The sequence below is a fragment of the Phodopus roborovskii genome, unplaced genomic scaffold, assembly GCF_943737965.1.
Source record: "Phodopus roborovskii unplaced genomic scaffold, PHOROB, whole genome shotgun sequence".
NCBI classification, from domain to species: Eukaryota; Metazoa; Chordata; class Mammalia; order Rodentia; family Cricetidae; genus Phodopus; species Phodopus roborovskii.
In genome coordinates this window covers 25,602,296-25,746,474 of record NW_026126409.1, presented here as the reverse complement: position 1 = coordinate 25,746,474, position 144,179 = coordinate 25,602,296, and the positions used below count along the sequence as shown (strand labels likewise).

General features: G+C 42.6%; 1 protein-coding gene and 1 pseudogene across 1 annotated transcript; both read right to left on the bottom strand.

The window, feature by feature from the left end:
- Positions 1–5,768: 5,768 nt before the first annotated feature.
- On the bottom strand, positions 5,769–10,550 carry Dusp26 (dual specificity phosphatase 26). The gene is made up of 3 exons (XM_051182226.1): positions 10,269–10,550; positions 8,317–8,531; positions 5,769–6,525 (listed from the first exon to the last, which is right to left on the bottom strand). Exons 1-3 carry the CDS (start codon positions 10,487–10,489, stop codon positions 6,326–6,328), a joined length of 636 nt encoding a protein of 211 aa, XP_051038183.1. The 5' UTR covers positions 10,490–10,550; the 3' UTR covers positions 5,769–6,325.
- Positions 10,551–26,943: 16,393 nt separating this feature from the next.
- On the bottom strand, positions 26,944–98,685 carry LOC127220331 (bcl-2 homologous antagonist/killer-like; annotated as a pseudogene).
- Positions 98,686–144,179: the final 45,494 nt, after the last annotated feature.

Below are 144,179 nucleotides of genomic sequence, written 5' to 3'. Positions count from 1 at the left end.
GTTAAAAAAAAAAAAAAAAAAAAAAAAAAAGAGGTCTATAATTCCAAGTCTCTTCTGAGATTCATGAAATCTTTTAGCTGTAATACTCTGTCTTAGTTAGGGTTTCTTTTGCTACAACAAAATACTATGACCAAAAGGCAAGTTGGGGAGGAAAGGGTTTATCTGGCTTATACTTCAGTATTGCTATTCATCACTGAAGGAAGTCAGGACAGGAACTCAAATATGTCAGGATCCTGGAGGCAGGAGCTAATGCAGAGGCCATGTACTGTGCTGTGCTGTTTACTGGCTTGCTTCCCATAGCTTGTTCATCCTGATTTCTTATAGAAGCCAGGACCAGCAGCCCAGTGTTGGCACCACCCACTATGGACTGGGCCCTTGCCCATCGATCACTAGATGAGAAAAGGCCTTACAGCTGGATCTCATGGAGGTGTTTCCTCAGCTGAGGCTCCTTCCTCTGATGACTCTAGATTGGGTCAAGTTGACACACAAAACAATGCAGTCCATCCCCTATAAAATCAAAATAAAAAACAGATCACATACTTCCAACATATAATGGTACAGATATACATTACCATTCCAAAATGTAGAGAAGGAAGCATAGTAAGGAAATATTGGACCATGTAAGACCAAAATCCAGCAGGGCAAACTCCAAACACTGCATCTCCATGTCTGATGTCAAAATGCTCTTCAGATCTCCCAACAGCTTTCAGTTTGTTGACTGCAACCCATTCTTTTCTCTTGGGCTGGTTCTACTCCATTAGCAGCTCTCCTTAGCAGGTATCCCATGGCTTTAGTATCTCCAACGTCTTTGGTTCTCCAGGGCAATTCAGGCTTCACCTTCACAGCTTCAGTCAATGACCTATCTAGGCCGCCATTCCAGGACACCCTGACACATACATGGGTTGGGTGGCTGTTGTTAATCTTGGGAGCAAATTCCATAACCTGCTTCTTCTATCCTTAACTCTAAAAACCAGAACCACATGGGTGCAGAAGCTGCCAAGTTTTGCTGCTTGATGGGGCTGGAAAATGGCCCCCTTGTCCAATTACAGCTTTCTGTCCTTCACTGCTGTGAAGCCTGGCTGTCCTGAAATGGATTTTTACACCAGGCTGGCCTCAGACTCAGAGATCTGCCAGCTTCTGCTTTCCCAGTGTTGGGATTAAAGGTGTGTCCCACCACACCCAGCTCTAGTCTTTTCTTTAGTTTCTTTCCAAAATTTTTCAATTTAGCTGGGTAGAGTCCCTCCCTGAGGCCATCACTTCCTTTACTTCATTTCTTAACCCACTTATCTCCTTGAGCACAGGACTTAACTCCATTCCACATCCTTGTGCTGTTCTTCTCCTCAAAATTTACATTTTGTAATTTGCTCTGCTCAGCTTGTTTCTTTTCATTGCAAATCTTCCTGAGAGTTACCACTAATAACCACATGACAGAGCCTATACTAGGCTAATTTGAGATTTCCTTTGCTAATAGAATTAATCCAAAACTCTTCACTTTAGTCTCAGGCAGGCTATTCAGACAAGGACAAAAGGCAGCCACGTCTTTAACAAAATATCACAAGAATGGTCTCTAGGCCACATATTAGAATTCTTCTCTTCTGAAATTCCTTGAGCCAGCCCCCTACAATTCAAATCATTCTCAGCACCACTGTCTTCCATGTTCCTATTGGTTTCCAATCAATGCTGTAGTGCTATCACCATCTCGATGGAGAAACCATCACACACTGGCATGAGTCCCATGTCTGACAGATCTCAAGGGCTCTGTTTCCAGCAGGGGCCCCAGGGTACAGCAATGTGCAGCCCTCTGGGGGCCAGCATAATTCTAAGGTAGCTACCTGTCTTGTTCCAGATGCACCTGTCTCCTTGGGTTCACAAACAGCAGTTTGCTCTGAGCTGTACTTTTGGGGCACCTCCCAGCTGGGGCTAGTTACAGGGGTGAAGAATTGGACAAGCATCCCTCCTTTTCCCCAGAGGCAGCCAGGTCTCCTAGGCCTGCTTCAAGGCTTGAGTCAACAGTGCAGAGGAGGAGGCTGGAGACAAGGGAAAGAGCTCAATGACTAGACAGACTGGAACCAGTTACAGACGGTTCCAGAGGGCTGTGGCTCAGTTGGTTGGAGGCATAGCCTGCTATATTTAACACATCCCCCCCCCCGGGGGTTCAAATGGGCAGCTGCTCAAGGAGAGGATGGAGGACATTGGAGACTGAACCTGTTTTTGTAGGTTGGAGCCAGATCACTTATGACAAGGGTTACATGACTGGCTTGGAGGACGGAACTGTGCTATGATGAGGCTATGGCCCCTCCTGTTCCCTTTGAGTCAGATCGGTCTTTTGGGGGGAGGTTTAATCTTTAAAAAAAAAAGCCAGGGAGATCCTTGACTAACAGCTACTTCAGACGTACAGCCAAGTCAGTAAGAGCAGGCTGCTGGTTCTTAAACACTGGGGCAGTTTTTCAGCAGCAATTCCTCTTCCTACACCTCAAAAAAAAACACATACACATACATGTGCGCGGCAGGAGTGCTGGGGGTGGAGGGGGGTGGGGAGTGGGGGGTGGGGGTGAGGGTGAGGGTATGTGTGTAGGACAGAAACTGAAGGCCAAGCATAGCGGTAGTAGAACCAGAGAGCCCAGGTTTAAATGATAGTTCTTCCATTTTTCTATTTGCAGGACCCTGGGAAGGCTAGTTAACTTTGGCCTCCCTGTTACTATACAATGGCGCTTATACTTACTTCACAAGGGTTAGTATCCATAAACACAGACTTATGCTTCTGTATGGCCCTCACGTGGCTTTGATAACTATACTGGTTAGATTTCTTAAAAAATATTTGTTTGTGGGTGCATGTGTGTCTGTGTGTGTTTACAGACATGCTGGAGAAGGTTAAGAGTGATATGGGCCCCTTGGAGCTAGAGTTACACACAATTGTCAACTACCTGTTGTGGGTGCTGGGAATCAAATCCAAGTTGTGTGCAAGAACAATACATGATTTTAACTGCTGAGCCTACTTCCCAGCACTGCATTAGTCAGTTTTCAATTTGACATACCCAGACTTAGCTCAAAAGAGTCTAATGAGGAAGCATTTAGATCAGATTGGCCTATGGACACATCAAAAATAGCAGGTGGTTGCCTTTGTTTGATAGGGAGACCCAGCCCGTTATGAAAGGTGGTATTCCTTGTGCTGGGCTTTGAACCTTGGAAGATAGAGAAAGTTTGGGCTGAGTCCTAGAGCAAACAAATAAGGACCTATGTGTTTATTCTCTCTCTACTCTTGACTAAGGACATGATGCTTCAAGCTCCTGCCTTGACTCCCAGGGAATCAAAGGCTGTGAGCTGGAATGGTTAAGCCAAATAAGTACTTTCTCCCCTAAGCTGTCCTTTGTCAAGACATTTTATCACAGCAAGAGAAATAAAGCTAGGTCATTAACTAATGACAATATATAACCTACCCCGTTCTCTACTCATGTATACTCTAGATGCTTTTCTTTGAGAAGTTAGAGTCAAATTCTCAAGTTATTCATCATGAAAAGAAAAAATCTAGGCCCCGACCTGGACTGAACAAACATGGTAGTAGCCACTGGGGCTTGTTACCAGTAACACACATGCTATACCGCCGGAGTCGTAGTTATAGTGAGTCCTTCTATGAGCTTCACTTACTTTTCAGTCATCATTGTCTGTCACAATCATCATCATCATTTGTGGTGTTGGGGATTGAATACAGGCCCTCTTGGAAATAAAAATTTACCCAAGTGTTCTACCATTGGCATATTCCCATCCCCAGATTCCTTTTTAAGTATATTTAATTCTTTTTGTAATTGAAATGTTTTTTCTTCCAAAACAGAGTTTCCCTGTGTTGCCCTACATGTTTTTGTTTTCTAAAGACAGGGTTTCTCTGTGTAGCCCTAGATGTCCTAAAACTCACTCTAGACCAGGCTGGCCTCAAACTCACAGAGATCCACCTGCCTCTGCCTCCTGAGTGCTGAGTGCATCACCACATTTGGCTTATATTTCTTTTGACACATAGTTTTCTTTATTGATTGCGGTGAGTTCTATGTTACAAGGCTTGCAGGGGGTTCTTCAATGCCATCTCCATGTCCAGAGTGCTGGAATTATACATGTGAGCCACCACACCTGGCTTTGGCACATGGCTCTATAAGGGAACCAACTTATTTTGATTAGAGCCAGCACTGCTTATGAAGACTTCTCTGTTCCTCTGACAAATGTGTCCTCAGATGATTAGCCTGATTTTCTCCCCATCTCACAGGACTCCCTGGAGGTTCAGAGTCTGTAAATTCTGAGATGAGAATTCTGCTTCCTATAAGAAGGGAGAGATGCCAATATCGGCAAGGCTGGTAGGGTGAGTGGGAACATGACAGATGCTGACAGCCAAGAACAAACAGCTCTTGGTATGAAAGAACAGGGTCAGGGGAGAATTAGATTGAAATCAGAGAGCTCCCGCTATACCTCAAGAGTTGGGGTAAGTGTGAGTAACAGACGGCGACAGACCTCACAGCTTCCTAGATGCCAAGCTCAAGTCTTAACTGTTAAATGACTACAATAATCCCACAGAAGTAGCCAGAACTACTTCGGGCAAACAGAACTTAGAGATGCTGAAATGGAGGGACATGGTTTCCAGTCAGCAGAGATATTCAAGTATGGAAAAGGTGAGTAGAACCTTTGAGTAGGGTGCTGGCTCACTAGTTAAGAACACCAACTGCTCTTTCAGAGGGACTGGGTTCAATTCCCAGCACCCACCCACATGGTGGCTCATGGCTGTCTGTAACTTCAGTTCCAGGGGACTGACAACTTCATATCAATGCACATAAAATAAAGTTCAGTACATAAACTTACAGAATCTGTTGGGGCGCCTTCCAACCTTAGAATTCTATGCTCTTAGTGGGATATACACTTGATATGTAAGTGAAAATTTTTAGGACGTATATGTGTGTGTGTGTGTGTGTGTGTGTGTGTGTGTGTGTGTGTGCGCGCGCGCGCACATGCATGCTATAGCGTGCACATGAATGTCAGAGGACAGCTTGTGGGACTTGTGTTTTTTCCCGCCGTTATGTGGGTCCCAGGATCAAACTGAGCTCATCAAGCTTGGTGCTATGTGCCTTTACTGGCTGCTGAGCTAGCTTGCTGGCTCATTATTTTCCCCTGTATTTTTCACTTGCATTTCTTTCTATTCTCTTTCCCCATTCTGACAGATACTGAGCACACATTTTTTTTTTTTTTTTTTTGGCAAGAGTTGTGGTGGCATTCTGGCAGTTGAGATAACATCCTGTTCTTCCTGGTTGTCTAACCTTTTTATGAAGCTTACTAAGGTTACATTCCTCTGAGGGAAACCTGGAAGGATTAGAAGAGAAAACAACAGTACTTTAATCAATACCTTGGCACCCAAAGCAGGACACTTGGGGCTGATCTTGATTTAAGATTAATATTCTGTTGTCTCATCAGCCTGAGGGGACAGAGGACCCTATCCTGGGAAGATGTAAGATGTCTCTTCTGGGCAGTATCACTAAGTGGCTACAGAACACAGGTTTTTTTGTCCTCTGCTGTCTCCTTGTGGACAAGTTAGGAATAACAGCTCAATATTTCAAAGTGCTATCTATGTAAGAATTGGTTGGTTAGTGAGCTGGGCGAGTCTAGGGAGTCAAACTGTTAATGATGCAAAGACACTCTCCTCTTTTTCACAACTTTATTTTTTTTGCTCCAGATGCATGGTTTTCAGTGAGAATATGACCACCTAGAGACACTGGTGTCTTTCACCAGTCGGTCCTTTGTCCCTGAGCAGCTCCCTTGGGGTGCCATGCCAGTCCTCCCACACCTCTTCCCGGAGTTGCACACCTGTGGGTTTCTTCCTCTGGCTTTGTGGCTCTCACACCACTCCATCACCAACTCTTTCTCTCCTGTTTTATGCACCCTGTAACCTTCCTTCACAGTCCTGCTGCTGCATCCCTGGCATCCGACCCCCTCCCAGCACTGCTCAGGTCCTGCACAGCAGTGGTCCTTTTGTTTGGAAAGTGAGAGAGGGGAACTTGTGAACACAATGAGGGGAAGGGATTCTGAGTCATTGCACACCCTGCTGGAATCTGGTGCTGTCCTCATCATAGAACCATCTTACAGCCCCAGCTGTCAGCAGCCCCCACCTATCACACTGCCCAACCTAGCTCTCCATCCCCTTCCACAAAGAGTCACAGTGGCCTAGGGGCCCTTCCCGCTCCTGCCACTGAGGGAGGATGGGTTGTATGGCCTTTCTCCTACCTGCCTCCTGGGTCTCCTCTTCCCATCTGGGAGCCAGGAAACTACCCAGGAACCTGGCCTGATTTCCCTTCCCTCATGCCTCCAGACCCTGCCGCAGCCTCCGGTCCAGGGCTAGGAGCTGCCTCAAGAAGCCCCTGTTAGGGATGATGCCACGGTGATCCTTGACTTTTTTGATGGCCTCCACAAGGGTGAAGCGGTGGTATAGCATGAGGTAGGCCAGAACCAGGGTGGCTGATCTGCTCACTCCCACAGCACAGTGAACCAGGATCTTCCCTGTGAAGAGGCAGACAAAGAGACATCTGACAGACTGCCAATCAACGGCCTGGAGGAGGCTTGGGAAAAGATCAGCAGAGCCAAGTGAATAGACCAAGGTAAACAAAGGCACACAGAGGCAGGAATGAGCAAATGGGTAAGGATGAGTGGTGTTTAGAATGCAGATCCTAGGTTGGTGAGATGGCTCAGTGTGCAAAGGGATTTTCCACACAAGCCCGATGACTTGAGGTCCATCCTCAGAACTCATGTAAAGGTCAGAGAGACCTGACTCTACAACATCGTTCCCTCATTTCCACAGATCCATCAGTGACACATGTGTGCACATACCACACGCACACACACACACACACACACAGACAGATACACACCTACAGTGATTGTGCTTAGCATGAGAAAGACCTAGGGTTCATTTCTGAGTATTTCAAACAAACAATAAATAATGAAGGTCCCTGGTAAAGGGGTGAGGACTGGGCAAAATAAAATGGAGCAGGAATTCTGAAGCTTGGTGCTCATGAACCTGAGTGGAGCTGAAGGGTACAGTCTCAGTTCTATTGTTAATCTGAGCTTTGAACAGGGACTGCGCTGACACTGGCTGAGTGCATGAATCCTTCCATGTTGAATCTGGCCTGTCTTAGGTCTTCCCTAACCCTTCCTTCCTTTTGTGTACCAGTGTATGGTGGATGCATGTGTATGTGTTTGTGGAGGGTATGTGTGCTTGTGGAGGTCAGAAGTCAATGTTGGGTGCTTGGCTGTTCTCCATCTATTTATTTATTTTTGACATAGCCTCTCTCATTGAATCTGGAGTTTGCAGAATAGGCTAGACAGGTGCATCCCAACGAGCATCCAAAGCTTTGCCTTCCCAGTGCTAGGAGACAGTGCGCGCATATGATGTGTTCTTTACCACCAGAGTCATCCCCCACCCCCCAGTTCCTCCCTAACTCCTTTGACGCTTGAAATTTTGGTATTTGAGACTGGGTGTTGCTATGTTGCCCAGGCTAAGCTCAAGCTTTCATTCAAACGGGGCTCCTGTTTTAGCCTCTGGAGTAGTTGGGACTATGGGCACACCCTACTTCCGCTTCCTTCTCTCTTGCTGTTTCTCTCAACCACTGACTGTATCTTTATCTACATATGTTGTTGTTTCTTGATATTTGGTGTGGGTTGATTTCCAGAAAATCTCCCCATTCCCAATACCAGTGGATGCTCAGTTCCCACATATAAAATGATAAACATTTGCATAAAACCTCCATACACGCTCGTGCACCTTTGATCAGCCCCTGATTATTTATGTTCACTAGTACAAGGTAAATTCTCTGTAAATACTTGTGACAATAATATTGTCCTTGAAATAATACTTCCACCCCCCCCCCCCCAGATATTTTCAATCTGTGGTTGGTTGAATCCAAAGATGCAGAACTCAACAATACTGAGGGCCAACTGCACTTTTTTCCCGATAACTAAGTATTTTAAAACCATATTTTATGTTTTTTAGGGACAGGTGCGTATGGAAATAAGTTTAAAAACATAAAAGCTATGATATTCATAACTTCAGTATCTAGGAGTAGCTTTTCATTTTAAATGATGCCCCCATCACCTTTCAAAGTACTACCTTGAAAAAGATGATTGTGAAAACATTTTTCTTTCCTTAGCACCTAAATTAGTTCCTTAGTTCCAAAGCAGTTTGTCTTACTGCTAAGCCTTTGCTCCATTGTTGAATCCTGTGACTCCTGAATGCCACACCCATTGTCAACCCCCCTCCCCCCCCCCCATCTCCCTTTCTGCTTTCTCTTCTACCTCCTGGCTGGCTCAGTGCCCGATGGATGAAGTCCGCAGCTGTCTGAAAGTGGATGCTCATGTCAAAGGCGGGTGAGTCATGGGCCTCGACACCCAGGTAGCGGATGCCTAGTCCCTCATAGGCCTCAGGGGTGCCCCTCCACCTGCTGTGTGAGGCATTGAGGACATGGGTGATGCCCAGACGACGAAGCTCACGGCGGTTGTTGGCCATGTCCCTGTGTTAAATAGAAGTTAGAAGTGAATAGATATGCCAAGATGCCAGGAAACTTCATCCTAGATGCTTGTTGTTGGCTATGTACATCCACTGTATTTACTAATGGCCTAGGACACAGGAAGACGGCAGAGTTGGGGGGTCTCATCTTGTGAGCAGTGTTTGAGAGGTCTGGAAATGGTTGCACTAGGGAAGAGAACTCTGAAGGCATGGGGTTAAGATGACTGTAATCAAATATTGGGAGTGCTCTGAGGAAGTGGAATTTTCCTTGATCTGTGTGGCTCTAAAGGGCAGAACTAGGACGAAAGAATTCAAGATCTGCAAAACCAATCTTGGTTTCACACGAGGAAAGTGTACATTGAGAGAGACCGCTAGCTGGGGAGAGGTTAGAACACTTCAAAGAAGTTATTTTCTTGACACCACGTGTCCAGGTAGAGAGAGAGAGACAGACGGAGAGAGAGAGAGAGAGAGAGAGAGAGAGAGAGAGAGAGAGAGAGAGAGAGAGAGATCCTCAGTGGGCAGCCCGGGAACTGTGGAGGGTTGTGTCCATCAGGAGAGATGTGGGACCAGCTCCTATTTCAGGTTTTTGCTAGAACTATGGATGTAATTTCATGGTAGGGTGTGTGCTTAGTTTGCGCAGTACTCTGGATTTGGTTCTGAGAACAAATAAATGAATGTGGGGGCTGGAGAGATGGCTCAGTAGTTAAGAGCACTGATTGCTCTTCCAGAGGTCCCATATTCAATTCCCAGCTTCCACATGACAGCTTACAGATGTCTATAACATGTAGTTCCATGGGATACAATGCCCTTTTCTGGGGTTCAGACAGACACATATGCAGGCAAAACAACCATATACATAAAACACACAAATAAATACATTAACTAATAAATAGATCCCTGATAATCTCCAGATTATATTGGTCTAATATTCAGTCCCCAACCCTCTACTGCTATTTAAATTCTCCTTAACATCTGGAACCTCTTCTGTTTGCTACTTAATCTAGGGATCTTATTTGTGATCTATAGTCACCTTCAGACATCTATCTGGTCCACAGCCTAGCAGCTTAGTGGTAGAAATCCCTCAGACAGGATGGTCATACTAGCATAGACAAACCATCTAGTGAAAATTCCCTACCTTGAAAGACCATTGAACCCAATACACAGACAGCTGGCACTCCTGCTTCTAGGATGTGTGATCTTGGTGCAAACACAACGTTGCTGAGCTCCCCTCTCCTCATCAGTAACCCAGGGAGAGTGACCCCTTACTTCACAGAGCTACTGTGAGGATTAAGAAAGTGCTGTGCCAAAACCAAGAATCAAAACATCACATATTCGGGAATGAGCCCCCTTTGATGGCTGTCTTCTTCATTACTCTGGACTTCGGTGGCTTAGCTTGGTCTCCCCTTCAGCTTTTGACCTACTGTTCCTATCTTAGTGACTACCTTTTCTCAAAGCCATGGCCCAATAGCTGGAAGGTCAGAACAATGTGCCTAGCCTATAGTGTTGGCATTTCATATGTGCTTAACGGAGTACCACAATTTCCTCAAGAGTTTCTTTGTCCAGAGTTGAGTATTTTACTAATTCCTTCTGAATCCCTCAAACCCTCTTACTTTTACTCTTTGTTCATGGATCTGTTCCCTTCAATCTTCAACCTGGAATCGGCAGAATAGCCTGCCACCTTTCTCCTTGGACACACATGAACATACCCAGACATGCCCCCCCACCCCTATCCATTACATACTGGTCTCCGAGGTAGAGGCCTGGCCAGACCTCGTCGGCATGGTTACAGGCTGTCTTGCCTGTGTAGAGAAGCCTCTCTAGTTCAAAGACGTTGAGGAAGGGATGATGGGCGGTGGGCATCTCCTCCAGTCCCCCTCTAGTACGAACAGGGGATCGTGAGCTGCTGCGCGAGAAACGGGCCATAAAAGTCATGGAGGCCCAGAGCCAGTTACCGGGGCACATCTTTGAGGTGGCAGGAACCGTAGCTGCTGAAGGGTGGCTTGAGGGATGATGGGTTCAGTCACCAGATAGCTGTCGCTGGAAGCACAGGGGTGTCACGCATATTTGAGTGAGTTCAGAAGAGCATTTCCTTTCCTCCCAGCATGGTGGGTCCTGGGGAGAAGGTCCATAAGCAACAGAAGGCAAGGTTAGCCTAAGAGCTGTGCCTGTGAGTCTCTCCACTAAGCCCTGACTCTGGCGCCCAAGGAGGTGGGAGTCACATGTCCTTGTTTACGGGAAGAAGGAGTTGGCCAGCTGCTGTTTCTCTTCCATCACCCTACCCCCACTGCCAGCAAACGCGCAAATGCACACACGTACATTGGACACTTGGATGCTTCTACACACACTGCCGGAACACTTGCCAGCCCGAATCTGGATCTCATCTGGCTGGGGTTACAGACAGAGCATCCGGGGAGCCAGGATGGGGATGGAAGCGGCTGTGGAGCCATCCAGAGAGAATTACCAGGAAGATAACAGCAGCTGGGACCATGGCATATGCCAAACATGCCTCCTGGGTGCCAGCGAGATGAAGTTCCTTAACCCATCCCTGCCCTGTATGTCCCCAAGATAAGCTAGTCACTGGGGTGTCCGGGTGGTTGTGGTGAGGCTATTGGGAGGGTGAGAGTGGGTTAATGATAAAAAGAGGAGAGTTTGCTGAAGGTAAGAGCTGATGCACACGAGCAAGTGAGCTTGTGAGTGGGAGGAGTGAGGCTCTCCTTTGACTAAACGTCATCCCTAAGGGGAGAAGTCTGAGTCAAAGCAGGGTTGTTGGAGCTTTGTGTCTGTGTCTGGTGGGGGAGGGGCAGAAGTGGGAGCCGCAAGGGGAGGTGTGGGGGTGGTTAAGAGCTCCCACAGGCACTAGGGCAGCTGAGAGGTCCAGAATTGTCATCTTTGTTGCTGTTGGCATCAACTGAACCTGTACAGTATATGGAACAGGGAGAGTCAAGAGAGGCCTAGCAGGTGTGTCTCAGAGTACCTGTAGAGAGAAAGAGAGCCCCTGAGACTTGCCCTAAGACATTTGGTCAGGCAGACAACTATGGAAGACCCCCTTGTCTTCACTTCCAGATATGGCCCTGCGTTTTTACAAGGGTGGGCTAACCTGCAGAATTCCTTCCCATCCCCTTTGCTGCTGTCTGCCTTAGGGACCGCAACTGAATGTCCAGCAATAAAAAGCCATCTTGGCTCATGGCCATTTGTACAGTGATCCCATCCCACGCCTAGCCAGGCCTAGCTCTCTCTTCTCCTAGGATCGGAAGACACCAGTCTCTCAGAAGACACCACAAACAAGGGCAGTGGATTGCACCTAGTGAAGGATGAGTCCATATTCAGGAGTTCAAAGGCTGGGTTAGAAGAAGCACCAAAATTTAGGACTACAGTTGACATCACCACCACCACCACCACCACCACCACCACCACCACTTACCCCTCCTCCTGAGGCTCAAAAACCCATCCTTTCTCTCCAACAACCCTGCTCGGAATATATTCTGCTGCCTTGGTGATGGTGAAAGGTAAGGAGCAGGAAGGAGAGCCGAAGCAGGGAGCAGCTGTCCTCAGGCGTGGTCTTCCTGGCGTGGTGGAGCCTGGCTCAGTCCGGAATACACCCCTGGGCCTTCTCCAATCCCATTAACCCGCCGCCAGAGGCTCTGGCCCCTGCCCCTCCCCCTCCCTCTGTCTGCTGTCTTGGTAGTAACAGGTTCCTGGCTGTCGCCTTAGCCCTGTGACTACCCAGACAGCCAGGCGCTGAGGCTCAGCGAGGTGCGTGGCAATGCCCCTATGTTCCTGTCCCGTTCCGACCCCTGTCCCCTCGCTCACTAGTCTCTACCTCCTAGTCGCGAGGGTCTCAGATCCCGAGGTGGCCTGCAGGCTCCCGCAGTCCGGCGCCCATGGCTCCCGCGCGGCACCGTGCCGCTACGCCACCGCCCCGGAGTGCAGGTGGATCGCAGCTATTTTTAATCCATGACACGCACATGGAAGCAGGTTCCTATCGGTGTGCGCCCTGGTGACACCCAGGGACACCGTCTCGCGCAGCGGTGGGAGCCACCACACCGCCGCGACACAGCCCGCCCCTGTTCTCAGCCCCGCAGCCCCGCCTTGTCTGCACGCCACGGCTACTGCCCGGCTGGGCTGCAGGCCAATGGCAAAGCCTTGTGCAAGCCTTCTCAGGCAGGGTCTTCCCAGACAGAATTAATGAATTACAGACAGGGTCTTCTCCTCTCATTTGCACACCCACTCTAGGGAACAATCCTCAGCCACCCTTACTATTAATAGCGTTTGCCATATGCTAAACGCTTCACCTGTCTTAAGCGAGTTTTATGCTCATCAGAGATAGAGAAGGTGGGCATTTTCATCTGCATTTTACGAAGGAAGAGACCGAAGCATAGAGAGGCTAAGCCCAGGCCCCCAGCTAGGTATTGGTAGGGCCGAGCTTCAGACGATGGCAGCAAGACTCTGAAGTCCATGCAATGACCTGTCCCAGCGGTGCTTCCCACACAAGAATTATACATCTTGGGGTTCATTCAAAACGCTATTTCCGCATGTTCAGCGCATAGTGCACTCCGCTAACCCCTGAAGGAATTAATCTTCATTTCCTTCTCACAAGCTGTCTTTTAGTGGTTTTACCAACACCTGCTTCCCTGTGGCCAGCACCAAGATCTGAAACATTCAAAGTCAAGGTGTGTGTTGCTTTTCCTAAATGTCTCCCTCACTGAAACACCGTGACCAAAAAAGCAAGCTGGAGAGGGGAGGGTTTATTTGGCCTTGCACTTCCACTATGGTACTACAGTTTATCACTGAAGGAAGTCTGGACAGGAACTCAAACAGGCCGGGATCCTGGAGGCAGAGGCCATGGAAGGGCCCTGATTACTGGCTTGCTCCCCATGGCTTGCTCAGCCTGCTTTCTTGTAGAACCCAGGATTCTAGCTCAGGGACACCACCACCCACAATGGTCTGAGCCTCCCTCCCTCCATCAATCACTAATTAAGAAAATGACTTACGGGCTGGCCTACAGCCCAGTTTTATAGGTGGGGGCTTTTTCTTGTTTAAGGTTCCCTCTTGTCAGATGACTTTAGCCTGTGCCAAGCTGACATGAAATCACCCCAGCACACTGACTGGAGAGACCCATAATGGGGAACAAGGATGACTGTGATTAGATGGTGCCCTTGACAAGCAGGCAGAGCTCTAGCTGCCTGCAGGAAGGAAGGCAGGAGACAGATAAGCAGGGGCAGGGCAGGTAGGATATGAAGGCAGTGTGAACTGTGGTTGAGGTTAGGAGATGGGACATCCCCAGAGGTGAGAATAGCTGATACTGTGTCTGTGGGCCAAAGGAAGCACCATCAGCCACAACACCAACCACCCCCCCCAAGTCTTGGGGACAGTTGGGCACCTCCACAGGCTGCCCCTTGACCCTGCAGGCAGTGTATGTCCTGTCCTTTAACGAAGCAGGCTTTCATTCCAACTTCCTCCATCTCTCCTTGACCCCCCCCCTTTTTTGCCAAACAATTTTCATAGAGATGAAATCCTCATCGTCTGAAATTCTTGACCTGAAAAGTTTGAGATTTTAATTATTGAGTCTAGGAAAACATTCCAAGAGTTACCATGAAATGATTTGTGAAAGGGCACTTAATTTCAGGAGGTGGAGGCAAGAAGATCAGGAGTTTAAGGCTAGCCTCAGTCATATTATGAGGTCAGCTTGGGCTACATGAGACCTTGCCCCCCACCAAAAAAAAAAAAAAAAAAAAAAAAAAAGATGGCCTAGGGATGTAGGTCAGTTAGTAGAGTGTTTCCCTGGCCTTCATATAATCCTAGTATTCAGTAGAATCAGACGTTTAAGAGGGTTGTTTTGGCTCTATTGTATGTTAGGTGTTTGTGGATAAAGTTGTTCTCAATTTTGTTGCTGTTGCTTGTTCTCATACAGGCTCTTGCTCTGTATGTAGCCTAGGCTACCCTTGAACCTCAAAGCTTCCAGTCCCATTCTCCCAAGTGTGGGGTTACATGGTGGTGTATGCCAACATGCCTGGCTCCCTGACCCCATGTTTTTTTTTTTTTTTTTTTTTTTTTTTTTTTACTTACTTGTTTTACAAGATTTCTGCTTCAACCTTGTATTGCACTTTCCTCTGACATATGATTTAAGCACAACAGGGACAACCAGGGAATCTGATGCTACCAGTCACCAGAGAAGCTCTTCATGGACCAGCATCTCCATGAAGGTGGTTTTCATAAGTCAACCCAGAAGGTTTGGTGGTTTCTGTGTAAGCAGAAGGTCTGTGACGCTTTTGGGTAACACCAATCTATAGGAAGAGTGGAGAGGAGGTAGGGAAAGGGAGGGCTAGCAAGGAAAGATAACGGAGAAGGTGGGATGAGGGAGGAGGGGCAGGAAAGAGAAATAGCATGAGTTATCTGTCAGTCCCTTGGGTTTCACATGTGCCAGTTCATTTTATCCCACCCCCATTTTAAGCAGGTATAATCTTCAGTGAGTACCCCAGGAGACTGATATTAACTGTGCTAAGTAACCCATTGACAGCTAGTTGATGCTAGAACATAGATTCAAACCCAGGCCATCTTAATTTAAAACTGTATTTTTTTTTTCAAGATTAAATGGAAGAACCACTTTTTTTTTTTTTTTTTTTTTTTTTTTTTTTTTGCTAATACCTTTCCAGATCTGCTCTATTCCTGATTTCCTTGGTTCATTAAAGGACCTAGATTTACTTCATGTGCTTAAATTCCTGTTCCTTATCATGCAGATGTGAGTGTATGAAGAGAACAGAGGTGAAAGAGGGATTATTGGGAAAGGAATAGGGGCTGGTGTTGGCTTAGCCAGGACTGGTGGCTCACACTTGGATGTGGAAGGGTGAGGAAGGAGTTCGGGACAGTCCTTGGCTACACTGTATGTTTATCCTAGCCTGGGCTATAAGACCCTGTGTTGAAAAGTCCCTGTACTTGGAGGGCAGTGGTGGCTCACAACTTTAGTTCTAGTACTCAGGAGGCTGAGGCAGGCAGATCTTTGACTCTGAGGCCAGCTTGGTCTACAGAGTGAGTTCTAGGACATCTAGGGCTACACAAAGAAACACTGTCTTGAAAATCCAAACCAAACCAACCAACCAACCAACTAACCAACCAAACAAACAAACAAATAAGAACAACGCAACACAAAACAACCCCCCCAGTACTTGAATAGATAAACAAGAGTAGATTTTTAAAAGGTTCTAGACAAAAATGATCTGCCTTCCTGCATACTTAAATATTATATACAGAGAAGGTCAATAAGACTAGACTGTTAAAAACAACAACAACAACCACACACACAAACACACTCACGAAGGCAGAAAACCAATATATATTGGATAGTAATTATTTCTGCAGTTGTCTGATTGTAGGTGCATCTTAACATACATTAGCTAATTTAATCTCTTAAATGGTACTAATTATGTTTTACAGTTGAGGAAACAGGTCCTAACCTGTGATCATAAGCCTATTTTGAAAAGATCCTGAGCACTGGGTGGTGGTGGTGCAAGCCTTTATTCCCAGCACTCGGGAGGCAGAGGCAGGCAGATCTCTGTGAGTTTGAGGCCAGCCTGGTCTACAGAGCTAGTACCAGGACAGGCTCCAAAGCAATAGAGAAACACCATCTCGATAAACAAAAACAAAAACAAAACAAAACAAAACAAAACAAAAAAAAAAAAAAAAAAAAAAAAAAAAAAAAAAGAAAAGAAAAGAAAAGAAATTGGAGGGTTTTAATCTTTCTCCAATTTCCAGACTGGTCTCTTCTGGGCATGGCTCCCCAGTGGCTGGATCTGCAGGTTGTGGTGGAGTCTCTCCAGCTACGCCTATGTCCTGCCTATCGGATGACGTCTGAAATGGTCACAGGTTTAAAGGACACATTCACCTAAAAAGTCAAAGCTGGTTTTGCATCACCCCCTTTTCCTTCTTTCTCAGCCTTTCCCGTGCAGTCTTTCTCCTCCTCCCAGTTGATCCCCCTAAGATTAAACATATCTTAACACCAATAATATGGACCTTCTAGAGAGCAAACACTAACGCGAAGAACATTTCATGTTAGCACACCTTTGTAAGAAAGGCTCATGTGCCTCTAGAAGAAATCAACCAGAATTATTGTTTGCAACTACAACAGCATAAAAGGACCCAAACTAAGTCATCCTCAGCATTAAGAAAAGCATGTCTAATAAACATTTTGGAAAATGTGGAAAGGAAGTATGCCAAATATAGAAAGGGGTAAAACCTAGCCATAGTGGAGTTACAGATTCAATTTTATCTTGCTTCTTTGAACTACAATCCCAAAATTCAAATTCAGTCTATAGTCTGTAGCCAGTTTTAATTGTCAGTTTTATGAAGTAGCTTGAAACTGCCTTAGTGGCTTCCTATGTGGTCAATTTTAATAAATGAGTCATACATGCTTGAAAAGAATATAATCTCTTTTTGGATTTCTATCATATCTTCCATGTGAGAATTCAAAACACTATGGATCTTTTTATTTTTGGTTGGGAGATTATTACCACCCAGAGGTCTTGGTCAAGCTGGTTTTCTCTGCTGATTAAATAATGAAAAGACAGGAAAAAATCTCAGACACAGCAAGTAGCTATCCATTCTCAACCTTCGGGTTTTGGGTTGTGACCCCTTTGGGATCACCTAAGACCTTGGAAATATCAGGTATTTACATTATGATTCATAACAGTAGCAAAATTGCAATTACAAAGTAATTACATAATTTTATGGTTGGGGGGGTCACCACAACATGGGGGTGAGGCTGAGAACCACGGCAATAAGAAGGGACACACAGAAACATGCACAGGGAGGCAGAGAGGGAGGCAGAGACACAAAGAGCACATTTTTTCCCCCAAAGATTATGTATACTATGTATACAGTTCTGACTTATTATGTATACAGTTCTGACTGCATGTATACCTGCACCACCTGCACCAGATCCAGATCTCAATACAATACAGATGGATCTGGATCTCAATACAGATGGTTGTGAAGTTGTGAACCACATGGTGGTTGCTAGGAATTGAACTCAGGACCTCTGGAAGAACAGTCACTGCTCTTCTGGAAGAACAGCTCTTAAGCCAGCCCTGGCACATTTTTTTAACACACACACACACACACACACACACACACACACACACACACACACACACACACACAGTGTTTCTGCCTGCATGTATACCTGCATGCCAGAAGAGGGCACCAGGTCTCATTACAGATGGTTATAAACCCCCATGTGGTTGCTGGGAATTGAACTCAGGGTCTTTGAAACTGTAGGCAGTGCTCTTAACCACTGAGCCATCTCTCCAGTCCAAGAACATTTCTTCACTGGAGTGCTCAGGGTTTAAATGCTTTTGGTGACCTGGGATGGGTCCCCCTCCCCTTGTTTTGGGTTGGTTAACTTAAACAGAGACAAGAAAGCTGATAGGGCCACGATTTCAGGGAAACATATTCAAGACCAGCCCTGAACTTATTTGACCATCTGTAAAGTGGAGGGGGAAGGGGCCAGACCTTTGTCTCAGGTCAGGAAGGAGAGGAAGATATTTGCTGGACATTTGCCATTTTTATTATGTGAGGACCTTTTTTGCTGTCTGTCAGGCTTCTGTCTAGCTCTTAGTCCCTCATTAGAACAAAACTGTTATTAAATACATGAAATTCACATGAGTTATTTACTTTGATATTGAAAGAAATTTCAGAGAGGTTAACAGTATGGACTTTTTAATATTAAGTTATAAAAGTGATTTAGTTTTCATTTGGTCTCTGTTTCTATCCTCTAGGAGAATCTGGCTTTGGCATCCTCTGGGCAGTCACACAAGACTCTACCAGATCCTGTAATGACTTTTCTTTGTATGACTACAGAACAGTGAAAACAAGAACCTGAGTCATCTACTTTTACAGAGTTCGGCCCCTGAGAACCAAACCATCCATCCACACAGCCCTTTGTCTTAATTAACATGACATTTCCATTCCAGGAGACTCTCATGAAAGAAAAAAAACATCATCTTGCTTTTCGTGTTGAGAATATATTTAATGACCCAGGCATGTTAGAAAGTGTCAGTGATGTTGCTCCAAGGCTGTCCTCTGGCCCTAGGGAAAAAATTCAGATTCTGAAACCTCTTCCTCAAGCCCAAATTCAAAGAAAAAGTAAAAAACAAAAAAAAATATCTTAATTTTTACAAAGTTTCCGTGTGTGTGTGTGTGTGTGTGTGTGTGTGTGTGTGTGTGTGTGTGTGAGAACATATGTGGTAGGAACAGAGGACAGCCTTAGGTGTTGTTCTTCAGCTTGATTTTTTGAGATGGGACCTCTCACTGGTCTAAAACTTGCCAAGTAGACTAGATTTGGTGTTCAGTGAACACCTGTCTCTGCCTGCCTTGTGCTCTCTGCCTGTAATGACAAGGGCATATCCCTACAATCCACATTTTTCTACTTGCAGGGCAAGCACTTCACCAAGGGGCTACACCCTTGGCTCCACATCGATTTCAGATCTCCCCAAACCACAACCACAAACCTGACAGCCTTTATCCTATCATCACTCTGCATCTGTTTTCCTCAACTGTTATCTGTCCCCATTTCTCCCTCTGATCTGTCCTCCTTCCCTCCTGCATGGACAGGAACCCTCAAAGATCAATTGCTCTTAAAATTAAACTGCTCCTTCAACAAAGAAAAGTCTTTATACTTGATTTTAAGCTCTTATCTCACTCTTAGTGGAGAGCTAGTGTCAAAAGCTTTAGAAAATCTACACGGGATAGAGAGAAATTTGCAGAGGGGGGAAAAAGAAACTGCTTGAAATGGTGTTTCTAATGTGGAAAATTACAGCCCATCTTTCCAGTGTCTGGGGCACTCATTTTCCTGGGACTGGTATTAAAGATCTTTTCAAAGCTTGTCATACTTGGATACTCAGTGTCCAATGTTCAGAAATACAAAATTCAAAGCAGCAAAATTCTTTGAGACTGACTTTTTATGACCTATGGTATTGGTTTCAATAATAAGATAACTACTTCCGAGCCTTACTGACTTGGAGCATAAGTTAATAACTGGCTGGCACACAGGTGCCCGAATATACCACCTCCAAGTCTAGACTTTACATGAGAAGACAAAGTCAAGCATTTTAAAGAGACTCCTGAGATATACCCAGTCCTTTCTCAACAGGTAAAAGTAGCCTTTTCTTCGGCATCTTCCTAAACAACAGCTGTAAGATTTAAAATCTGGAAACTTGTTCTTCCAGAAGTAGCAGGATGAAAGCCATGGAGTTGTGATGGACAAGCCACTCAAGTACAGCAAACACATTAGCACCATAGTGAAACTGTAATGGCTGATGTGGTAGTCTTATTTTCCTGACATCAGAGCCTAGATTGTATAGCCTTCTTGTGTGGAATGAAGACCAGTGGTCTTCAGGAATCCTCTAGGCTTTTTGCACCCAGCCTCATATACTGATCAACTGCTGGTCTCTCAGTCTCTCTGGTGGCCATATTGAATTTATGATACAAAAAAATTACTGGCCATTCTCTGTGACCTGGACAGGAACATGCTACGTAAGTAATCCATTGCTGCTTCCAGAAAAGTCTTTGTTAATACCAGGGTCTATTTGACCTTTTACTTGCTTCATTGTGGAAAAGAGATCACTAGATGACTTAAGGGAAGGACAAGAAAAAGTGAGTCTTGACTCTTTTTAAAAATCTCTATCTCATGCACATGAGGAGAATTATGGCTTGCTTTCTTTCCTCTTCAAATGCTGTGTAAGAGTCCAGAAAGGTAAAGAAACCTTAGGAGGCAGCAGCCTAGTTAGCTCATGCCCATCAGCTGTAGGAGTCTCCTATGGGAAGGGCTTGGGCAGGCAATGCTACAGCATGCAATACCTTGGGTTTAATTCCTTTCCTTCAAATGACATACTTTTAAAGAGGAAGAGTGTGAACTCATGTTCCTGTACTCCTCTGGAATGTGCTCTTCTAATACAAAAAGATATCTGAGAGACAAAGAAAGTCTTAAGAAAAATTATATAGCTCAGCTATATTTGGTTTTGTAGGTTCTTCATATTAGCAATATGACCCAGGCTTTCATTTATGTTCAATGTACTTGATTCCTATGGAGGAGTTGGACTGCAACCATAAACATGGCTCTTCTCTTAGTATGTTTATCTGTGTTGCATGTTCAGATATGTGATCTCTAGGGTGTTAAGTGTTGAAGAAGAAAGCTATGGAACAGAGAACACAAAACAATGCAACAGAGAGCCCAACAGCAAGACAAGAAATTCTGATGCTTAGGGAAGTTGGAACAGATAACATCAGATTGTTGGAGGGTAAGTGCTATTTCTCAGGAACTTTCTTTGGATTTTGTAGTGCTGGAAATGAAGCCAAGAGCTCATGAGTGCTATATAAGTGCTCAACCACTATATGCCTGGCCTCTCTCTTCCTGGGCTCAAGCTTACTTTGTAGCTCGGCAGTTTTTAACTTGGCTTAGCCACCTGTGTAGCTGGATCTGTGCCACTAGGCCAGACCCCAGTAACTTGATATATGATTCTGCCAGCTCAACTAGATCTGGATGGATCACTACCTGGATATTGATGTTTTTTCTTTAGCTCAGGATAAGAAATGGCCAGAAGGGAACAAGAGAACCCAAAGCAACTTCACAGCTTCCTGTGTGCTGACAGGTCTCCACCAGTCCACTGTCCCCAATAGCATGACTTCACAATCCTGGGGTGTTGTTCAGGAAGGTAAACTGTCCCATGTCTTCATTGTTTATTTTAGGAACTCATCAAAGACCCAGCAACTCTACAAAGAATCAATTTATAGCTTATGTCCAAATCTCCGGATGTCTCTATTACATCGTGATGAAGTCAAGCTAAATTTGAAAATCTCAGTAAGTCTGGCCTTATTTTGCCTTTTTTTGGGACATTGTCTATCATGTTAGTATTTTCTGTCACTGTGACAAGGAATGAACTGAGCATTGTGTTTTCATGATTTTTTTCCCTGGTGACTTCTGGGAATGTGGCATTCTACAAGCACTAAAAAGAAACTGTTAAGCCAAGAGAGAACCTAGATTTCATTATGAAAACAAATATAAAGAAACCTCATCAGCAAAATAAATGCTAGAAGACAATGAAATAATATCATCCATGCGCCAAAGGAACATAATTTAGGGACCCAAATTTCTAAACTCGGGCAAAATTTCATTTATAAGTCAAGGAAAATTATAGCTTTTTAAAAGACACCAAACACTTAGACATTTTCTACCAATAGTCTCTTAGAAAAAGAACTTTTAAAGAAGGGAAAAATAGGGGAAACTAGTAAAGAAGAAAGAGTATGCAAAAAGATTGTTTAAAAGATGCTGGTACATTTAAATAAATATCGAGTATAAAAATTAGAATAGCAATCGCTTTCACATATTTTAAAAAACCAGCTGGCACACTTAAAGATAGTAGATTAAAAATAAGCATTTTAATTCTGCTTCATTCTAAAACCCTACAAAAATGAGAATAGATTAAAGAATAATAAAGCCTGAGACTTACTTGATGAAAGTACAGGAAATACTTTAAATAATGAACTGTTGGATACTAAAAAGCAGGAGGCAAGTCAAGTCAGACATACAGACAATCTGCTTTTCTCCACAGAACATCCAAAAGGTCAGAGAAATGGCAGCACCAGAAGCCCCTGGGAATAAGCATGAGGATGCACTAAAGTCACTGTCCTGACTGGAAAGTCTGCTCAAGGTAAAACCTCAGCTCTCCCATCACCACTCTTCTTCCCACAGGACCAGCATCTCCAAGCCAGGGATATCTGAGCACCTTGGGTTGTTCTGAAAACAGAACTGGTTAGTCAGACTGTCTCAACTCTATGACCAATTAATTATCTGAATAAACAACTTGGGATGGGAAAGATTTATATCAGCTTGAATATTATAAGATGTCAGTTCACAATAGCTCCTGGCAATGCTGACTCCTGGTGTGAGGAACAATAGCTCCAGGCAATGTTGATTCCTGGTCAATGGTGGTGTGAAACATCAAGGCAGCAGGGCTTTTGGAGGGGACACGTCTCCCCACCCCAGGAACCCATTCCCTTCACCTAAGCCAATCCCAAAGAGCACTAGTTGGAGACCAATCATTCATTGAAAGCTAGAGGCTATTTGAGTTAATTGACTGGAAAACCACAAGGTCCTATCCTGGAAGTCTCAAGCACCCCCCAACAATATTATTAGATTATGAAGCCATCAAGGAATTACTTCAGTGAATAGACCAGAGCCCCCTCAAAATCTACCAGCTGGAAATCAAGCCTTCAATGCACGAGTCTGTCTGGGGCATTCATATTTAAATCATGACACAAAGGTTATTGTTAACAACTTGATTACTTTGTATGATAAAGCATAATATAATAAAATAAAAACAAAGGGTATCCAGTAACAAGAGACCCAAAAAGAAAGGAATCTCTAACATGAGGTTCAAGGAGGCCCTGGGGTGATAGCTCTGCACATCAGCCTCTTATTAAAAGATTACTATTAAAAATAATATTCTGGGGCTAGAGAGTTGGCTCGGAGGTTAAGAGTATTTGCTGCTCTTGCAGAGGACCCAGGTTCAATCCCCAGCACCCACATAGTGGTTCACAAACACCTGTAATGCCTCTTCTGGAGAATCCAACACCCTTTTATGGCCTCCACAGGCACCAAGCATGCTCATGGTGCACAAATGTACATGCAGACAGAAACTATAAAATTAATTCTAAGAATATAATGAGTAATAACTTTGTCGAGCAAGTGGAGGAATAGGCAACTGGGAAAGAGGGAAAAGTCTGAGTTAGTGAGGTATTCCCAGAAAATTAAGAAAACCAAACAAAAAACAATGGTTAACTGAAGGGAAACAGAGAACTTGGAAAAGTCACAGCAGGATATGGTTCAACTCTGAATAATAACACACAGTTTCAATATCTTAAACCTAGCAAACATACAAAATTATGATATGGCTATATCATAAAACAGAGAAGAACATATGCTTGTACTTGCTTTTAAAGTTTATTTTATTTGGGCTGGAGGGAGGACTCATCAGTTAAGAGCACTTGCTGCTCTTGCAGAGGACCTGGGTTTTGTTCACAGCTCCTACATGGCAGCTACTTACCATTTATAACCTATATCTCCAAAGGATCTGACTCTTGCAAGCAAGCCTGACTATATCTCTTTTGGCCTGTTAAGGGCATAGTGTGCACATGATGCACAGACACACATACAGGCAAAACATTCACACATATAAAATAATAAAAAATACATTTAAAAATTACTTGATGATGATGATGATGATAAGGGCAATGATGTATGTAAGAGATCAAATGTGCACAGTGCACATTTATAGGCGGGAGGACAAGTCTGTGGTTTCAGATTTCTCTTTCTACCATAGACTGGGATTGAACTTACATAGTCAAGTTCGCTTGCAAGTAGTTTTAATCACTGAGCTATCTCTTTGGCTCTGCTTGCATATTAAACAAAAGCAATCAATTTTTATCTTTTAAAAAGATTTATTTTCATTTGTGTGTATGTATGTATGTATGTATGTATGTATGTATGTATGTATGCATGTCTCTGTGTGTGTGTGCCCGTGGAGGTTAGGCGAGATAGCTGGTTCACCTGGACATATGGGGGGGCCCAAGTCACCAAGGTGGTGGGTGGTTGCTGGGAACTGAATCCTGCCCTCTACAAGAGCAACAAGTCTTTTAACCACTGAGCCATTTCTCCAGCTCTAATCCTTAGCTTATGACAGCTCACTATAAAGTGAGAAATTCACAGTATTTAAAAATGAAAAATCAAGAAAGAGCAATCTGATCACATGGAGAGATACAGTACTAAACAAACATGGAAAGAACACCTACAATTCCTCAGTCTCTCTGCTCTAGGTGGTGGGAAATAGGGAGAGAAGGCAGTAGTAGGTGTGGCAGAATCCATTGCATCTTTAAACTGTGTGTGTTATGTGACTGATGTAAGAGTGTTTAATGTTATATTTGAAGTACTTTAATAACAATAACAACAACAACAATACTAATAGATGTAATATGCCTTGTGTGTCTTTTTGCTTGTTTAAAAAAAAAATGGGGCATAGTCTTCCACATCTGGAGGGCCAGCATTTGGGAGGCTAAGACTACAGGATTACATATTAGAAGCCAGCTGTGGCTACCTAGCAAAACCCCACATCAAAAATAAAATACAACAAAAGCAAGAAATGAAAATCCTTACCTTGTTCAGAGAGAGTAAAAATGCCTCTTAAATTTAGACTTTAACTTTCAAATCAACAGAGAATAAAGAGCACTAGATAAACTCAACCAAAGACTGAAGAAGATAGCATATAAATAGAGAAGAAAAAGTAAGATGGGACAAGGTAATTTAAATGTATCAATTATAGCATATAATACATGCAGACTAAATGTTTAACAGATTACAAGATCCTTATAATGGATGTGTTCTTTACCAGTGACCCTGAGACATTGTACCTTGTGAGCCCATTGGGATACTCACAGCTGGTGTTAGTGCAAAGTTAGAGGTGATATAGAAATACTTTGAAAGAGGCTTTGCAAGTTTGCTGTAAATCTGAAATATTTCAACACAGATAGTAAAAAAAAAAAAAAAAAAAAAAAAAAAAAAAAAATCCTTTGTTGCCCCAGAGCAATGAACTCAATCCATATAGCACATTTTTATCTGGATGCCACATATGGATTATTTCTATTCTCATATCCTTATCAGAATATTTTCACCTTTTAGCAGATATCATTCCAACATGATTAATTTATCCTTCTAGATCTGTAGGAAATGAAAGGAAGTGAATCAGAAGTCTGCAGCGACGTGCTTAGCAGCCTAACAGCAAGGGACGGAGCTGGAAAAAGGGAAAGACTTAAAAACTAGAAAGAAGACATAATTAATTCTAAATACTTCATGATTCCCCCCTGGCATTGCTGTTCCACGGTGTTGCAAAATATTTCAATGCATTAGTTAATGCTGGCTAATGCGTGTATCTATGCAAAGTAATTGGGACGGGACAAATATTTCATCTTAGGTGTATCGTTATATTCTTGTGTTGCCATACAAAGTGTAAATTCCCATGAAAGGGAGATAGTTTATATCATGTTGGATGAAGAGTATATGGAGATAGGTAAGTCTGATGCCTCCTGAGATCCATGAGAGATGTAGATGCAGCTGCCTCTTGCTCTGTGCCCTTTGCGTTGAGTTGCTGATCCTCACGGCTTGTGTCTTGCCAGGGCACTTGCCTCAGTAGTTAGTGTGACCCTGTGGACATGGTGGCTCATGTTTGAAGTTAGTCATACATTAACTATTCCAAATGGTGTATAGATAGTTGAGGGAGCTGGAGGAGACAGAAGATGAAGGAAGCAGAAGGAACATGTACTCTACACTGAAACACCGTCTGAAAGTCCAGCTGGCATCCTGGGTTTATTTCCAGTTGTGAGGTAAAAGAAAGGCTGTATTTCTGGCAAAGGATTAGTAGAAAAGAAAGTAGAAATAAACAAATAAACATGGGATTCTAGCATCTGCTCTATGTTCACTGTCTGTGACAAGCCACTATCTTATTGAGTCTATATTCTTCTTAAAAAGGATTAATATTCTATTCTGCCTTGACCTCACAGGGCTGTTCTGAGACCCACAGAATGGGTAGAGGACATGTGTGCTGTTAAAGCAGAGTTAGTTGCTGATTCTTTGCCTTAGTGTTGCAGGATATTTGATGGCAGACTGTTCAATACAATTTACCTTGAATCAGAGGGTGGAGCCAGAGACTAGCTGACCAGAATTAGCCACAGAGAAGCTAGTATTTTGATTTTTTTTGGGGGGGGGGTTGCACAGTTTGTTTCCAGACACAGTCAGAGGGTGAGGTGGGGACCTGTCTGCCTCTCTTCCCTGCATTTGGCTTAATCGAGAATTTTTCTCTCCCCTTACCCCTAGATTGTGCTAGACAGGGAAGACACCCCCTGCCCCACCCAAAGAATGTCTAGGCAGACAAGGAGCATGAGTGATGGTGTAGTGCAAGTATTCACAGGTCCCAGGGGGTCATACAGCATCCAGATCCACAATTGCCCTGCTGGTGTAGTCCTTTATCTTGGACACCTTCAAATGAGTGCTCACCTCTTCCCCTGTCAGACTGAGTCTGAGGCTCTGCAATTAGTCTTGCAAGTAGTCAAGGAGGTCTCCCCAGGAGGCAGGCTCGCCTGAGGGCTCCTGGGAGAAGGTGAGGGTCTCCCCTATACACTAGGTTGGGAACAGTGGTCCTTGGGTCAGGGGATGGGTAAAACAGAGAGGGTGCCAGGGAAGGACACAGGTTTGGAGGGCCTTGATGAACACGTTCAGACAGCTGTGGTCTGACTCTCATCTCCACCCTCACTCTGGGCTCAGAATCCTCGAGAGTCCAGCCACAAAGGCAAAATGGAATGGGGTAGAGGATGGGAGGGGGGAGAGAGAGAAGTGAGGGAATAAGAAATGGGGAGGGGGGCTGAGCAGGTCATGCTCCCTTACAGTCAGCCCTGTTCCTGGGAGCCAGTATAGGGAGGGCCAGGTGTGGGCTCAAGACCCCTCTCAAGTTCTGACCTTCCAAAGTAGCAGGAGGTCTGGGAGCACAGGTTAGAACCACTGGTCCCCAGGTCCCCAATGATCTGACTTTGGGCACCGTGGAAGAAAAGGGGGGCTGCCTCAAAGGGTAGTATAAAAAGCAAAAACCGTTACAAACTTCCTGGGAAATAGTACCCAGCCTCTTGTCCCTCCAAGGCATCAGTCAGCCCTGCTCGGATAGGACAGGGCCCAGTAGCACCATGCAATGTTGGGGCATCTGTGCCTTCTGGATGACCCCTGGGCAGTGGTTCCTCAAAGCAGGGGTGCCTGTTTGCTGAATTGGAAGAAGGAAAGGACTGTTGCAGGGGAGGGGAAGGGAGAAGGGTAGGCTGGGGCCCCAAAGGGTTTCCTGGGAGTCATGATCTGAAGAATCTGTGTACCACATATTGGCCCAACAGAAACACCAAGAATTGTCATCACACTCAGGATGGGGTCTCTAGGCAAATTCAGGGCTGCCACTCAGCTACCTCTCTGCGCAATGATATCAGCCAAAAAGCAGGTCACCTGGCCCAGGAAGCCGGTCAAACCACGCTGGTAGACATACAGGGCCAGGCAGTAACCAAGCCCAGGAGAGCCACCACACGGCCCCAGCTGATACCCTCTTACATAGGTTGGAGGCAATCTTGGTGAATAGTTCATAGGCATTTCCAGCTGTGGGCTGCAGCTGTTCCAGTAAATTCTGGAACTCTGTGTCGTATCTCCGGTTAATGTCATCTCCAATAATAGCAAGCTGCTGACCCACCTGACCCAGGATGCTGTTGGGCTCTAGGAGCAAGTTGTCCATCTCAGGGTCGGCAGGGGCAGCTGCCTCCTGGGTCTCTTGTTCTGCTGGTGGAGGTAAAACATAGCTTCAAAAGACCTCCTCTGTGACCTGGGCAACCTGCTGTTCAGAAGGGGAGGGGGAGTCATCACAATCCTCCCTAGGAGGACCTGGCCCTTGTCCAGATGCTATCTTTCAGGTTTTGGTGGACAGCACTGTCACCCTGCCCGGCTCTGGTCCAGATGTGGGCTGGCTCGGCAGTTTGAAGACAAATATCCCAAAGGGGCTGGTGGCTGATCCTAAGGGCAAGGTCTCAGGCGTGACTTGTAGGACCCAGAGTCACCGAATTCATGGTGTCTGGAAGCTGCCTCGAGTTGTATCTTGAGAAGCCAGTACTTTGAATGGAGAAGATGCACAGGAAGGAAAGGATGGGGAAGGCTTGGCACTTCCTTCTGGTTTTGGAATGAGAGAAAAGATAAGTCTTTTTGGCCAAAAAGCAAGGTTAGCTATGGCTTCTCAGTTTCTCTGATCTAGGAGGTTTTCACCCCCCACCCCATATCTGACTTCCGAGTCTTTGTTGTTAAACAGAAGGACAGAGACTTAGTTTAAACCTACACATGGAAGCCAAGGCCAAACCGGGGCATAGACTGGAAGGTCCCCGGGCCATGTCACTGTGAAGGTCATGAGGCCTGCAGATGGTAATTAAAATATCAGTAGATTCATGTGTAGCCGCCAAGCTGACAGAGCAATATCACCCAAGTGCCTCTAGATCTTCATTTGTTCATTTATATTGTGAATTGATAATTTTTCTTTTTAAATGATGAATAAAGATAAGGCATGCAAATTTAGTCATAGAACCTGGTTCATAGTGAGGCTGAGTTACTGCACCATTGTGGTATGTGTAAAGATTTGCATACTAGCTTCCCATGAAGACATTTGTTCATTCATCCTTTTGTATTCTGTTTGCATTCACATGGTTTGTGTATGGTGTGTTTTTGTTATTTTCTTTTCTCCTTCCTCCCTCTCTCTCCCTCCCTCCCTTCTTTACTTTTTGGTAATGGAGACTGAATGCACACTTTTACATAAGCCAAGCCGATACTTCGCCACTGAGCTGCAACCCAGCTCTATGTACAATTTGAATTTTCTCTCATCCAAGGTGGCACAAAAGAACCTAGAGAAGTTATCATGGATAATCTGAGGAGGTCATGTATGCTGGCTACATTTTCTGAAATGAGAATCAGAATGTATTGTGTAAAGGAAGGCAGAAGTATAAACAGGGGTGTTGGGACAGGGCATTTGACATGGAAGAGCCTCAGGAAAATCTCTGCTTTGTAGCATAGGTAGATGGGGAGTAAGGAAAGAGCTGGCCTGCAGTTAGGAGAGAGAAAAGAGACAGAGCGGGAATTCACTTTGCAGCCACTGGAGGTTGCTCTGGTTTTTCGTATAAGTAGCTGTACACAGCAAGTGAGCTTTACCAGATGCAAGAAGCCAACACAGGAGGGGATTGTGACATGGAGGAAGGAAAGGGGGCAGCATGGCCCTGGCAAGGCAGGAATGGGACAAGAAGAGGGTTCTCCTCTGAAAACAAAACTATTTCTGCATGGGGCGGTAGGTAGGCTTCCCACATGACACATGAACTTCCTAGAAATTCATTTTCTCTCTAATTAATGAGCATCAAGGAAAGGTGAATGCCTCTGGGGACAATCTATCCGACTCACACTGAGGTGCAAATGACTTACATCAGGGCTTTTCCTGAGAACAAACTTTGATGGGGGCAGAAGCAGGAAATGAGTCTGTTTCCTTCTGAAAACCTGCTTCTAACCACATTTCTATTAAAAGAGAAATGTAAAGGATTATGGAGAAGATTTATTACTCTTATTCCTATAATCCAAAGATAAATTCTGCTGAATTGGTGAATTTATTTTCTGTTTTACTAGGCTTGTAGAATAAATTCATTTCTGTTTGACACTGGGAATGTAGAATAAATTCATAAGACAAAATATTTGGAAACAATATTAATTTTTAAACTCTAGCCTATCAAATATTTATTGTTTAGACCTTAGCAGATATGTAAAGATGGCAGAAGGGTCCTTCATTGTCTTACCTTCCATTCTCTTTTGTGTGCATAAACATACATTTTTAATACTTATTAAAATGTTTGTTGTTTATTTCAAAACAACTGTAACTCATAATCTTCCTCATGGAAACTATGTTAAAATACAAAACCTTGAATCATCACAAAAATTAGGAAAGTGCTATATTAATTCACTTATTTCTTTATATTACAAACTTGAGTCTCTGCTGGTCCTTTAAGTAACCCTCACCTATACTCTTGTAAACAAAAGTCATTTATTTTTACTTTAAATGTTTTGCTTGTATGCACATATGTGTAACACAATTGTGCCTGGTGCTCAGGGTGCTTAAAAGAGGGTACAGGGGTGTCAGAGTCTTTAGAACTGGAATTACAGATGATTGTGAACCGTCATGTGAGGGGAAATGAATCTGGGTCCTCTGTGATGGCCAGTAAGTTCTTCTACTATTGAGTCACCACTCCTGCCCCTAATACACTCCCTTAACCCCCCACCCCAAGGCAGGGTTTCTCTGTATAGTCCTGGCTGTCTGTAGACCAGGCTGACCTTGAACTCAGGGATCCACCTGCCTATGCCTCTGGAGTGCTGGGATTAAAGGCATGCGCCCGCCACCGCCACCACCACTCAATGCACATTTTTAATGAAGATTAAAACCATTGTCCATGGTCTTTTGTAAATTGCCCCCTATTTTTATGTAGGGGTATTTTCATTTTAAACAGTTGCAGATTAGCTGTGTGAATGCAAATAGAAAGGGATTATTATTATTATTTTATTTTTTGAGACAGGATTTCTCTGTGTAGCCTTGGCTGTCCTGTATTTTGTTCTGTAGAGCATGCTGGCCTCCCAGAGATCCACCTGCCTCTACTGCCGAGTGTTGGCATTAAAGGTGTACACTATCTCCACTTGACAGAAAAGAATTTTTTAAAATGGTTTTGCAAGACAGGGTTTCTCTGTGTAACAGCCCTGGCTGTTCTGGAACTCACTTGTTAGTAGATCAGGCTGGCCTTGAACTCACTGAGATCTGCCTATCTCTCCTCCTAAATTCTGGGATAAATGCGTGCACCACCACCGCCAAGCAGGATTATTATTATTTTTTTAATTGGATGTAGCTCAGTTGGTCCAGTATTTGCCTAGTATACCTAAGGCCCTGTTATCCCCTGTCAAACAGGAAATAACAAACCAGACCAAAACACAGAGCAAAACGAAAAAAGTGTGACACGGTTTTTCTATAATTTAGATTTCTTTTTTAAAAAAAAATTCAAATTAATCTCTGGTTAATGGACCCAAACCAATGTCTCATAAGTGCTCAAGCTCAGTACCACTAAGCCAGAGCAGACCGATGCTGTGTACTTCCTGCTCAGGTAGCCCAGGCTAGCTTTGAATTCCCGACCTTCCTTTCTTTACCTCCAGAAATGCTTAGTACCAAGTCTTGCTGGGTTTCCCAATCTTGATGCTTAAGTCTGAACTCCCTCAGTCTCATTCAATATGTTAGTAGTTATGGCAACATTACATTTACTCTTTCAGGTCACCTTTCTTCTCTGATGTCATTGTTGCTTCTTGGCAGAGCCTTCTTCATTTCAATCTTCTCGTTGTGGTTCAGCCATGCACCTTCTGCACAAGTACCCTGTGGCTGAGCCACACTGGGCAGAGCCTGTTTACTTTTTCATGTTGATTATCCCAGGGACCTCCAACCGATCTCTCACTGTCTTAGTTAGGGTTTTACTGCTATGAAGGAACATGGCAATGCTTATAAAGGAAAACATTTAATTAGGGGCTGGCTTACAGTTCAGAGATTTAGACCAATATTAGCGGGGTAGCACACAGGCAGACATGGTGCTGGAGAGGAGCTGAGAGTTCTCCATCTTGACCCCACAAGCAACAGGAAGTGAGCTGAGATATACTTCCTCTAACAATGCCATACCTGCTCCAACAATGCCACACCTCCTATAGTGACATTCCCTATGAGCCTATGGGTGGTGGTGGTGTGGGTGGTGATTATGTTCAAACCACCACACAATCCCAGTTTCCCATTTACCCCCAAACACATTGTTATAATAATGAAAATTTGTCTTTGTCTCATCATTTGAAGTAGTCTGATGGAACTCTGTCCACTTTAGAGAAAATGGAAACTGTAGCTGGTGGCCCTGGTTAATTCTATCCTGGCTGTTTCCCACCCGAGTGTTGCTGTATACCACTTCTAGGACACAGTGGGAAAGTTCTAAGATCTACATCCTCTTCCTCACACCTTCCTTCAAGGTCAGGATCTCTTAGTCCTGGTTTGGTTTTTAAGTGCTTCTTTTCTTTCTTTTTAAAACATTTTTTTTTTTAAATTAAAAAAAAATTTCTGTTGAGACAGGGTTTCTCCACTTTTTCTCTGTGTAGCCCTGGCTCTCCTGGAACTCCTTTGTGGACCAGGATGATTGCAAACTCAGTTCATCTGCCTCTGTCTCCCAAATGCTGTGATTAAAGGCTTGTGCCACCACTGCCCATGACTTTTTTCTGTATTTGTGTAAATCTATCCTTCATTTTAAACTCATTTCTGAAGTTCTTTCCTGGTATTTCCTTCTTCCCATTCTCCAGTCTAGCATCATAATTATTTCTTTAAGTGCTCTTCCTGCCCTGAGAAGCCATTCTTTTATGGTGTTTATACTGCATTGTAATGCCTGTTCATTGTGTCTCACCTACCTTAAATCTTGAGCCATTTGGGTTAGACACACTGTGTGTGTGTGTGTGTGTGTGTGTGTGTGTGTGTGTGTGGTTGTGGGTCTGTGGTGTGTATACACTGAGGATTGAACCCAGGACTTCATGTATGCTGTTGTTAGTGAGTTTGTGGTAGTTTGATGACAAATATATGACTCTATATAGTCTTGGTCCTGTTAGTGAAGAGTTAGTGGAAGGGTATGATGCTTTGAAATATGCTCACAGATCCTTTGAAAAAGTGGAAATAAAGACTTCTCCCCTTGGATGTAGGCTATACTTCCTGGTTTTTTAAATAAATAGAATGTGACAGAAATGTGTGTGTAGCTTCCAAAATGCGTTAGTGATAGTCCCCCCCCCTCACACACACACACACATTGTACTTAAAGGAAGCTAGGTACTATGCTGTCAGTATACTCAAGCAGTCCCATAGAGATACATAGATGGCAAGAAACTGAGATCTTCTGTCACAAGTTAGTAAGACACTGAGCTGCTAGATCACAGCCAGGGAGTGAGTCCTCTAAGAACACAGGTGAGCAGGCCCTGCACCTCGCCTGGGGTGCATACTACAGCTGATGCGCTGCTAGGGTGGGGCTGTCTCCAGTGAGCAGGTCCTGTGAATGTGAGAGGAAGGGAGTGGCACTTGCCACCTCTCTCATAGGCCATATGGTGGCATGGGAAGGGGAAATATGCCCCACCCTCCCACCCCTTGCCAACTGTGGCAGGCACAAGAGCTGGCCTTGGAGCCAGACAACAGAAGAGCTGATCTGTCCCTCACTAACTGCAGCAATTGGGTAGTGGGCCATATACCTCACCTGGGAAAAACAGAGCTGGCCCAGGTGATGTGAGTGCCGGAGAACCAGACTCAAGGGCATGGGAGCAGAACTGGCCCTGCTTCTTGCTGCCTGCTTCATTGGGTGAGCTAGCTGGGGTAGTGCTGGAGAGCTCTGCTGGGTGGTGATGACTGAGTGGAAGCTCAAGGGTTGACCAGCTACAGCCCAGAAGCAGAACCAGGACTATGAGGTAGCCCACCCCAACATCTACCTCATCTATGAACTGCTAAAGCGTGTGAAGGGGCTGGATCTGCAGATCCAAAACTACAGGGTCTTCATGACACAAGGCAACAACAGGATATCCAAGAGGAGTCCTAGCGAGTGCCCAATATGTTAGCAGAAGCCAGAGGCCTCAAGAAGGACCAGCGATTCATTGCAAAGAACACTTGAAAGTAATTAAAATCTGTTAGCTTAATTATTTAACTGTGGAGTGTCTGTTATAAGCCAGTAGACATAAACACAAGTGTAAGGCAAAGATGACTTGGGCTCCATCTGCTGGAGCATGGCTGACTTCTGGTAGGCAACACTAAGAACTCAAATAAATGGGCCTTTTATAGGTACCCAAGGGCCCTGGGGAGCTCCAGGCACAGAATAAATAGGTGGGTGCAAAATCAGATCTTAGATTTGACTGTTATTCAATATCAGAATAAATGGAGGTTTTCAGGAAAGTTCCTGCCCTGTTATTTTACATCAAACCTCAAAAATATAGTTTACTTTGGGGATGGACATCAGGGCATATTAATTTTATTTTGTCTCCAAAACAGTTTTTTTTAGTTGAAAATAGTTTCTTTACACAATATATTCTGATTACAGTTTCACCTCCCCTCAAGTCTTCCCAGTTTTATTCACTGCCCTCTCATCCAGAGCCTGTCTCTCCTTAGAAAACAAACAGGATTCTAAGAGATAACATGAAAACAGTTAAAGAGGGGAGGCAAACTATTCAAAAGCAAAATGTTATCGTTATTAAAAGCTTTACTTTGTATTATGTGTTCTTAGGGTTTCTATTGCTGTGAAGAGACATCATGACCATGACAACTCTTATAAAGAAAAACATTTAATTGGGGTGGGTTATAGTTCAGAGGTTCAGTGCATTATCATCATGGTGGAAAGCATGGCAATATGCAGACAGACACAGTGCTGGAGAGGTAGCTGAGAGTTCTACATCTTACACAGGCAACAGGAAGTAGTCTGTCTCACTGGGTGTGGCTTGAGCATATATGAGACCTCAAAGCCCACCTCCACAGGGACACACTTTCTCCAACAAGACCACACCTATTCCAATAAAGGCACACTTCCCAATAGTACCACCCCCTTTGGGGACCATTTTATTTCAAAACACCACAGTGTGTAAGAGTTGAGTTCCAGGACAGGCTCCAAAGCAATACAGAGAAACTTGGTTACACACACACACACACACCACACACACACACACACACACACACACACACACACTGACTGGTAGAATAGATGTAGGAACATCATAGAAACACACTTGTGGGTGTGTCTCTGAGGGTGTTCCCAGGAAGGTTTAACTGAGGAGGGAAGACACTCTGAATCCTATGGGTGGGATTTCCAAATGGGACTGAATACATGGGAAACAAAGGAATACCAAGTAGCCATCTTCATAGCTCTCTACTTCCTGACTGGATGAAATGTGACTACCTGCCTTATGCTTCTGCTATCCCTGCCACAATGCACTGAATCTTTTCTTAATCCTGGAGACAAAATGCATTTTCTTCCTTAAGTTCCTTGTTTCAGGTGATCAATGAGAAAACATTAATATGGTGTTATCAGAGCTGGTCCTAACTGGGCCCTGGAGGGCAGTCAGCTGCCTCAGTCTTGGGATGGAGATGCTATGGAAAGTTTTCAGGATGAAGACTTCTGTGATGAATCCTGTAAAATGAGCATGTGTTAGCTAGAAGAATGCTGGGAGAGGTCGTTGGTGGTGCTCAGGCAGGAGAAACAGTATTTCAAGTTTACAGGGACAACACCCAGGCTCAGGAAACTCGGAGTAGCTCTGCAAGACTGGAAAACAGAGTGATGGATGTAGATTTTCAAGAGAGGCTAAGAGGAAGGGAGAAAGAGCCACCAGGATGAAGGTCACTCACTTAGTTGATATAAAGTTAAATGAGATAACATGTGGGGTGCATAGTTATTATCACCCCTTCCTCCCTTATCCTTGTGCAGTGAGAAAGACATTCTGCATGCAGTCGGGAGCTCTTTATAGTGAAGAATTCTTTTCTTTAAGGTCTTCTGTGTAGTTTTGGAGCCTGTCCTGCAATTCAATCAGGTAGACCTTGAACTCACAGAAATCCATCTGCCTTATCTCCCAAATGCTAGGATTAAAAAAGGCATGTGCCACCACCTGGCATCATTTTCTTTTTTAGAGATAGGGTCTTTCTGTGTAGTCTTGGCTGGCCTGGAATTCACATGTAGACCAAGCTGGCCTTGAACCCATAGAGACCTGCCTGCCTCTGAGCTTGAGGGCTGGGATTAAAGGCATGTGCAACTACCCTCTTGCAAGTGAAGGAATGTTCTTTTTTGTTTGTTTTCTGAGACGATTTCTCTGTGTAGCCCTGGCTGTCCTGGAACTCACTCTGTAGACCTACCTGCCTTTGCCTCTGGAGTACTGGGATTAAAGGTATGCATCACTGCTGCCAGCTAATTGAAGGATTCTTGAGCAAACACAGTAACTTGCTCCTCAAGAGACACAGGATCAGTGTGAGTTGTCTGTATTCCTATGAGTGAAGCCTTGCTCTGGATGTTTTCAGAATGCCTTCTTACTGACAGCTTCCCTTTGTCACCATTTTCGTGTTCTTTATAGGCTTCCTTTCTGTTGTGGATTTGCATAGTGATGTGTGGGTGTGTTGGGCAGGAGTAGGCGTTGATAACAGCTGAGATTACAGTAAATAAAGTGAATCAAAAGCAATTGTTTATAAAGAAAAGTACTTGGCAAAAAATACTCAGTTGTCATATTTGATGAGGCTTGGGCAGACAGTGAGCATGGTAGATATACATCCTAAGCCTACTGCTGACATGCAAGAGTGATAGTAGGTGCTAGAGAAGGAAGGGAAGGAGAAGGCTCTATCCATTAGATCTTCATAATATAGTAACTGAGATGTAAGAATGGGAAGTGAGCCTTGCATATCTGTGGGGTCCCTGGGTCTGTGATGTCTGCATTTGTGAGGGCCCACATCCTCTGATTGGAGCAAGTATAGATCAAAAATGTTTGGAAAAAGCATGCATCTGTGCTAAATACATTCAGACCTATTTTTGTTTATTGTTCTCTAAACAATGCCGTGGAATAATCCCTTTGTACACTGTGAAGATCTGTCACTCGGACTGATTTACTAAAATGCTGGATGTCCAATAGCAGGGCAGGATTTTTGGAACAGAGAGGGTGCTGGGGAGAAAGGCAGAGGTACCAGCAAGATGCAAAGGAAACAGGAGTTGAGCCAGGCTGTGCTAAAATTTTTCACCATGTGATAGATTATAGATAAGAAATATGGGTTAATTCAAGATGTAAGAGCTAGTTAGTAACAAGTCTAAGCTATTGGCCAAGCATTTATAATTGATAATAAGACTCTGTATGGTTTCTTGGGAGCTGGCTGGCAGGACAGAACTGACAGGACAGAAAATCCCACCTACAAAACAATATGGTATAACAATAATTTAAATGGCATTAACACTGTCTTTGGCTATTATAAAGAATCTTGACATGATCGGAGATATATGGACAGAGGTGATGTTAGTATTTAGGTGTCCCTGCTGGCCTGTCCTTGGGGTTCTGATTGAATACACCCTCAGCTGCAGCCACTAAGAGCGCCACCTGTGCATATTCACTATGTTCCCTTTTAAAAGGGTTCTGCTCACCTCCCATCCTCCTCTTTCTTTCTCTCCCTCTGCCTATCTGTTCTTTTCTCCCTCCATCCCTTTCCCTGCCTCTCCCCACCTCCTGTTCCAGAGGCCAGTCTCCCTGCTTCCCTTTCCCTTTTTATGATCCCCTTTCCTAATCAAAAGCCCCTCTGCTTGAACCGTGTTGCATGTCGTCTTTCTCTCGTGCTGCTTTTCTTAAATTATAACAGGTGGGGGTTGCCATGTTGACTGAGTTATGCCAAATTACGAAAAACAAATACCACATGTTTTCTTTCTTTTGTGGAATTCACATTAAAAGAGAAAAAGACAGGGCTGGGGAGATGGTTTGGTTTGTAAAACATCTGTTGTACAAGCAGGAAGGCATAGGATTCAGTCTCCAGCACTCACTGGAAAACTGGGACAAACTGGGTACAGTGGCATGCAGTTGTAATACACATAGTTTGTAAACAACGAAATTTGCTTTTCCAGTTCTGGACATGGAGAAGTTCAAGCATATTTGTGTCTAATGGCCACTTTTCCTTTTTTTCAAGGCATTAATTTGATAATCGGAGCCCTACTCTATTGATCTCATCAAAACTTAGTTTCTGCCCTACTTTGCTCCCTGTCATTGTAATAAAATACTGACCAAACCAGTGTAGGGTGGGAAAGTGTTTTTCTGGTTTAGAATTCTCTCCTGGTCCAGGAGACCAGTATGCCCCATGTTGGCATACCTACCTAAATGCAAGGAGCAGAGCCACAGCTGACTACATGGACACGCACTGACAGCTGAGGATTCTGGGACCGCGGGCTCCCAGGGAGCTGTGTAATTAAGTGGAGGTACAGAAAAGGTAGGAGGGCGCCGCTCCCATCGTGTTGCGGCTATTTTCAGAGAAGACAAGAATTATAGTGGTTTTATGAGTGATTTTTAGAAAACGAAGCGTGTGGGAGACTAGGATGTACTGGAGGAAGGAAAGGCATTTTGGTCAAAGAGGTTTTACACGAGCAAACTTCGTAATTAGAGGAAAATGAAGGTGTTGGTGACATGGACAAGAGTGGAACATCCTCGTGTGAAGAAATGCTTGACTAAGGGAGGGAAGTACGAAGGAGAATCCTTTCTAGAAAAAGAGCAATAGGTGGTGCGGTGCTGTGTCTGTCTTGAAGGGATTTGGATTTTATCCTAAACTCTCTGGGGGAGCTAAGGAAGAGTTTTAAGTGGGAGTGATGGGATCACATTTAGATTTTGGATTGGAGGGAGCGGTTGATCATTTAGGCGATAGGATGCGTGGAAAATATTTGTTGAGCAGCTGAGAGCAAGCAGAGAGAGCCTCTGCCTGGGAAGGCTCCTTGGTAAGTTGTCTGCAAAGGTGTTCTGTGCCCACAGCATCAAAGGCTGCGGTGGCGGCGGCGGCAGCAGCAGCAGCAGCTTCCACTTTCTACTGAAAAATGTATAGGATGGTAGCTGAACATTTTTACCCTTTTAAAAGGGAGCAACATGAGTGTATTGTAAAGAAGAGCCTGGCAATTTCGCGATGGTGGAATTACCACGCAGCTGAGCACCATTAGCTGCCATGGTGATCTTTGTAAACTTGGCGATTTTTACTCTTAATGATGCTTTCATATATTCATATAATGGGCCACCTGTTGGAGAAAGGGAGTGTAGGGGGCACAGATGTTTAAACGTAGCTGGTTGGGATATGTTGAGACTGAAAATTCGCTTTAACTAGGTTTCTATCCAGTTGGCGAGAGTGATCTGCCAAACGTGCAACATTTCTGGTCAGAAAGAGGAAATATCTGGTGGTTATATTCGCTTCCTCTTGCTTAAATGCAAGTAAATTCTACCCACATCACAGTGTGCATTTTCAGAGAATCAATTTGCAGATACTAACTTGAAATCTCTCTTATTGTCTATTAGAAATACAGCATTCAAATATTTGAGTGAGCCATTTATATTTTAGGTAAAATACAACTAATATTTTAATATAAAATATATGCCCCCTGAGGTTTAGGTAATGAAGGTAGTTTTTGCCTAGGCTTACTGGCTGAATGGAGGGTGGACTTGATGCATATTTTAATAAAAATTCTGGGTTTAAATGGTATGGTTATATGAGGCAACTTTGGAATTTATTTCAACCATAAAAACCACTTTTATGCATAAATGAGAAATTAATATGTACCTTATTAAGTAGGGAGAAGTTAAACTGTGCCTATATAATATTTCAAGATATATTGATCTGGTGCAGTATCTTTTGAGATAAAATGATTATCATAGATTTAGTAAAATGTTGAAATAATTTTTTTTAACATTTTAAAACTTTTTTTCCTATTTAACTTTATCTTATGTGTACTGGTGTGAAGGTGTCAGATCCCCTGGAACTGTAGTTATAGATAGTTGTGAGCTGCCATGTGGTTTCTGGGACTTGAACCCAGGTCCTCTTCTGGAAGAGCAGCCAGTGCTCTTAACCACTGAGCCATCTCTCCAGCCCAGCCTTCTGATCTTATTACAGTGGGTTGTTACTCTGATCTAAAAGAGCAGCTCTAGAGGCCTGAAACACGGTGGATTGGAGAAGGAAGCCAGTCAGAAGCACTGATCAGGGCAGCTGCTGTGTATGAGGATGAGAGGCAGGTACTTGCACACTGGGTGGATGGGGGATGGTAGTCAGTATAGTTTTGGATGCCTTGTGCTATAGGATGCTGAGATGATAATGTCTGCTTGGGGCTTCAGATCATTGCCTGGATCCCTATAATAATAGGGATAATAGGGATAATAGAGCTAAGGGGATGAGAAAATACCAAAGGACCAATACAATATGTTAAGAGACTGGCCTGAAAAGCTTGCTGGAGGAATTTCCTGGCAGTGGATTCGGGTAAGGTCTCTGCATCATAGAAGGAGTCATATTACATTGCTGTGATAAAACACTGTGGCCAAAGCAACCTACAGGAGCTTGGGCTTACAGTTTCAGAGAGAAAATATCCCATCATTGCAAGAAATGGAGGCAGGTGGTGGTAGAGACAGCAGGCAGCTCACATCTCCAACTGCAAGCAGAGAAAGAGAATTGGGAATTGTGCCTGACTTTGAAGCCTGGAAGCCTGACCCCACTGACATACTTCCTCCAGCAAGGCCACACCTAAACTTATCCACCAACAACTGGGGACCAAGTATTCAAACATCTGAGTCCATGGTGGGTGTGGCATTCTCATTCAAACAACCGAAGGATTGTCCTAGGCTCAACTCTCACCGAAGCCTCCAGTTTGATATCTAACCCCTCACAAGCCAGTCTTTCATCTTTGAGTACAGGGTGTGCCTGCTAGATTTGCTGTCGCTACAACCTGAAATAGTCTGAGGGGATGTTCAAAGTGCTTTTTTAAAAATTAAAATTATTATTGTATTTTATGTGTATGTCTATTTTGTCTGCGTGTATCGCTATGCACCACATGCATGCAGTGCCCGAGGAGACCAGAAGAAAGTGTCAGATAGCCTGGGACTGGAGTTACAGACTGTTTTAAACTGCCATGTGGGTGCTGGGAATTGAACCATGGTCCTTAGGAAGAGCAGACAGTGCCTTCCACACTGAACATCTCCCTAATCCCAAGCTTTTTTTTTTTTTTTTTTTTTTGGCATTGTTCTAGGTCATGGAATACTTGTGGCTATAACAGAACCAGGTGAGTAACTTTGCTGTGAGGAACTTGACAAAGATGTGTGGTCACTGCTGAGTTGACCTCTATGGAGAACTCATGAAATTCTGAGGCTGCCATGGCAGAACCATGGCATCCTGTGATGCTGAGAAAGTCTTAGTGTGGGAAGGGCATCTGCATTTGCCTTCTGCTTTGAGGCAAAGGCTGGAGTGTTATACTTAGTTGATTATTTTTAATGGAAATAAAAGTCTGTTCATAGTGGAGCTGGACATTTATAGGTAAAAGAAGAGTAAGTATGAGAAGTCTGGGAGGAGGCAGGGGGTGGGTAGCAGATAGAAGAAGGGCAGGAATTTGAAGCAAATGAAAAGAATTAAGAGGATGGGAAAGAGACAGAGAAAGAGCTTGAGCAAAGGTTCATCATATCTCCAGTAACAACGAGAATTTACCTTAGGAAAGGGCAGGGAGGTGTCAGCTGATACCTAACATTGTCTGTCCGTGAAAGGAGTAACCTTTCTAGAGAGCAAGGAATTTGACACAGGGACACGTAGGCAGGGTGTTGCTCTTTGCAGGCCCAGATAGAATGTCACTTTTATTAAAATAAGAAAGGTCGAAAGAGACAGGTGTTGAAAGTGGGCAGAGTTCTAGTCGAGCCAGTTATGGGTTCCAAGGAAGAGGTGCTTTCTTCCCTACTGGCTACTAAAGCCATTTCTAACTGCTTCCTGTGAGACCTGGCTGGGTACCACTCAGTGAGTTTTGATGCTCTGTGCCAGCCTTCTCATGATGGATAGCCAGCTATGTTCCTCTTAAGTTTAATGGAAACATACAGCATTAAATCTCTTTTGGCTCTGTGTGAAGGAGCTTGGGTAAGTTATAAATATTCAGGTTGGATGATGAATTCAACATGGCCAGGAATCCATCCATACAGTATGGTTGGCTCTGTAAAATGCTGTGCACTGTTCTGATCATAATTTCTCCTTTGTTTACTATTAAACCTCACTACTCAGTGTCGAGTTTGCTTTCTAACACTGTGATGAGCACCATGACCAAGAGCAATGTCGGGAGAAAGGGGCAAATGTCTGCTTATACTTCACTGTCCATCATGAAGGGAAGTCAGGGCAGGAGGCAGGAACTGAAGCACAGGCCATGGAGGAATGCTGCAAATTGGCTTACCTCCAGTCTCATGTTCATCTACCTTTCTTTTACCTCTCAGGACCACATGCCTATGGATGATATCATCCAAAGTAGTGGGTTCTGGGTGCCCTCCAATCAATCATTAATCAAGAAAGTACCCCACAGACTTGGCTTCAGCTTAAACCGAGGAAGAAATTTTCTAAGCTGAGGTTCCCTCTTCCTATATGACCCTGGTAAGTATTGAGTTGACAAAAATTAACTAGCACATTTGGAGTTCCTTTTCCAAGAAAAGGAGTCCCTTGCTATATTACAGTTCTCTGGTTATTTGTAGAAACAAGCAAGATATAGTAAGGGTTTTTATTATTGACTCTGTGTTGAACTGTTTCCTGCTATAGTTTGTCTTAAATATCCCCCAAAGACACATGTGCTAAAACCTCAGTCCCTAGGTGGTGGTGATATTGATAGGTATGAGAACTTTCAATAGTGGGGCTTTATAGAAGGATCTGAGGTCATAAAGGGAGTGCCACTGGAGGGGGGTAGCCTTTCACATCTTCCATATGAGTGTGTGTGTTCAGGTGTGTGTTTATATGTGTGCATGGAATGCATGCACATGCATGTGGCAGGCAGAGTTCAGTGTTGGATATTGGAAGTTTTCTTCTCCAACTTGAGACAGTGTTTTTACATACTCATGTGTGTGCTTGCATGGGTGTCAGGGTGAGTGTTTGGGGGTCACAGGACAGCAGTTGATTTTCTCCTTCCACCACCTTTCTTTTTTTTAACCCATCTTTTACTCACTTAATCATCTTGTTGGTCCTCCACTTTATTAGTTAATTCAGTTATTTATTTACTTGTTTGGCTTTTGGAAACAGGGCTTCTCTGTATAACAGTCCTGTCTGTCCTGGAATTTGCTTTGTAGACCAGGCTGTCCTTGAATCCACAGAGATCTACCTGCCTCTGCCTCCTGAGTACTGGGAGTAAAAGGATGCGCCACCACTGCCCCAATGCCCACTTTATTTTTTGAGTCAGAGTTTGTCACTGAATCTGGAGCTCACCATTTGTGCAGATTGCCTGGGCACTGAGCCCCAGAGATACACCTATCTTTGCTTCTCAGATGCTGGGGTTAGAGGTATGCACTGGTATACCTAGTTTTTTTTTATGTGGGTATGGGGATCCTAACTCAAAAATTCTAGCATTTACTAAGCCATCTCTCCATCCCACAGAACCACTTCTTCCTTTGATTTTTATGCCTGAACCACATGCAGGCCTAACTGGTTATGGACTAAGACCTCAAAACTGTGAGCCAAAATGATGCTTTTCTCTTTAGAAATTGGTTTGTGTTACACTTTGGATCTGGAAGGTCACCACAGGCTGGTGATTCCCATTGTTGCAGTGTTCAGAAATGGAAGGTGATTGGATCATGACAGCTTTATCGGGGGATTGATCCACTGATGAATTTGTACTATGATGGCACCATTGGAAGTGGCAGCAACTCCAGGAAGTTCAGCCTAAAGGGAGAAGTACCTCACCAGAGTCATAGCCTGGAAGGTCATATCCTTGGTTACTAACTTGTTCCTTTTGTTGCTTTCTGGCTGCTATGAGGTGATCAGCCTCTTTTGCTACTCTCTCCTTCCACTGTGCGATTCCGCCCCAACTCAAGCTAAAGTAATGGAACCAGCCAATCTTGGATCAAAATCTCTGAAACGTTGAGCCCAAATAAATCTTTCTACCTTATCACTTTTTGTATCAGGTATTTTATTACAGGGAAGGGAAGCTAATCCAATTATCTTTAGTATCTGTCATAACGACAGTCTAACTAAAGTGTCCCTATATCTATTTTCCAATGTGATCCTATTTGGAAACAGAATCATTGCCAATTAGATATAGTCATACTGTGGCAGGTGGCCCCTAACATTACATTATTGGTACTCATACATAAAGATAATGTTTGGGACACATATGTGTACTAGAAGAATGCCATGTGACTATAAAGAGGCCACTTACAAGCCCAGGGTGATGCCCAGAGGACACCTTCCCCCAGGCCCTGGTCTGAGGGGCCAGACAATTTACGTTCTTAGACTTTTATCCTTCAGGCCTATGAGGTAGCTTTTCTGTGGTTGAAGTTGTCCAGTATGTGGTACTTTGTCACAGCAGTCCCAGCAAATGAAAAGTGACTGTGCAAAGTAGAGATAACAGACATATGGACATTGCAAATGTAATTAAAAGTTCAGAGTTTACAAAAGCCTCTTTCATCTTTGTCAGGGGTGGTTGGCTTTGGAATGTCCCTAGACTCTTGCTTTTGAATTACCTCTCCATCCTGAACAACCTAGCACTTCTCATTTAGAATCATTCAGGGTCATTGTATTATGTATGATATATAACAGAATTGTTATTTGTTCAAATTATTTATTTCCTTATCTTGGCTTGCTGGTTTTGAATCTGGCCCCTATGACTTGAGTTGGACAATGGAGCATAGGTGGTTATGACAGACATGCAGCATGCAGAAGCTTTGAATGTCACGGTTATAAGTGCATTCACCTTGTTCTCTCCTACTGACACAAGCCGATAGCATATGTCATATTTGAGTACCTCTGTCAGCTTGGGTCCCCACATAAGAGACACGTGAAGCCCAGTCTAGCCCAGGAGAATTGAAGAAACATGGGTTTAAAATAGTAGAGGTTCACTTATTATATATAATATATAAGTTACATATATATTATATAATAGTTTATGGTGGAGTGTCAGATTATGTGGCAGGGCATCTTCATGCATTGTTTCACATGGGTGGGGCCACCACACCTCTGTCCATACTGAGGAAATGGAATTAGAGAGCTTAAATAAAGTTTGATTTTTCCCTGGGCTACAAGTGGTAGAGCTGGGAAATGAACCTAGATTGTGTTGAACAGTTTTGAAATCAGTGTTCCTCCCTTGTCATGATGGCCGTCACCAGCCATTTCTGCTCTTCTGTTTATAGTTGAGTATACCACTGTGCTCAGTTACTGCCCCTCTAGTTTTTGTCACAAATGTGTCTTCTGATGCCATGTTAGTATCCAGAGCTGGAGTGGGGTTCCTCTGGGAGCTGGATGCAGCCTCCTTAGTTAGGGTGTCCTTCCACTGTTTTTTCAGACCTTCACATTCTCCTCCATTGTCTACCTCTCATCTTTAGTCTTAGCCCATGAGCTGGTGATTACCTAAGACTGATCCTGACACTGTAGCAGGTATGAAAATCACCCAGAGGACAGTTCTGTTAAACACAGTGCTGGGCGTTACTATCCTCACCAGATCTGGGATGGTGCCATGGACCAACTTTTGAGTGAGTTCTCTGGCATTGCTGATGATGCTCTTCCAGGGCCAGCATTTGGAGGTTCTGCTTCAGGAACAATGGTGTCTATCAAAAGACAATGTCTGCTCAAATTTGTCTCAGCTACTGTTTGGCACTTCATCTCTGCACACTGACATCTCTCTTCCTTCTTGTAAGAGAAGAAGCTTAGCTGCTATTGCTTGTGGCCTGAGTCTCAACTGTGTTTACCCTGCAGATATGATCAGATCATTTTTCACTCTCTCTATTTTCAATCAGTTTCTTCTTTATTGGATTTTCCTTCTGAGGGTACACATACCTCTAAGGCGTTTTTTATTTTGTATATGGAACAACAAATAAACAAACAAACAGATAACTGTCCTTTGGCAGCACACCTTCTGGAGATTTCTTGAATATTTAAGACCAGTTTTTGAAAACATTCTTATACCTTTTTTTTTTTTTTTTTTTTTTTTTTTTTTTTTTAACTAGTCATGGTGGGAGCCTTAGCAGATGTTAACTCTAAGATTCCTGTTTCCTAGTGTCTCAGTCAAGCACTAATCTGGATACTACTGTGAAGCAATTTGCAGGTGAAAATTGAGGTGACTAATCATTGGAATTTAACACGGAAAGATTGGGATGGATTATCTGACTAGTTCATCATGATCACCTGACCCCTTGAAAAACCAAAAAAGGCAATAACAGAAATGAATCATAATGATTTTGACCTCGGCTCAGGATATAGCTTAGTGGTAGAATATTTTTGCTTTTCATGTGTGAAACTATGGGTTTGATCACCAGCCTGGAAAACAAACAAACAAACAAACAAACAAACAGACAGACAGACAAACAAACAGCAAATGAACCATTCCAGGCCTTGAAGAAGCAGCTTCTATATGCTCAAAACAGTCCCTGGATGGGATGGCAGTCAGCAAGGAGATCGGGATCTGTGCCCAACAGCCACATGGAACAGAATTCAGTGAACAGCTGGGCAGACAGGCTGCTTCCACAGAGTGTCTAGACAAGAGCCCAAAGAGCAGCCACTTGGTTTCTGAGCTACAGAACTGTGGGGCATCCAGCATGTGCCGTTCTAAGCCTGGAAGTTTGGAGTGATTTGTTGTGTGAACAGCAGCAAGCCCCTAGTCTGCTTCCTTCTGCTCTAGCTGCTCTTGCTTACCATTTTGAGTTTTCCCTTCCATTGCTACTGAAAATTACTAGGATTGGAGATGTAGCTTGTCTTAGTAAATGTTCTATTGCTATGAAGAAACACTATGACCACAGCAATTCTTATAAAGGAAAACATTTAATTGGGGCTTGTTTGCTATTTCAGAGGTTTTATCCATTATCCTTATGGCAGGAAGTATGGTGGCATGCAGGCAGACATGGTGCTGGAGAGAAGTTGAGAGCCCTACATCTGGATTTGTAGGCAGCAGGAAGAAAGAGACACCTGGCTTGGGCTTCTGAAACCCCAAAGGCCCTCTACACTTACTTACTCTAACAAGGCCAGCAACACACTTACCTACTCTAACAAGGTCACACCTCCTAATCCTTTCAAATAGTGCCACTCCCCAAGCATTCAAATATATGAGCCTCTGGGGACCATTCTTTTTCAAACCACCACACATCTGTTATTATTGTTATTAATGTGATGCTGGCCCCTCACAGAATAGGAAATGCTGTAGCATCAAATGCTGTAGCATCGAGCTATATCCCAGAAGTCAGCTTTCATTACAGATTGAAGTCAAATCAAATGGCTACCATTCCTGCCTATCCAGTCTCTGGTCCCTTTGATGTGACTTCCTACAACTTTGGTCTCCTCTGAGTCCCATGATGCCATGCTCTCCTGTTCTATCACTTTTCTTGTCCCTTCAGACTTCCTTTCCTTCTGTCACTGAAATTTCTGCCATCCCCAGTCTTACATCTTCTCTTTCACATATCATTCCCTTCTTCACTGAACTAAAACTATTTTTATTAATTCTTTAAGAATCTCTTAAAAGGTATTTTGATCATAATCATTTTTAATTGATTGATTTTATATACATTTTAAATTATTTATTTTTTTGCCTTTTAAAATAAATCTATAAAGGGTAGGCTTTGACTTGGAAGGGTAATAAGTTGTGCAGAAGCAACTAGAAAACATACTGGAGAAACTAAAGACAGATGAGGATTATCATAGCAGGCTGAATTATGCAGACTTACCTTGAGGCCAACTCTCCATCTATGACAATATTTGTTCTTCCCCCTGGTAGGGGAGATGGGTACCATAGGGAGGAAATTTGTGTCTTGCCTTTCATATGGAAAAAGAAGGGCAAGAAATTCTTTTGTATTGGTGTTCTTCAACTGTCCTTGCTAAAAAATCCTTTTGTCAAGGTGATACACATCAGATGGCCCCTACACATCCCTTCTGAGACTAGATCTGTTGTTCCTACCACTGTTATGTTTTAACACATGTTTTCTAGTTTAACCCACAGATTTTTTTTTTGTTCTTTCAGAAACCCCTTCTATATTCTGGGCTAGCCTTGAACTTGTGATCCTGCATTCTCAGTGCCCCAAGTGAGTAGCTGCTGACATAGGTATTACTACCTAACCACAGTGAAGACCTTCTTTCCCTACCTTCACCACCGAATTATCTTTTGTTATTGCTTTTGTGAATGGTACCATCATCCACCCTGCATTTTAAAGATTATAAATGAACAAGATTAAGCCTTAAATAAGAACAAATTCAGATAGATGTTCTGCTCTCACATGAATGAAATTCTGAGATAGACAAACAAAACTGGGTGAGTGGCCTCCTAGTTACCACCCACACAAGGTACTTCTTTCCTGCAACAGACTTGTCATGCATAGAATCTGTCCTCAGTTCACCTTGTGGTTTAAGAGAGCTGCCTGGCATTCTGCCACTGTCCTGAATTCCAGGCAGCAAGACTGAGGACAGGAGGCAGGTCAGCTGGTGCTGCCTGGGACATGAACATTACTGGAAGATGTTTTTATTCTATTCCCAAGGAAGAAGGTGGGAGGGAGGGTGGACAATGCATTATTGATGATCTGCAACTGCTACAACCACCAAGTCTCCTACTCCTGACCCCTAAGTCAGACACTTGTGGTCACCTTTAGACCTATTTTCTTGTTCTTCATATCTTTCTCCCCTTTATTCAAAACTTCCTTCATTGAACTGTAACATATGAAATGATATTTAAACATTCACTGAGATTTTACAATGTGTCGCTGTATGAGATACTTCACATGCATTTTCTCATTTTTAAACTCACTACAACTCCTGGTTGGCATGGCCTTGTTCTTCTGATTGTCATGGTCCTGGATGTTAAACCCAGTTCCTTGTGTGTACTTGTCAAGCACTGTACCACTGGGCTATACCCCATCCGTAAGGTACTGCTATTAAAGCCATATGTCAAATTAAAAAATCAAATTGTACGAATTTGAGAACCTATCTCAGAGTTTTGAGATCCTCTAGGGGGCAGAGTACTGTGGTTTGAATAGGGACAGTCCCTCATGAACTCAGCTCTGGACAACTTGCTTGCCAGCTGATAGGCTTTTGTGAAATATTGGTTCATGAAGGTTCTGACCTAATCCATGGATTCATAATGTAATGAAACTAAGGAATGTAATGAAATGTTGGTGGTAGGTCCTAGTCAGAGGAAGTGGGTTATAGGGGGAGTATCCTTGAACACTGCATCTTATTCTTGCTCTCTCCTGTTTCTTTTCTGCTTCTTGTCTGCTGTGACACAGGCTGTTCTACCATGCTTTTCCTGCCATGGTGGATTGAAGTCCTGGAAACTGTGAGCCAAATAAGCCTTTCTTCCCTCACATGGTTTACATTAGGAGTTTTGATCACAGTGACACAACATGTGACCACTATAGATAGACAGCTTGCTGGAATTATTACTCTTTCTATCTTGTACTTGTACATCATGTCACTTTCATATAGAAAGACACTGTGGAATGGACAGCAGTGGGTTAGAGAATTCCATTCTGAAACCCCTTCCTTGAGGCCAACTCTTCAGTGAGGGATCACTAAGTGATCTTTGTCAGTTGCAAATCTAATCTTGCTTTCCCTTTGATTCATAACTTCAATGGTATTCTGTATCTTCCAAAATACATCTGAAGCCTCTAACTGTTCTTTAGCCCCAGCCCTTGTGCCCTTGATGGTTTCCTAGAAACAAGAGCTGCTGAAATCATGCTTTCATGCTGAATTTCCCAGCATGCAATGCACTGTCTCTAGGTTGCAGGGCTCAACATTCCCTCTGCCTGGAATGCTTTCTCTGTTCCCCCACCCACTTCATCTGGACTCAATTCTTTCATTATTTCTTCCAAGAAATACTCCCCAATGTCTTCAGTCAGTTTAGACTAATTTCTCTCCCTCTGTGCTTCACTGGCAACCTGTATAGACTTCTAAACTAAATGGCAGCAAACACACTGTTTCATTATCTTCGTTTCTGTGCCCGTTTTCCTCAGTAGCCTCAAGCTCCTGGAGGGAATGGATCAAGTCTTAATTGTCTTTGCACGTGTTTAACACTGAATAGAATGCTTGGCTTAGTGATGTGTATCCAGAATGCAAGTGAATCCTGGTAAGTATCCATTTTGTTATGATTAGATCACATTTGCAAGAACATTTCTAAAATTTTAAGAAACATAGGAAAGGAACACAAAGTCTGGCCTTTATTGTAAGATCAATACCCACATATGCTGCTGGTGTACTTGAGGGGGAAAAGGGATGGTTAATTTTACAAGTGCTGTAAGGATAAAGTAGGATAAAATGGAGCAGGTGGCTTTAGCACTTTCAACATATAAGAAAAGCTCACACCCCATTCTCCGTCTCTACTTGCTCTTCTTCTTCATTTTTCATTTTTCTTTTCTTCCTCCTTTCCCATCTAAGACATAGTGATGGAATAGAGAATTACAAACACAACGATGGGAGTTGGAACCCTCATCCTGTTGATAGTTTTTCAAATTGTACAAGTTGTTTTCATTTGATCCTTGAGTGACATTTCTTTCTTTCAACCTCAGCTCTTCACATAGTGCTGGGCACAGAGTTTATTCATTCAAGAAGTATCCATGGGTTCCTGCGGTTTCTTTTCTTTTTAAAGGTCCCACAGAAAGAAAGATCTCTGTGATGGACAGGACGGACGAGTTCCGGGGTGAGAATGCAGCTGCTGACCTGGACAGTCTGGACTAGCTTGGCCTGCTCTTGATTGGTTGGACACAGAAGGGAATGAAAACCAATCAAGAAAGATGACCTTTATTGGAAGGAAACAATTTGCAAGCAGCTGCCAGGACCCCAAGACCCCAGGAAGAGGAGCAGATTCACAAGGCTTTTATGTTAGATTCACATCAAACTCCTTAATGTCAATAAGAAAGAAATCGAGCCGGTCTTTGTTGTGAGGCTAATGAGGCTTTTGCTGCTTGCACTAAATTTCTCTCTTTGATTTCCCTCTTTGCCTTTTCTGTTTCCTTTTACTTAGTGTCCCTCTTGGCAGTAGCTCTTTTCACTAATTTCAAACAGGGGAAAGAGGAGTGGGGAGAGGAGAGAAAGGGAGAGAGTTTAAAAATCAAGAAAAACTTTCAGATGAGTTGTTAGCCTTTCTCTATAGTGGTATACTTTGATCCTTCCAAATTCAAGTCCAAGGAAATGCTGTTACAGATTGATTGGCCTTGAGTGATGGGAGAATGGGATAGTCTTATTCTGTGGATCAACATTTATGTCAAGGGAGGGCTGATGCCTTCCTTCTTGATGTACCTTTCTACTCAATGTGAAGTATATTTGAATAAAAGATTGGTACAACCTCTAATTTGTGTTCTCTCTCTCTCTCTCTCTCTCTCTCTCTCTCTCTCTCTCACACACACACACACACACACTTCTTCCCTCCCTCTGGTTTTTTTGCAACTAAGTGGGGGGGGGGTGATGGTGTTGAACCTAGGTCTTTATACATACTAAGCAAGCTCTCTACCATTGAGCCACACATGCAGGTCACATAATTTACTTTTATGTCAAAAATCACATTGTAGATAATGTGAAACCCATTAAGGAAAATAAAAGCAAGAATAAAACAAGAAATTCAGTGCATATAGGAGAAATAGGAGAAAACCCCAAGGCGAAGCTGGCTTATGTTAGCACATTAGGAATCTGTTTCTGTCTATCTCCATGCCAGTTGGGCCCTCAGGCTACATGTGGAATCTTCCACAACTGCAGTGTAACAACTTTCTATATCTAATTTCAATAGAAATAAACTTAAAACAGTGCATGGATCTCCTACATAAATCTTGGACTCAATTAGAATTGGAATAATGGATTTTTCCTGAACTAGTCATGGCCCTAGCACTCCCTCATCTAGAAGTCACTGTGAACATATAAGCTAGTTCTAGCCAGTTGACCAACTTCATTAGTAATCAATCAATCACCCAATCACCTAATCACCCAATCAATCAATCAATCAATCAATCAATTTCTTTTTCCCCTCCCTCCCTTTCCTTTCTTACTTCTCCTTACCCTCTTTGTTCCTTGCCTCACCCCTGTTTTCCCTGTTCCATTTATGGAAGAGTTTGTCTAGTTTTGTATGCTGGGTGGCTTCCTTTGTTTCCTGATTTGCATCCTGAAAGCTTATTGAAGATTTCAAGATGCTTTTTCTTCGTCTTTTGAAATGCTCATGTGACTGTTTCTTATCACATTAATTGATTTTCTTATGTTGAGCCAACCATCCAGGATAAATCTTATGTCATGGTGTAACTAAGGCTTTTGTGTGTTGTTAAATTTGATTTTTACAGTGTTTTGTGGAAGCTTCTCATACACAGAGCATGTTGGCCTGTAGTATTTTGAATGAAAATGGCCTCCATAGGCTCACAGGGAGTGGCTTTATTTGAAAGAATTGAGATACGTGGCCTTGTTGGAATAGGTTTGGCGCTATTGGAGGAATTGTGTCACTGGGGGTGGGCATTGATGTTTCAGAAGCACAAGCCAGGCCCAGGCTCATTCTTTCTTCCTGCTGCCTGCTGATCCAGATATAGAACTCTTGGCTCCTTCTCCAGCACCATGCCTGCTTGTATGCTTCCATGTCCTGCCATGATGATAATGGATTAATCTTTGAACCTATAAGACCCAATCAAATGCTTTCCTTGATAATAGTTGCTATGGTCATGGTGTTTCTTTTCAACAACAGAAACCCTCAGACATAGCCGGTAACTTTTTCTTGTTATTGTGTCTGACTTCAGGATTTAGTTAATGCTGATTTTAATTTTTTATTGGTTGACATAATTTTCCTTTAAATGTTTGGTATAATTTAACAATGATATTATATGTATTATGCTTTTTCATTGTAGGCTTGTGATTCAACTTCTATGTGAGTTCTAGATATGTTTAGACTTCCTATTTCTTCATGGGTTAGCCTTGGCATCTAGGAATTTACCTTTCTCTTCTAGTTCATGAAGTTTCTTGGCATTGCCAATTCATTTTTACTTTAGATTATAATGTCTCACACTACTTTTTGGTTCCTCCCAAAAGCTGACAGAATAATTTTCTTCTTTAAAATATTTATTTTTGGCATACTAATTGGAAGAAAAAATCTGGATCATTTCAAGCATCATAATCAGAGTGTATTTTGAGTAAAGACCTGGCTAAAAACTAAAACCTTGTCAGTCAAAGACAGGTGGCAAGATATTTTGTGATTTTCGAATCGAGAGGACAAACTGGGGATTTATTTTCAATAAAGACTATCATGGACAGAGCTTGGAGATGGAGTAAAAATTGTGAGAAGATCTGCAATATCTAAAATCTGCAATGGAGTATTTTCAAGAATCTGCAAGTTTACAAGTGAACACTAGAAAAGCCAACAAAGGGAATGGGGAAAGATAGGAAAATACAGTTTTTAGGGAGTGAAATTTTGAAAAGCCAGCAAGTGTATCAGAGACACATGACTTAGAAATAACTGCTGTGGCTCTGGAGAGATGGCTCAGTGGTTAAGAGAAATGACTGCTCTTTCAGAAGACTTAGGTTCAATCCCCAGCACCCACATTGTGGATCATAACTGTCTGTAACTCTAATCTGTGAGGATCTGATACCCTCTTCTAGAATCTTTGGGTAACAGGCACACATATGGTACTCAAACATTCATTCAGGCAACACACCCATACACATAAAATAAATACATTAATTAAAATGACTATTATGCACCCATTGTTAGAAGAGGAAAAATTAGAGGCTGGGAGTTCAGATTTTGATGGTTATTTAGGAGTCAAAAACCAGCTGTTATAGACAGGAGTTCTTACTTAGCAGAGCACTCAAGAAGTAGTTGGTTAAATCATATGGTTACCCTGGGACCTAGCAAGCCTATTTGGGGGGGGGGTTACATATACCAAAAATTTCAAGTTCATAAAAGGGCATGAATGAGGATGTTTGGGTTGTATCATTTGGGGAGAGGGTATATTGAAGTCAAATCAATAAAAGAGAAACCAAATACAAATTTGAACAATATAGTTGGATATAAAGATTGTCAGTTATAACAGGGCATGTGCTCTTGGTGACCAGAAATCCACGACACAGACAAATATGGGCATGGCAGGTATAGGGGATTGTCACACCACATATTCTGAGATAGAGAAGCCATAGGCAAGACCTCCCTCCCATTCCCAGGTTTCACATGCTTGCCTTTTTGGAGAGGTGTGTCTTTGGAGAGGTGTGGCTTGTCAGTTTACTCTGCAAAAATCTGTGCTCTGGCATGTTAGGGAAAGCTGTCCATGGGGATGTGTTTCCCAGGACACTCTGCATGAAGGACTAGTCCCAGTTGTGCAGATCTGGAACTAGGAACTAGGGGGATCCATGTGAGACACAGCTGCAAAGTTCTGCAATCACAACAAAGTGTTCTCAGGGGAGGTTGTGGTTGTTGGCTGCTACTGGCTGCTGTGGGGTAGCTGTCCAGAACCATAAGGAAGCATCAAACCCTAGCTCAGGCAAAGAAATGCCTTGTTCTTCAACTGCTGTTCCATCTGATTCTAGAGTTTTAACATTGTTGTCAGCTGGTAAGACAAAAATATTTAAAAGGGCCCAGATTTATTTTTATAGAGTAGGCAGTGTAGGGTAAATTTGGAGCTGACAGGCAATAAACTGATAACTAGAACAGGTGGGGAGTTGAAGATAATTTGAGTGTGTTTTACAGTAAAAACAGATTGGTTAATGTCAAAGACATAACAAGCACTACATGGTATTTAGAAGCAAAGGCTACACAGATATGATGTATGAAGGCTATATGTATCAATATGGACAGAACTTTAAATTATGTGTTGGGTGAAGTCAAGTAGAATTTTTATAACAAACACTTGGGCCTGACCCTGTATTGCAAACATATGTGTGCACATTCCATGCTTTTGAAAATTTGAATACAAGGATGTCTTGGATGAAAGGTAGACAAGTTCTGAGTGATAGGGTGATGGGAGATGTCATTCTTTAAATATGTTTCTCATAAAGCACTGTTGGCCAAGGAAGATAGGAGGGACTAGGAGAGAGGAGGAAAGAGGAAGTAGTAAGGAGGAGTCAAGATGGAAGACAGAGAGAGCAGAATGCCGGCGGCCTCTCTCTCCGGTAAGATAAGACCACATGGAGATTAATAGAAATGGGTTAATAATTAAGACAGAGCTAGCTGATAAGTAACTGGTACCTGGCCAACAGCATTATATCAAATATAGAGTCTCTGTGTGTTAATTGGGGCTGGCGCGGCGGCGGGACAAGACCAGTGTCAGGCAGAAAACCTTACTCCTTACAAAAGGGCATGGCAGCTAGCTAATGCAAGGTCTAAAAGGTCACAGAGACTGACCTTGTCACAGGTTGGAGGCTAAAGCAAGTGTCTGTAATAAAAACAACTTTCCTGAACAATTTGGTTTACTACAGAAATATTTTAATAAATGTCATATCCTACAACACACACTAACAAATTAGAAGTCAATCCTTGGGTCTATTAAAATAAAATTTTCAATATTGCAAGAAAGTGGTTGCCAGTCTTGGTAAATGTTCTTAGATAGAAACTCAGCTTTAAGCTGACAAGATACAGAACAAGTGCACATTTCACTTAAATCTTATGGCAAGTTGCACATGAAGGTTCACTAAACTCTCTACGAGCATGAACAAGATGGATTGTCTAGGGGAGCACTTTCATCTTCTGAAATTCTCCAGCAGCCCCCCTCCATCCTCTTCTAGGGTTTTCATTCCATTGTCAATTAGCTTTTGTAGCCATTGGGTTCAGTTGTGCTTTCCTGTCAAGGCTGTGAAAATGTACTCTTCTGAAGGAACAGGGTTGTCATTGGGCCCTGACTTCTCTGGAGGACCAATGACTCAGCACTGTGACCTGTGATGCTGGAATTTTACACTTTAGCTAGATTGGGACTCAGGAAGGCCATTACCACACCAAATCTGACTGCTTTGCGGATAGACTTTTTCTCGTGTTCCTTCCCTACAAGAAATACAAATAAACAATTCATAGCATACATTGAAATTATTTCCCCTATCTATGCTGTATCTACTGTAATACCAGAGTGTGTACTAGTAAGTGAGTAATGCCAGTGGTTACTTTGTACTGAACTTGTTTTGTGTTCATACTGTTGTTCTCCTAAATATGCATTTACCTTTTTTTGTGTGTGGTTTTTTATTTGTTTGTTTTGTTTTTTTTCGAGATAGGGTTTCTCTGTGTAGCTTTATAGAGCAGGCTGGCCTGGAACTCACAGAGATCAACCTGCCTCTGCCTCCTAAGTGCTGGGGCTAAGGGTGTACACCACTACTGCCGAGCTGTTGGTTGGTGTTTTTGAGGTGGGGTCTTACTATGAGGTCAAGATGTTACTGGTGTGTAGTCACAGTGTTACTTGTGTGCAGTCTAGGTGTTACTTGTGTGAGTCTAGATATTACTGCTATGTAGGACAACTTCAAATCTACACTGAGAAACCCTGTCTCAAAAGGCCAAAATAAATAAATAAATACATACATAAATAAAAATAAAAAAGAAAAGAAAAACAGAAATAGAAACAGAGACTGCTCGTTAATAAAGGAAAAACACTCCTAAACATGAGGGTGGACTAGTGAGCTAAGGGAAGAATCCCCAAGCATTGGGCTATGAAATATATGGTCCATTCATTTTAGGCCCTTTATATACCACAAGCACTAGCCACACATCCCCTGGTGTTTGTGTTCTTTGTAGGCTCTGTTCTTCAATGAAGCCTAGGGGAGAAAGGGCTTGTAGTTTTCCTCGGCAAACTGTCTATCATATACTAATGCTAATGTTTGAGTCTCCTGTTTGGGTTCTGTCACACAGGCTGGTCTCCAGCTGGCAGTCTTCCTCTTGCCTCAGCCTTCAGGTGCTGGCTGGCATCACAAATGTGTGTCGCCTTGCACAGCCGTCTTGAGTGTTTCTGTTCATAAAGGATATGTACAGAGCACACAATTTTAATTATTTACCACATAATGAACCTTTTCTGAGCTTTGTCCTTATATATTCCAAGTTGGTGAGCAGACAGGTAATTGCTAGGAAAAATACTGAGTGCTAACACATTGGTAATGTGTCTGTAAACTTGGGGACATGGATTTTGAATCATTTGCCATGGCATGATTTTGATCAAGGATACCATTTTTTGTAACTCTGATGGGGCTGCCTGCAGGGAGATATCATCTAACAAAAGATCCTGTTACCTGGTTCTCCACTACACTTTGGTTTTCTTTTCCTATCGGAGTTGCTTCAACTGGATCACATGCCTTTCAAACAGGACCACTGTGACATATAGGGCCTGTCTCCTCTCAACAAGGACCCTTTGAGAAAAGGCTGTAGAGCGTCAACTCCGGATGGTGAAAATGCCCACCTGATGTGTTATGCCATGAATAACCTAGGTTTGCCTAAAATTCATCCTCTGGTTACCTGGGCTCTATGTGTGTGAAGTGACCGAAGACTCATGGGAAGAACCTGCTCTCGGTCACTGTTTCCTCCTTTCTTTTGGTGTCTGGAGAGGTTTGGGTTTTACATTTATATGAGGGAGACTTTTCTGTCCTTGTGAGTGTGTGGTGTGTGAGTGTGTGTGTGTGTGTGTGTGTGTGTGTGTGTGTGTGTGTATGTGTGTATAGGGGTTCCCTATATACAAGTAAGCAGAAAATACCCTCTGTTTGCCTTAAGGGCTGGCTCTGAAGATGTTGCATTATCTGATCATTTAATGAGTCCCCTTATTGCAGGGTTCTCTGCTGTGACCCTTTAATACAGTTCTTCATATTATGGTGACACCCAACCAAACATTATTTTTGTTGCTACTTCATACCTGTAATTTTGCTACTTTTGTGAGTGATAATGTCAATTTTCAGTGCTTTCTGATTGTCTTAGGTGGCCCCTGTGATAGGGTCATTCCACCTCTCAAAGGGGTTGCGACCCACAGGCTGAGAACTGCTGCCTTCCTGACTTTATTAATATTCAGGATACAGTTCTGTGAGTTGCTCAAGCTTGTAATTGAGTTATGGCTGACAGGGGCCTCTGTCAACAAGTGAATGTTTGTGACTAGTTCCTCTATTAAATAATTAGTCATATGCTCAATCCATATGATTTTCCATAAACAGTTTGCTGTTGAAGTAGGAGGACTTTGGACAAGGATGAGCCAGGAGTGATCCTGAGTCTGGAAGATCTCAAGTCTTTGGTTGTCTTCACTAGTGTCTCAAAGGGATAAGCAGAACAATGAAGCCTTGTTTTAAAAAAATGTTTAGACATGGAAATCAAGAGAAAGGGGAAACTTATCTCCAAAAGGTGATCTGAATGTTAAAGATCAACATTGTTCATAGCATGAATTTTTTCCTGAAACTCAGCCATTTTAAACAAACAGCAACAACAATGTGCTTAAGTGAGCATTTATCATTCTGGGTACATGAGGATCTAGACTTATATTTACTTAACTGAGTAGACTTTTTATATCTATTTAAAAAATAATCTTCTTGTCAGTATGCTGTGGTGTGTGTGTGTGTGTGTGTGTGTGTGTGTGTGTGTGTGTGTGTGTGTACGAATGCATGTGTACTTGTACACATTGGAGAGGTGATAGGTGGCACAACATTTGTGTTTCCAGAAGAGAGAGGAATTTTTGTATTCATTATCTCATGGACTGGCTGTCTTACAAAATCAGGCACTGCAAATAGTGACTGATCATTAAATAATTCATCTTAAATAAAAGAAATGAGAGAAACTGCAGGCCATATTGCTTATATGGTGATTAATCTTAATGACCAGCTTGACATGTTTTGGTGTCATCTGACAGTCCTTTGTGCGTGTGGAGTGAGCTAAGGGAAGAGAGCCCAGGCATTGGACCATAAGATATATAGTCCATTCATTAAGGGTTCATGTGCCAGAAACCCTATCCACATTTCTTCCCTTTGTGTTTCTATTTTTCATGCTCTGCTCTTTTTTTTTTAAAAAAAAATTATTTTATTTTACATTCATTGGTGTTTAGCCTGCATGTATGTCTGCGTGAGGGTGTCAGAAGCCCTGGAATTGGAGTTACAAATAGTTGTGAGCTGGAAATTGAACCCAGGTTCTCTGGATGAGGGTTAGTGCTCCTAACTGTTAATTTGTCTCTCCAGTTCCACATGCTCTGTTCTTAAATGAAGCCTAGGTGAGAAAGGGCTTGTTTTAACTGTATTGGAAAGTTCCACCGTGAATACAGGTGACCCATTCCATTGTCAGAGTCACACACTGAATGAGAAGAAACAGTGTGAGAGAAAATGAATGTAGGACCAGAATTCCTATTTATTTCCTGATTGCATCAATATGGTAACCACCTTCCATCACTACGCCCTTCCACCCTGATGGGCTGTATTCATTTCAAACAGTGTACTCCATAGCTTTAAGTCAATTTGACATGAGCTAAAGTCATCAGGAAGGAGTCTCCATTGAGAATAATGCCTCCATAAGATCAAGTTTTAGGCAAGCCCTAGGCATTTTCTTAATTAATGATTCTTGGATGGAAAGCCCTGCTCATTGTGGGTGGGGGTCATCCCTGGGCTGGAGTCCTGGGTCCTATAACAAAGCAGGCTGAGCAAGCCATGTGGAACAAGCTAATAAGCAGCACCCCTTTGTGGCATCTGCATCAGCTCCTGCCTCCAGGTTCCTGCCCTGACTTCCTCTAGTCATGGACTATGGTGTGGAAGTTTAAGCCGAATAAAACCTTTCTTTCCCAAGTTGATTTTGGTCATGGTGTAGCATCACAGCAATAGTAACCCTAACTAGGACAGAGATTGGTACTAGCATAGTTGGGTTTTGCTGTGACAGATGTGACCATGTTTTGGGGAGGATTGTGAAAGAACTTTGGAACTTTGGGCTAGAAAAGCCATGGAGTGTTGACAGCTCAGTGAACTGCTCTGTCAGAGCTTTGAAGATAAGAATGTCGAGAGCAATGCAGATGATAGAGTCCCAGATTGTGAAGTTTCTTTGGGAAGATTATGGACTGACTCTATAGGACCATTTGCTAATTTGAATTAAGATTCTGTCGCTGTGGTCAGCTGGGGCTGAAGAGTCACAGAGTCCAATGCCATTGAAGTGAAACCTTTGCATTACTGGGACAGTAGATGCTGTTTGGCTGGAGCTAAGAAATCAGCTGGGATTAAGAGACCAGCATCACTGAGGTGCAATCTCCTGGGAGGTGTTTCCTCAGAGTCAGCACACAGAAACTGTGTTCCACAGGCAGCCAGACTTGGCAATGTGTAAGAGCCACCCAGGTGGCATGGCGGTACTGGTTTTGAAGGCACAACATCATCATGAAGAGCAGCCTGGCCTCTGAGTCAGCTCCTGTGTCTAGGTTCCTGTTTTAGCTCCTTTCCTGGTTCCCTTCTGCGCTGGATTACAATGTGGAAGTGTAAACCAAATAAACCCTTTCCTCTCCAGTGTGCTTTTAGTTATATTTCATCCCAGCAATATTAACCCTAAGTAAGACAACGATAAGCCCAAACAAACCCTTCCTTCCTTAGCTTGCTTTTGTTATGTAGTTTGTCAAAGCAAGGAGAAAAGTAACTAATACACTACATATTAGGGTAAGGGAATGAAATTGTTAAATCAGACAAGTTTGGTGAAACAACCAGTGAGTTTAGCTAGGTAGAAGAGGACCCTATTAAAATAATGCACAGTGCTTCTAGAATAATAGATCTATTTATCCAAACAAGGCAGCACCTATTTGTCAAGGCAATTGATTTTTTTTTTTTTTTTTTTTTTTTTTTTTATTCTTTGCCTCAGAAGGACGCGATTCCACTTTCGAACAGAAGGTGGCAGTGCTACCAACACAATCCTGCTTAGCACATGGTTGGCTGCATCTGTGTGGTGAATGCACCAAAGCAGACATGCTTGTTTGTATTGCAGAGGTCTGTTGCTTTTCAGAATTTCATTAGGGAGAGAAAGGCTATTCTTATTGCTATTACAATCACTTTACATTTCCAATGCGCTTCTAGTACAGGCAAAGACCGTAGTGGTGTACAGTGGCTTTTTTGAACACAGAAACAGACATTTGCTGAGTTCTTGCCTTCAGTGAAATAAAGATGAAGATTTGTGGCAAACCTTGGTGAGATACGTTCTGGAAATATTTGTTGTGTTGGCTATATCTTCCCTGTTCATTTTCAGATGAAGAAGGTATTATTTTGTGTATTTTATTGTCTCAGTTCTTTCATATCAGTTGAAAATGTTTTATTAGGTGACCAATATTTGGTAAGTATTTTTTGTTTGTTTGTTTGTTTGTTTGTTTTTAATCATGTACCTAGTTAGGCACGGAACATATAAATCTTTGAACTATGAGATCTGGGAGAGGAGCCACTTGTATCTTAATCTTCATGTGGTCTTCATCCTGATGGAAAATTTGGTGAAATAATGATGTTGAGTTCTTCCCATAGCCAGCCATTTTGGGGAGATGGGGGTTATATTCCTCTGAGTGCTAAACATTTTGTTCTCAAAAAGCTGATACAAAGCAACATTCATATATTTGAAATGTCTTATTTTCTCATTATGCAAATTGTGCATGATTCCATTTAGTTGGGGTCTCTAGAGTAGTCAAATTCGTAGAAACAGAAAACAGAATGGTGGCTAGCAGGGTTTAGGGAAAGGGGGAGTGGAAGGCTGTTTACAGGGTAGGGTTTCTGCTTTGCTTGTTTGAATAGACTCTAGAAAATTCTCATGAATCCATGTGAATATACTGAACACTCAGCTGGGCATTGAAAAATGGTTGAGAAAGTGCTTTTCTGTTAGCATCTTTGTCATAATTAAACATTAAAAATAGAGGGTTTGGACAGTGGTGGCCTATGGTTGGCATCCTGAAGGCCCAGGCTGACAGACTTGCACTTGATAGCAGTAGCCACAGGCTACCTATGACATTAGGTGAGAGTCAGGTCCAGTCACTACCGTGTCCTGTGCTCTGAGGTCTCTAGTGTGGCAGGTTCCATGCCCACAGTCTCCCCGAACCTGGAAGGCTAATGATTTCTTCATAGTACTTCCAAAATTGCTGCTGAGACATGGTATCAACTCCCCTCAGACTCTGGAAGACCTGCAGGCCACTGCTTGACTCCTTCCACCCAGCTCTCCAGGGACCACTTGTTTCTATATACATAAAAGGAGTAGTCAGAAGGGTCACACCAGAACCCTGTACCAGCTTGTCCTACTCCCTCCACTCTCAACTCTTCTGGCCCAGCTGCTGCCCATCTCTGCAGGCTTCTTGTCCTTCTGGACAAGCCTTTTGTAGCCTGGCTTCCTTAGGAGCTTGGTCCTCTATCCCACAGCAAGGCCTGCTGCCAGCCTCGTCTCAGATGGTTCCCTTGCCTGCTTCCTCCCCTCATGCTGAAGTGGGTAACCACTCTCTGCATACTGTAGGTGACAAGGTGACAGATGCCTGTGTGCTCTGTGCTGCACAGCCTGCTTTTGTCACTTCAAGGGAGGTCTTCAAGCCTATGCCTAGAGTATATGCTGGAGTGACCTGTTGGAATCAGTCTCTGATCATTTCCTTCAGTGGCTGCCTTTTTACCTCCATGAAAAATAAATCTGCAAGGAAGGAGCACCCAGACCTTGGCCTCTATAAAGCTTTCTTGCCTTCTGAGCTCTCTCTCAGGGGGCTGTCAGACAGCCTAAGCAAATGAATTACTCATTGAAGAATGTGCAACAACCATTGCCACCTCCCAAAAAAACCACAACAACCAAATGAACAACAAAAACATACACACCCCTACCTGCCCCAAATAACTAAGAAAGAAACTTGGCCAAGAGAAATAAAGATAATTTTGTTATGTCACTCAAACATGTGATAAATTCAGTTTATAGTTAAGTAAAATTGTATTAGACTTGTAGCGCACTAAAACCTTATTTGTTGAGCCAGCATACAAAGTGATATATTTGCTTATTTTTTTAATTAGGTTCCTAACAACTATATGTGTAAGTATGTTTGTGTGTGTGTGTGTATGTGTGTGTGTGTGTGTGTTTGTTGTGCATGTGTGTTTGTATTTGAGATGGCAAAGCCTCTAAGAAGGAAAGTTTTGATAGGCAGTTTTTATTCTTATTGTCTATCTTTTGGTTTTTGAGATAAGGTCTTACTATATGCTCTAGGCCATTCTGAATTTCACTATGTGGCCCAGGCTGTCTCCCCAGTCATGATTCTCCCTGCCTCTGCTCCTTCTTGCTGATATTATAAACCTGAGCTACCATACCCAGCAGCAGTTTTCAAATGGAAGAAAAAAATATGAATACAGGGAAAACACCCTCCCCTCTCCTAGTCTGTAAAAGTTTACAGTGATTATGGAACTGTAGGAAGAGTCCATCTTAGAAAATGAAGGACTTGGATTTAAGTAATTACTATGTTCCAAGACCTTCTGCAAGCCACCCCACATCTCAGAGACTTAGCTTCCTTACCCATAAGCATGAGAATCCCAGTGTATCCCTCAGAGTTGTTGGATGGCTTATCTGAATTGATGACTATGGTGGTTTGAATAAGAATGGTTCCCATATATTGAGTGCCTAGTCACCAGGGCATGGAACGCTTTGACAGGATTAGCAGGCAAGGATAACTGGAGGAAGTGTGTCACTGGGGGTGGGGTTTGAGGTTTTAGAAGCCCAAGCCATGCCCAGTGTCAGTTGTCTCTCTGTCTGTGGACCAGGATATAGTTCTCAGTATCATGTACATGATGACAATGAACTAAGTCTCTGAAACTGTAAGCAAGGCCCTAATTAAATGCTTTCTTTGATAAGCATTGCCTTGGTCACGGTGTCTCTTCACAGCAGTAGAGCTGTGATTAAGACAATGGCAAACCAACACTTAGGGATACTAATGACTTTATTATACAATTTGATCAGAGTGATTAATGCTTGATGTCTGTCCAACACATTTATACAAAGTCTATGCTTTCTGCCAGAGTAGATGCTCCAAGTTACAAGATGTTAGAAAGTAGGTCTACAAACAGGAAGTGGGAGTGAGTGTTTACTTTCAACAGGGTGATTCTATTTTTTGACCCTCACATATAAGTTAACCCAAATTGGCATCAAGGGGTAATCCTTTATTATGAGCTTGGACTTTTTGAATGGTCAAGTTTCCTCCTTTCTGCTCATGTTTCATTCACCTCTCCACTCAGAGATTCAGAACTATGGCCACTAACAATTGAGGATACCCTTGCCTCTTGTTCTTACACATACTTTCTTATATAGCAGAGATAAGATTTGCTATAGTTGGTGGATCTAAAATGTCTCCTAAATGCTTGGGTGTTATAGGTCTGCTTGCCATTGTGGTGCTACTGGGAGACAATGGGATCTTAAGAGGTGTGGCCCAGTTGTGGGAAATTAGGACAGGAGAGATGTGCTGCTGAAGGGCATATCGTGGTACTGGAACCCTCTTCTCTTTAGACATGCTCTGCCTTTGAGATGAGAGATTTGCTACAGGCTTCTGTGATGAGATGCTGCCACACCAGAGCCTCAGGAGCAATCACTGGGTCGTGGATTGAAGCCTCCATCATTAAACCTTTCTCATTTTTAAGTCATGTTTCAAGTATTTTGTTAAAGCTGGAAATGGAAAGCTGACTAATGTAATATTGCACATGGAATTTTTCATGCCAGCCTTTATATGTAAAACTGTATGTAGCTATTCTCTTATGTCTTTAACTTTCATAAATCATATTAGTAGATGTAGAATATATGTTGGGTTTATATTAATAGAGTTACTCTACCTTATCCATTTTTTTAAAAAAAAAATCTTTATTTTATGTGCATTGCTGTACTCTGTGGATGTGTGTCTGTGTGTAGGTGTCAAATCTTGGAGTTACAGACAGTTGTCAGCTGCCATTTCGGTGCTGGGAATTGAACTCAGATCCTCTGGAAGAGCAGTCAGTGCTTTCAACATCTGAGCCATCTCACCACCATCTACCACTTATAAAAAATAGCAAGATTTTGTTAACATCTCTCATCTAGACCCGATTCCATATCTTCATCAGGAGAACAAGCAACTCTCCATGAGTTATGGTTCTTATGAGAAGATCCAGTCATCAGCACAGACTTGCAGAGAAGAGGTGGGGGGGGGGCTCTAAGAGATTTGAAATAGCTGTAACCACATCAGTGCCCCAAATCTCTTTCGTGAAGAATGAAACAGCCTGTTGTATTCCTGTTTCTGCTGTAAAGTCATCACTGACCTGTTGTTTCAGTAGCCCCCTTGGAGTCAATAGTAATTATAGAAATTTATCACAATTGCCAATCAAGGTGTTCTGAAGAGACTCATCTTTCTTGTTAAATTAGCTTTCACTGCACGCAAACACTGAGTTATCTTTAGGAAATCAATTGAGGGAAATTGCAGCTTTCATGGAGCAATATCACCTTGCCAGCCATCTTGTTACACATACTTTCTCTAGCAAGAAATTCTGTTGGGCTTCCCATGACTTATTTTTCAGGGTTGTATTTCAACGGAACAACGTGGAAAGGTGACTAACTTCTGAAAGACTAAGAAGAAAGCAGAGCTAAGGACCTTGGAAATGTCTTAAGATGCTGCAGCTAGTTAAGTGATCAGCTTGAAAGAGGTCAATAGGCTGAGGCTGGTTATGAGAAGAGGTGTCAATGGTAGGAAATTCTGCTTGCTGCTTTTTCTGTTCCCTCGGTAGTAGGAACTGCAGTTGGAGACTGAGTAATTACTGAGATTTTAGAAAAAGCAGTTACATGGATTTACTCTTGCTGCTTGGAAGGCTTGGTGATATGGAATGGTCAGGAATCATTCACTAACAGTTGGAGAAGAGCCATTTCTGCACTTGATCTCCACAGCAGGCTCCCCCATCAAATGTATGGCTGATTGATGCTATAACAAGATGGAAATTAATATGCAATTAGCCTGGAATTACTATGTGGCTTTTAAATGAACTAGACTTAGACATTTCATATTTACGGGCTGTCTTTTCCTCCTGGAATATTTACAGATGTGCTGGGTGGTGCCAAGTGTGGGAAATGGGACAGAAGTCTGGACTGTCTTTAGTACCATCCACCTGAACAAGTTGTGACTAAGCACTGGGCATCACCAGGAGAATTTCTAAATGAGCCTTCTGGACATCATGCTATTCTTGAAAATACCAGGAACAATTTCTTAACTCAGAAGCTTGGCCCTCCTTTTGTAAGTGGCTAAGTGCAGGGAGGTTCTGGTTGACAGTTGATGGCAAGGGCTACCCTCTATCAGTCTTCTGTTTATATTCAGTCTTTATCTCAGACTCTTTAGGCTGATATAAACAAATCATAAAATGGGTCAGTGAGATGCATCAGTGGACAAAGGCAATTGCTGCCAAGAGTTTGGTGTCTGGGACCCACATGGTAGTGATAATAGAGTCCCACTCGTTGACCAGTTGTCCCCTGCCTTTTTTAGTTGTGCACACTAGTACATGCACTCTCACACACATACAAAAACACATATGTGAAAAAAATGAATAAAATATAAGACATAATTTCAATCTATATCATAATAGGTGATTTAGGAATAACAGAAATGAGTCCAAGCTCTGAGGCTGTGAGGCCTGCACTCAAGGTGGCAGCATGTTTAGGGTTCTGCTGAGGGGTTTCTTGTAGGCTACAGCTTCCAGACATTTCTCTGTACATGCAACATGGCAGAAGGGCCTAGCTCTAATCTTCTTATCCTCTTCTATGGACAATAGTACCTTTTATGATTGCATCGTCTCTATGACCAGTCTTCCACCTAATCTACCATGCTGAGAATCAGGTGACAGCACACACATTTTGGGTCACAGGAACATTCAGGTCATACAGCAACTCAACCTTCCTACCCTTCATTGCTTAATCTCTTTTCTTCTTCTTTTTTTTATATAATTTATTATTTTACATGTTGATCACAGTTCCTTTTCCCTCCCTCCCTTTTACTCTCTCTGCCCTCTCACATGCACCCTAACCACCCTCCACTCCCACCCCCACCCCAAATCCATATGTAGGGCAATGACATCCAGTTGGGGTCATGTAGATCTGACAGGTCATTTGAAGTAGGGACTAGGGCTTATCTCCTGTCTCTAGGTTAAGGCAGTTATCCCTCCATGGGAGATGTGTTTGCAAGGTCCTTCTGTGCATCAGGGATAGATTCTGGTTCCATTGTCTGAGGACCCTTAGACTGCTCAGTACTTCTGGCTGAGACCCATATTCAGGGGGCCTGAGTCAGTCCCATGCTGGCTTCCAAGCTATCAGTCTGGGGGCCCGGTAGCTCCACCTTGTTCAGGTCAGCTGTCTCTATGTGTTTCTGCAAGCCTGGTCTTGTCCTCTCCGTCTGCAACTGGGTTCTAGTTCGACTCAGTGTTTATGTATGGGTGTTTCCAAAAGGTATTAGATGAGGGCTCCATGGTAAGTTAGTTGTTGATCTCACTATTCGGGAAGGGCATTTATGGTAGCCTTTCCATGGAAGCTCAAATTGTTAGTTGGCAGCAGTCTTGTAATTCTCTAGACCTTTCTTTGGGTTCAATTTTCTCTTCAAACCAATATCAGCTTCTTCTTTTATGTTCTCTCTCTCTCTCTCTCTCTCTCTCTCTCTCTCTCTCTCTCTCTCTCTCCTGTCTTCTATTCCTACCTGGACTCAATCTTCCTAGTCACACTTGTTTTCCTCTCTTCCCCCTCTCTTTCTCCTACTCCTCTCTCCATTCACTGCCCACCCACTCCCCACTTCGCCTGTGCTCTGGGGGACTTGTCCCTTCCCAGTTCTGTGAGGGACTTTATATGAATCTCTTAGAATACACCTTGTATCCTAGTTCCTCTGGTGGTGTGAATTATAGGCTGGTGATCCTTTTATCTAGGTCTAAAATTCATACATGAACGAGTATATACTATGTTCCTCTTTTTGTGACTGGGTTACCTCATTCTGGATGGTTTCTTCAAGTGCCATCCACTTGCCTGCGAATTTCAAGATACCATTATTTTTTTTCTGCAGAGTAGTATTCCATTGTGTAGATTTGCCACATCTTCATTATCCATTCTTCAATTGAGGGGCATCTAGGTTGCTTCCAGGTTCTTGCTATTACAAATAGTGCTGCTATGAACATAGTTGAACAGATGTCTTTGTTGCATCGATGTGGATCATTTGGGTATATGCCTAAGAGGGGGATTGCCGGGTCCTGTGGTAAACTAATTCCCATTTTCCTGAGGAAACTCCATACTGATCTCCAAAATGGCTGTACGAGTTTGCACTCCCACCAGCAGTGGAAGAGTGTTCCCCTTTCTCCACATCCTCTCCAGCATGAGTTGTCATTGGTGTTTCTAATTTTAGCCATTCTGGCAGGAGTAAGATGGTATCTCAAAGTTGTTTTGATTTGCATTTCCCTGATAGCTAAGGATGTTGAGCACTTTCTTAAGTGTCTTTTAGCCTTTTTGATTTCCTCTATTGAGAATTCTTTCTTCAGTTCTGTATCCCATTTTTTAATAGGGTTATTTGGTGTTTTGTTGACTAGTTTCTTGAGTTCTTTGTATATTTTGGAGATCAGCTCTTTGTCGGATATAGGATTGGTGAAAATCTTTTCCCAGTCTGTGGGCTGCTATTTGGTCTTATCCACTGTGTCCTTTGCCTTACAGAAGCTTCTAAGTTTGAAGAGGTCCCATTTATTGATTGTTGCTCTCAGTGTCTGTGCCCCTGGAGTTATGTTCAAGAAGCAGTCTCCTATACCAATTTGTTCAAGGGTACCTCCTACTTTCTCTTCTAAGAGGTTCAATGTGCCTAGATTGATGTTGAGGTCTTTGATTCATTTGGACTTGAGTTTTGTGCATGGCGACACACATGGGTCTATCTGCAGTCTTCTACACACCCTCATCCAATTGTGCCAGCACCATTTGTTGAAGATGCTGTCTTTGCCCCACTGTATAATTTTAGCTGTTTTGTCGAAAATCAGGTGTTCATAGGTGCGTGGATTAATATCAGGATTTTCAATTCGATTCCAGTGGGCAGGGTAGGGCACCGGGTGGGGGGTGCAGGCTCGCAGTGGGGATGGGTGGGGGTGTATCAGAGCTCCAAGGGTGCTCTCGATGGGGACAGGACGCATGCTTACTCTCTTTTCAAAGGATTCAATTGCAGCAGATGGAGACTATGATCCCTCTCAGGTAGCAGATTTATTGTGGCCAACCTGGCTAGATAAGGGATGGTGGTATAGGGTTGCCTGTTAGGAGTAAGGTTTTTCCTCCGGTCTGGTCCCTCTGCCATGCCAGCCCCAATTAACACACAGAAACTCTGTATTAGATATAATGCTGTTGGTCAGTTACTTGTTTCTTATTGGCTAGCTCTGTCTTAAGTATTAGCCCATTTCTTTTAATCTAAGTACTTCCATGTGGTCTCATCTTACCGGAGAGTGGGGCCGGCTTCTGTGCTCTCCAATCTCTACAAGCTGACTCCTCTTTGTCTCCTAGTCCTGTCTATCTTGCTTTCCTATTGGCCAACAGTGCTTTATTCATTAACCAGTACGAGAAACATTTTTACAGAATGACATCTCCCATCAGTTGCCCATACCTGCACATCTCAGAGAACATGGCAGGAGTGGGGCTGCTCCATACCCAGATCAGGCCTGGGCTAACTCAACTGCAGAGAGACAAAGGCCAGGTCATATTAGAGTCACTTAAGCTTCTGTTTTCCTGCCAGAGAACTGGCTCCTCGGGAATCATGTGACCGGCAGTCTGCTAACCTAAATGCTCGGGAAGTCCCTGCCTCTGCTGCACTTTGCTATTTGAATTGGTGCCTCATTAATGTTTGCCTGTCTTCAATCAGGTCCATATATGCAAATTAGGTGCATTTCCTTCCTTCATCATTTGTCCTTCCTTCGCTCCTGACTCGAACTATATAAGCTAGCCCAGTTACTTCAATAAAGAACTGTCCTCTGAAACAGTCATTCATACTTGGCCTACTCACTGCAGTCTGAGGCTGGAGCCCCCTGTCAACCCTCCCTCCCAACCCCAGGACTACAGGTGCACAATGCCTGATTGTGCATGATCAGGCATGATCAGGTGACCCACAATTTCTCATTCTGTGGAATTAATTATTTTACACATGTGCATGGATTGTCTCTTCTGTAGTTACAAGCCTTCAAAACATAGTTGAAAAAATAAAAAAGTTAAACAGTCTTGGTTAGGATTCAAGTGTCACAGAGTCTGGAAGATCCTAGGGAAAGGAGTTAGGGCTATGGGAGATGGTAGCCAATGACATATTGTGGGAAAGAGGTTGTCAAGAGGAGAGGGAGCTGTTGACTTTTGTCAGACCACAAAAGAAAGTTACAGGATATCTTGGGAAAGAACTATTGACTGTGAGCTCTAAAAAAGGTAAATCTGGTCTGGATATTATAAGAGGCATAGGGTGTGTGTGTGTGTGTATCTCCTGACTTTAGAGAGAAAATACAACTAGGTCTCCCTACCTTGAAAGAGAGTTTAAGGCAGGTCTCTGTGCTGTGTAGTCAGGACAGGCAGGCAGGCAAGGATGACTTTCTCTGTTAATCTGTCTCTCTCTCTGTGTGTGTGTGTGTGTGTGTGTGTGTGTGTGTGTGAGAGAGAGAGAGAGAGAGAGAGAGAGAGAGAGAGAGAGAGAGAGCAGCTATTTCATACTACAGCACATGTGTGGATATCAGAGAACAAACTTGGGCACCTGTCCTTGCCTTTTCACTTGTTTGAGACAGTCTCTGTGTGCACACCAGGCTACCAGGAATCTTTCTGTCTCTATGTCAACACAGGAACACTTTGGTGACAGGCACATGCTACTGTGCCCAGGTTAACCTGAGCTCTGGGGATTTGAACTCTTGGTTCTCAGACTTTTGTGGCAAGTGTGCTAACCATTTCCCGGTCTATCACTACTGATGTCTGATAATAATCAGAGGCCGTTGTCACATGTCAGTCCTTTCATCATGAAAAGGCTTTCTTTTGCTCATGGCTTCAGAGTCCAGACTTCTCAGCTCTGCTGACTGTGGTCCCCTGAAGAATATCACGGCAGAGCGAGCATGTGGGAGAGGCTGCTTTCCCCATGTTGGACAGGAAGCAGGGAGAGAAGGAGGAAGGGGGGATAGATGCCTTTAAAGACCCCCTACTCTCTATGACTTACTTCTGTCAGCAAGACCTGGCCTTCCATAGTTTCTACCATCTCTCAAGTAGCTTATTCAGATTTTGACTCCATCACCTGATCTTATGATGTAATCATCTCTGGAAATGCTCTACACACAGAAGTGTGCTTTACTAACCTCTCAGACAGTCCTTAACCCAATAAGTTGACAATGGACATTAACCAATGTAGACCTCAAGACATTTTGCCTCTTCACATTGTGACTGGGGACTCAGATTTTGATCTGGATAGTGTTTGGTTCCTCTAGAGCACTGCTTCTCAACTTTCATAATGTTATGACCCTTTGATTTAGTTCCTCATGTTGTGATGACCCCCAACCATACAATTATTTTCATTCCTTCTTCGTAACTATAATGTAAATATCTGTGTTTTCCAATGGTCTTAGGAAACCACTATGACCACTATGGTCATTCAACCCCAAAGGAGTTGCCAACTCCCAGTTTACAAACCACTACTCTAGGCAGCAGCTCCTACGCCCAGCATCCCATGGGTGGCAGGCATTTGTTCTCCGCTGTCCTTAGTCAGGTGCTTTTCTACATAAACAGCTGCACAATGCACACAGTATCTCCATTTTGGGAATAGGGGTCCTGATACTGCAGAAACAAAAGGTTCTGGCCGAAAGGCACAGCTGTTTAGGTTCAGTTGAATGGTTTTCTCTGCTGTGAGAGTGGCCTTCTATGGGCACAGTGAAATTGAGATGTCTCTGTGATTCTGTTTCCATTTTTTATAGGCCGCAGCTTCTGATGTATGTCAGGGGTGCTAATGCTTGTTGGTTCTCCAGGTTGATAGACTGGAGAGATAGCACGAAGCCATAAAATCAACCTGCCAATCCTAGTTTCTCTCCTTGAGCTAGTTATGAGCTTAGCAGCCCAAATAGTTTATGGCCCATTCCTGTCTGGAAAGGCTGACGGGGAAGCCCTGCTTTGAGAAATAATGTCCCTACACTAATTCAGTGCATCTCGGGCAATCAAAACAAGGCTTGCCTATGCTTGGTGGGAGTCAGTTGGGAACGGCAAGGGCCTTGTCTTTCAGAATGGCCTTGGAAGCTTCAGTTTTTGAATCAGAGCCCAAGGCCAAACACAATTTGATGGCTTTTCTTGTGCCCTTAGTGTTCCCTGGAGCCTATCTATAGTCACAAATCTATAGAAGGTAGCTGTTCTTTACCCTGAAGGGGCCTAAGAGCATCTTCCAGTTGTTCAGTGTAAACGTTTGTCTTTGCTAGAAGCAAATCCTGCCCTCTGCGCCCAAGGGCCTCCAGGTGCAAAGCCTTTGAGCACTGTGGAAACTGGAATGGGAGGGACTGTGAGCATTTATTCAGTCAAGAAACCATGAGATAAATACATAGGAGGGAGGAGTGTATTTCCCTTCATGTCCTGATTCATTGTCACAGAAATAACAAAACACCACAAAATGAAATTAAAAACAGAAAAATGTAACCCATAACCACCCATAACTACTCAGCAGAGATGTTTGCTTCAGTGTATTGACTTTCCTCCCTGTATCTGTGGATTTACAAAGGTATAAATCAGGCTGTGGTTATAATGTGTAAGGTGAAGGAAACAGAATGCTAAATGCCTTTTCATATTTCTTCTTATTCTTTCATTTCTCAATTGTAATGGCTAAATAATACTCATATACTGGAATAATTCAAAACCTTACTCTTTAACCTTTAATCCTTGTTCATCCTTATTTCTTTTTTTAACTTCATCATGCCTAGGATGAGAAAGAGAGGCGCTTATGTTCATACTTATGTAAGGGACTTGTCTGTTCTTCTAGCTAAATGCTTTTTGTTGTTTTGATAGAACACTTGGACCAAAAGCAACTTGAGAGAGGAGAGAGGTCTATTTTGGAGGGAAGTCTGTTATGGCAGGAGCCCAAGGCAGGAAGCTGAGTCAGGAACTATGGAGGACTGCTGATCGCTGACTCTTTCTGGCTTGCAGGCTCATGCTCAGCTAGCTTTCTTATATAGCGTAGGACTACCTGTTTAGGGATGGTGCTGCTCACAGTAGACTGAGTCCTCCTGAAGGAACCAGTAATTGAGACAGTCCTCCACTATACTCACAGGCTAATCTGATCTGGGCAATTCTTCAGTTGACTGTCTTCCCAGGTGGCTCTAGTTTTTGTCAAATTGACAATAAAAGCTAACTAGCACACCTGCCATAACTAACTTGACTTTAAATAACTTGTTGACAATGGTAACCTTTTGTTTGTTTGTGCTTTTTGGGCAGAGTCTCCTGTAGCCTAAGCTGGCTCAAACAGACATATAGATGAGCATGTTCTGACCTTGACCTCCAGATCTGATTGTACCTCCCAATTGCTAGGATTACAGGCACATACTTTCATGCCTAGCTTTGTCAGTGGCATTTAATCTTTCTTTAATTCAGAAAGTCTCTCTGGCTCTCCAGAGAGTCTCAGCCCAGGGTATGGTATATCTTTTATAGGTGGGACATTAGAGCCTCATAAAAGCTAAGTACTAAATGCAAGCTTAATATCAGATTTTCTAACTTATCAGCTAATGAAGAGTAAGCTAGTAACAAGCCTGAGCTATTGGCTGAGTATTATAATTAATATTAAGCCTCTGTGCGGTTACTTGGAAGCAGCTGGCAGGACAGAAACTTCCTTCTACAGAACTCCTATTTGCCTCCATAGCCCAGTTCAAAATTCATTATTAGTCTTTTTTTTTTTTTTCCCTCAAATCCTATCCTTGTGGAATTAAAAAAGAAAATCCTTCATTGCTTGAAGAAATGGGAATATATACATTGTATTATGGTTTGGAATGAAGTCTTCTCCTAAAAGACTTGTGTATTGAAAGCTTGCTACCCAACTGGTGGTGCTATTCTGGAATGTTCTGAAAACTGTAGAAGATTCAAGCTCTTGCTGGAGGAAGTAGGCCCCTGGGGGCATCTCCTTGGGGGTTAGCTTCCTTTAGACATGTCTCTCTCTCTCTCTCTCTCTCTCTCTCTCTCTCTCTGCTTCCTGGTTGCTAGATACTTTCCAGTGTGGCTTTTTGGGGGGAAGTGCACCCATATCCCAGTAGTAACTGCTCACCTCGGTTCTGTAAGGAAACCCAATGAACTCATTTGTTCTCAGAGTGAACTTTGGTGGAATAGTACCTTAGGAGGAGAGGTAGGTATTGTTTATGTCTCACTGAGGAAAGGAATTTTAGTAACAACCACCCTGGGGACAAAACCTTTAGCACAAGAACCCTTGGGGGAAATTCAATGTCCAAACTGTAGTCTGGGCTTTTTGTACCTGGATCCTGAGGAAGACCTGAGGTAGATACAATGAGAGTATTCACCCCAGCCTTTGTGAGAGTCTAGGCACAGCACAGGCACTTAGCAAATGTATGCACTCCGACTACTCACTCTCCTTCCTTTCATCTGCTCATGCTGCTCTTTGTCAAAAGCGTCCTTTTATTGTTTTGGCACATTAGGGAGAGATGAGGATAAACAGGAATCTTGTTCCCTGAGGAGTCTAAATGGAAGGCACTATGCTTGGCATAATTTGGCCTTTACATTTTTTATCAGAGCTACCCAAAAGTCTTACAACTTAACGGTATCTTTCCTGGTTTTCATTTCATAACATATTTGAGAGCAACTATTATATGACAGATAATGGGTTAGGGCTAGGAATCCACAATTGAACAAGTTACATTGTGGCACTTGAGAAATTCCCAGCTTACTGGATATATATGTATATATATCAAGAAAACAGTGTGGAAAGGGGCATTATTTACTATACCATGATAAAACCAAGGAAGGTGGAATTGAGCATATCAGGGAGTTGGTCCTGAATTTTTGGCAATCCTCCTGCCTCAGTGACCCTAGTGCTGGAATCAGAGGCACTAAACCAATACTCCAACAGTTATTTTTGATAACCAACATTTCACTAAGTGTGAAGTGTCACCTTCATGGTCTCAAGGTGGTTTTGATGGTTAGTGCTGGTTGCAACCTGCAACCTGGCAGGATCACCTAGGAGACTAGCCTCCAGGCACACCTGTGAGGGATTATTTAAATCAAGTAAGCTTCTGGTGTGGGAATCCATTCAACCCATAGCTTTTGGGATACTGGCCTTTTTGAGCATAGTCTAAGGCTCTACTTGTGGACTGATAAGGTGGTTGGAGACCAGATAGCAGCTTCTAGCTCCCCTGGAAGACCCAAGTGAGGAATGGGAAGGCACAGAATGCAATGACAAAAAACAGGTGAAAAGCATTCTACCATAAACCCTTCAGGGCAGTTGAGTTGTCACCTTGGGAGGCAGAACAAAAAAGGATGCCTCAAAGATGTCCCTGCCACAATCTCTGGCTCTGATTCTATTAGATCTTGAGACACTGAGGAGCTTGCAAATGTGCATCATGGGAGAGTGTCCTGAATGACTTGGGCAGATTCAATCATATCATGTGATTCCTTGTAAATGGAGGAGGGAGGCAGGAGACAGGTCAGATACACATTGCTGGTTTTGAAGACTGCAGTTGGAACCATAATCAAATGGCTAGAAGCTGTGACCAGCCCTTTACGATAACCAACATCTTGTTTTAGAGACAATAGTCAATAGTCACAAGAACAAAAATTTGCCGGCAAGCTCAATGCACAAGGAAGGGGTCCCGCTCCCTGGAACTCCTGTGAGAGTGCAGAGCTTTGCCTGCACCTTGATGTTAGGCCAATGAGTTTGTCAGTATGACTCACAGAGCTGCAAGATCATAAATTTGTGTTGTTTAAACCACTAAGCTTGTCATAATTTACCAGAGCAGCAGTAGAAAGCTAACAACATCACAATGCTAATAAAAGCCAAATTGCACCTCAGGTATGGTCTACTCTAAAGCTCACATCTGCCTCCATTATGTTGTTTCATCATTTAAAGTGTTCCTGGAGTCAGCCCTATCATACACAAACTTAAATTAGCAAATGGAAGATGTGCATTTTTTCCTTTTGGAAATAACCATATCATTGTCAAGACAATAGATCTTATTCAAAGGGAATGAAATATGTAAAAACACAAGAAAGTAAAAAGCCTCTAGAAATATCATAATCTAAAAACCAGGCCTAGTAGTAATTCTCACAAGCAAACGTCCAGAAAATTTGCTTTGCATGTATCTATGATGAAGATTTGCATTTTTATGTGTGTTTCTGTGATTTTTTTTTTTACTAGATGATTAATTTTTTCATAGGCATCATTGTGTCCATAAGTAGAGATCAACATCATTGGGTAACTGAATAATATTTCAGCATATGGACATTTTATAATTTAAGCAATTCTCATAAATAGGCAATAATGTTGTTTCCAACATTTAGTTCTTGTGAGAAAACTGTGATTGATGTCTTTATCTTCCCTTCTAGTTGGAGCATCCATTAAGTCATTCCTGGAAACAGACCTCTCTGGGCATGCATAAAGCACACTTGCCTGTACTTTGAAAGAGCTGCTCCCCAAGGTGATTTTAGAACTTAAAAGAAAACCTTCCCTGGTTTTATAACTTACAATGACAGCAATAGGGTAGGTAGTATATATTTATATATGCCATTTGTTTTATACATAGTATAACATTGTTTACATTAGGGATCTATTTTGCATAAATTCATTAATACTGCTTTCTGTTATACTTCTTACTCTAAGAGGTTCTTGCATTTTTTGTTTCTGATTTTTGGTTACTATTATGAGGGGTTAATCTTTATTGTCAACTTTGGGTGAGAAGGCTCTTGGGGATTCATGAAGCTCACTCATGTGTGTCTGTGAGGCCATTTTTTGGAGACAATTGGTTCAGGAGACTGTGACCTAATCAAGGGACCAATCTCTTGAAGGATTCATAAGGTGAAGACATTATTGGGAGGTAGTGGAAAGCTGAAGGTGGGACCAAGATGGGTGAAGTAGGTCACAGGGGTCATGTCTTTACAGATTGTCTTATTTAGTTTCCTTCTGTAACTTCCTACCTTTCTGCTACTTGCCACGATAGTGACAACTTTGCCTTGCCACAGTCTCTTTGCTGTAATAGAGGGAATCCACAGAGACAGTGACCCAAAGGAAACCCTGCTTCTTTCATGCTGTCAATCTCAGGTGTTTGTAGACTCATGAGAAAATTGAGCACACTATGACAGTGGAATGTTTTTAAGATTTTTTTTTTTTTGGCTAATTGTATTTCTTCTTTTGTGAGTTTCTTATGAAAACTTCATATTGTGGCATGCAAAAGTCTATCTTGGGTAACTGTTTTATCATTTGCCAATTTTACAGTCTAATTTAATGAGCCTCAGGTTTTCTATCTGTCAGGTGGGCATATAATCCATTCCGCAAAGTTGTTAAATGAGTTAGAGGAGATAATCTAGATAAAGATCTTAGCTTGAGACTAGCATGTTACATATAAAGTGTTTCCTTCTTTTTCTTCTTCCCTCCCTCCCTCCCTCCCTCCTTCTCTCCCTTCCTTCATTCCTGTCTTTTCCTCCATTCATTTCTTTAGATATATTAGTTTATGTTATGTGTGAGTACCTGCATGTATCTATGCCAGAAGAGAGCTGTGGATCCCAAGGAACTGGAGTTACAAGTAGTTATGAGCCTGATGTGGGTGCTGTGGACCAAAACCCCAGTTCTCAGGAAAGAGTAGCAAGTGCTCCTAACCACTGAGCAATCTCTTCTACTGAAAGTACTTCACAATACTATTAATTTAGTTTTTGAGACAGGATCTTAATCTGTAGCCTGTGCTGTGCAGAACTCACCATATAGCTCAGGGTATGCCCAAACTCATACCAGTCTTCCTGCCTCACCTCCCAGGGGCTGAGGTTATAGGTATGAGTCACCATGCCTGGCAATACTATTTGCTGTTAATGATTCCTTTCTCTTGATTTGCAAGAGTTCACACACAAGCTCTGTTTTAAAAAACAAAATAAATGTAGTAAAACAAAAACCATGATGTTGAAGTTGGACAAGACAAGCCAACAGAAAAGTAAAAGAGCCCTAACAAAAGGCACAATAATCAGATGCCCTCTTGTTTACACAATCAGGTGTCCCATAAGGGTACTAACTGAAAGCTATAGTATATATACAGAGGACCTGGGACATACCTGTTTAGGCCCTTGGATTGCTGATGTGGTCCCTGAGGGTTCATATGAGCTTTGCCCAATTGTTTTAGAGGGCCTTGTTCTCATGGTGTCTTCTGTCCCCTCTGTCTCTACACTCCCACCCCCTTCTGCCTCCTCTTCCATGGGGTTCCCTGAGCTCTGAGGAGAGGGGTCTAATTGAGACAACTTATGTAGAGCTGTGGGTTCTCAGGTCTCTCTCTCTACCTAAAATCTGGCTGGGGTCTCTCTTTAGTTGTTACCATCAGAGAAGGATGCTTCTCTGATGATGGCTAAATAAGACACTGTCTATGTATATAGCAGAGTATCATTAGAAGTCACTTTATTGTTACTTTTGTTTGTTTGTTTTGTTTTAGACCAGTAGTATTACCCCAGTCTACACACTTACCTTGAGGAGGATCCCAAAGGTCTTCCTTTCTGTCATCAGTCAAGTCCTTGCATCAGGCTGTCATTAGTTTTCAAGGATTCTGGTCAACCACATGGTTACCAAATCAAGAGGGGAACTCATAGATTTTTTTTTTTTTTTTTTTAGTCCCTTTTAGCCAATGCTGCCTTCACTAGCCATATCCTTACCAAGGCTTTCAAGCTTGATGTGGAGTTGGTCAAATCAACCCTTGATCCTTGCAGCCAACAACAGGACTTTAGGAGGAAGCCACGCCTCTTGTGACCATGCCCACCTCTGGGGTGGGACTTCCTGTGCATCTCTGCATGGCCCTGGTTTGGTCCTTAAGCAGAGGTGGTGGAAATGGCAGGGGTTAGGAGGCGCTAGAGCACTGTATGTTCTTTTGCTGGGCTTTTTACTGAATTGTCAATTTTCTTCCTTTTCACTGATTGACTCAATGCCCGCCTGCCTGCCACTGACAGAGAAGCGATTCGTTGATTCATGTTAACTTCTATTAATAGAGCTCATTATTTCCCAGGAAACTGGCAGGCTGACGCTCCTCCTTGTCGTCTGTTTTCAGGGCACAATTGATTCTTCAGCACATTAAGTGGTAGCCGTTTAAATCATACTGATGTATTCAGTTCCAAGAGATGCCTCTGATGTCTCCCGTGTGAGAGAGTTAAATATGGGTGCTGGACTCCTGAACATACCATTTACCTGATTGCTGTGGTTCCTAATTTTGAAGTACAGATGTGTCTTCTAGCCTATTTGTGCACAGCCTACACAGATGTTTCTTTGTGTCCACTGCTTGGGTATGCATTCTTTTTATCATTTACTAAAAACATGGTTTTCTCTATTAATTTATTTAAAGCTTGGGTTTCATTTAATCTAGGCTGGACTTGTCCTTTCTATGTAGTATAGGATGACCTTGAACATTATCTCCTAGTCCTTTAGGGTACTGGGATAACATGTTTGCTACCATACCAAGTTTTGAGGGTTTATGTGGTCCTGTGGATTGAATTCAGGGCCATGTGCATGGTACTCTAGTGACTGAGCTACAGTCCCAGGCCTCTGCTTTTTGGCTTTTGTTTTGAGACATGGTCTCATGTTGTCCAGGGTAGCTATGTAGCCAATTTCCTGATTCTCTTGACTCCATCTTCTGTGTGCTGTGATTACAGACTTCTACCAGCATAGTAGCTATCATCGATTTTTATCTCAGCATTTCAGTGGAGTTAAGAGGACTTTTATAAGACATGTGGTTAGTTTTCTTTTCTTTTTTGCTTTTTCTCAACTTGACACAACTGGAATCCTTTTAGTAGAGGAAACCTCTTTTGAGGAGTTGCTTCTATCAGATTGGCCTGTGGGTATGTCTATGGGAGTATTTTCTTGACTGATGGTTGATACGGGAGGGTCCAGCCTACTGTAGGTAGTGTCACCTCTGGACAAGAGATCCTGGGTTGTATAACAAAGCAAGCTGAACAAGCCATGGGAACCAAGTCAGTAAGCAGAGTTTGTCCATGGTTCCTGCCTCTGTTCCTGTTTGAGTTCCTGTCCTGACTTTCTTAGTGATGGATTGTGATGGGAAGTGAAAGCCAAGCAAACCCTTTCTTCCCCCAAGTTGTTTTCAATGATGGTATTTTGTTATCAGCAGAGAATGAAATAGGACACAGGTTTGGGGATCTCTGGACCCTCTTGGGAGTGTGAGAAAATTTAAGAGCATATATACTGAGTGGGTAGGATGGTTAAGAGACTAAGGCATTAATATGAACTTGGAAGAAAACCCTAAGATTCAACATTAGCATCGGCAAAAGGTGTGCGTTAGATGTGGTGGCTCTTGCTTGTAATCCCAACTGTCTGGATGATAACTGGTTTGAAGTTGAACTACATTGGGAGATCATATCTTAACCTTCCTGTGTTAAAAAAAAATAAAAATAAAGAGGACAGGAAAGATGGCTTAGCAGTTAAGATCACTTGTGTTTTTCCAAAGGGCCTGAATAACTTTCAGCATTCTCATGGTGACTTACAATTGTCTGAAAATCCAGTTCTAGGAGCCTCTCTTCTGGCCTCCATGAGCATCGGGCACACAGATGATGAACAGACAAAACACCTATATAAATAGAATAAAATAAAAATAAATATTATAGAAATCTGAAGAGAGAATAGAAAGGAAGAAAAAAAAAAAGAGAGGTGGGACTATGAGTAAGCCTAGTAGTAGGCAATGGGTAATAGAGTAGAATAACACACTGTAGAGGAACTTTGTACTGCTGTGGTTTACCTGTTTCTTTTATTTATTAAAAATAAAACCAAAGACCGAACAGATGGCTAATTGGGTAATACCACTTTCTGTATAAGCATTTAGAATTTAGATCCCATTGCTCATGTAAATCTGCCACCTCAGCCCTGTGGGGAGGAGAGAGAAGAATCATTAGGGCTTGATGGTTGCTAGCCTCACCAAAACACATGTGTTCAAAATGCAGAGAGAAGTCCTGCTTTTAAGTCAGACAGTTATAAAACAAAACACCCAATACCCTCCTCTGGTGTCCTTGAACAGGCACAGGAACATGCACCTATACATGCAAGCACATATACCACACACACACACGCACACACACACACACACACACACACACACACACACACACACACACACACACACACACCCCACAATAACTTCAAAAGCAAACCATGGGGGATAGATACTGGCATCCATCACTTCTCTTTGGGGATGATGATTAGGAACCTGTTGGGTCCTGAGCTCTCAGCTGGCCTGCTAAGGATGCAGGAAGCCCGCTTCCCGATGCACATATCTTTTAGCAGGTCTAATAGACCACACTCCCTTTCCCCTATTTCATGAAGTTCTGTATGGGAGTGTTTCAGAATATCTGTGGCTTGTCCAGGAGTCAGAGATTTACCAAGTACACAGTGCAGGGCCCCAGAGGGAGGACAAACTTTCCTAAAGACTGATGTGTCATGACTTTGCAAAGTGCATTGGTGTCAAACAGAGCAGCAAGAAACAGGAGTGTGTGTGGTGATTGCTTCCCTCGCACCCTGCAAGTGAGTTGGCAGCTTGAGCTTCTGCCAATGGCATACCTGATTGATTGATTTAACATTACAGCCTCTAAAAAAGAAGAAGCAGCAGCAGCAGCATGGAGGAGCTGTAATTGTTGCTGGAGGTGGCTGTCAGCCTCTTGCTGAGTGAGTGACTGGTGTCTGGGAGACCCCTGGGGGGGTGCCTGCTGGCTCAGCAGGAGAGGTCTTTCTCCTCTGTGCTGCTGCTATCTGGGGGACCCTTCTGGCCATATGCTTTAAGGACTTTGGAAGCAACACACACACACACACACACACACACACACAATCTATTAGAGATTTTGTTATAATAGCCAAGAAAGTGGTTGTGCTCTATGTGTACATTTGCTCTGGTAATCTGATTTCAGGGAGATTCAGCAGGAGACTTGAGCTCTGGGCTTGGCTGGATAATGTGTTTTTTGGCCATTCTTGTAGTTTGGCTTTTTTCTGTTTCCTTTTCTCTCTCTCTCTCCTTCTCCTTCTTTGGTGATTGAACATGGGACCTTGTATATGGTACATACATGTTCTACCACCAGTCCAGAAGCTTGATGTTTTGAAGTTGACACAGAGTACAGGGTTAATAGTAATGAGACCATTTGGATAATTGTTTATTGTCTCAGCAGGGTCACTGCATGTACCTCTCCCTGCAAGCCTAATGGTGTGTGGGCAAGCATGCAGTCTGAGCACCTCCAGAGCCCTTTGCATTCTGTCTGGATAAGTGGGAGTGGACCGACCAAGATTCCTTTGAGCTGTGTTACTGGCCCTTAAACTGTCTTAAGCTGTGGACTGATCTTTTATTAGTCTGTCCTTAGGTTTGGAGCTTGGGCTACTTAAAAATTCAACTGTCCCCCCAGAGAACACATTTTCAAAACTTTCCCAGACTCATTTACACTTTCCTGGGTGTCAGTTTATCAGATCTCGAGTGAACATGTTTTGAGGGGGTGAGGGAGTGGGAGGTGGCAGGAGGAAACTATATGAGATAATGAGCATGGCTCTGCAGGGGACTGTGGGATCATTCACAATCTAGCTGCAGGTGTCTGTGGAATCATGGGAGTTAAGGCAAAGGCAGCCTATGGGTGTTGGATGGGTGAGCACGTATGCAGGGGCCACCAAACACACTTGCTTCCAATTACCTTTTCCTTGGATTTGTTTGTTGCATGGAATTGGGAAAACTGAGAACTTAAAATATGGTTTCAAAGTGGATTGTCCCTGCTGAACTGCAAGGATCACTAAGACATTCTGCTTCTTCATCCTTGTCCTCACAAATCAGCTCTCAGCAAATAGGACAGTCCATTTAAAGTACACTCCAGATGGTGGCACTCCTTCGGCCCACAGCTTAGCAATAGCTTCCATTTCAGGAGTGAAACCAAAGTCCACCCAATAGCCAGCAAGGATTTGTATCATTAATTCCCACCCAACCCCCCTCCATTGTGCCTCTTGTTCATTCAACTCCTGGCATTCTGGCTTCCTCCATACTCTTGGGCCATTCTCTATAGCTGTACCTATCTTCTGGAAGTTTCCTCTTACTGAGATCGTGTTATGGTTTAAATGGGACATGCTCCTCCCACCACACACACATCTTAGCTTATTTCTCTGAACACTTTGTTCCCAGTTGGTGGCATTGTTTTGGTAGGTTGTAGAACTTTTGGGGTGGGGGTGGTTCAGTGTGTGTGTGTGTGTGTGTGTGTGTGTGTGTGTGTAGGGCACTTTAAAGGTTTTAGGCCCATATTTTCTGCTTTCTGATGTCCCAAGAAATAAAGAGCCACAGGCAGGCTTCTAGTATCACAGAGGGAGTCACCCCAGCCACCGCATCTTCCCTGCCATGATGGACCATACCCTTTAAACTGTGAACCGCTATAAACTCCCCATTAAGTTGCTTCTGTCAGGAGTTTGTCACAGTGATGAGAACAATGCCTGCATGGCTGACTGTCACTTCCTTCAGCACTTATTTCACACCCTTCCTCAGCCAGTATTTCCTTGCCTGACCTATTTAAAATCAAATCACCTACTGTATATTTTTAATTAAAATGGTTATTTTGTATGCTTTGCCTGCATGTGTGTGTTTGTGCACAATCTGCAAGCCTAGTGTTCATGGAGGCTGTGGAGGGCTAGAGGAGGGGGTGAAGCCTCTAGTACTGGAGTTGTAAATGATTGTGAGCTTCCATTTGGGTGTTCATAATTGAATCTAGATTCTCTGGAAGAATAGCCATGCTCATAATGGCTGAGCCATCTTTCTCCAAACCATTTACTGTATTTCACTTTTTCTTTATTCCCCCATTGTGGGTGGATTAATTTTAAAAAAATTGAAGTAGATTTTTTTTTGTATAGTATATTCTGATTGCAGCTTCTCTTCTCCCAACTCCTTTCATATCCTTCCCTTTTCCTTACCCACCTAAATCCATACCCTTTCTTTCTCTCTCTTATTAGAATACAAACAAACATCCAAAAATTAAAATAAGACAAAATAAAAAGAAGCAAACCAGAATAACAGAAAAAAAAAACAAGAAATACATATAGATACTGACATACACATTCACAAACACAGAAAACCCATAAAAACAAAATTTGAAAATATAATATATAAGCAAAAGATTTATAAGAAAAAAAGTTCAAAGTATTATGAAACAGAAAAAGAAACCTCCAAAAATACCATTGAGTTCATTTTGTGTTGTCCATCTACTGCTGGGCATGGTGTTTGGCCTTAGAGTGATTGTATACCCAGTGAGGCTCTGTTGGAAAAAACTGATTGTTTCTTCTTTGCTAGAAGCTATCAATTGCACACAGATTCAGGGTTAGGATGGACACTTGGGTCTGCTTCCCCTCTCAGCACTGGGACTCCATCTGACTTGAACCTGTGCGGGCCCTGTCCTTGCTGCTGGTCTTTGTGAGTTCATATGTCTGTTAGATATGTTATGTCTAGAAGACTCTGTTTCCTTTGTGTCTCCCATCTCCACTGGCTCTTAAACTCTTTATGCCTCCTCTTCTGAAGAGTTCCCTAATCCCTGAGGGGAGAGATTTGATGAAGACATCCCATTTAGGAATGAATTCTCAAGGTCTCTCATTCCCTGCACATTGTCCAGTTGTCGGTCTCTGTATTTGTTCCCATCTCTTGTAGGAGGAAGCTTCTCTGATGATGGTTGAACAAGGTACTGATCTATAAATATAGCGGAATGTTGTTGTTATTCATTGAATGTAGGAGCAAAATGGAGTGGATAAATATTTAGTGTACTAAATAAGTTACTTACTCAAGAGTTTTTTTTTTTTTTTTTATTATTATTGTTTTTCTTCTTCCACTGGGACAAAGGTTCCTGGCTGGTGAGATGGCTCAATGAGTAAAATCACTTGTCACCAAGCTTTATGACCTGAACTCCATTACTAGGACCCACATTGTGGAGGGAGAGAACTGACTCCCACAGGATGTTCTCTGACATCCACACTCAGGCTGTGGCATGCACATACCATCTTCCTAGTAAGGCAAATGTAATAGACAAAGTGACCATAAGTTTCATGCATTGTTGCTCTGGTTGGTGACACGCTCCAAGTACCTAGAGAGGTGGTGGTGAGCATGGACACTCCCCACATCTGCACTGTTTACTTTTAGATGGATTCTTGCTCTTTGTTGCCCTGCCTGGAAAACCTCCTCCAACTGCTCATCATGTCATTCCTGACTTCCATGCTAAATCTTTCCTCCAGGAGTCTCAATATTTCAGATTTTTAACAACCCTTTCAGAAAAACCTAACCAATTCCATGTCCTGTTCTTTGAGGAAACAGCTTTTAAGACCATTGCATTAGTCAGGGTTCCCAAAAGGAGCAGAAGCAATGGGATGCATACATGCTTGGGGCTTTCCAGATTGGCTCACAGGATGTGGTCTGGGCAGTCCAACAACGGCTGTCTCACACTGGAGAGGCTGAGACTTTAGTAGTTATTTGGATCAAAAGACTTGATGTTCCAGTAGTTCCCATCAGGTGCTGAAGTTCTGAAAGATTATTGGAGTGTGGCTGGTCTTCAGTCTATGTTGGCATCTCAAAGAAGTAGGTTCTGATACTAGTAAAGAAATGCTTTGACAGCAGAATGGACGACTTGCCAATGAGAATGAGGGCAAGCAGGCAAAAATGTTTCCTTCTTCCATGACCTTTTGTCTGGGCTGCCCCTAAAGTTGGCATTACATTACATTTAGGATTTGTCTTCTTGCTTCAAATGATTTGATCAAGCAAAATCCCTCACAAGAGTGCCCAGTGCATTGGGTTTTATTTCAGTTGATTCCAAATGCAATGGAGTAGACAGCCCAGATTAATCAGCATGGTAGATAATACAGCTTGACATGTTCTTTTATATGAGGATGTTACTCATTTTCCTTCTGTAGTGTTTACATTACAATAGACCTGAGTCAAAACCACAAATTTTGCAGCTCCCTGGACTCACTGCAGTTCAGGTTTCTAGGGGGTAAGGTGTTTTCCAATAGCAGAGGAAAGAGCTGCTCACACAAGCTGGGAACACAGGTGGTACAGTGTGCACTAACACTCTGTGCTCCCCCCAAAAGGTAAAGAATCAGTTCCAAGTCCCAGCATTTGGCAGCCAGGGGGAAGAGAATCTCAAGTGTAATGCCAGCCTGGGTTACATAGTAAGGACTAATCTCAAGAAACAAAGGACCCTGCTATTATTTTACTATGCTATTTCCTATAGTTTTCTATATTTTATTATATATTAGAATAAAACATATACATCTTTAGTTAAAATATTTTGTTATTCATGATATGTAGAATGTTCATATATTGTTATCTAATTTTCCCATTACCAATTGAATAAACTTGACTCTGTGTACATCTGTATTACTTCATTACCAATGCAACATTTATGTACAGAAGACACCAGCACTCTTGATCTATGTATGTAGTTGTTGAGGTCCACAGACAACAAAGTAACATGTTCAAGTTTGCATAACCAGTTTGCATTGACCAATACCATCACAGAAATCAAAGCTCACACCTTTCATATCTAAGTTCAGTGCACTTTAAAAAATAAGTGTGGGAGAGAAAACACTTCCAATAGTTACCTTCTGATATCCACACTTACCACATCCTGTACAGACACACAGACTAAAATTAACTGTTAGAAAATTTTAAGCCAGAGTCCCACCTCTGCTCAGGGAAGAGGTGAGTGTGAGCCACTGTCTCAGGCCCGACTTCTTCTTGCCCTTTTTGGGATCTCCTGGCCTGAGGACTGCAGGCAGGTAGACTCCCACCCTGCAGCCCAAGCAATCCAGAGTCTGCTGACATTGTTGTGTTAGTGCTGCCTAAACCCACTGGCAGAGGGGGTCTCTCAGACCCACCTGCACCCATTGTGAGACCCATTGGAGAATTGGACATGCTTGCACCCACTGGAAGAGGTCCTTGGACCCGTACCCACCAGGAGAGGAAGAGATTTCACCTGCATCCACTGGAAGAAGGGATGGGAAGATGACAATATAAGAACACATTCAACAACAGGGAAAGCAATATGACACCATTAGAATCTAGGGACTCTACACTATCAAGACCTGAACATCCAATACAGATGAAGCAGAAGAGAATGACCTTTAAATACCACTTCATAAAGGGTGACCCCAACTAGCAATCTAAGCAATAGTGAAGAGGATACCTAAATGCCCTTCCCTGATTAATGAGATTGATGAGTACCTTAAATGCCATCCTAGAGCCTTCATCTAGTAGCTGATGGAAGCAGAAGCAGACACTGAGCTGAACTCCTGGAATACAGTTGCAGAGAGGGAGGAGTGATGAGTAAAGGGGTCAAGACCAGGCTGGAAAAAAAACACAGAAACTGCTGATCTGAACAAGAGGGATCTCATGGACCCTAGACTGATAGGGTCCCTAGCTTGGAAAGCAGCATAGAACCAATCCAGACCCCCTAAATGTGGGTTCAGTTAGGAGGACTGGGCAGTCTATGGGGCCTTTGGAAGTGAATCAGTATTTATCCTAATACATGAATGGACTTTGGGAGCTCATTCCACATAGAGGGATATTCTCTCAGCCTAGACACATGGCAAGTGTGTGTGTGTGTGGGGGGGGGGGAGGGCTAGGCCTTGCTCTGCAAGAATGGAAAAATACAAACTAACTCTCCACTGACCACATGAAGCTAGAAGTTTAAACCTTAAATTCCAGACCCTGCCCTCAACCAGTAAATAGGCAAAAGGTCACATTCTTTGCTGCACTCACAGGACCTGTGAGTATGTGAGCTTTGTCGCCCCACCCAGAAACCCGCGGGAATGCAAACCTCTGGGGCTATAGAAAACTGATTGGTCTATGGGAAGCCAGCTTGGATGGTTTGAATTGATTGGTCTGCACCACGCAGGCTAGGGATGCTATAAGATGATTTGTATACGATGGGCAGGCTTTGTTGTAATCCTATAAAAGCTATCTTACTTCTGCCCTCGTGGTCCTTAGCCCTCTGCCCCTGCATGGTGCATGACTGTGGACCCCAGTGCACTTGGAATATAAAAGACCTCATGCTTTTACATCAAGACCGCTTCTCGTGAGTGATTTTTTTTGGGGGGGGGCACCTTTCCTGAGTCAGGGTGTGAGGGTTCACGCTCCACGCTCTACGGGTCTTTCAGCTCCAAATGATATGACAGACTTTGAATATCCTTCATGGAAGGCCTCACCCTCCTTGGAGAGCTGAAAAGGGGTGGGATAGGGGATTAGTGGGGACAGGGGAAGAGGGGAGGGAGAGGGATTGACAGGTAAAAGGAACTTGTTTCTAATTTAAATAAAAATAAAAGAGCAAAAAAAATATTCATAAAGCCAGGTATAGTGGTGTACACACTTTTAATCCAGCACTTAGATGGCAGAGGCAGCTGTGTAGTGAGATAGCCACCCTGCCTGCACCTGTTGCACTGACCACGCCCATTGGGCATAGTGCAGACAGTGCAGATGCCCTACCACTTGGGTGAAACCTCGCTCCCCAGGTCCCATGAAAATCTCTGTCCTACTCTGATACCAGATAAATCGTGGTAAATGAGAATCTGGAAAACGATTGGCTGATATATGTTTGTTCAGGGAGAAATCACTTACAACAGAAACAGATTACAACCAGATGCCTCTGGATGCTCTCTCCTGTCCCCACACCCCAATGGGCATGGTCAGTGCAACAGGTGCCAGTTGGTTGGATATCTCACTACACAGGTGGATCTCTGTGTGTTCAACACCAGTCTCATCTACCTAGGTAGTTCCAGGTCAGTCAGCAAAGTTAGACATCAGGGTACACATTTGTAATCTAGCAACCAAGAAGAGACAGGAGGATTGCCACAAGTTTGAGGATAGCTTGGTTTACATAGTGAGTCTGACCCATCAAGGTTGTATAGGAAGACCCCATCTCATCCCCCAACTAACAGATGGCTCAGTGGGTGAAGGTCCTTGCTGTTAAGCCTAACGACTGTGTTCTAGCTCCAGGACCCACGTGACAAAAGGAGAGAATGACTCCCAAAAGTTGTCCTCTTATTGCCACATGTACTCTGTGGCATGTGTCACCTCTCCAAGTAAAAATAAACAAGTAAGTAAATTTAGAAAGAAATAAAAACAAAAGCTTCATTGTTCGATCAGGGATATGTTCACAACAGAGTGGTTCCCATTGCCACACATGCACAGCTTCTCCGTCTATAATACTAAATGTCTATGAATAGCCCCCAGCCTTGCTGTACGTTTGTTACAATTGATGGACCTACATTGACACATCATTACTTCCCCAAGTCCAGAGTTTACCCCAGGGTCCGAAGGTAGTGTACATAGGATGGATTTTGACAAATGTAAAATGACAGGGATCTGTCATTATAGTGTCATACTGTGTAGTTCTCAGGTAGACTAGATAGACACGGGGGTGGGTAACTGGGGGGGGGGGGAGAATCAAACTGAATAGTGGCTAGAAGTAGAAGAAAGAGTGCAGTGTGGCCAACCTGAATAGTAAAGACAAACCCATCCCAAACTGGATGGTGCAGGATGGCTGCTGACTGTGTATCTCCATGTTATTAGCCTTGCAAAACTGGTGGCTCCCACCATGTATTGGATACCATGACACATAAGAAAATCTCATAAAAAGACAGAAAAAAAAAAGGTAGTAAACCTTAATCACCAAAAATACTACTTCACCTCTGCAACTTCCTATTTTGCTTGACTTAACTCAGGAAGAATCCTTCCATCTTTTGAATTTTCCCCATGAAATGAGCTACTTAAACACAGGCCACGCCTCTTTTTTGAGAAGCCTCCATAGTCACATCAGTATAGACTATTGTTTTTACTAGAACTCCATCCCAGTTCTTTACTTAGCCTCCTCCGAACTCCTTCCTTGATGTTTACAAGAAGCTGCATGTATTACTGTTTCACTGTCCTACTCTCCTTGCATTTTTGCCTTCTTATCCCTCTGTCCCTTAACCTGGAGCCACTGAGTATTTGTCCTTTTTCAGAGTGTCACATAAACGGAATCAGAAAGTATGTAGCCTCTCAGATGAGCTTCTTCTACCTAATACTATGCATTTGATGTTCTTTTAAACACAGCAGATACCTCTCTTGGCCTCAAAAAAAAAATTCCCTCTGTGGCCCAGAGTTTCAATACATTCAAACATGCCTGATTTTACCACCTGAATGCACTTATGTAATAGGTATTTATAAGAGGCCTAATTATAGCTGATTGTGCACATGCAATATGATTTCATTTGTTGTGAGTTCCCCTATCCCAGCCCTCAACCTCTCCAAGAGGGACTCCCTTCTAAGATCATAGCAACAGGACTCTGAGTTGGTGGCTTTCTTGTAGCTAATGAGGGGTAAATGGTAAGAGAAGCAAGATGGGGAAGCAGCAGCCAGAAAGGAGGGGGCTGCAGACAGAGACTTGGTGACCTCTGATTATCCGAAGCTGCTTCTTGAACACATTTTTGTGAGACCACCTGCTGTCTCTAGTCAGCAGGCTGCCTTCACTGCTCCTAATTAAAGCCAGCAGGCTCCCAAGGAGGAAAACAATTTCAAAGCAAAGGGATGGGGTGGGGAGAAAGCCTTAGCCCTATTCCCTTTTCTCAGGGAGGCTCTGAGCTTATTGGAGGTGAAGCTGGTCTGAAAGACATGCCTGGGGAATTAAAATCCAGCAGGCCACAGGCTTCCTTTGAATTGACTTCGTTCTTTTTTACTGGAGTCCTGGGACTAAGAAAAGGATCTATAACTGGCATCCGACTTCAGCGCTCTGACTTCCCGCCTACTCTACATGGCCACACCTACCATAGCAGACAGCATGCACATCAAGTGGACCCCTGAGGCCAAGTTCTGCCCTGCCAGCTAAGCCCAGATGAATGGAGTGTTTAGGATTTGGAGCATGAGCTCATCTGACTCCACAAGCCTGGGATCAGCTCTCATCTGCTGGTATCCTGTGGTGATAATCTTGATTATACTCTGAAATAAAACTTGCTCGAAGAACAGAGGGCGGAACTAGCCACTAGCTAACCATAGAGGTCTGGAGGTCTGTACAGACAGACAGAAAGTGGGATGGCTATGCAGAGAGTAATATAGAGACCTCCAGACCTCTATGGTTAGCTCGTGGCTAGCTCTGCCCTCTGATCTTCAATCAAGCTTTGTTAGAGTATGAACATGATATCACCACAGGATGTTCCACCTAGCAGCCTAAGGAAGGGCTGAAGCTATGCCTGGGTGTCACCAGCCCCTACTTTGCACCCTCGATCATTGTCCTATGCTTGAGCCATTGTCCTCACCCACTGCCTCTATTCTGACCTTCTATCACCTCCTTTTGCTGTAAGACTGAGTTCTGTGAGAATCTTCAGAGATTGGGGCTGCCACTACAGAGCTAAGGGTCCATCTGCTCATACCCTCAGTAGCACATGGCCAGGAGTTCTACTTCCAGAGTTGCCTTGGGAAGCCTGGCTCAGCCTATGTGACCGACCCCAAATTATGTCAGCAGTGGCAGCGAGTTTGCACTGCCCCACCCCTACCCCCAGTGCATGTACTCACTTATCTGAGTGAGGTTTCTGGGGGCTGCATCAGTTTCCTGTAAGCCCTCCCCATGACTTCCCATCTTTAGTTGCATCTCCATGACAGCTAGGTCACAAGGGGAGAGAGACACTTGAGCTGTGGGAAGTAACTCCTGAGTTAATCAAGCGTCTCTTTTCCTATATTCCAAAATGCATCAATCTACTCCTCTGATGCCAGGCCGGGGCAGTTTCCAGGGTGCAAGGTCGGTGTGTATGCTCAGGAGTAGAATGTTTCCTGCAGTTCCTTAGAAGTAGCATATTTGACAGGGCAGTGAGGTGTTACTCCTGCTCAACTTTTTTTTTCTTCTTTTTTTTTGTAGCCTAGAATCCTATTGCTTCAGCCATTGAATACTGGGGCCTCAGATGGCACTAACACACTTGGACCCTGCTCAACTCTCCTGAAGTCTTACGTGCTACACATAGTTGCTTCCCACTGCCCTTCCCAGTTTCCCCTAGACACCAAGGTTTAGTGTTTTCCGACTGAATCCCAGCACTCAAAACTCCTTCCATAAGCAAGGAATCAAAGTTATTGCCAAATCCCTCCTGTCTTGCCAGGCAGCCCTTTGTTAATGATGGCTTTACTTGTTCAAATAAGATTTTGTAGCATTTACATATATTTTATCATCTGTTTCTCATGGAATGCTTTTCTTTTAGAAAGATTGGAAAAATGGTATAATCACTTTAAGAATATTATATAAAAATAGTGTATTAAGTTGTTATTTGAATCTTGAGTGCAACAAAGAGAAAGGGAGTGGTGAATAATGGGGACTTAAATTTTGTCAGGCTGGTGTTAATCAGCATTGGCCCCTCTTGCCTTGGTTATTATTGAAATGGAGCAATGATAAGAGAAAATATCTATCATCCTTCTTTCTTCAGTATAACACACAGCTGGTTTTTAAACTGTGTGGACTTCAGAATCACCTGTAAGACTGATGGCACGTCAGTAGAACCAGGTGGGATGCAATAATGTCTCTGATGCATTCCCAGGTGCAGTTGGAGCTGCTGGCCTGGGATGACATTTGTAGTATCATTGCTTTAAACCAGATGTCATCAGACTTTCTCAGCTATAGATCTTAAAAACAAAAAAAAAAAACATCCTGGTTGGTGCTATCCCCACAGTGTGTGGCATTGAAATATGTGTAAATGGGTGATGATACATTTTGCTCAGTGTATTCTGGATACCCAGCCTGTCACCAACAAATCTTCCACCCAGGCTCCCAGGCCCAGGAGGAATAGCTGAACAGTTTTGAACTAGATAGAGTTGGCTTAGGTAAGGAGGACATGAGTTGGCTTAGGAAAGGAGAACATAGGGCAAGAAAGAGTTGGTGGCTGAATCTGTTTTTACCATATAGATGAGAGAATGTGTGTTTGGTTAATTCTGAATGTGTTATTCAACTTCTTTTGCTCTTCTTCTTTTCCTCCTCCTTCTTCTCCTTCTTCTTTTTTAACCTGTAAAGTGTATTTATCTATTAACATCTATTAAGCGCAAACCATTTCCTAGCTTCTAGAGATACAGCATGAAGGAGGGTGCAGTTTCAGACTCAGAGAACTTATATTTTGCTGACCTAGCATAAAGTCAAACCTAGTCAGGAACAAAGAACATTCAGTTATTTGGGACTAATTAGGATTGCAATCTGAGCAAACACTGATCCGAGCAATCTTAGAAATGAGCTTCAAGGTTTTACCAAATGACAGCTGTATTTATAGATGTGAGCCGGAGGAGGCTGGTAATTTTAACACTCATTAGGAATGATAGGTGCTGGCAAAATCTAAGTTGCTTTGTAAGAGACACGGGTATGGTCTCAGTCTCTTGGTGATTTGAGGGGTAGTTTTGTTTGGAGGGGTCAGGAGGGCTTAGCAGTGATTGGGGGGGCAACTCTAGGGTTGGGAGTCAGGGTGTATGCAGCTAGTAGTAGAGGCCCATGTTCCCTTCTTTTGGGCTGTGAGATTATATGTTAATCAGGTGGATCTATAACCAAGTCAAAAGGTTCAGTTTCAGAGAGATGTCTGGGATGTCATTAACCATAGCCTTTTAGTTACATTTTAAATGCCCCCCAACACTGTTCCAGTTTGATTGTTTTTCCTTGACAATTCCAAGTTGGGGAGGGAAAATGGGGCAGAAGAGACATCAGCAAATGGAGGCTAACAATTTCAGCTAATGATACAGGCAATAGGAAAACAAATCAGAGGAAGCATAGCTTCTGTCAAAATGTCTTGTGGGTAAAAAATAAGTCCTGTGAATGCCCTGGCCATAGGAAGAGCACAGCTGACATTGGTGACGTGTCTCACTTTGCTCTGAAGCCTTGCAGCAGGAGATGATGACCAATTCTCTAGGAAAGACTTCTTTGCATCACTCAGGCAGTTAGAGAAGATGTCTATGATGGTTTGAAAGAAATTGGCCTCCAAAGGGAGTGGCACTATTAGGAGGTAGAGTTTTGTTGGAGTGGGTGTGGCCTTGTTGGAGGAAGTGTGTCACCGTGGATGTGGGCTTTGAAGTCTCATATATGCTCAAGTCACACCCAGTGAGTCAGACCACTTCCTGTTGCCTGTGAGATGTAGGACTCCTGGCTACTCCTCCAGCACGACGTAGCCTGCATGCTGCTATGTCCCACCATGACGATAATGGACTGAGCCTCTGAAAATGTAAGCCAGCCTCAATTAAATGTTTTCCTGTGTAAGAGTTGCTGTGGTCATGGTATCTTTTCACAGCAATAGAAACTCCAGCTAAGACTGTGTCCCTTGGGGAAGGGGCACAGTGGTATACACTTGGGGAAAGCAAACTCTAAGCCTAGACAGGGCATCTGAATTAGGGTTCGTGTTCACCTTGCTCCACATTCTACAAGGCAACACTTTTTTAAAAAATCCCCTCCAAATAAACTCAGATGGAGTACCTGGGACCTCAGGCAGCCTTGATTGGAAATCTGCCTGTATAAAGGGATAGACAGGGAGAAAGACATGGAGTCAATAGGACAAACTAGGTGGAGCAGGGTGGCATGTTTAAGAGTGAACCTGACTATCTTTTTGGAACTACCCCAGCTCCCCCAAAGTGGCTTGGCTGGTGGGAGTTTCTAACTGGGAGGGACACATGTTTCTCTCCCTTAGGGCTGTGAGACTGTATGTTTACCAGTGAGTTTCTGACTTTAAGCTTTAAAAGATAACTGGATGCCATTTGGACACTTTATTCCTGCCTCTAAGGATCCAAATTCTCTGTCATGGAGGTTCTTAGATTGGCAACTGAGGTGGTAGAAATTTTCATGTCCCAGGAGCCTCTGCTCCCACACTGATATGCCCACAGGTACAAATACCTTCCACCCCACCCTCGTGTCTGAAAGTCTTTTAAGAGATTTAAGAATCTCTTACCGTAATTCATGCGATGCTAAGCTAATGGGTTTGTCCTTCCCTAAGTTGTCTGTAGTCTCATCTCTTAAGGTGTAAATGACACATAATTAGACTCTTTGAGCTCATTTTGATGGAGAGGAGGCTGAGAAAGGAAAGCAGTTCTGCACTGTGCATCCTCCTATAGGAAAGGAAGTGTGATTTCAGCAGTGAGTCCTAGCATTGCAACCTAGCAACTCCACTAGGACTTTGGGCAGATAACCTTATTTGTCATCTATGAAATAACAGTGCTACCGATGATCTTATTTTACAAAACCATAGCTGAAGAATGGATATTTCTTGGTCTGAAGTGTTTGCTATGTAAATACTTATTTATCGAATTGCTCAGCACCTGCTCCTTGCTAGCTCCCTCTCTGACCACCAATTTCCTCCTGGCTCAGCGAGAATAGCCTCTGTGCTGTCTGGGCCTCACCTTTTAGGGAAGAACGAGTTAGAATTTGAGAGTTTATGTAGGAGCTGGAGAGAGGTTGCAATACAAGTAACACACTACTTTTTCAAAGTTGCTGTGCTTTAAGAGAACACCCCATAGAAACAGCAAAGCTCATTAACCAGGTTTGAGTTTTAGGCTTCCATAACTAACCAAATTTGGACTGATGGTGTTCAGGGGAGCTTATTGGTGTTAGTGAAGGCACCTTTCAAGACTACTTCCTGGTTCCCATCTTTGGTAGTGCAGGAGTTTTCCTGGGAAGATGGGTACCAACAGAACAGAGACAAGACTGTCCATGGCCATCATGGTGAAGCCAATGAATTTATTGAAATCACTTACAAGAACATGCGTAATGCACAGGTATACAACAATACCATTGGGAAGTTCTCCCCCACCCCCCTCCGCCCGGGGTGACATAGGGTAGCTATACCACTGATAGTTCCTGAGTCCTGTCAATCATTTATTTCCTCTATAGTGCTGATTGGAATCTCAGGAGTGGGGTGGTGGTGAGGACCTCCTGAAAACCCCTGAGTATCCTCACCTCAAAACCAGTTAATGCCAATGGTCCTGAGCAGGTGCCTCAAGAATGTCACCACAGTTGTTCTGTTTAGAGACCGTCATGTCAATTACAACTGGGGGCAGAAATAATTACACTACACACAAATCTTAGGAAGTAGGTATCTGCATTTCTCTGTTCTGGGAACAGTGGGAGAGGGATTCTCTGTCTGAGGAGATGGGTAAGCCGAATGCTTATTATCCTTCAAGAGGTGTCTTCTGGGAATCATCTGGTGGTAGCTTAGGAGGGTAGCATGCATGTGTGTGTGCCTGTGTTTTGTTTGTTACACAGAAGAGCTGCCTAAGCAGTGGCCTGCATGAAGCCTCCACAAAACTATGTGGGTTTCCAACAAAGCTCGTGGGGAGTAGAGTGCTGAATCACAGCAAAATTGCTGGGTCTGGAGTCCTTGGCCAAATTCTGTTCATACCAGGACTTTGAAACCAAACTCTGGAGCACATTCACAGCCTCAAATGACAGACTCACTGCACTCCCTTTACTGGAATACCATGTTCTTTAGGTGTCAGGTCCCAAATGGCCATGGTGTGACCACATTGTCAGTCCATATATCTGCCTGGTCCCTGAGTGACTTAACCTCTATGATTGTTTTGCCCATTTGCTATAAATGACTATCTCCAGCACTTGGTTAATTATGTGATTACAGCACCTAGTGACAAGGAGAAAATTAAAAATCTATGCTGCATTTTCTGGAAGACTTTATTGCTCTATGCAAAAGAGGGCGAATGCAATTTAGCTGAGCTGTTGTGAACAAGAACTGTTTCCTTCCTCTCATTTCAGCCCCTCCCTCTCCTTCCCCTGGAGAGAAGCTGTGTTAGCGAGCGATTGACTAAGGCGAGGAAGAGAGCAGGTGTGGAGGTAAACATAAATTACCATTATCCCTGACAACTCTGGACAGTACCGCCTATGGAGAAGGAGCTCAGCCCACTTCCTCCCGATCCCATTAAGTTGCCAGCTGCCAGTAAGGGCATTTGTATGGAATGCAGCCTCACTGGGAGCGGCACATTTGCTCTTTATTTCTTTATGCCAAGCCATTATGACTACATCTCTTCTGAAAAACTTGAGCACTTGGCAGGTTGATGGAAGGATGATGCTGAGTTCTATCTACATCAGCTGGGGCTAGATAGTGAGTTCAAGATTAGCCTGGGCTACACAATATAAGGCCCCCTTTCAGAACAATGGCATGACAAAAATGAACAGCAAAGCCAGCAAGCAAGCAATCAGAAGGGGGAGATATAGAATGAATGTGATTCTCGGTACCAAGAGAAGTCACCTAGCAAATGCACAAGGGTGTGGCAGGCGTTGGGCCATTTGTTCAAGCTTTATCTCTTTCAAGTAACATGGGGGCTTTAACGTAACCATTTCCCCTAGTACTCAACATCACCGAAGTCAGGAGCTACTTATAATGCATGGTGTTGTAGACTGTGTCAAAGTTTCACTGAGCTTCCTTTTTCATTTTTAGTGTTCCATAAAGTAATAGGTCTTAGAATTGGTGTTTTAGACCTAATGAAATAAGGTACGGGAGCACACTTGTAGAGGTTGAAAAGGGAAATGCACACACAGTTTATATGACTCCCTTTCATATTGCTAGACCTGCTTGGGCATGAATTCTAGTCCCTATGGTCACCTGACAAGTAACTCAAACTCAATTTCTTCATCTAAATGGTGGGTCTCTAACAATCTCCATGCAAATGATCACAAGCCTAGGACTGAGGAACTCAAGGCCCAGATTTCAAAATATCAGGTTTGAGCCAGACTGCCTCTGTTCAACAGTTGTTGGCCTACACAACAATTCTTGGAGGTCTTCGGTTGTCAGTATGCTGGCATTATGCTGACCCTGCCCCCTGGCAGGGTACGCACACCTGCATTCAGGAAGATACTTAGACAGCCCTGTGTTGCGTGTCTGTGTAAGGACTCTGTACATATGTGCAAGGTTTCCCGTTTAAGTGAGTGCTTCCCACCTGTTTGCCTCTTCTTCCTCCCTCTGTCCCCCATGGTTGGTCACCACCCATCCTCCCTTTGTTCCCTTTCCTTAGTAAACTCCACGTGGGGTCGTCGAGTTTTGTGGTCTGTGTTTTATGCCACAAAGCTGCAGCTGAAGCAAAAATGATAAGTAAAACCTGATACAGGCGGGATATTAGGAGATGCATACATGTTGTCTTACATCTGTCTGTGCTGCTATTACAGAATACTCCAGACTAGGTAATTTACAAACAACAGCAGTTTTTGTCTATATCCACAGCACTACTTACTGTTGGCCTACAAGTCAAGTATGAGACAAGCCAGGTTGCAAAGAGGAAACTCAGACCAAGCAGCCAGGAATGAGCAGAGACCAGACTAGCCAAGCAGCCTGGAAGGAACAGATATCAGCCAAATTGCCTAGAAGAAACAGCAACTAATAAAGATGCCTGGAAAAGGCTCAGACCAATGGAGCCACCAGGAGAGGATATGCCCGAGCTTTCTGAGCAGCCTGCACAACATGCATTGAGTTTAGGGATCAGGCTTTTGTGAACTGTTAGTCACAGTTGACAAAGATGACAGCATAGGCCACCATAGTTTCTCAGTTGAGGTCTGCAGGAGTGTCCCACTGCTCTATAGAGCAGCAAGGCTTCCCTATTTGAGCTGGATATTCCACTAATAGTTTCTCTTTAAACACGAGCTATAGCCTCACATTTCTCTCTCCTCCAGGGCCTCCAGGCCCAGGCTCAGTCACTCTCTACCCTACTCTCACCATCCTCATCCCTTGTGCTCTCGAGGGCCTTATGGGGCATTGGCTTGACCAGGTCACAACCTAGAGCATTATTCATGTCTCAGCCTGCCCAGTCCCTATTACTCTGTTTAATCATTCCCCCACAGCATTTACTGCTATTAGAAATTTTTGTTTACTTGCTTAGTTTGCTTTCCTTCAACTAGTTTTTCTTCTTCCTCCCTTTTTTTGTTATTTATCTCATTATTATTATTATTATTATTGTTTTTTAAAATTGAAGACAGCCTTCACTGTGTAGCCCAGGCTGACCTTGAACTCTTATTTGCCTGCCTCTTGAGTGCTGGGATTACTAGCACACACTACCACACCCCACTTTCTACTGTCCTTCTAAGAAACTGGGAATCTTAACTGCCTCATCTTTCCAGGTACCTCTAATGACAGGAACAATGTCTGGTGCTCTGTACACATTTATTGACTGGGTAAGCAATGGTAGAGCGCACAGTTGAGGCTGAATTTTAGAGTACTTGGTGCCATATTCAGGAGGCTAGATTTCACAAGGCTAGACTGAGTACTAAGCCAATTCAGAGGGCTAGAAGGAAGAGACCAACTGGGAACTCAAACCTCATATACTAGACAGTTTGAGTCTTTGCAAAATAATGGATGCTTTTTCTGATCACTGTCTTTTGATTTATGCATAAGAAACAGTATTTGACTACTCCCATAATAACATATTTATAAGTATTAGGGAAATTTCCACTTTGAAATGTCCTTATTTGTTGGGGAATTTGTCTTTCTTTTCTTCCTTGCATTGTGTCGTGGACTGTGAGCCCACCAAGGAGGAAGACCATATCGTGTTTATCTCTTCATCTGAGCATCTTGCACAGTGGAAAGCACACAGCAAGTGCTTAATGCATGTGTGTGGGATGAATAGATGTAAGAAGTAATTCCTTTTAAGTGTTTTCAGGCATCTGGTTCATTGGCAAAAAGGAAAAAAAAAACCTTTCTGTTATAGATGCCAAAAGATGAACTCAGAGGATGAGGCAGAGATGAAGGATGAGGGAAAGGATGTTGAGCCTTTGTTTTGGTTTCTTCTCCAGGCTTTATCCTGTCAGTACAGAGTTTTTCAGGTCATAAATGCAGAAGAGGTGTTTCAGTCACTTCTAGGAGTATTGAAAATGCATGTGGCCATAATTCAATGTGTTTTGTTTTGGAGAATGAGAAAATCCTGTTTTCATTTCATTAGTTGTTGCTAAGCTCTGAAGACGGGCAATTAGCCCTTGCCCTCACTGGATGCCTTGGGAAATTTTTAAAACTTGTGGCCCTTGAAAAACAAAGCTGACAAGCTTATTATTTTCCTGCACTTTTTGTATCTTTATTATAGTGTGTGTAGTCTATTTGGTATCATGGTTATTTGCTGGAGTGCTTTTTGTTTTTTTCTCGGCTGGAATGGAAACCCTTTAAGGTAGTGGCTGTGCTCATTCCTCTCTCTGCTTGGTGCCAGGAATGTAGGAGCTTAATTGATGAAGACTGTACTGTAGTAATTGTGTGTGAAAATATAGGAAAGGGGACATTCAGTTTTCTTCTAGTCTCCTTGGGTAGTAGATGTTAATATCATGCTTTCTATCTTTGTCTGAGTTGAAAACATTTCTATTTTGTATCATGATTTCAATCATCTATCTATCTATCATCTATCTATCTATCTATCTATCTCATCTATCTATTCTATCCATCCTCCAATGATACAGTTGTTTGTCCTGAAGGACACTGTTCTTCAGGAATTAGGTAGTATCTATGTTATAAAAATCAATCATTTAAAGCCCTCCATTAGTATCTGTTATTTTTTATCTCCTTTGAAAACCACATTAACTTTGATTGCTATTGTGGTGGTGATGGGAGGTGTGAGTGGTGAAGGATTAATGCCTTTTTTTTTTTTTTTTTTTTTTTTTTTTTTTTAGTGAGCTCTTGTTCTCAAGGGATGGAATGCATTCCATAAGAGCTGGTGGTCATAAAGCAAGTTTATACCTCATTTTTTTTCTCTTGTTGTTTATACATACCTGTTGTTATACAACCTGTGAGTTGAAGCATAAGCTATAGGTACCATGTTCTGGGACTTCAAAGCTGTCACAACCATGAGTTGAAACAGACTTCTATCTTTTGTAAATTGCCTAGTCACAGGCATTTTGTTTTCATAACAGAAAACAGATTTGGCTAGTTCATGAAAGTTTTATATCATTTTGTGCTTTTGGAACTTTGGGTCAGGGAATGTTTCCTGAGTCCTCATCAAAGAGAACTTCTGGGGAATGCTCCCAGGAGGTGACTGTGTAGAAAAGAGGGGGAGAAACAGAGCTCAATATGATATGTTTCCTTGAAGTAGATATATGCACAGGCCACTAGTATCCATGACTTGGGGCTGTATGGATACATTCAGCTCTTGCACTCACCTGAGTGTCTCCTGTGAATCTTTAGAGATCTTTTGGAATCCCAGAATGAATTGTCTGAGCACCATTACTGCAAATTTCTTTCCAAAGTCTGGTCTTCTAGATATAGCTAGAGCTTTGTCGATCAAGACCATCTCTAGTCCCCTTACTCAAGAGAAAGTTAGTTGAAAGCCAATTTCCCAGCAGCAGCTCAGTGGAATCCATGGAAATTCAGGGTAGTGCTGGTGTGAACAAGATTTTTCTCATTGATTGCCTGATTGTGGTCATGGCAGATATCAGGGCACTAGGTTACTTTATTCCATTGGTCCCAGCTTTGGGGGATTTGATTGAAAATGGACATTCCACAGAGTGAGTTAAAAACTCACAGTACTCAAGTATGGATGGAGCCCAGGGGAAGAGATGGATGTACCTTTTGGGAGGATTTCAGAGTGTTGCTAGGAGATAGAGCTCTCAAAGGAGTTATGGAGGTGGCCCCAGTAGGTCACAGCTACTCTGTGAGCCAGCACCAAGCAATTCATCTTGATGGCTTAGGGGAGAGACTTTAAACATCAGTTATAGGGGTAGATGATTGCTACCAATGTCCAGAGCAATAGCACTGGACATAGTTGCAGCACAGCAGGGCTTCATACAAAATGGTATCTTTGAGAACTAACAGGTTTCTGAGACTTTCAAGATTAACTGGTATAAAAATATCTAAGTAAGAGGCCATGGCAATAATGTAGAAAATGATTACTGTTAAACGAACCAAATTCATGTTGGAGATGTAAAAGAAATATTGTCACATTTGGGTGCACAAAATTTACAAGTCATGCCAGGTTGTGTTTTCTTGGTGACTATGTTTTCTTCTAACCTGTGTCACAGGACATTATTCATAAAGCTGTGTGGAATATTCCTTTACACTGTGTGAATATATGTCACTGTGATTGGCTTAATAAAGAAGCTTACTGACAGGCCTATAGCTAGGCAGGATAAGATTAGGTGGGAAAATCAGACTGGGAGAATGCTGGGAAGAAGTTGAGAGGAGACACCATGAGACACAGAGCAAGAAAGATGGCTGTGTGTGCATGAGCTAGACGAGACTTAGAGCACATATGCACATATAGATGAATAGAAATGGGTTGGATTAAGTTTAAGAGCTAGTTACTAACAAGCCTGAGCTATAATCTGAGCATTTATAATTAATAATAAGCCTCTGTGTGGTTATTTGGGGAGCAGTTAGCAGGACAGAACTGATTGGCCTACAAAAGTCTGCCTACAAAACTTCCTGCTACAGAGGTGGAACCTATCAACTTATTCATGTTGCTAAAGGTGTTTCTTTTTGAGACGATACTTTCTAAGCAGTCCTTCATTGTCTGGGTGGGACAGGGAGGTGTACTTCTGTGTGGGACAGTAGAATGGCTGCCCTACCATTTCCTATCTTCATCCTCTGAATGAAATTGAAGAGCCCCAAGGAAGAGTAAAAGTCAACCCTAGAGCTCTGTCTAGGGATATGACTACTGTGGTTTAGGTAGTAACAGCCTCATATCCTTTCAGCAGGCATAGCCTATGGAATCTGGGCCAATGTTTAATGTCTCCATGTTTTATGGAGTATAATGGCATCACACCAAGTATAAAAAAATAAAATTACCAACTATATAGATTTTTTTCTGCAGAAAAGAAATTGTTTTAAGTATTGTTATAGAACAGGTAGCCATAAGCTATATCCATTCAGTGCTTTCAGTTAATAAAGTTCTTTTTTTTTCCCATGATAACCATACCCATTCATTCATGTGCTCTATGACTATTTACTACTAGGGAAGACTTAAATAGTTATGATACACCTGATCTCACACAAAATATGAAATGTTGATACTCTGTTTACAGAAGAAAGAGTCCCTACTCTCATTAGAGGTTTCCAGTGACAGCTATCATAATTATGAAGAATGAGGCCACTAAACAAATGAGATAAGGCATTTGCAATGTCTTATGGTCAATAGGTGAGAAGATGGGGGTATGAACGAATAATGCTCTTTGATGCACAGCCCCATTTTTTTATTAAATGCTTATCATATTAAGAACCAAGCATTCTTGGATAGTTTTTCCACTGCAGTCCATGTCTTATCTACAGGGTTATGCTGTCTGTTTGTCAGTCAGCTGTCTGCAACACACCCAGGCCAGGCCCCTTTCGAGGAAAGATGTTGACTGCTCTAGACATTCCTTTATTATTATTGTTTTCTGTCCCTGGCATTAACACCATTCTGGAACACAGTGGTGTGTTATGTTATTCCTAATCAGGAGGATGGAAGTGAGATTCAAGAGCAGGGCATAGAAGAGTGTGGTTTTTTTTTTTTTTTTTTTTTGTTCGTTTGTTTGTTTGTGTTGGACTTAACAAGTTTCCATCACATCCCCAGGCTGAAGGCAGTCTGTACCCTTACAAAAGGAAGTAAACTTTCTGACTGAACTTAAATTTGAGTTCACCTAGGTGCATGATCAAGAAGTGCTTTGAGTCTGAAGTCCCAGGTGTGTGTGTGTGTGTGTGTGTGTGTGTGTGTGTGTGTGTGTGTGTGTGATAATTGGATTCAAATAAGCTGTTCTTGAGCCAAAATATCCCAATGGGTGACACCTAACAAATCACAAGTATTGTGCTGAAGAGAGCATTCTTAAGGGGAGACATGTATTTTAATGGTATAAACACTACCTGTTAACCAGGAGAGCAACACATTTGAAAGAATTAGGTCTTGGGACCAGAAGGTGACAAGATACAGTAGTTCTATAGACATCATCCAGCCATCTTTGCAAGATGTAAGATAGAAGCCCAGAAAGGAGAGGGGGACCTATGACATGCCATCTAGCCAGTCAAAGTCCATTTTGACTTTCTAGAAGGTGGGACAGAACACCCCTAAAACCTATAGGATATCTTGACAATTTTGTTGAGAGACTGTGAGTACTTTTCTGTATTTTGAGAAGCAATGCCTATATTTTTTCATAGCAAGAAGGTAAGTTATTGAACTAAAATGTCAGGTTTTATTATTCTGGTTGGAAATATATTAGCCTAGTATGTTAACACTGGTTATTTTATAAAAAGCTGCCAATCAGAATTGTCTAGCTGTATGTGTGTGTACACACACATATGAGTCTGCCAATAAGAGGTTATTATATTCATATAACCAGATCCTTTATATAAAAGCCTGCCAATCAGAGCTTATTGTATAAACATATATTGTGTAGTTTATTTATAATTAAAGCAGAGCACTAATTCAATTTATACTCAATACTGTAGGGCTCATAAACATTTTTTGAAGTATGGCTTTCATAAGGGGATGTGTATAATAAAGGAGCTTCTAGTGTAGAAATCCCTGGAAACTACTGATCTAATTCAGGAGTCCACAAACTAAAGCATACTGACCGTACTCAACTTGTTGACTGCTTTTATAAAGAAAGTTTTATTAGGATACTGTGTTGCCTATAGCCTATAGCTGCTTTCCTGAGCCATGATCAAAAGATGCCAGCATTTACAAAGTCAGTTCATTCTCAGGCTCCTTTCAGAAAAGGCACAATTTTGTTTAATCTAGCCCTTTCAGTTCAGATAATGGAAACCATGAGGAGGTGCAATGACCTGCATTGGCACACATAGAAGGACCCAAGAAAGTAAAAAATTGAGCCATGTGCTTAGTTTCCCTCTCTGATTTCATGTCCTATACCACATTGATATTCATACACTGCTCAGGGTTCCACTTATCCCATCCCCTGTTAAGGTTTGGGTGGGCGATATGTCCCACAAGCTTGGGGTGAATGCTGGTTCTTCAGGTGGTGGTGCTATTTTGGGAGGTTCTGGAAACTTTAGGAGATGGAGGAGGAAGTAGGTTATGGAGGATATGTCCTTCAAGGAATTTTGTCATTCATCCCTCCCTGTCTCTTTCTATTTGCTTCTTATCTGTTACAACGTGGAAAGCTCTGTCACATTCTCCTAGCAACCATGTACCAAGCCCTGTGAAACCATGAGGCAAAAATCTGCCCTTCCTCCTTCTAAGTTGTTTCTGCTAGGTATTTTATCACAGTGAAAAACAAAATAAAACAAAAACAAAACACAAAACAAAAGCCAAAAAGTGAGAACTAAAACCTAGCTAATACAGTATCCGTTCTTACCAAGGAGACACAGGCTCAGCCGAGAGTAAGATTTTAAAGAGAAAAGGACAAAGAGCCAGCTGGAAAGTAGGGGAACCCTGTGGATAATGGGGATCACAGTAGCATACGGACACTGGCTGCAGATGGAGATTCAATTAGAAGTGGCCATTGTTTTCCACGTGAATATTTTCCTTTTGGCTGCAGTCGGCAGTCTGAGCTGTGTTCTCAGAGCACGTATGGTGCTGGTGCAGCAGGTTCGGAGTGCATCTTTACAACTGCATGCCACCAATACTATGAAATCACGCAGGATGATGAGATCAAGGCACAGTGGCAATAAAAACAAAAACAAAAACAGAAAACCTGACTGCTGCTGTCACGAAGCTGGTGTGCAGTAGAACTAGGTTTGCCAGCCTCGTCTGAATCACACAGTGTTTATGATCTTTGTTTTGAGCGACAGCCTGCCAGTGAGGGGAGAAATGCTGCTTTTTTTTTTTTTTTTTTTTTTGGAAAAATATCAGAGTTACATTGATGCAAGCCATGACTTCATTAACTGTGACTAAATGAGAAGAACCTTTTCGTGCAAAATGGTTATTTTTGTGCAAAACAAGGTTATTTTTTCTCCAGATACTGCAGAAGGAAGGGTGTGCAGTATCTAGAGTGTGCCTTGCTCAATAGCCCTTCTGCCATGGAGCTTACATGGACACAAGGAAAAAGTATAACTAGGCTCTTAGGGGAAGTGGTGGGATCCAAATTGTAGTTCCCGCCCCAGGAAGAAACAACGGTGATTAAAAACGAAATTTGTCTTTTTAAAATGGGGTTGGAGAGACCTCAGAGGTTAGGAGCACTGGCTGCTCTTCCCGATGTCCTGAGTTTAGTTCCCAGCAACCACATGGTGGCTCACAACCATCTGTAATGAAACCTGGTGCCCTCTTCTAGAATAAAGGAGCACATGTAGACAGAGCACTCATACATAAAATAAATAAAATCTTTTTTTTTTAAACTGTGTTTGAGACTTGTATTATTCCATTCTTTTTTGCCGTTGGAGGGAACTCAGGGTGTCATGCGTGCTGACAAATTCTGTACTGCCGAGTCACACACTCAACCCCAAGAACTTATAATCTTTAAGGATTCTTTTTCAGTGAGTCATTGTCATTATTTACAATAAATGATAATAAAGAAAAGGAAGTTGAAAATAGGGAAGGCCATTTCCTTTAATGGTGACATCTTGTACCACTTTTTGAGATGTCAGAACCAGGAAGCTGCCATGGGTACAGTCATATAGCTTGTCATTGCTTCACATGAACCTGTTTGTGTGTACAGTCCTATGTAGCTTATTGCATGTTTATTTGTGTGATGGGGAGCACAGTTCAGATATGTAATGTTAAGGTGGGCATAGTAGCTCGGGTCTGTAAACCAGTAGGCAGGAAGCTGAGGCGGGAGGGGAGCTTCAAGTTTGAGGCCTATCTGGGTTATATATAGTGACCCTGGGCTAGCCAAGGCTACAGAGTAAAAGCTTGTCTTAAAAATAAAACAACAACAACAAAACAAAAAAACCCCAAAACCAAAAATAAACCAACTAACCAGCCAAACAAACAACTCCAAACAACTCCTACAATTCCTAAAATCAAAACAGGGACTTTTCTCATTACCAGAAGTCTTTCCCTTATACACTATAGACCTTGACAACCTTGATTTCTATCTCTCTAATGTTGCCATTTAAAGAGTATTTTAAACATGCAGTCATAGATCTGTAGCTTCATGAGACAGGTTTTTTTGTTTTGTTTTTCCAGTTATCACAGAGCCCTGGAGATGTACTGGCCTGTTGTGTGTATCTGTAGGTCCATCTGCTTTGGTTCTGGCTGTGCTCCATGATGTGGCTGTGACATTGGTTAGTCACGTGATGAAGGACATTTGCCAGGTTCTGTTAGTAAGTTTGCTACAAACATTCATGTTCGTGTGTGTGTATATGCGTGTGTGTTTGTATGTGTGTATATATGTATGTATGTATGAGAATGTGTTCATGTATGTGTGCATGAGTGTGTACGTGTGTGTGTGTGTGTGTGTATGTACATGAACACACAGCCCAGGCCATATATCCCTTCTTTCTGGGGGAAACATTGCAATATTGTGTCTTATAGTAAGTGCATGGTTCATTCTTATTAAAAAACTATTTTCCAGAGTGGCTGTAGTTCTCATGTTCCCTTAGCACTGTGCACCATGCAGTTTTCTGATTTTTATCAGCATTTGCAGTTGTCTCCACTGTTCACATGGCCTTTTGTGTAGGTATGCAGAGGCCATTTGCATTTTCCTGATGTCTGAAAGTTGCCCAAGTATTCACCTGTGTCAATCTGCTGTTTATGTATCCTCTGCAGTGAAATGTCTATTCATATTTTCTAAACATTTGATAGCTAGATTTTGTACATTTTAAATTTTTTTAATTTTGAACATTTTTTTTAACTTTTAAGAATTCTTTGTATATTTTAGTCATAAGATCCTCATTGAATATGTTATTTGAAACAATTTAAGCTATTCTGGCTTGTTTTGTCATCTTATTTCCAGTTTCTCCTCGCAGGGTAAAACTTTTTGACTTTAACAGGCCTAATTTAGATATCTTTATATTTTATGAATTATGCTTTTGGTATCAAGTGAATTGATATTTTCCAAAGATGGTGGGAGTTGGCTGGGACTGGTGTTATAAAAAGAACTTGTGGATCAACTACAAAATACTAAAAGGTTAAGTGATCTTTCATTCTCTCTGGGCAAAGGATGGTCTCCTGCCTTGTTTGAGTAACAGTGGTTGGAGAACTTCCAAGCTGAGTCCTCCACATGCTGTTAACATCTGTAAAGGAGGCAGGGATAAGCATTACATGTCAGTTATGCAGATGCAGAATGGACCTGAAAGAGCCCAGAGCTATCTGCAAGAATTAATGAACGACATCTTCTGCCCTATTCAAAGAACCCAGCTCATTTCATTTGAGATAAATTTCAGGACCTTGTCACCCTGGCTCCCAGAGGGGGACACTTCTATGATTGATTGCTGCTTGCCCCTGGGAGCTTGAGATGTGGCAGAGGAGACCTGTCTGGCAGACGGATGACTTGTGGCCCCACTGCTGACCTTGCTGGAAGGTTGCTGCTCAGAGAGCAGGACAGAGAAGAGATGAAACCACCACCCAAAGGAAGGGCTGGGATGTGTCACACGGTAGGGTAGAGAGAGCCTTAACGACTACAGCTGGGTTAAAGCCAACAGTACTAGTTAACATTCTTGTTGATGGGACTTAAGCAAAAGGCTATGGCTTAACCTTGCAGCATTTAGTCACTGTTGTTGTTGGTGGTTTTGAGGGATAGCACTGGGAGGTGAAGGTTGAGGCTGAGGGTAAGGTGGAGGGCTGTATTGCAAAGACAAAGGGAGGTCTAACCTTGAGGAATCACAGTCTAGGGTATGACCTTGGGACAAGGTCTTTGAAAATACTGAGATTAATGTAAACAAACCAGAAAGAGATGGGCTCTTGCTTTCTGTATAGCTCAGACTGGCCTCAAATTTATTGCAATCCTCTCACTTCAGTATGGTGGTTTGGATGTGACTGGCCCCCATAGGCTCATAGATTTGAATACTTGGTCATCAGGGAGTGGTACTATTTGAAAGGATTAGGAGATTCGGCTTTGTTGAAGGAAGCATGTCATTAGGGGTAGGCTTGGAGGTTTCAAAAAGCCCATTCCAAGCCCAGAGTTGTTCTTTTTCAGCTGCCTGAGGAGCTGGATGTAGAACTCTCAGCTACTTCTCTAGCACGTCTGCCCACATGCCGCCATGCTTCCCACCATGATGACAATGAACTAAACCTCTGAACTGTAAAGAAGCCTCCATTAAATGCTTTCCTTCATAAGAGTTGCTGTGGTCATGGTGTCTCTTCACAGCAATAGAAAATTGACTAAGATACTAAGCCTCCCCCATACTAAGATTATAGATCTGAGCCACTGTAGTTGGATTGTGTTTGCTTTTGTTTCTTTAAAGACACTCTCAGTACATTGCCAAGGCTGATCTTGACCTCACTGATCCTGTTGAGTCAACCTCTTGGGTGCTAGGAATACAGCTGTGCACCACCACGCCAAGCACCTACTGCTTCATTTAACTTATTCCCTGGTTCTTCAGCCACTACATGAGAACTCAGGTACTCCCTTGAATTTTCAAGTTATTCTTGCATAATATAAATACATATTTATATATGATATAAAATATAACAACATCTAAATATATAAATTATATAAATATAAAATATAAATAAAATGCCTTGAAATAACTAGTATGCTGATTTTTAAACTCTAACTCACACTTAAGACCTTTGCCACCTCCCTATCCGCACTTAGGTGGTGCATCTCCCAGATGTGGAGAAATGAGGGTGTGCATCGGAGTAGCTATTATTGCTGATGATTCCAGGTAAGAGATGAGAAGGCAGATGGAGGTACTTCACATTGAAGCTGGCTTTGAGCAATCCCATAGTGACAGGTTCTAAAAATAGTGTCTTTCTTTCTTAGGATGTTCTGCTTGATTCTTTGGAAGTTTTCTGCTTCCCATTCCTGTTACCCCTCTTGCAGTCAGAGCCACTGGTCTCTTGTGGTTACTTGTTCTGCTGCCTTTGGAAATTGAAAACACCCTCAGATGTTTAGATTAGTAGTTCTCCATGAAGGTGAATTTGTCTCCCTGGAGACATTTAGGAGTATCTTCATAGCTGTGAAGTGCTACTGGTATCCACAAGGCTGAGGTCAGAGATGCTGCTAAAAGCATAGCATGCTGCATGGTGTGGTTTGCCACAATAAACAATTATCTACCTCAAAACTAGTAGGGAAAGGTAAGAGGATGGGGAGAGACTAAGAGAGGGTAGTTAGGATCAAAGCATGGTATATGCAGGTTTGAGAATCTATTAATTTGTATAATTAATACACATTTGTAACCACAACTAAAATGCAATAAAAAGAACATTCAGCCAATTGTGACAAGGTGTGCACCATAGTTCTCAAGCCTGGAAAACTCTCATGTATCTTTTGCTCTGTTCATATGGCCATCACTGATGATCTAGTCCTTCAGCTTACCGGTTGAAATCTGGATGGCATATCTCTCACCTATCCCCCTCATGTTACTGTTCTCTGAGTGATCCTACTGAAATCCTTCTTTCTCTGTTTAGGCTGGGGCACATAATACTACTCTCTCCAAGGATACCTTACTCGTGAATCTCTCCTCTTCCTTTATGTAAATTCCCAGAGAGGGGAGCATAGGTTTAAGACATACCTTTCAGCCACTCATTGCCATCATAACCTGGTGTGATGTAGCATCACAGAACCTCTGTGATCTACAATGTGCATTTGTTGATGTATGATTGGCATGGCTGACTTGGGTTCCACTGGCCTGAGCTTGTTCCTGTGTATGTACGAGGTCAATGGCCACTCTGATCCAGGATTGCTTTGGTGAATATGTTGGTTAAACTAGAGTCATCTGAGACGAGGGAACCTCAGTTGATATTGGTCTATAGGCAAGGTTATAGGGCATTTCCTTGATTGATGATTGATAAGGAAGGGCCTAATGCACTCTACATGAGCTGATGACCCTCTGTATATAAGCAAACTGAGAAAGTCAGGAGGAGCAAGCCAGTTAGCAGCATTCTTCCTTAGCCTCTGCATCAGTTCCTGCCTTGACTTCCTTCAATGATAGGCTTGATGTGAAAGTGAAAGTCAGGTAACCCCTTTCCTCTTCAACTTACTCTGGTCATGATGTTATTACAGCAATAGACAGCGAACCAAGACAGTGGAATAATGGCTGTATGTGTCTTTCATTCTCCAAAAGGTTTGGGGAGCATCTCATAGCAATCAAGATCAAGATCATAAGCAAGTCTATTTATGCAAATGTTCTTTAAGCATCTGCTTGTGTCATACTTGTGTCATTTTACTAATTAATATCTTGTTCACCAAAGCATTTCACATGGTCTGGTCTAAAGATCTGGACATAGAGAGGCAAGGCACTGCTTGGGAGAAGGGCACAAGAATTCTATCTATTTTCTTAAACCTGTAACCATATTTACTTAAGAATCTAGTTAAAAAAAAAAAAAAAGCCTTAGCTTCAAGGCTCAGATAAAGCCAGAAGATTCTCAGCATATATGCAGTTGTTCATCTCAAAAACTATAAGAGTATACATATTGGTATGCACATGTGTTGTCTTTCTGCAAATAAAAAGAACACACACACAACCAAATGAAAGGGTATATACATGGTGTGGGAACATCTGCAAAGATATTCGAGACAGGAACTTACTGGGTCAGCAGCTGAAAGAGTCTAGCTTGACTATTATTCACAATCCCAGTGAATTCAGGAAATAAATCCATATCTAAACACATAGCTCAACCATGAAACCTAAAATAATTTGAGCTAGGCACCTTCTGGAAAAGACAAGAAACTTCTAACCCACAGTAGAAATATGGCCCTGCATGGTAGTATCTTCCTTCCCTAGGCTATTGTGTCCCATCTGTCCAGACACATACATTGCAAGTTCAATTGTAGTCATTACCTAGGGGCAGGAATCCTGATTTCCTTTACAATGCAAAGGCAGGAGGCTAGCAAAGGACCCAATCCACTATGAGAGGGAAGAGGAAATGGGCAGTTCTTTTGAGTTCATATGAGTAATAGGGCTGAAAGCATTGCACATCAGGAGTTTGGGACTCTATTCCTCTTCATCCCAAATATCACAAAGGCAGACTTGTATCTCCATGTTGCACCTATTGTATGATGCAAGTGATTTAGTGGCTTTATGATTTTTTTTTCTAAGAATAACTTGGGAATGGGTGATCCTCATATAATTGAGGATGGTGAGGCTTAGAGAAAGGCTTAAGTAGTGAATAGCATGTGGTTGGTAACCAGCTATGGAAAAAATGAGTCCATTTCTTCTATCTTGAGTTTAAGGCAAATCTTAAACCAATCATTCTCCCCTCCCAATTCTTTTCCTCCATCCTTTTCTTTTTCCCTCCCTTCCTCCATCCTTTTCCATCAAAGTTGGTTGATTCATTTAAAGTACCGAGCAAGTTCTATCTGTTCAAACACTGGCCTTCCACCCCGTACCTGCATCACTCTGAGATGTGTTTTCTTTGCCCCCTTTGGACCACTTAATTACATTCTCCCTTCTTTAGGAGGAAAGCTGACATGTAATTATTTTCATGATTAACACTCCTGTGCAGCTAATTGTAATTATGCCTTATAATCACAGTTATGATCGTCAATTACTCATTCCTACCTCATTTGAATGTTTTTCTTTATCCCAGCTTCACCAAGTTGATGGAGCTAATGCTCCCACTTATGAGCACATTGCCCCCTCCCCCTTATAAGAACCGCCACCACACACAGGATTTTTAACCATATTACTTTGGTCTTTTCTGTCCTCATCTTTGTTATTGTCCCACATTCCATCGTGGCTCCTTACTGCCCCTTGTTTCTCACTTCTGCATTGGCTCTTCGAATCTCCTTTTGTTCCCCTGTTGCTGAGAGGAGCTAGAGTTATGATGATGTCTGAATACACGATGCCAGTATTGGGACAGATGTATGAGAACAGTTTTCAAGTCACAGATATTCACAGCTCTGGGGAAGAGGACAAAAGGGCACTGAGGCATACAGCAGTTGTGCTGAGGAACAGAATGGAAAACTCAGGGCTGTGGACAGTGAGCTTGGTAGGCTTTATAGGGCGGGGTGTCCCTTGCTTCCCACTGAAGAAAGTGATTAGATTGCTGAACTAATCTACTGAGTTGACAGGGAACTAGACCTGGTTACTCTAGGTTAAGCAGGGACTGAGCCTCATGCTCATGATAAAGAGGTTTGTTTGTCTATAAGTCCTCTGTAGGAGCAGGGACAGGAACTTGCTCTTTTAATACCATGCTGCTCTGGATTTGAGACAGTGCTGTAAAGTGACATGGTTATAGGCCCAAGCCCTGGAGACAAACTGTAGGTCTGAGCTCTGACTGTAGTAGCTGTTTGATCATGGAAAAGTTTCTTAACATTTCCATGCCTTGATTTCCCTGTGTGTATTTGGGAAGTACTCAGCAGCCATTGCATAGGATTGTCAGTAAGAGCGATTGTGTTCTGGCCCTGCTAAGGCATTTAGAGCCATACCTGTTCAACTGCTGTGTTTCAAACATTTGCTTAGTCTTCTTTGTCCAAGTATTTTCTTGTTTTGATATTTGACTTGTCTAAGGTCTGAAGGACAATTGCATTTTCCCTGTTTCTTTTTAAGATACCTGGGAGAACAAATCAAGTGGGTCCAATTTTGTCATAGACTGCAGAACTCAGGTTCTAGCACCAGGATGCACAAATCTCCATGAGGGAGAGCCAAATATAGATTGAGGAATCTATTCTTCCTGTTGCAAGAGTCTGGGGGATCGCAGAATCATTCACACAGCAAGTACCTCAACATAACTACTATTTCCCAAGGACTTTGTCCTGTGTTGCAGTTTGAACAACCCCAGGTAACCAATTTCATACTGTACCTTAGAAATGTGTATCCAACAAACCTTGACAAACGAGAAGTGCTGTCATAGCCCATTTCTGTAGGGACACCCACTGCTTTAGGGGCACTCCCTTATCCTCTGTGTTTCTCATAAATTCTAAATGTTTCTGAGAATTTAACCAGTGTTAAAAACATTTACTTAGTATCCATGATAGCCTGGTTTTGATCCCCAGGACCGAAAAAAGACAAAGGCACTAAATTTCTTAGTCCATTCAAATCCCTGCTGGTATCTTCCCATGAAGTCACTTCTCACATTCTGCAAAAATACATGGCATTGTATTTGTGACTTTCCCTATTCTTTTTTGTTTTGTTTTGTTTTTTTTTTTTTTTTTTTTTTGAGATAGGATCTCTTTCTATAGTCCTAGCTATTCTGGAACTCACTAGACCAGGCAGCCCTCAAACTCACAGAGATCTGCCTGCCTCTGCCTCCCAAGTGCTGGGATTAAAGTCATGTGCCATCATGCCTGGTGCTTTTCCCAATTTCTTAAAATAACATTTTAAATTAACTTATTCTTTGAAAGTCTCATATATGTATACATCTCACCCTAATCCCTTCCCCTAACTTTATTGGTCTTCTTCTCAACACGGTTACCTCTCTACTTCATGTCCATTTAGGTTTTTCATTGTCCTCTGTGTCCAATTAGTGGTGCCTGTATATTCAGGGTGAGGAGTCATCTGCTAGTGCTTAGGCAACCTACTAATGCTCTCTTTCCCAGCAGCTATCTATTGTCAACAATTACTTTGTGGGGCATAGCCTCAATAGCCCCTGCATCATCCGTGCTGGGATTTTTAAGTAGCTTGATCTTGCTCAGGTCTTAAACACAGAGCCACAGCTGCTGCGAGCTCATGAGAATAATATCCATGTTTTGTCCAGAGGATGATGTTTCACAGCACCCTCCATCTTCCAGCCCATACTTTATTTCTGCTCTTTCCTCCACAATGTTCCCCAAGGCATAGTGATGGAGGCGGTGTGTGGGTTAATACAAATGTCCTATGTATGGCTAAGCACTGAGAATTATTTATTCCCAGAACTTTGAAGTCATGGCTTTTCTGCATTAGCTACTATGTACTACAATAAAAACTTTTCCTGACCTAGGTTATGAGCTTCTGTTGATTTGAATGAGAATACCCCTTCCTCCCACAGGCTCATATACTTGAAAACTTAGTCATCAGGGAGTGGAACTGTTGGAAAAGTATTAGAAGGTCTGGAATAGGTGTGGTCTTGTTGGAAGAAGTGTGTGTCTGGGGGTGAAGGTGGGCTTTGAGGTTTCAAAAGTCCATGCTAGGCCCAGTGTCTTTCACTCCCTACCTGAAGATCAGGATGTAAAGCTTGCAAAAACTACTCTGGCCCAGTTCCCCATGCTGCCATGCTATCTGCCATGATAATAAAGGCCTAAATCTCTAAAAATGTGAGCAAGCCCCCAATTAAATGCTTTCTTTTATAAGAGTTGCTTTGGTCATGGTATCTCATCACAGCAACTAAGCAACAGCATCACAGTGACTAAGAGAGAGCCACACAAAATTTGGGGCATTAACAAAGAAATAATCAGAAGGCGATCTGACAACCACTTAGCAAAACAAAAGCATTAGGTTCTCACCTAGGGCCCATGAGCTCCCTTGTCATGGGGTTTTGACTAGACTTATAGCACCAGGCATGAATTTCTACCTCTGGAGCAGGCCTCGAATCCCATCAGAAAGTAGTTGTTTACGCCCATAATGTTCATTCCACTATTGTACCAGTGGGCACATCTTGTGTGGCATGTCAGTATTATAGCATGTAGGTACTAGTTCTGGGTAAGACCACTAATGCCTTTTCTTCTCCAGATGCCTATGAGACTAGCCAGCAATGAGAGTTTCTTGCTCAGCTTCAGGTTGATTTTTTTTTTTTTTTTTTTTTTTTTTTTTTATGTCCTGAAATAAAAGTGTGTTGTTTGAGTGCCTTTGGGGCCTCCCTGACCAAGAGCTCACAGGGACATAGGCTTTATCTAGCACTGAGAGTTTCATTTGATAACCCAGGTCCACCCAAACTCATTGTACAAAATGTTCTATTTTTAATTAGCTTGTAACAAGGCAACCTGTCTCCTTAAAAAATTAGCAGTCTTGCAGTAATGGCCCACAATGAGAACGATCTGAAAGAACTTCCAGACAAAGAATTCAACAGAATGATTGTAACTGTATATAAATCTTATATATACTATCAGAGGACAAAAACAAAGGGCTGAATGAAATAAGGAAGTCAATCCAACTTATGAAAATAGAATTCAATAAAGAGAATTGCTAAAGAAAAGCCAAACTGAAATGATATTGGAAATGAAAACCTTGATAAGTCAAATAAAAGCCTCAACGGAAATCCTCACTAATAGAATGCATGATGTTCATAAATTTTTGAGGATTAATTTTCTAAAAAATGCATGTAAATGCATGTAGTAATCTGTGCTGGCTAGTTTTATGTCAAGTTGACTCAAGAGTCATCTAATAGGAGGGAACCTCAATTAAGAAAATGTCTCCATAAAATCTGGCTGTATGTAGGCCTGTAGGGCATTTTCTTAATTAGTGATTGATGGGGGAGGGCCCAGCCCATTGTGGATGGTGCCATGCCTGAAGCATGTGGTCCTGGGTTTTATAAAAAAGCAGGTTGCACCAGGTGGTGGTGATGAACACCTTTATCCCAGCTTGGGAGGCAGAAGCAGGTGGATTTCTGTGAGTTCGAGGCCAGCCTAATCTATAAAGCAAGTTCCAGGACAGCCTTAGCTGTTATACAGAAAAACAAAGGAATACTGTCTTGAAAACACCACACACACACACACACACACACACACACACACACACACCAATAAAAGGAAGAAAGAAAGAAAGTAGGTTGAGCAAGCTATGAGGAACAGGCCAGTAAGCATTACTCCTCCATGGCATCTGCATCAGTTACTGCTTCCAGGTTCCTTCCCTGTTTGAGTTCCAGTCCTGACTTCCTTCAATGATGAACAATGATATGGAAGTTTAAGCCAAATAACAACTCCCCAACTTGTTTTTTTGTCATGGTGTTTCATCATAGTAACAGAAACTCTAATTAGGACAAGTGCCTAGATCCTAGAGAGTGTAGGGTTAGATTTACTGAAAGCAAACCAAAACCAAAACCAAAACAAAACAACCCCCAAAAAACAAAAAGCCAAACCCCATTTGGAGAGTTGAAAGGAAAGAGCCCTTCATGGAATAACTTTGGTCTGAGTGTGTTGTCTGAGTGCCATCACCATTCCCAAACCATCATTCTCTTCGATTCACCTGGAGCATGGATGTGTAACACCTAGAAAGTAGCCCTGAGATAGAGACTGGAGGAAGCATTTGATGCCCAGCTTCAGTGTGCTACAGGCAGGAAGCAAGAATTAATTGGAATGAGACATGAGGCTATATTGCAGGTACTACAAAGACCCCAGCAATTGCACAAGAAGGTCTGAAGATGGCTTGGTCCATTAGGCATATCCTACATTGGGAGAGTGTGTTCTGTAGTGTGATGTGGAGTCAAATCTGCAATGTGCTCAGAAGCTTGTTGTAGAGTCTGCAGTGTGCTGTGGGGTTTGCAGTGTGCTGTGGGGTTTGCAGTATGCTGTGGGGTCTGCAGGGTGCTGTGGGGTCTGCACAGTGGGGTCTTATCTGCAGTGTGCTGTGGGGTCTGCACAGTGGGGTCTGATCTGCAGTGTGCTGTGGGGTCTGCACAGTGGGGTCTGATCTGCAGACTGCTGTGGGATCAGAAATGTGCTGCAGAGTCCCATTAAAGTTGCAAAGGCAGATGAAGACTGGGGAACATCCTGCATAGCAACATTGTCTGTTCTGTGTCAAATTTCCCCTATTCAACAGCAAATTCTTTCTCAAGGTAATGCTAGGTACAGATAAGAAATAAACAAATTATGGAGGAAAGAGCCCTAGGCTGCTGTGAAGTTTGCTGTATTCACTCCCACTTTTTTTTTTTTTTTTTTTTTTTGACCTAAGTTCTTATCTTGAGAGTCTCAAAAATAGATCTTTTATGAACTATGAATGTTCTGAACTCTGGGAGTTATAAGCTGAAGGAGATGGGAGTAGAAATGTGGTTTTCTCCCTGAATACACCTTATTCACTGTCCATTCCAGGCACATCTGAAAGTTGAATGCTGGAGTTCTTTCAATCACATCAGAATGCTGCATGGCATGCTCTTTTGTCACCAGCTGACAAACCTTACAGGTGTCCCCTTTGTGGAGACCTGGTGAGCAGGGGTCTGTTGTTATCTGTGTAGATCAGGGCCACATTAGTCCATGGTTTCCTGTCTACTCCATTTTCAGGCTGTCCCCGCCCACGATGGTGAATAGGACAACAGTGGTTTCCTGTAAGGCAAATGGATTTCCCCCCCCCCCCCAGGGGAAGATAATATAATTTGATGTACAAAAATTTTGCAGGTAATCAGGTCCTTTGGAGAGGGACAAGGTTGAAGGGGTAATGTATGTGTGCACATGCATATGCGTGCATTTGAGTGTGCCTGGGCTGTGGATTATATAGGAGTGGTGGCTATAGGCTGTCAAATGCTCAAGTCTTGCTTTGTTTCTTTGAGAGAAATCCTTGCTATATAACCCAGGCTAGCTTCATCTCCAGACCCACCTGCCTGAGCCACCAGAGTAATAGGATTCCAGATGTGTGGAACCATGCCCAGTGTATTCCTTTCTTTTTATGTTAAGTAATGTAATTTTAAAAAGCTGTTTCTGTGCTAGAGTTTGTTCCAATGTAAATTCAGCCCATGTTTCTCTTCACCTCTCATCCAGCTGAGGGTACTGGGGCAGAGTCTCTGTTACTTATTCTGAAGCAGTCAGTGTCCTCTTCAGATCAATAAACAAAGAGCAGGCCTTCAACCCCAAGGTAATGGTTTTATTAATAAAGCCTACAGCACAGTATTTGTTTTGAGTGCTAATGTGATCCAAAAGTCTTAGTCTGGTCTCCTTATTTCTTTGGATACTTTCATGTTCTATATAAGTTCCTGCTGTGACATTTGTGATGCTTGATTGCTTCAATGGTTTGTGTCCCAAGGAACCTTCTAAAAAGCCACTAAATAATAGTGACACAGACCTGGTTGTTTGGGTGGAACATCTTCACCATGTTAGGCTGCCTGTCTGGCAGAGGTGTCTTACTATGTTTAGTGTCCTGGCTTAATTGGATCAGAACTTAAAGATTTATTTCATTTTTAATTCTATGTGGGTATGTGCAGGTGCCACCCAAGGCCAAGGGTACAGAATCTCCAGGGAACTGGAGTTCTGGGTAGTCATGAGGCACTGGATATGGATGCTGGGAACAGAACTTGGGTCCTCTGGAAGACCATTAGATGCTTTTAACCACTGAACCATATCTCTCTCTCTCTCTCTCTCTCTCTCTCTCTCTCTCTCTCTCTCCCTCTCTCTCTCTCTCTCTCTCTCTCTCTCTCTCTCTCTCCAGTCCCTGGATCAGAGTTCATATCAGAGTTGGAAGGCATTTCACCCGCTAATTTGGACAAATATGCAAGTCTAGACTTGCAATGGCAAAGTGGCCTGGCTAAGAAAGCACAAACACAGCCTATGAGGAGATGAGAACTCAGGGCTCTGTGTCCCTACCCCAGGACTCCAGTCTGTATTTCTGGCTTTACTGTAGTCAGTATTACTTGCTTAGACCCTTAGACTTACCAAATAACTGTGAATAATTCATACAAGTTTTCAATTCATTTTTAATATTCTTCTCCAACTTATTCCCAGAAACTAAGGATGGCAATTGCTCCCATGATTACATATGAGAAAAAGTTAAAAACAAACAAACAAACAAACAAACAAAAAAAACTAGTTTGCTTTGTGTTGCTGTGATAAATACCATGACCAAAATTGGCTTGGGGAAGAAAGGGTTTACTCCGCTTACTATTTACTGTCCAGCATGGAGGGAAGCCAGGATAGGAACTCCAGTAATGAACCTGGAGGCAATCACATAAGCAGTGGTTATGGAGTAAGTGTTTATTGGCTTGTTCCCAGGCTTATGTGCAGCTACATTTCTTGTACTTCCCAGGACCATTTGGTAAGGGTGACATTACCCACAATGGGCTGGGCTCTCCCATATCAATCATCAATCAAGAACATGCACCACGGGCTAGATTACTAGCCAATTTTATGAAAGCATTTATTCAGTTGTAGTTCCCTCCTCCAATTTGACTTGGGTTTGTGTCAAGTTGACAAAAACTAACCAACACGGCATTTAATAAACACCATGAAGAATGGCTGGGTACCTGACCCACTTGTGATTTTTGAATGCATTGGGAAGTTTATTTGCTAATCCCTATTTTAGGATTCTAATACCTGTTATACTTTGGAATAGACTTGGTGACAGAGACATAGACAGAACTTGCTGTTGCATATCCCATGAGCTCTGTTCCACTGACAAATTGAAAAGTGCCTGAAGATACCTCAGTATGTTGGGCCTCTGGATGCATGGACAGATAAGCCCTTTGCAAAAAGGGTTGAAGAGAAGAGCTTGATAAGAGGGGAGACTTCTGAGAACTGATTTAATAATGTTCCCAGAATACAAAGTAACCTGGAAAAGGCTTCTTTGAAGTTGAAGACCATTATTTTAATTGCCTAGCTATGATTTCCAGCTATCAGATTTTGAAAATGTGGTCAGAATTTGTCAAGAAATTTATGGAAATCTCTTTATTCTGGAAATTTAGACAAGACAATCATTTGTGTTGTTAGCTGAACTTCCTGTAAGTGATAGGATGAAGTAATAACAGCAATGCTGGGTTCCAGGAACACTGCACATTTTCTTGCCATTAACTGAGTCAAGTGAGGGACACATTGCCAACGACATCTAGAATATTCTCAAGTGTCCTATCTCCTTAATGGGCTTTCTTCCTTGACTCTTTATAAGTATCCATTTCCCCCTTATTCTCAATTGTCCTTCCTTAAAGCTAATTTCCAGTTTCCATCAAATTCCATGTGGCCGTGAATATTAAGGTCATTATAAACATGAAAGTTAGCAGAACTAGGGACCTCTTCTGGATAGCTACAGGTATCCTGAGAAGATCACTAAACCAGGAAAGTAGGAAGAAGATGCAGTGTCTCAAATCCAGTGAAAATAAAAAGAAAAGTTGAGCTGGAGGTGTAGGTCCATAAGTCAGTGGAGCTGGTGTATGCATAAGGCTCTGAGCTCCAACCATATATAGCACTGGATGTTAGCATTCGAAGTACTCAGGAGCTACATACCAAGTTCAAGGTCAGCCTGAGATATGTGAGAGCCTGTCTCAAAATAAAATAACTCTCCCCCTAAGAGCCCATGGTTTGAACACCAGCACCCTGTCACCAGTAAAAACAGATTCTTTTACAAGAAGGATGGAGAAAGAAGATGCTACTTGAAGTCTCCCTTCCACTAGGCTAGCTCTGTTCAGCAAGTAGCCTGAGTTAACATAGTCCTCAATGAAATACTGTAGTTGCTACAGCAAACCTATAGGTCTATATTTGAAGACAGTTGTTCCCAACATTATAGCAACAGGAAATAAAAACAAATTCGCCCCCACCATGTAAAAGCAGTTTTCATAAACAGCATTAAGTGTTTATAACTGCAAATATGCTTGCTGTACATGTAAGGAGAAAAGAATAATTTAGGAGAACTGAATGGGATGAATGTGTTTCTTCTAGTACAAAACAGTCATTTTAGTTTCATATGAAGTTAGAAGGAAAAAGAAATAAGTGAATTTATAGGCTCCACTGAACTTATAAAATTCTTTACATCCAGAGTTATTAGTTTTCAAAAGGTCCCCTTTAAGGTTATGAGAAAAGACTAAGGGAAAGATTAAGAAATTGAATTGTTGTGCATGGTATGTAACTCTACTTTTCCATTTTTGACAGAACAAGTGACTCTTGGGCACGAAGATGATGAAACTAGTGTTTGAGCAGAGTTCTCCCGATAGACTTCCCCCATTGCTACCTCTGACTATAATTTTTACCACACCTGTGTTTACGACACATGTCTTATTGGGTAGCCATGATCTACATGGTTCAAATCTTGCTTGTAAGAGTATAAAATTCCATGGATTGTAACACAATTCTCAGCAGCATCCCTTCTTCTTTGTCCTGTGTCTTCCGGGAGCTGAGGTCTGCTTCCTCCCATCTGCAGCCACCGATCTGCTCACACTACTCTTTGGAGTTGGGTCTTGTGTTGCCAAAAGGCATTTGCTTTTTTCTTAGTTTGTTATATATAGACTATTTCAAAATATTTGTCAGATTAACTTTCTGAGACTTACATTTTGTAAAGACAGATTTTTGTTTGTTTGTTTGTTTTGTTTTTGTTTTGTTTTTCAAGACAGGGTTTCTCTGTATTGCTTTGGAGTCTGTCCTCTGTCCTGGAACTAGCTCTGTAGACCAGGCTTGCCTCAAACTCACAGAGATCAGTCTACCTCTGCCTCCCAACTGCTTGGATTAAAGTCATGCACCAACAACGCCCAGCAAAGATAGATTTTTTTTTAAAGATTTTATTTTGATTTTAATTTTGTATGTGTGTGTGTGTGTGTGTGTGTGTGTGTCTGTCTGTCTGTCTGTCTGTCTGTGAGTGAGTGAGTGAGTGAGTATAGCTGCCCTTGGTGTCCAGAAGAGAGAATCAGATCCTCAGGTTCTAGGTGGTTTGGATTTGCTCAATGCAGATAGGTGCTGGAAACTAAACTTTGCTCCTTTTCAAGAACAGTATGGGTTCTTAATCCCTGACTCGTGTCTTCATCCCTAAAGATAGAGTATTTAAAAATATTTGTGGGGCATCAGGTGCATAATCAGTGGTACACCACTTGCCTAGCCCAAACAACACACACAGCATGTGAGTTCAGTAGGGGTTGGGGTTCAGAAGACTTCACCCTCCCTTGAGAGTCTATAGGCAGTGAATGTTTACTGAGGGATGGAGGGGCTTTTTTTTTTTTTTTTTTTTTCTGGTGATGTAGCTACTGGAAAGGTACCTATGCTTCCAGAAATAAGCCACCATCTATGCTCCTTTATGTAACCCTGATGGAAATCATTGTTCATAAAAACAGAAGGAAGGAAAGCAGAAGCAGGGATGGAGTAGATGAAGATGGGAACTATCTAGGAAGTGGGAGAGGATCACTGGAAGAGGTAAGGACCAGAGATGGTAATGGTGAGTGAATACTCTCAAAATACATCATATAAATGTATCAAAATGTCATAACAAACCCATTACTATGTATAATTGGGATTTGTTCCATTTGATAAAACTCTGTTGGTTACTGACAAATACAGGAAAAGCTATAAAAATCCCTCACAAATTTATTTGAGGAGTTGAGACATTTGTACATCTTATAGTCTAAAAATTATTATATTTGAAATGAGACATGTTCTTTATATATAGTTTAGAAATATGGACAAACAAAAATAAAATAACACAACTCTCAATTCTAATATTTAGGCACAAGAATTCTTAGCAATTAGGCTCCTTTGTATTCCTACAATCTCTCTTTTATTTATAGAAAAATACCTATTAGTTTAAAAACAGAATCCTAATTGTGACACAGTATTATTTGTAATCTTATTTTAAAGCATGTAATATACTGGGAAACATTTTCACTTATTGTTTGGATGAGTATAGCCTTTAAAGCAATTCAGAAAACATGAGGATCAAGATATTCTGAAATAATAACCTCAGGTAACCCTTCCAAGCGGCTGAGAATTTACTTCAGTTGAGATATTCTGTAATGCTGGGGACTGAACCCATGATTCCAGGAATGCTGAGCTGGCATTCTACCTATTCTACCAATGAGCCACATCTTTTCCTTTTAGATTCCAGGACCTTTCCTATATTTTTAATTTTATTAAACACAAGGTGGGGGGTAGAGTCAAAGCATAGATAGACATGAATAGCTTACTTTTCTTTTTCAAACAAGAATCAAGAGAGGTAATGACTGCCATAGAAACAGTGACAACTTTCACTAGAATGCACCCCACAAGGGATGGGTGGTTTGCACATATCACATTCTTCCCAAAGCCTTATAGATATCTCAAATACACAATGGTAGATGGGGGACACTATGTATATCCCATCTGTCTCAGTTGCACCATGGTCTAATGAAGGTCTAGGTCAATGGTATGCATAAAGTTTGAAGACATATTGACTTCCATATCTAAATATTTCTTTCATTGCTCTATAGATGATGTTTGAAGTTGAAGCCTCATACCAATGCCAAGGTCTACAGTAGAAAGATGTCTGCTGAGACATCTGGAGCCACAAGGGCAGATGAGTATTGTACTTCCTTTCAGACTACCCAAAAAAAAAAAAAAATGACTAAATGCCTGCAGTAGTTCCCACATAACTTATGGAATGAATCTCTCTCTACAAAAGGATTTTATTGGAATGACTTACAGTTTTATTGACTTAATCCAACAATGACTAGCTGTGAAAAGAAAGTCCAAGAATCTAGTAGTTGCTCAGTTTCATGAGGCTGGGTGTCTCAGCTGGTCTTTTGTATATACTGGAATCCTGAAGAAGTAGGCTTCAATGTCAATGAAGGAGCAGATGTGCTGATAAGATTAGGACAAGCAGGAGAAGAATGCATGAACCCTTCCTTCTTCCGTTGTCCTTATTCAGGCTTCTGGTAGAAGACGTGGCCCAGATCAAGATCTGGATCGAAGGCATGTTGTCTTCCCGTCTCAAGATCCAGCTCACAAGTGTGCCCTCCATTTCTGTATTGTGGTTCACTCCAGATATGGTCAGGTTGACAACCAAGAGTAAGCATCACAGATGCCTTAAGCTACCACAAACCAAGTGGCCCTACACAACTGAAAGTTTATTCTTTCAGAATTCTGCAGGGCCATGCTCTTTTGAGATTCTGAATGAACCTGGATATCCTCTTCCTAACTTCATGACAGCTGTATGCCTTTGGTAGTCCTGATCTGGTAGCTGCACAACTCAAATTCCTGCCCTGACTCTCTTGCTCTTCCCTGTGTCCTCACACTGCTTGTTTTTTTGGACATTTGTTTATCTTTGGGGTAGTGATGGAAGATGGAACCCCAGACCTTCTATATGTTAGTGCTCTACCACTTAATGGACAGGGACTGTGGTCGTGTTGGAATAAGGGTCTACCCCACTCTTGTGTGACTTCACTTAATTGCATCTGCAGCAAACCCTTTTCCAAAGAAGTCCCATTCTGAGATGCTTTCACCTTTCTTGTTGGATGCCACAATTCATCCTATAACAAGTGGTACTGAAGAAACTAGCTGGCCATGCAATGATTTATGAACTAACAGAAATGTCTCACAGATATTATGCTTTTCTTTCTTTTTCACCAAACCTATACTTTTTTGATGACAGTGAGGAAAGGGGCAAAAGAAATTATATGATACTTGGTTTTCTGAGAGATATTGACTCTTACACAGGTCTAGTTGTCAGAGCAATTAAAAAAAAAAAAAAAAAGCACTGTCTTTAACCTTAGCATAGCATTTACAGTTTACACAGTGCTGTCATATACTTTATCACCTTGACCCTGATGATGCTCCTGAGAAATAGACAGTGCAGATGTTGCCACTTTCCTCATTTACAGAAGTGGAATCAGAGATTTAAGCAGGTTACACAACTATTAGAGTTGTGCCTCCTGGCATCAGCCTCTTTTTTTTTTTTTTTTTTTTTGACCACCCACAGAAGTTTGGACCTCTCTCTCTCTGTCTCTCTCACTCTCTCTTTTTTTTTCTCTCTCTGTCCCCCTCTCTTCCTCTTCTTACTCACTCTGACTACCTGTGTTATATGAAGCAGATATTAATATATGTATCTCCTTAGGCAATATTGGCAAGGTGACTTACTGGGAGACAATAGGCTCTGCAGGAGTGACCAATGACCACTCTCTTAAGTGTTCCTGAGTTACCCTGGGACATCTAAACAGCACTGGATTGATCTTTTCAACCAGGCAGCTTCCACAGACACCCTATGAATCTCCTCAAGACCTTCGCTTCACATACGAAGAATCACATGTGCGCTTTCCTCCTTCCAAACTGGCTCAGTCCACTTGAGCTGCTCTAATAAGATGACTTAGAGAATTTCCAGTGAGATCCAACTATCCTGCAAAACCTTCCCAAGTTTCAGCTCAGCCTTTGTCCTCTTCTGCCAGCTATTGGCCAGAGGTGAGTCTGGGCCCAATCGGGGCTGCCTCTCCCCTACAACCTCTCCCCCCACCCCCAACTCCCTGGGTTGGCCCATGATCCTGCTGCTCCTGTGTCCTGTCCCCATCGAGAGCACCCTTGGAGCTCTGATACACCCCCACCCATCCCCACCACGAGCCTGCCCCCACTACCCTGTGCCCTACCCTGCCCACTGTCCTGCCCCTCTGGTTGAGCACTGGGACAGAGGGTGGAGCCAATAGTCCACCCTACTTCAGAGACTACTCAGAGCAACTCTGAACAAAGGAGACCTGCCTATCCATGTGGGACCACCTGTAATTTCCACCTGCTTGGTCTCTGACCCAACCTCCAGTCCTCTGCTGGAGTCCTGGGCCCCTCCCAGGATCCACCTATCTCTGCGGGTCCACTATGAGTTCCTGCCCACAAGATCCTTGACCCCCAAATCAGGGCCTCTGCTAAAGAAAGAGGCCTCAGCTGGAGAGTCCCAGTTTCCAGTGAGATACGACTATCCTGCAAAACCTTCCCAAGTTTCAGCTCAGCCTTTGTCCTCTTCTGCCATCCATTGGCTAGAGTCATTGGCTAGTGGCATCTTCTACTGGATTCTCAGCCCTGACCCCATCCCTGGGTCCCTGTCTACAGAGAGACCTCCGATAGAGCTTGGACCACCCAGAGCTACAGATATTGAATCTCTGACCCACATAAGCCCACTGGAGAAGTACCATAGAGAGAGGGGGAGACCCCACCAACACCTACTGGAAGAAGCTATGGGAAGACAGTAATACAAGAAAACACGTAACAACAGAAAGACAAGCATGACACCACCAGAATCTAGGGAATCTACACCAACTAGAGCGGAACACAACAACAAAGGAGAGGAAGCAGAAGGGAACAACTTAAAAATTACCATCATAACAATGATAGAGGCCCTCAAAAGAAGATGTGAGAAAATCCCTTAAAGAAATGGAGGAAAAAACAAACAAAAAAGTGGAAGAAATGAACAAATTCCTTCAGGAAAGTACAGAACGCCAAGAAAAAACAATTAAGCAGGATGGCATTCCCCTACATATGGAATTGGGGTGGGGTGGGGAGGGGAGAGTGGTTAGAGTGCAGGTGAGAGGACAGAGAGGGTAAAAGGGAGGAAAGGAGGGAGGGAGGGAGGGAGGGAAGGAGGGAGAGAGGGAAGGATGGTGGGAAGGAGGGAGGGATGCAGAATTGGGATCGACATGTAAAATAATAAATTAAATAAAAAAAATGCTTTGACTCCAAAATTTAGTTCAAGGACAAGTTACTGGGGAAAAGGATTTCTATTTTTGTTTCCACAGAAAATGAAAAGATGTGGATTCCTTCCAGACTAATGTGGTTTGATCAAGCCAGACTGCCTGAAACAGAGTACGAGGTGATCCTACATTCAAAACAGCTGGACAAAACAGCCCTACAGACTACAGCCAGGATTGCCTATAGCACTGGCGGTTGGGACCCCCAGTATCAACAGTCAGAGGCAATGTCTCATCAAGGCTTTCTGTTGCATAGATGCTGCCTTCTTGTGTCTTTGTGTGTAAGACTAGTTGAAGGTTTTTATTTTTGAGACAGACTCTCACTGTGTTGTTCAGGGTACAAAAAATTTCTGTTCCTATTCACTGTCCTAATGGCTTTCCAAAGGTCTCACTTCTTAATATTACATGGGAGATATGTATTTTTCTGGGGGAATGGGAAGGAGGAAATATCTAATATAGTTGGGGTGGCCTTGAACCCCCTATGTAACTGCAGATGACTTTGAACTTCTGATACTTCTGCCTTTATCACCTAGATGCTGGCATTACAAATTACTACGTTAGGTTTTTATGTATAGTTAGGCATTAAACTTGGGGTGTTGTGCGTGTTAGGCAAGCACCCTACCAACTGAGCTACACCTCTAGTTCTCAACATGTGAATTTTGAAGGAAACAAACAGTAATGCAAAAGGAATGTGTATTTTTGGAACATGAAACTAAACAACATAAAACACTGGGCAGAACCCGGTTCCTTGCTATTTTCATACCCTACCAGTGCTTCTCTTGTGTTGTGTTGGTGGTTTGAAAGAAAATGGCCCCCAAAGGGAGTTGCACTATTAGGAGGGGTGGCATTTTTGGAGATGGTGTGGCCTTGTTGGAGGAAGTGTGTCACTATGGTGGCAGGCTTTCAAGTCTCCTTTGTTCAAACTACTTCCAGTGTGAAGATTTCACTTCTTGATGCCTGCAGATCAAGGGGTAAAACTCTCAGCTCTTTCTCCAGCACCATGTCTGCCTATATGCTGTCATATTCCATCATGATAATAGTGAACTAAACCTCTGAAACTGTGAGCCACCCCAATTAAATGGTTTCCTTTATAAAAGTGGTCATGGTTTCTCTTCACATCAACAGAAACCCCAAGACACCTTGTAAATCCATATTTTCATTCTCATCTACCCCATCTTAGTCCATCCAGTTTAGAATAACAGAACAGCATAGATCCATATCAGCAGATTCAGTATTTGGTGACACTTGTGTTTAGGCTCACTGTCTTCTGCTTGTACTTTTGTATGGTGGTGGAGTGTGGAGTCTCTCTGAGTCACCTTTATAAAGTCACTAATCACATACTATGAAGTGGAACTCTCATGACATAAGTACTTCCCAAAAGATCTACTAAACCTACCAGACCTGTACACTAGAAAGAAAGTAGGTGTCATTATTATGGAGGTTAAGATTTTGTCATAGTTTGTGCTTCTGTGGAAAACAATCCATACATGGAATTATTTATAAAAAGATATGTATATTGCTCACTGCTATGGAGGCTAGAAAGGCCAGAGTCATGGTCCTGAGAGGTCTGGGCATAGCTGGTACTTAATGTATGGGAAGACCAGGAAGGCGGCAACTCCTTGTATCTCACTGTTCTGAGGCCTCTACCAGTGCTGTAATAACCCCTAAAGCCCCTCCCCTCTTTTCATGAGGTTGCTGGGAAATCAAAGGGCCCAATATATTCTCTTAAATTTTTAATATTAGATCTCACTGTGTAGCTCAGTTTGGTCCTAAACTCATGACCATCCCATCTCAGCTTCCCAAAACTAAGATAATAGCTAAGCGCCACTATCCAGCTTTCATTTTTTAATGTTATCACATTGGTGATTAAGTTTAATTATGAATTCTGGCAAGTACATTCAGTGCACTAGACAGATACCAGCAAGAATTTAAGGACACCTACACAAAAACACATAGTTTATTGTACTCGTCGTGTCTTATAGGAAAGGGAGCATACTAGGAAATGTCCTCTAGACTTTGTTGTTCTTACTCTTCTCAAAGAATCTTAGAAGTTTTTGCACAATAAATTATTAAGAACTTATTAATCCTACATTCCGTTGTATAATATGATGTCAATTCCATCAGATTTTATATCAGTCCCTGAAAGACCAAAAAAGTAATGTTAATGATGGACTAACCAGGAAACAAATATCTGTTCCTTGAAATTTGCTAGCTTCCTCTCACCAGGCCCTGAGATGACAAGAATTCACACTGCCCCTCCTTTCCTGTGAGTCAGCAGGTGGTGAATAGGGTCTGTAGGAAACAAAGGGATAGCTGCAACTCCGGTTTGGCCAGAGAAGATTAATTAGCACACCCTGAGGCCCTAAGGTCTGTTGATCCTAATAGCAGACCATCTGGCCTCCAAGGGTCACTTACTCAATGGACAGAGGGTCCCACTCCCTCCCTAAGCTTGTGGGTTTGCCTTTAAAAACCCCTGGGCCCAGGGGAGGGGGCTTCTCCCTAGCCTGCGTGCTGGAGGAGCCCGTTTGCGCAAATGTTTCCTGTTCATTAAAGCCTCTTGCGTTTTGCAGCAACTGGACTGGACATTGAGTTCTTGGGGTATCGACCGAACCTGGAAGACTCCTCATTCTGAGGGTCTACATCCCTAATTTTGGAACACATGGGTTGATTCAAATTGGTATTATACATATAGTGCTGGGGGGAGAAACCCAACTTACACATACTGTTTAGTACATATATGCATATACTTATGAAAACTCTCAGAAATGAGATTGCTGAGTCAAAGGCTAAATACCCATTTTACTTTGAAAATTATATTAGTCAGCTTTGTGTTACTGTAACAAATATCTGGTGACAATGGGACCTTCTTGTGATAAGATAGTACAGTGAAATTATTTATTTTACTGGACTGGAGAGCAAAGGCGTGGCCTTGCCCAGCTTACAGCAGCATCCCACCACTAACCTTAATTTCTAGTGTATGGTGAAATCTTAAAAAAGTTATTTATAATTTACTGACAATTCTGTTCAATGTGCTTTGATCATACTTACCATTACCTCCCCACAACTCTTTCCAGATATTTATTTATTTATTTATTTATTTATTTATTTATTTATTTCCATTAAATAGGAGAAACTTTGGCGAGCCTACCCAAGCTGCAGTCAGGCTGTCCCAGGTGCTCAAGCCAGCCTGAAGGAGCATGTGCATGTGCATGTGCATACACAGCAGGTACTTCCTCCCCGAGTCAAGCCACCAATCCTGCCTCAATGCTCAGAGTTGCTGAGCTGACTGAGAGACAGACACCTGACCCAGAGACACCAGTGGGGAAAGGACATACAGCAGAGTCAGCCGCCTGAGCCAATGGGGCCATAGGAGAGTGTATACAGGCAGGACTAGGGAACAGTGAGCAGTGCGCGCTCATCTACTCAGTTCCTGAGCCGCCATGAGTGCTTCGTCTTCTCAACCCCTCCTCCAAGGGGTGTTCGAGTAGGGTCACCCACAACATCTGGCACCTATACGTGGGGCTCGTGGATCCTGTGCTGGCATGGCTCTCTACCTGGCTTGAATCAGGGTTTTATTTTCCCATCTCTACAGCAGCTGTGTTTTTGTTTGAGCCCTGATCTTTTTGGACTCTTCTTCACTCTTGTGGTGCCTTTCGGCACCCCAGCCAGCCACTGTGACTTGTCCAGTGAGTTGTCCCCTGCCTGTTTCATGTTATTGGTCTTCACGAAGGTGAGCGTGGGGACCCTCCTTCTTTTCTGCCTTCTTTGTGTCAGTCTGGTACCCTGGTACATTAGGTAGTGTAAGACCCTCAGAATGAGGAGTCTTTCAGGTTCGGTCGATACCCCAAGAACTCAATGTCCAGTCCAGTTGCTGCAAAACGCAAGAGGCTTTAATGAACAGGAAACATTTGCGCAAACGGGCTCCTCCAGCACGCAGGCTAGGGAGAAGCCCCCTCCCCTGGGCTCAGGTGTTTTTAAAGGCAAACCCACAAGCTTAGGTTGGGGGTGGGACTCTCTGTTCATTGAGTAAGTGACCCTTGGAGGCCGGATGGTCTGCTATTAGGGTCAGCAGACTTTAGGGCCTCAGGTGTGCTAATTAATCTTGTCTGGGCAAACCAGAGTTACAGCTATCTCTTGACCCTATTTACCACCTGTTGACTCACAGGAAAGGAGGGGCAGTGTGAATTCTTCTTATCTCAGGGCCTTGTGAGAGGAAGCTAGCAAATTCCAAGGAACAGATATTTGTTTCCAGGTTAGTCCATCATTAACATTACTTTTTAGGTCTTTCAGTAGGAACATCTACTACACTTAGGTCCGACACACTTGTTGTGCTTGTTCGAGTCTGGCTTTGTCTGTTTTATGCTCTGTTCTTGTCTATGTCTCCTGCCATTAAGAGAATGGGGGAACTTACCTTTCCACTGTAAGGGTCTTCAGGTAAGGGCATTAAAACAAATATTGATCATCAGGTGCCTTAAGATTAAGGCTGTTGATGTGGAGGAATTTTGGGACGAGGCATGGTGCTGGTTCCTGGATTTCTCCTGAAAACTTGTGGGAGCCTGACCTCTGGATGCCTGTGCACTTTCTTGCCTGAAAGCGTGAGGTTGGCTCAGGAGTGAATTTCTTTTTCCTATGCTTTGATTGGGTATTGTCTTATTACCAATCATTCTCTTTAAGTGTTTCCTACAGTGTATTTCCACACTCCAGGTTCTCCTGACATTTTGACACCCAGAACGTGGTATCCTTGAGAGGCCTCTTGGGCCTGGCTCACAGAAACTCCTGAGACATAGTTTGACAGGCATTCCTCCCACCCGGGAATGCTTCCCAGAGATGTCATCCTTCAAGGGCTGGTAGTCAATGATGGGCAAGGACCTGTGAGGCAGGCCAACCTAAGACAGGCACGGTCCATTGTAAAGAGTATGGTTTTTCTGCCCGCCGCCTGGTCTTGAACCGCTGCCACGCCAGCCCCAAGTAATGCACAGAGACTCTGTATTTGATATAATTCTGTTGGCCAGTTACTTGTTTCTTATACGCTAGCTCTGCCATAAGTATTAACCCATTTCTATGTATTTCCATGTGGTCTTACCATCGAGAGGCGGCTGGCGGTTCTACCTTCTCCAGACTCTCCATCTTGACCCTCCTTACGACTTCCTTTTTCCTCCTTGTCTCCTAGTCCCTCTTATCTTCCTTTCCTATTGGCCAACAGTGCTTTATTCATTAACCAGTATGAGAAACATATATACATAATGACATCTCCCATCAGTCCATCATGCTGGATGACCTCTGAAGCAGGGACAACAAAGCCAAAGCTAGAACTTTGACTCCTGCTAAGTCACATGCAGGCTGGGCTGGGCACTGGTGACAGGTTGACTGTGACTTGGGTAGGCTGGCCACAGGTTCTCCTACAAATTTGTGCTGCCCTAATATTCTTAGATATCTGGCTTTCTACCGGACTGTTGTGGGCTTACTAGGTGTCACACTGTTAAAGAAAATGTATTCTCCCTCTCCTAGCAGCTGACAATTGCAGTAGCTTCTTGGCTAGGAGTGGGCCTTTGTGTCCAGTTTCCCTTGGGATTTGGTCTGGACTAGACTTGCACTAGGCTTGCACATGTCTTACACACGCTGTCACAACTACTGTGGATTCATATGCGCAGCTGCCCTTGTGTAGCTGGAAGACACTGTAGATATCCACTACCTCCAGTTATTACACTCTATGTACCCTCTCTCTTCCTCAGTGAATCCAGAATCCATTCCGTGAAGGTTTTTCGGAAAGTAGAAGCAGTCCTTTAAAAAAAGTTTTATTTTTTTTATATGCATGTATGTGTACTTCTATGCAAGCGTGTGCACCACGTATGAGGCCCACAGATGGTACAAAATCCCCTTGGATTGGAATTACAGACAGTGATATGGATGCTGGGTAACCAAACCTCAGTCCTCTGGAGGAACAGCATGTGCTGTGAACTGATGAACCATCTATCTGCTTCATACAAAGGGAGGGTCTTTTGATTCCCTCTCCTGGCAAACATAAGAGCTCAGTATGTTTATTCTTAAATTATAGCTGGGGAAGGTCATCTAGGAGGATGCTCAGTTTTCAAGAACTGAACTTGAGATTTTAACTGAGGTACCTTGCTTTTAGGGAAGAGAAACCGTGCAGGTGCAGACATGGGTGTGTGTGCTTGTGTATGTATTTGGGGGAGGGAGGGGAGATAAAATGGATTATACTTTAATAGTTAAGGTTGTGGTCTTTATCTTACACCATAGGAGATTTTAACTCAAAATAGATCTTAAATTCTAAAAGTCTGTTTAGAAATGTAGGCATTTTTTTGTGATCTCCCATTAGGCAGTTCCTCCTGGATATAATGTTAAAAGCATAGGGAACAAAAGAAAAAAAAAAAAAAAAAAAAAAAAAGAACCCAACAAAAATGAGTAAGAAAAGAAATAAGTGGGCACAACAAAAACAATTACCTTATACTGTAAAATACCACTAAAATAGTGAAAATTTATGATCAGAATGGGAGAAAATCTGCAAAGCAAGTATTTGATGAAAAGAATGTGCATTGAGACTATGTGATGTCTCGGTACTCAATAGTTACAACCCCATAAAAGGAATAGGCCAAGCATTTGAATAATTTCTACAAAGAAGATGTAGAAACAGTCAATACATACTTTAAAAGAGGTTCACATCCTTAGTCATTAGGGAAATGCAAATCAAATCTAAAACGAGATACTATTTTATACCCAGCAGGGTGGTTAAAATAAAAATGACAGATAATAACAAGTGTTGATGATGTGCAGAAATTGGAACCCATATAATGTTGCTGATGAGAATGTAAAAATGATGCAGCTACTCTCGAAAACAGTTTGGCAGTTCCTTAAGATGTTAAGCATAGAGTTACCACCTAGCAATTTTACTCCCAAGTTTATATTCCCAGGGAAATGAAAACATATGTAGGCCCAAAACCTCATATAAAACTGCTTATAACATCATTATTCATGATAGCCCCTACCTGTAACCAAGGCAAGTATCTACTAACAGAGGGGTTGACAAATGATAACATGTGGTATATAGTTTATGTAAAATGGAATATTATTTGGCAATAAAACAATGAAATGCTAACATGCTCTATAATGTGGATGGAGTTTTGAAACTATATGTTAAGTGAAAGAAGCCAGACATGAAAAGAATATGCACTGTGTGATTCTATTGTTTGTGAAATGTTCAGTTAGGCAAATCTAGACACAGGAATTGTGTTAGTGGAATGTTAGGGGTTGGAAGGAGGAGAGAATGAGATAATGGTAAGTGGTAGATACTGGCTTCTGAAGGTGATAAGACATTCTGCAATTTGGCATTTATAGAACTCTGTGAATGCACTAAAGACCATTGAGTTGTGTACATTTTTGATGCAGGTAATTTGACCAGAGCTTTTCATTTCTAAGCATCAGCTCAACTCCCAAATCACAGCCAGCTTAGTTATATATTTTCAAAGACTGAGTTTTGTGTTATCAAATCATATCTCAACAAAGCCAAGCCAATAGCTTAGAACCTAAGAAGGCAGTGCAGTGGTGGTTCATTATCTAGCTGTGCTACAGTTTGCAGAGAAACCACAGAGTAGCCAAGAAAGACTGTCATTTGTCCCTAGATTCTCATGTATTGCTGCGAGACCCTTGCCCTAAAATATCCCGAAGACTTTGCAGTACTAAGTTCTGAAAATCAATTCTAAGCCTGAATGAAAAGGAACACACAGGAAAGAATATCTATCCTCTTCTCCATCGTACTTGATACAATGTACAGCAGATACATCTGCAACCTAGAGAGCCCCGCCCCCCAGTTGAATTGCAGATTTCATTATTGTAGGTGTCTTTACTCATTATTTTGACAGAAGATGTGAGCCTTTGCCTCTCAGTCCAAATGAAGATGGACATGGGGTAGCTGTTGGAAGGTGACAACGTTCCAGCTGGCTGTTGTATCTCAAGGAACCCTGAGTTCAGACTTAATCAGCAGCAAATGCAGCCATCCACGCACTCTGTTGCTTGTCGAGGTCACCCTGAAGAGGCCACCAGCTGGTGTTCTGGGACCAAGCTGATGAGATATTATTGTCTGCCAGTCTTCATTTTTTTAAAATTGAAAAGAGAGTCAAATGCATGCGTGCAGGGATATCTGTTTCCAGTCAGTCAAAGTGTACCTGAAGGCTGGACCACTGTTTGAAGTGTAGAGGGAAAGGGAATGAAATTGCTTTGAGGTAGCTGTTCACACTGTCATGGAGGAGGATGGCAGTTAATAAACACAGGTCATTCCTCCCTCCCATTCCAACATCCTTCCAGTGGCCAAGTCTTTCTTCAGAACTTCGTTGACAAATTTCTCTAACTTCACTTTTTGTTCTAGTTATCACTGCTTGTTTTCTTCCTTAGCTACAAATTTAAAGCTGTGGTTTTCTTGTTAGAAAAAATTGCATGATGACTGTTTTGAGCCATAGGAAAAAGCAGTTTTTACGTAGAACTAAAATTCTACATAATGTCCACAATGCACCTATCCATTTGCTTTCTATCCATTTGCTTTCAACACAACATCCTGTCCCAGACACAGAGTTAGGGAGCATTTGTGATTTGTGTCTTATTTTACACTAGATATTTATTATTATTATTATTATTATTATTATTATTATTATTTTCAAGATAGGGATTCTCTGTTTAACAACCTGGCTATTGCTGTTCTAGAACTCACTCTGTAGACCAGGTTGGCCTTGAAATCACAGAGATCTATCTGCCTCCCGGGTGCTGAGATGAAAGACGTGTGCCACCACCTCCCAGCTTTATGCATTATGTTCTTTTGCATTGTTGAAGGTTCAGCTCAATTATATCTTCTATGGACCTTTTCTGAAATATCCAAGAAGGATTAAACATTCCCTCTATACTGTTCCAACAGCCCTATGTGGGGGATCCATTATTCCCAGAATACTTTGCAGCATGGTTGTTTCACTCTTCACAGAAGGCTGACTGCTCTAGTCAGGCTTTTACTCAGCTAGCGCTCTCTCTCTCTCTCTCTCTCTCTCTCTCTCTCTCTCTCTTTCTCTCTGTGAAGAAGGTGATGTTAAGTATTGGACCCTCAGTTGTTAGATTCCTCTGCCACTGATACAATAAACAATATCAGACCTAATTAATAAATCCAGATTTAATAAACAGGGCAATGCAAAGCAGAGCACTCTCAGGAACACAGGACAGAACATGAGGACACATGTGGCCAATCTATGGGATGGGTCTTAAATAGCAGGTAGGCGTGGTCCTGGGCATCTCCAGGAGAGGATGGCGGCTTTTCTCAGGGTCGGAGTCTGGAATGAGGCAATTCCAGGGACCCTCCACTGCTTGGCGCCCTGAGGGTGGGGTTTGGAACAGGGCGGAGCTGAAGATTCCAAACAGGTCATACTGAGGCTAGATGTCTGAAAAAAAACAGTAAGATGGGAAAACCTGATATTTTAAGAAAGGCTGTATTAAGAAAACTTGTAACTTAACACTTCATGAAAATGGAGTGCACCAGAAAACAAAACAAAACTCAAAACAATAACAACAACAGCAAAAACCCGAAGGTGCCGAGAGTGAAGGCAAGGAAGGAGAAACGCTGGAATCCTCTGGGGCCTTTGTGATTTGAAATTGGTGTCTTTACCAGGAAATTAAACTGAGCTCATTAACTCATTAACTTTTGCCCGGAGAGGGAATAGTTTGCTGAAATTGTATTATCTTTCCAATATGACAAGTTGGTAACAACCTGGGATTTTGAAGGATGTTTTGTTTTCTTAGCAAGAAATTCCACTAATACAAATGAGTATCCATGGAGAGGAATTCCATTTAAGAAAAATCCTTACAGGCACGAACCAGGCGTGTCTAAATTGCTTTGTGTTCATGATAAATCCCAATGGCTGATAAAGGAATCCTTATGCTCAGATTACATCTCAGCCCCAACATATTGGTGCAGTTAAAAAATTTAACTGCTATACACAGTAATTGTGCTTGATCAACTTTTTCCTCTACCCCCAAGAGAGTCCTTGAAATGCAGATAACAATCCCAGCATACTTGTTTGTAGACACCAATTTTAATGTCCTTCAACTTCTAAACGGCCATTACAAACTACATTGGATCACACTGTTCACTTTGTAGCCTTACTTTTCACAGATGGCAGGTGGTATATTGAGACTCCTAACCTGCCTGATTGTGAGATCAGCACTACCTTTAACTGCATCCATGCTCTTGGAAGACATGGTCTCATTTCTAGAGGTGGAAGACAATATAGGGGAGGAAAGGAAGCTGAACATGGGGCGTAATTCCTTTCCACCAATCAGCTTCATGTTGCCTGAAATTCTCTTCACAATGAAATTGGCAGGGGACATAGGGCATCTAAGTTTAGGAAAGGCCACTGACTGCAATCCAAATGGAACAGAACTTGGAGTTTTGCCTGACCTGTGATGGCCCAATGTGTTAGCCTCACTAGAGCCCTTCCAAGGAAGTGCCAAACAGACATGATAGGGTGTGATCCTCCATGATGTCTCTCAAGGAAGCCTCCTTAAATACTGAGCTTAAAAAATATTTGTAAACTTCTGTTTTACACTGCCAAGCAGGAAGGTGATATTTTTACCCCCCCTGAGAGACCATTGTTTATGTTTTTCAGGGTACGTGTCCGTAAACATGGTACTTGGATGTGACAGAAGGAAGCTCTGGAGGCACTCAGTGAGGTCACTTTCCACACAGCAGGCTTCTACATCTGTGTGGTGGTGAGGTGATATGGAGTGCTACCAGCTGGCTTCAACATCTCTCAAGGACGTTATTAAAAACCTGTCCTAACTCTGAAAGTGATGAGAATTTGTACTTGAGAAACTAATCTCATATTCTCACTGTAAGTCCTTCTTTTTGTTTTCTACCTTTGGCAGGCACAATGAAGAGGTTGCAAACAGACACGTTTCCAGTTGTACTAGAGATGCCCCGCAGGATTCCAATGCAGCATTAAAGATCCGCAGAGGGAGATGAAGGAGGAGAGGAGAGAAGCCAATGCTTAGGAAGAGACAGACTTCACCAAGTCTTCAGAGACACAAACTGCTCCACTCCCAGTGACTTTGTGCTAAGGTGGAAGGAAGCAGCTTGGAAGGAGAGCCACAGGTGGGTGAATTAATTAACTCTAAATCCCCACACCGCCGACCATCCGCTGCTGGGATTAGGAAACCAAAGGTAGTTTACCAGTGACTCCCAAACCGCAGACACTATTTAGATTCAAATTGAAACTGTGGCAGTTGAATCCTGGGTGGGGCTTAGGGTGGTATGGGGTATGGTGGGGTGGGAGGGATGGGGTAGATAAGGTGTTTGTGTATTTTGTTTCTCTAGGGGTAGGACTACCTCTTTCTTCTCTAACAGACCTTTTAGCCTGTTTCCCTTTGTAGTTTTCTCCAATCAGTCACCTCTTCCTTGCTCCCCTACACCACTTTCAGCTTTTCTGCTTGCTTGTCCTTTTCTTTCATTTGTGGGTTATCTGTTACTGGAAGGCAAGTAGTGTATTGCTTAATGAGTTGCCATCTAAAAACATTTGTTTCAACTAAACAAATGGAAAAAAAAAAAAAAAACAAACAAAAACCTCTGCCAAGATCAAAGGCTGCAGTAAGCCCACCATTAGTGAGGAGACCTTGGTGACTGACAGGGTTTTATTTTCCGGAGTAGTAAGTATCCCAATATTACAGTGAAGACTGCCAGCTTTCCTCAGTTCCTCTAGCAATATTCCTGAGGAAAAGAATAAGATTTAAAGAGAGCATAAACCAGGTGAATATATTACTACCAACAATCTTAGAATTAGAGCAGGGATAGAGTTTATGCTGAGCCACCCTGGTATTATGTGTATGCATTTATAGAGAGCATGGCTTCAGAGTCAAGCCATTTGGTATGAATGTACCCTTGTCTATATGCATTTATATGATGAGAACAGGAGACAGGAACTGATCACATAGGACAGGAACCCCAAAGCAGCAGTTCTAAGAACATCCTTGCTGGAGGACATGGATGCCAGGGAGAGTTCTGGCATGCTTCCTTGGTATCTCCTTACTGAGCATGTCTGCCTAAAGCCTATCTATGCCTACATCCTCATCACACCTCACTCCAATTTCCGCCATTATTCTTTGAAAAATATTCCAGTCAAGGAGAGTGATTGTCCCCTATTTCCTATGACCCCCTCCTGCTAATCCCCACTATTCTCAAAGATGTCCCAACATTTTTGTATCATTTGTTTGACCTTGGGAAGATTATCATACTGTCTTAGTATTGGTTCAGTTATCTAAGAGGTAGGAATGATGTAGCCATTGCTGAGAATTTTCATGAGATGAAATGCTTAGCAATAAGTGATCAACAAGTCTTGGCAACTATTATTATTTCCATGGAAGAAAGCCCATGGAAAGGTTTTGGCCATATTTTAAAGACTTTATGGACATGGTCACTGGAGCCCTCATAGTCTGCCAGAAGGAATGTTTCATGTTAATATACATCTGTAGTTCTCTTAAGGAGTTTTGTGGAATAGCTTAGAACATTGTCTTCAGGTTTCTATTGCTGCCATGAAACACCATGACAGAAAAAGCAAGTTGGGGAGGAAAGGTTTTATTGGCTCACACTTGCATGTCACTGATCACCATCAAAGAAAGTAAGGACAGGAACTCTGTAACAGGGCAGGAAACTCAAGGCAGGAGCTGATGGGATGGCTATGGAGGAGTGCTGCTTATTGGCTTTCTTCCCATGGCTTGCTTAGCCTGCTTTCTTACAGAAACCAGGACTACTGGCCCTGGGGTGGCATCATTCACAATGGGCAACCCCCCCCCCATCAATCACTCATTAAGAAAATGTCTTACAGCCAGATTTTTTAGAGGCATTTGAGTTTCTTTTCTCCCCAGTAGCAATAGGTGGTGTTAAGCTGACAGCCAAGAGTAGCCATCACAAACATTGCCTGCTAACTTTTCCCACAAAGGCCCAGGTAAGTAAATACTTTAGACTTGTAATGATCCTATTTGCTATTGTAATGACCCTGCTTTGGGGTTTTATAGCAATAGCAGCCATAGATAATATATTTTGTGTGTCTAACCAGTCTTTATTGTGGCTACTGAAGTGAGAATTTCATATACTTTTTGTGTATTATAAAAGGTCATTTTAAATAGGATTTTTAATAGTTAGTTAAAGATGCAAAAGACATGTTAGTTAACAGAAAGTGCAAAAAAACAGGCAGCTGGTTAGAACTGATCTCCAGATTGTGGATGGCTGACCCTTGTCTTAGATCAACAAGATATTAAGACAGTGGGCGGCTCCTTTCCATAGGTCACAGATGAGGACTCGGCACAGAGACACTCTGATGTGGCAGCAGAGAAGCGGAACTGGGATTAGGAACTATATTTTGTAAATACAGGTCTTTTGCCCATCAGTCTTGGTTTAATTTCCTCTTGCCTTATTTTATATTGTTTGTTTCTCTTAGAACATTCCCAGTCTGCCTGTGTATTGATTTCTGGAGAAATTCTATTACTTCAGCAAGGAAGACAAAATCAGGGATGTCTTATGGACTAAGAAGTTAACAAGGCACCTATAAGGTCATACACAGAGAAGAGGACATGGAACATGTTAGGAGAGTATCTCATATTCAAAGGAGAAATGTTCTGCCCTGCTCAGATTGAGGAGGCTCTCGGGAATGAGCTCCATAGCTCGGGATTTCTGTGTTGACCTCTCTTTATGTCTGTGTGCCTGTGCAAGTGTGTGTTTTGAGACAGGGCCTCCTGTAGTCAGAGTGGGTTCAAACTTACTATATAGCCAAATATGAACTTAGAACTCCTGGTCCCCCTTCCTCCATCTCTCAAAGGCTGGGATCAAATGCATGTGCCACCATGCCTCCTGACTTTTGAAAAAATGGGGAATTTTAAGATACAAACACATTACTTAAAAAAAAAAAACAAACAAGATGACCTAAAACAGCAAACAAATCCACTATCAAAAACATATCAAGGACTAAAGGCAGTGCAAAGTTAAGTTCATGATCTCCATTTTAGCTTGTGATTACTTCATGGTCCAAAGTAACTCTGAGCTATAAATATTTTGAAAAGGTATTCCTCCTTTCTATAGATATGTATTTGTTCAAATGATGACAATAGATATATTTGCTCAAAGATAATACTAATGGTTACTTTTCTAGGGCAAGTAGTCATTTTTTTTTTTTTTTTATTTTGACTTAGGAGCTCACCATGTAGCCAAATGGTGAGGCCCCCAAATTGCTACATAGTTCAGGATGACTTCCAATTTATGATTCTCAATCTTCACCTCCTGAATTCTGGGATTACAGCTGTTTACCATGATGCTTTGCTATGCAGCTAGTCTTGATTTACCTTTTTATCCTTGTGGTTATTGGACTTGAAAACAGACCTGAGGGGTGACTGGCATTTTGAAGGGGAATTGACTGGAGGGAGGGGATCAAGGTGGTGCTTTAGCTGTCCTCTGACTCCATAAACCTTGTTTGCTTTTGTTTTTCCAACCCACAGATTGCCAGCAATCATGGTGGGGGTTTTATTTGATGAAAAACTGAATTAGGGGGCTGGAGAGATGACTCAGCCGTTAAGAGCACTCCCTGCTCTTCCAGAGGGCCTGGGTTTTCTTCTCAGTGCCCACAATGCAGCTCACAACCATCTTTAAAAATAATAAAGAAAAAGAAAAGCTGAATTAGGGATGTCTTTGTTGTTCTTTACCCATTTCACTAACAACCAAAATAATACAGTTTTCTCCCAAGGTGCTACCTCTTTGAGTGGCAGCATTGCTGCTGATATTTGTTTTTATGGCAGTTTTGAGTTGGAGGGGAGGAAACTCCACCTATGATGGGTGACCATTAGGAGGACAGCAGGACTCCAAGAATAATGACAAGGACTGTGATTTTTGTCTTTTGGCTCAGCAGCTGCACAAGAATCTACTGATATTTTAATTATCATCTGTGGCCACATGTTTCTACAGATAGAGCTAGAGCCACTCAGACCACTGGGTCACCTCGTCTTGTGGCCCCAGTTCTGCCACAGCCATAATATGTACGTTTAAATTAAGTCTCTATTGTTCTATTTATTAATAAGACTTGGGAGTTAAAGGCTGGGGTAAAATCCTGCTAACTTAGAGAGGTTGAGTAGCAACTAGTTGACCTTGTTTTTTGACATGTCTCTTCCCTTGCCCCAGAGCCAAAACAAGAAATGCCCCTGTGCGTCTTCTCTATCTTAACTACTGGCTTCTCTGTGGCCAATTCAGGTCAGCTACTTGCTGGCTCCACCCCCTATTCAAGGTTTAGCTTTATTGGCAAGTCTCAGGAGTATCAGAGTGCGATCAAAATATCCCACTACAGTACAGAGACATAGACCAGTTGAATTAGACTTCCTATGTATGGGTGCTCAGGATGGGTCAGGCTGACTTCTTGAGACCTCTGATAGTGTTGAAAGTTTTTGGTCCTTATTCTCACAGGGGTTGAGCCATTGACTCTGAAATTGGTCATGTGAATGCTTTCCATGCTGAGCTAGGATGGGGCCACTAGTCCATATTGGTTTTGAACTTCCAATCCTACTAGCAAGAATTCTGTTTTATAAGGGAAACCTGTGGAACATATAATATGAAGCCCCAGCTAGGGAACGCTCTGAGGGACACCAACAGAACTAACAGAAGCTATACTAATTTGAAGCAGAGACAGTTATCTAGAGACAAAGTCACCAAGGAAGAAATCAACAGTTGCAGAGGATTATTGGCCATGCGTGGGCAATGGATTAACCTGTATTGTACCATATTAAAAACATGATCTCTGATGCCCTGCCATATTTTGAATGTACCCCCAAACTCAGGCTGAAGTTTAATCCCCATTATGAGGTGTTAGGTGGAACTAGGTGGGACTTTAGGAGAGTGTTGTGTCTGTTGATTTCTGCCATTATGAATGTGTTAACTCATTGGTGGATGAATAGATCAGTGGTTTGTCTCTGTCTCCTGTGTTTACTTTTCTTGCCATGAAATACCACAAGGGAGCATGGCCAAGTAGATGATGCAAACACCACGAATCCATCTCCATCCCATATCTGCTGCATGAACCTTCTGGAAAACTCTTAGTTCTATAAGATGCTGACAGTAAACATGCACTATTGCTGCATAGAGATAGTGTTGCTATCCTGTGGGAAACAGCTGCCCTCTGAAGAGGAGTATCCTACCTCTGCCTTTCAAAGATATTATACAAGGCTTCTTGAAAACAAGTATTCTTACAGAGGCAATCAAGGAGCTGGAGAGATGGCTCAATGGTTAAGAGCTCCATTGTTCTCTTGGATTTTCAGTAGGCAGGGGCTGCAGGGGGCCACAGAACCCATGCAAATATAAGATTCATGTGGACTGCTGGTGCACAGTGACTAATGCAGATTTCCTGCCAGTATCTATGGAACTGTGATAGGATAATTTGTCATTGGCAAGCAGGGGACATCCTCAGATCTCTTGCAATTCTTGTCATCTGCCTAGCTCCTAGCTTCTGTTGATATTCTAACAGACAACAGATGTGTGAGTGATGAAGTCACTGTGGACATTTCAGCCCCAGCAGATGCCACATGGAGGAGAAGTGCCCAGCTGAGCCGAGCTAAGATGTCACCCAAGAGAACTGAGAAATTCTCAGCCAAGTTTGGGGATGGTTTCATATGTAACAGATGAGCTGGGAGAGAGCATAGTTGTCCCCTTCTTCTAAGATCAGCCCAGTTTCCGTGTTCCTTCCTGTTCACACAAACAACATCAGATTTTCCACCTGACAGATCCAGCTACCTCCTAGATACAAGGAGTGAAAACAGCTTTCAGGATCTGTAAACTGCCAATGGCCCCATGACTGCTAGGATAACGTTTTAGGCTCTCTTTCTCTCTTCTGTCTTTGTCGGTGTGTGATATTGTTATCACTAATGCCTTTACCAGAATTGTCCTTTTGTTGCCTTCCCTGTTATTCTTCTTTAAATAAATGTTTCCTCCTAAGTATTTTATTCATTAAATCTGTTCTTTGGCAATTTCATAGTAGTCATTCTACCTCCATCATCTCTCATCCCCCTCCTTCCATTTCTTTACTAGTTTCTTTCCCACATTCATG

Bases quoted from the DNA above. Each gene is read 5' to 3' on its own strand.
- Dusp26 (XM_051182226.1), bottom strand. From the start codon at position 10,489: ATGTGCCCCGGTAACTGGCTCTGGGCCTCCATGACTTTTATGGCCCGT. The intron at 8,532-10,268 runs GTATGTAATGGA...TATTTAACACAG, and splicing joins GGCCTCTACCTCGGAGACCA to GGACATGGCCAACAACCGCC. The intron at 6,526-8,316 runs GTAGAAGAGAAA...GCCTCTTCACAG, and splicing joins GGCACTGAGCCAGCCAGGAG to GGAAGATCCTGGTTCACTGT.